Source organism: Pristiophorus japonicus, chromosome 16, assembly GCF_044704955.1.
Source record: "Pristiophorus japonicus isolate sPriJap1 chromosome 16, sPriJap1.hap1, whole genome shotgun sequence".
Lineage (NCBI taxonomy): Eukaryota > Metazoa > Chordata > Chondrichthyes > Pristiophoridae > Pristiophorus > Pristiophorus japonicus.
In genome coordinates, this window is record NC_091992.1 from 14467398 (window position 1) to 14600688 (window position 133291).

Below are 133291 nucleotides of genomic sequence, written 5' to 3' on the forward strand. Positions count from 1 at the left end.
CATTTTATTCTCAATACCTACCTCGACATTCCATTTCCTCTGCGCTATTTTTGGTAACGTATTTGCGTTTAATCTATATCCGTGTCATTTTAATGCAATAGTTTAGCTATTTTATTTTAAATGACTTTAAAGTAGTGTAGGTAGAACTTTAATGTGATCTAAAATTAGCAGAGAGAGCAAATCAAATCTCCTGATGCTTGAGGATGTGAAGAATGGGGATGATTCATTTAATTTAATCCAGAAGAGATTAATAAACGATGCTGATCATGAGGTCAGATGCCAATCCATGGGTCCGGTGACTGTTTGCAGCTGATGGAAGCTCTTCATGTGCATTGGAAGTTTCGCAGACAAGAATCCCAGTGGGAAACTAGCCACGATCTCAGCGGGAGTGGTACGAGGGGGACATACAAGTGACTTTGAAGCCCCCTGCACTAGGGTAGCAAGAGTTCAGATCAGCCAAGATTCTTGTTCCTGATCATTAACCAGTGACCCCCTGCTGAAATACCCACTGTGTGCATATGCGGACATCCAGACGGGACAGGATCCAGCAGAGCTGTGATGCCTCGGAGTCAATACGGCACAAAAGGAGGCCATTCGGCCCATCGAGTCCATGCCGGCTCTCTGTCGAGCAATCCAGGCAGTCCCATTCCCCCGCTCTATCTCCATAGTCCTGCAAGTTTATTTCCCTCAAGTATCCAATTTCCTTTTGAAATCATTGATCGTCTCCGCTTCCACCACCCTCGTCAGCAGGAAAACCAAGATATGAATTTTAAATTTGAGGCGTTGACCGACTGGGAGCCAATGTAAGCCAGCGAGCATGAGAAGAGGACTAGAGCAGATCTTCAATCTGAAGCTGAACTACTTTGAAATCAGTGAGAATTAAATATTTCTTTCATTGCCAGAATAAAGGCACCAATCCTGCAATATTGCAATGGGAATCTATGACCGATTTCCAAACACAATTTTGCAATCCTGGTGCCTGCATGGACTTAAATGAAGAAAGAAAAGTGGTCACAGTGTAAAAACAGGCTAGCGATTTGTTATGATTCCGTGCCACAGTCCTGGCGTAGACCAACTTCAGCCCCAATGTTCCTGAGCCTGAAAATATAATTCCTAATCCAGTTACTTGTGATGAATATCGTGACTGCATTAATCAAGGACTGACAATGGTTGCTGTACCACAGAGCTGCCAATATGAACAAAAGTTGCTGTATAAGTGCACCGTTGGATTAAATTAGCACCTGGGTGGCTGGGATCTGACCAAATTGTACATCAGTGCATAGTCCATACATCAGTGTTATATTTTTTTAAATGGTCCTGTCACTACAAAATTATGGCTCAGCATTTCTGCTGTTCTGATGCCACACAGCAAAACGCTTTTACATTAGAGGACTGGAAGGATGTAAATCATGATGTTCCCCAGGTGTCAGTGTTAGGACTGTTACTTTGCGCTTCTCAAAATTTGCAGATGACACAGAAATGGGGAGTGTGGTTAACTGCGTAGAGGACTGTTTATGACTTCATAAGGAAATTGCAGATTAGTAGATTGGGCAGTTGGATGTCACAAAAAATTGAATGTGATAGATTTTGATAGATAGCATAAGGAGAGGACTTGCACACTAAATGGTGAAACTTCGATATGAGTACAGGAGCAGAGAGATTAAGGAGTCAAATGCACAAATCTTTAACAGTGGGAGGAGGTGTTGCTAAAGTTGTAAAAAAAACACAATGATTGAGAGATAAATATACATCGAGGGGCCTACCCTGCTCTTCTTCGAATAGTGCCATGGGATGTTTTACGTCCACCCGAGAGGGACGTCGAGGCCTCGGTTTAAAGTCTGACAAAAGACGGCACTTTCGATGGTGCAGCATTCCTTCTGTACTGCATTGAAGTGTCAGCCTAGATTATGTGCTCAAGTCTCTGGGGTGGGGCTTGAACCCTCGATCTTCTGACTCAAAGGTGAGAATGATTTCTGATGCTCTGGAATCTGGAGTGTTTCTGTCGGTGGCTCTCTCAGTAGCACACTCTCTTCTGAGTCAGAGGATCCCACTCCAGAGACTTGTGCACAAAAATCTAGGCTGACGCACCAGTGCAGTGCTGAGGGAGCGCTGCACTGTCGGAGGTGCCGTCCTTCGGATGAGACGTTAAACCGAGGCCCCGTCTGCTCTCCTTTCAGGTGAACGCAACAGATCCCATGGCACTATTTCGAAGAAGCGCAGGGGGGTTATCCCCGGGGATCTGGTCAATATTTATCCCTCAATCAACGTCACTAAAACAGATTATCTGGTCATTATCACATTGCTGTTTGTGGGAACTTGCTGTGCGCAAGTTGGCTGCTGCATTTCCCACATTACAACAGTGACTACACTTCAAAATGAATTAATTGGCTGTAAAGTGCTTTGGAACATCCGGTGGTCATGAAAGGTGCTATATAAATGAAAGTCTTTTCTTTACCCATTTAAATTCGGGGGAGAACATAAGAAATTGGAACAGGAGTAGGCCATTTGGCCCCTCGAGCCTGCTCCGCCATTCAATAAGATCATGGCTGATCTGATCTTGGCCTCAACTCCACTTCCCTGCCCGCTCCCCTTAACCCTTGACACCCTTATCGTTCAAAAATCTATCTCCATCTTAAATACATTCAATGACCCAGCCTCCACTGCTCTCTGGGGTAGAGAATTCCAAAGATTAACGACCCTCTGAGAAAAGAAATTCCTCCTCATCTCCGTTTTAAATGGGCGACCTCTTATTCTGAAACTATGCCCCCAGTTCTAGATTCCCCCACGAGGGAAACATCCTCTCTGCATCTACCCTCAAGCCCCCTTAGGGAGGAGTAAACACTGTACCTATATAAGTGTTTTCTGTTCTACCTGTTTTGGAATCTGCTCCAATGTATTGGATGGAGTCATGCTTACAGCACCAGAACTGGAGATACTCTTGCAGAATCACTTCTTCAAGCAACTCTGCAACGTAAACATGCCACAGGCACTCGTTTTTCTAGTATGTTTAGTCTACTGCAATATAACCAGATTGTGGCAATTCTTTAAGTGATTGCAAAGCAATCACAGTGTGAAATACATTGCGTGAAAAACATTTGTGTTGTCAGAGCCTTGCGTGGATGGGGGAGGCTGAGATCTGCAGTGCTGAGGAGTGCACAGGTTCCACTCGAAGGGTTACCACTGTGCTTACAACGATCTTATTGGCAAAAAGAGCATTAATTGCTGTAAATACCTGGAAGGTGCAAGCCTTTGAGTAAATTTTCACTGTGTATAAGCCAACTGATGTTTTACAAGATCAGACGTCTGGAGAAATTGTCTGTTATTGGAAAGCCCATGCAAGTCGCCTTTGTACGCAGTGAACGAGACTCTCGTGATAGAAAAATGTCAAGATATGAATTGTCAGTTAAGCTGAGGTATCGAGATGAAAGGATTGTGCTTCTGCACACACTTGCTATAGTTTTGCCACTATAAATTCCAATGTCTGCATTTATAATGACACTGCCGATGTAAGTTTGGCGCACTGTAATTACATCTTCCTGCCAGTGGAAGCATTGCCGTATAATTCCCTCCAGGACAAGGTGATTCCAAACTGTTCGTGTAACTGGACTGATGAGAATCCTTTGTTTAATCCCTCTTTGATGTGGCCGTTTCCTCTCTGCTTTGCTTTTGGTGATATAGTACTTGTATTTATATGGTGCCTTATGTCACCTGGGATTCCTTGGATGAGAGGACTGTCTTATGATGAGAGATTGTGTAGAATGGGTCTATACTCTCTGGAGTTTAGAGGAATGAGAGGTGATCTCATTGAAACATACAAGATTCTGAAGGGGACTGACAGGGTAGTGTCTGAGAGGTTGTTTTCCCCTGGTAGGAGTATCTAGAACTAGGAGGCACAGTCTCAGGATAAGGGGAAAGGCCATTTAAGACAGAGATGAGGAGGAATTTCTTCACTCAGAGGGTTGTGAATCGTTAGAATTCTCTGCCCCAGAGGGCTGTGGATGCCGAGTCGCTGAATATATTCAAGGCTGAGATCGATAGATATTTAGAGTCTAGGGTAATCAAGGGATATGAAGATTGGGCGGGAAAGTGGAGTTGAGGTCAATGATCAGCCATGATCTTACTGAATGGCAGAGCAGGCTTGAGGGGCCATATGGCTTACTCCGTCTCCTAATTCTTATGTTCTTATGTTCATCAAACTGTCATTTTAGTTTAGTTTTACTTTTCTGTGGAATCCCTGTGGACCAGGAAGAGTGAGCGTGGTTCTTCAGACCCTGCAAGGACTTTGAGCTTCCCTAGACCTGGACTTGCCTCTCCCACCCAGCACCTACATCTGTTGCAAAAACCCTCTCCCCAGCAATAAATTCAATAACCACTTCCATTTATAAAGCGCCTTTAATGTAGTAATGCCACTACTCAGGCACTTCACAGGAGCGACACCGAGCCACATAAGGAAATATTATGGCAGATGACCAAAAAGCATGGTCAAGGAGGTAGGGTTTAAGGAGCATCGTAAAGGAAGAGAGAGAGGCGGAGAGGTTTAGGGAGGGAATTTCAGAGCTTAAGGCCTAGGCAGTTGAAGGCATGGCCGGCAATGATGCAGCAATTAAAATTGGGTTTGCGAAAAAGACCAGAAGCGCAGAAGAGTTAAGAACGTAAGAATTAGGAGCCGGAGTAGGCCATATAGCCCTTCGAGCCTGCTCCACCATTCAATAAGATCATGGCTGGACCTCAACTCCACTTTCCTGCCCGATCCCCATATCCCTTGATTCCCCAAGAGTCCAAAAATCCAGTGATCTCAGCCTTGAATATACTCAACAACTCACCATCCACAGCCCTTCTGAGTAGAGAATTCCAAAGGTTCACAACCCTCTGAGTGAAGAAATTCCTCTTTATCTCAGCCTTAAATGGCTTACCCCATATCCTGAGACTATGCCCCCCCCCCCCCCACCCCCCTGCCGAGTTCTAGACTCTCCAGCCAGGTGAAACAACCTCTCAGCATCTACACTGTCAATCCCCCTCAGTATCTTACATGTTTCAATGAGATCACCTCTCATTTTTCTAAACTCCAGAGAGTATAGGTCCAATCTATTCAATCTATCATTATAGGACAACCCTCTCATCTCCGGGATCAATCTTGTGAACTTTCGCTGCACCACCTCTTAGGCAAGTATGTTCTTCCTCAGATAAGGAGACCAAAACTGTGCACAGTACTCCAGGTCTGGTCTCACCAAAGTCCCGCACAATTGTAGTAAGACTTCCTTACTCTTGTACTCCAACCCCCTTACAATAAAGGCCAACATGCTATTTGCCTTTCTAATTGCTTGCTGTACCTGCATGCTGACTTTCTGTGTTTCCTGTACAAGGACACCTAAATCTCTCTGAACACCAACATTTTATAGTTGCTCATCATTTAAAAGGGTGTAGAGCTGCTGGAGATTGCAGATATAGGGAGGGGTGAGGCCATGTCTGGATTCGAAAACAAGGATGCGAATTTTAAAATTGAGGCGTTGCTTAACCGGGAGCCAATGTAGGTCAGCGAGCACTGGGTGAGGACCCAGGGGCAGCCCACACTGCGATATGTGTGCGCACTAGGTCCATGCAGCAGAGCAGGTCTTGTGTTGTCCTGGTTAACCCTTACTACTGGACCAAGACCTAGCACTGTCAAGCCTGTGTGGTGGCTGATGTGCAACATTCACTACACGTTAAAAAAAAATCCACGCACCGGCATCTTCCACCCCTAGAGTTCAGGACTGGAATATCGGGTCCTTCATTGAAACATCTGTGAACCCATGTGGAAGCAAGTCATCCTCGTTCGAGGGACAGATGATGATGATGAGTGAGCAGGACTTGGTGAGAGCTTGGATACGGGCAGCAGCGTTTTGGAGGATGTGTTCAAGTTGATGGAGGATAGAAGGTGGGGCCAGGAGAGCATTGGAACAGTCAGCGGTATTGCCAACTCTCGCAATTCCATCGCAAGACTCGCGATTATGGAGAGAAATAAAGCTTCACTCACGATGGAATACCTAAATCTCACGAAAATGTGGCAATTTGCACATGCGCGGGAAGGGAAAAACACGCTGATTGTCGAGTGGTGTGTTGGATGGCCGCTTTGTTTTCTGGAGCTAAATTTCTCTGGGCGAGTCTCCCTCCAGTGATCCACAGAGACTTTTTTGTTTGTACATCCAAATGAATACTATGGGAAGGGTTTGAGCTGCAAAAAAAAACAAGGAAAGAAGATTTTTTTTTTAAATCACAAGATGGAGTTTGCAAAAGAGATCGGGACGAGAGGATAAGAAACGCACGTTTCCTTTATGCAAAACGAGGATGGGGGGGTGGTGTGGAGGGGGAGAAGTAGTTTCTCCACAACCACTCAGTCGATGCTGGTAAAAACCTTGGCTGGCTTTCTGAGGAGAAGTCTGTAGGAGAGGTAATAACCTTGAAGAAGATTGATGGTTAAATGCATGAAAAATATTTAACTTCTTACCGCAGTGGCGGAGGACAGTCACTGGAGGAATTACTAAGATTTTCACAGAGGGCTGAGACATTAAAAAAAAACCCTCTTTCATTGGAAGTGTTTGAGGTCAGGATCAGCGCTTAACGATGGGTGAATGCTGTCGGAATCAGAGAAGCTGCCTGAAGGATTTGTTCCTAAAACTCTGCGCTTGGTAACGCCCGCCCACGATGTGTTATTAGTGCACAGAATCCTGTGGATGTAGTTACTGGAATCCAGCCTTGGATGTGAACTTTATGGATGTAGGAGCGCAAGAATAGGAGCAAGAAACACATACTCCACTCGCTCTCCTCGCCCCAACACACATCTATTTTTTTAGATCTGCTTTCCTGATAGACTATTTATTTCATCCTTCTCTTTTCTTCACTCTTTCTCTGAAAGCACTGACTCGTGCTAGGGTACGGTTTCACAGGCATTGCATGGCCCCTCGTGCATTGCCAAAGTAACTATTCCTTATGTACTAACCCAGCTAATGTCAGCAGGCTGCATGATCATGGAAGACTCCATGGCTGAGCCAATCCTATGCTCATCCTATATATGCCCTCACACATATGGTACCATGGTGTACTGGTTATGTTACTGGACGAGTAATCCAGAGGCCTGTTTTGGGGACATGAGATCCACACTCGAAGCGTGCAGAAATCCTCTTTTTTTTTTTAAATACTTTTTGTGATCAGAAGTACAAGGCGCCTATTTCTTATGTTGTTACATTCTTATAGAAAATAAAACATAGAAAATAGGTGCAGGAGTAGGCCATTCAGCCCTTCGAACCTGCACCATCAGTAATCGGTTAATGACGGCCGAATGCACTTACTGTCTGGGAGCAAAGGTCACGGAATGCGCTTCCTGTCCGGGAGCAAAGGTCAGCGAGGGGTCGGGTCGAGAGAAAAATACCAACTCATAATTTCTATACCAAATCTCATGATTTTCAAGGTTTTGTCTCATGATTTATGAAACAGTGTCATGTCTAGAGGTAACAAAGGCATGGATGAGGGTTTCAGCAGCAGATAAGCTGAGGCAGGGGTGGAGACGGGCGATGTTACAGAGGTGGGAAGTAGGTGGATATTCATACCATGGAGCTTTCTCTTGGGTCCCCGGAACCCTTGGGCTCCCGAAGCAGGGCAGGGGACTTCTCCCCTGTGTCCTGGCCAATATTTATCACTCAACGAACATCAGATTTATCATTGTCACATTGCTGTGTGTGGGAGCTTGCTGTGCGTAAATTGTCTGTCGCATTTCCTACATCACAACAGTGACTACATCTCAAAAGCCCTCTGGGACGTCCTGAGACCAAGAAATTTGCTGTATAAATGCTTCTCATGTCTCATTTCTTCTTCTGGTACGGTGCTTCCTAAGTGAGGCCCGGTAGTGTAAAATAGCCGTCGCACCGGCTGAACTTTCCGTGAGGTTTGCCCTCCTACCCCAAACGTGCCTCTAGTTAAAAATCAACCCCAATCAAAAAAACAGTTCAAAAGCATTCCTGAACGCATGGCTCACTAAATTTACTTTCAGCAGCCGTGAGCGTTTTGCCACATAACGTATCCTCTGCCTCACTGTCGAGCAATGCCACGGAAGATTCACAAATCGGAGGTGATTTTGTTGACTACTCTGACTGAAATAGCTGCGTGCCTTGGCACGGGAAAACAAACAGTTGGTCTTCTTTAGCTGCTGGCCCGACGCTGAAACGGTAATTTGCTTTTTGACAGTTTTTGTGAATTGTGAGATATTCAAGTCTTGTTCGTGTGACTGCTGTTTTTCACATTTCGGCATGTGTTACGTTTTTTTTAACTAGGCTAGAAATTAAGTGTTGCGTAGAAACCAGTACGCTTGCAAAAACGATAGCATGTTGATGTCTATTTAACCTGCTCCCTTCTCCTATCCATTCATCCCTGTTGAACTTTCCTGAATCAAAATTGTAGCGTGCATCCCTCCAAATGTGTCAACTGTCTTTTTCACAGCACTGTGGTGTATTATTGATGCTGTCTTAACACTGCCATGATATTCAATGCATGAATCTCTCAGACGGACTGGAGTCTGTAACACTACTTGGCTCCATAGTCTTACGCATCTATCTTTGCTTTGTGCCTATAATGTGCCTCTGGGTACCTGAAACAACTGCATATGCGTGGAAATGATTTATTTTCCTTCATTAGCGCATGATGAGCAGAATGGGTTGTTTGTGGCCACAAATCTGGGAACCAACAGCTCAAATTTAAAATTCTCATCCTTGTGTTCAAACCCCTCCACGGCCTCACTCACCCCTATATTTTCTGCATCCTCTCTAAGACCTTCACATCCTTCCTAAAGCACTGCACTTGAGGAAGGATGTGAAGGCCTTGGAGAAGCTGCAGAAAACATTTACGAGAATGATTCCTGTTACGCATGTAAACATTGTAACTGTGTTAAGACTGCGGAAGTGTTACAAGGACACCCTCAAAGCCTCCCTGGTAAAATGCGACATCACCACTGACACCTGGGAGACCCTGGCCGAAGACCAGTCTCAATGCAAAGAGCGTGAAGCGGTCAAGCGCAGACAGTGGAAGGAGTGTGTGACAAACCAGCTCCACCCACCCCTTCCCTCGACCAATGTCTGTCCCACCTGTGACAGGGTCTGTGGCTCTTGTATTGGACTGTTCAGCCCACCAGAGAACTCACTTTGGGAGTGGAAGCAAGTCTTCCTCGATTCCGAGGGACTGCCTACGATGATGTAAGACTTGCCACCAGAGGGCGCAACAGTTGGAGGCCCAAGGGTCACCTGCACACCTCGTGCAAGGGAGTATAAAAGGTTGTCTGCCATGCTGCTTAGGCACTCTGGAGTTGTATTAAAGAGACTAAGGTCACATCAGTTTTAGCTCACAGTACTCAGTCTTGTGGCATTCTTGCATACTTAACAATTCCAGAACTGAGGGACTTCAGTTACGTGGATAGACTGGAGAAGCTGGGGTTATACTCCTTAGAGCAGAGAAGGTTGAGAGGAGATTTGATCGAGGTGTTCAAAATCCTGAGGGGTCTCGATGTTACATTTAGAATAATTCCACAAGACTGTATAGCTTAAGCTCAAACTTTTTGTGACCTTGGTCTCTTTATTGTAACTCCAGAGTAAGGAAGCAGCTGTACTCGTCCTTACAGTAGACTGCCTTTTATACCTGCTTTTCCAGGGTGTGCAGGTGACCCTTGGGTCTCCCACAGGTGCGCCCCCTGGTGGCAAGTCTTGCGCATTGGTAATGTTTACATACATAACACTAGATAGAGTTGATTGAGAGCAACTGTTCCCATTGGCGGAAGGGTCGAGAAACAGAGGACACCGATTTAAGATTATCAGCAGAAGAACCAAAGGTGACATGAGGGGAAACTTTTTTAACGGAGCGAGTGGTTAGGATCTGGAATGCATGGCCTGAAAGGGTGGTGGAGGCAGATTCAATCGTGGCTTTCAAATGGGAATGAGATAAATATCTGAAGGAAAGAAATTTGCAGAGCTACAGGGCATGAGCGGGGGAGAGGGACTAGCTGAAGTGCTTTTGTAGAGAGCTGGCACGGGCTCGAATGGTCTCCTGTGCTGTAACCATTCAATGATTCTATCTCTGTAACCTTCTCCAGCACTTGTGCAGTTTGAAGCAGAGAATTGTTGTGGTGGCTGAAAGTGAGCCAAGTTCTCATTTCCCTACGAACTGATTTGGCTCGGTGTTTATTATTCTGTAGAAAAACGAGCTGTAACATGATACAGAACTCAGAAAAGGAACAATGCCTTTTTTTTATATGTCACTGGTTCAGTGTTCTGCTCTGAAAAGCAATCATAAAACAAGAACATGAGGTTGCAGACACACAGATTTTAATTATGCTTGGGTGTAAGTTCAAATCCCAGCAGAGTGACGCATATGGAGACACATGACCTGCCCGCGGCGCTCGTCCCTGTTCACCTTAGTCGGTGCTCTTGCTCCACGAAAAGTCCCATTGGAACCCAGTTGGTTCAAAGTAGACCCGTCCGTGCCTTGCACAGGCCCATGATTTTTACGGCTGCAAATGAGGGAAAATTCCTGAGGGAAATGGTTTAGTTTGGGCTTCTTAATTTACATACCACGAGTCTGCTGGTGGGTAAGGGAGGGGGAAGCAATTGGTGTGTGGAGGGGGCCAATTCCTCAAACCGCCTGCGGCCAATCATAGAGCTTCACAGGCAGAAACAAAGGACGACTTTATGGGGCAGATTTTACGCTTTGGGTGCAATCGGCGATCTGGGAGCAAATTGCTCACGAGGCATCATCATCATAGGCAGTCCCTCGAAGCGAGGATGACTTGCTTCCACGCCAAAAAAGGATGAGTTCACAGGTGTTTCAATGAAGGACCTAATATTCCAGGTCCAGAACTACGTCCTGAAGGGTGGAAGATGCCTGTGCGTGGATTTTTTTTTAAACGTGGTGACCGTTGCACACCAGCGACCACACGGGCTTGACAGAGCTAGGTCTTGGTCCAGTGGCGAGGGTTAACCAAGGCGACTGGAGACCAGCTCTGCTGCATGGACCTAGTGTGTACACATATCGCAGTGTGATATGTGTTCACGAGGCAGTTCACAGAAGATTCACCAGGCTGATTCCTGAGATGAAGGGGTGGTCTTATGAAGAAAGGTTGAGCAGGTTGGGCCTATTCTCATTGGAGTTTAGAAGAATGAGGGGTGATCTTATTGAAACGTATAAAATTCTGAGAGGTGCTGGACAGGGTAGATGCAGAGAGGCTGTTTCCTCTCGTGGGCGAATCTAGAATGAGGGGGCATAGTTTCAGAATAAGGGGTCGCCCATTTAAAACAGAAATGAGGAATTTTTTCTCTGAGGGTAGTGAATCTTTGGAATTCTCTGCCCCAGAGAGCTGAGGAAGCTGGGTCATTGAATATATTTAAGGTGGGGATAGACAGATTTTTGAACGATAGGGGAGTCGAGGGTTATGGGGAGCGGGCAGGGAAGTGGAGATGGGGCCAAGATCAGATCAGCCATGACATTATTGAATGACGGAGCAGGCTTGAGGGGCCAAATGGCTGACGACTCCTATTTCTTATGTTCTTGTGTACACTGAACCCAAAATTGCATCCGTTTTGGGACATGGTTTCTTTCCAAGTTTCCACTTAAGCTCATTTGCATATTGCCAAACACACGATCAGCCATGAACTAGCGCAGTTGGGCGGCACTTTAAAATGTAATTTTAAAAGAAAAATTTGCTACAAAAAATATTCCTTGATATTTTCAAGAGTGCTAACTTGGTGCAGGTTGATTAATACAGCTGAAAATAGGTTTATTACAAAAATGGAGCATTTTAAAATCTGTGTCAATCCACCATTTGTGAGTAACTCGGGATTTTTAAATGACTGAAAATGACTTTTTTTTAAAAAATTGCAGAACCATTTGCCAGTTACATTGCTAAGTCAGTTTCTTATTAAATTTAACAAAAATTACATTCGAAAGCTTTTAAAACATGCCTATTAGTGTTCTTGTGCGCGAAAGAACCAGCTTAATTTTTGGAGCCTCCCCAGAAGGCCCTGCAAACGAGAGCAATTAGCGGAAACTCCCAAAGGTGATTAATTCCCCCCAGGTGGGGGCATGGCCAGGCTTGTGGGACAGGCCGGTTTCCAGCACGATGCATTGTAAACTAGCGCCATAGATTGTGTCACTTCGATTTCGATCTTCTACACGGGTTATGCCGATTTTGGTTGAATTGCACCCAAACAAAAACACCTGCAACCGAGCGGGATCTCTCTACCCTCTTCCTGTATTATGGGCCTGGGGTTGGTGCATGGCCAGGGAGACCAGAGGTTGGAATGGGAGACAATACGTGGATTATGAAAACAATTTGCAAACAATTTAAACTGAAGATTTGCGGGGGGCGCGAGGGGGGATCGGGTTATTACAGACGATGAGAGAAGAGCAAAGAAAGAAAGCTTATGCTTCATAGTGAAATAATCCTAATCGCTAATTGATTTCCATAAGCTGGTTGGCAAAGAATAAAACCGTGTCAACGAGCCAGATTTTAACTGTCGGGAGAATAGCTTCCAGCGCAGACTAGGCACTAAATAGTCATTTAAAGTCATCCCAAAAATCGGAGACGGGAGACCCCGGACCATGTTTGTCGATCAGGTTGCTCACGGCACAGTCGCAGCCCTGGCATAAGAACTCAATCGGTGTCCAACTGGAAAAGGAGGTGGTGTTATTTTAAGCTAACCCACCCGATAATGGAACGGAAAATTGGGCGGGGTGTAAAACAGCCTGGGCATCTGATCCCATCCCATGCGTTTTTTTCCCCACATTTGTGCATGCACTATTTGTACTGTATTTTGTACCTGTCGCAAATAAACTATTGAAAATAACATGGAGAAATAAATAGATTAAAAACAAACTAAAGCTTGTCAAACAAATGCGGTAAGGAAATAATTTAAGAGAAAAGAAAGCAATAGGGGAAGGGGCGAAGAAAGGGAAATAGAGTTGTAAAGAAAGAGTAAGAAATCCAGAGGAAGAAATGCATTTTTTTTTGTTACAATTACATTTAAAAATTTATTCATTAGAGAGAAACAGCCGAGACAGTAAATGCACAGAGACTGCAAAATGACAGGCACCAGGCCAAGCTTGCCTTTTATACGAACAATGTTGCATATTCTTTATCTCACATTACATTGGATTAATTTCACACAAAGCTGTTGTATCCCAGACTAAGCAACAGCTGCCAAAGCGTACACGTGTTGATTACATTGCCGGCTGCACAGTGATAAATGATACCGGACTGTGTATTTTCTTCATTATTTTATTGAACGACTTCTTACATAAAACTACAGACATTCTTCCCAATTTAGACTTTTGCTCCTTTTTTTATTATTAAAGAGGCCCATTAGCGCCCCCACTCTCCCCGTACGGTGGAGGAGATGTTTCGCCGGGGTGGGGAGGGAGGCGCTACCGGCTCCTGGGAAATTTCCCGGGGGTTTGCGGAGGCGCTGCTGTGGCGGTGCCACGTCCCAGCCCTCCTCGCAACCGGCGTTGACGCCATCGCGGGTGGAGCTGTTGGCTGACGTCCGGCTCTCGGGGCACTGCTTAAAGGCTCCAGGATGGTGGTCCAGGCCACCGTGGTGCAGCCCGGCGCTCCGTCTTGGGTGCTGGGCTGCAGGCCCGGTCCCAGGTGGCCCAGTGGAGGCCATCAGAGGCCTTGCAGAGTGCGCAGCAGCCCTCCCCTTTAAGCGAAGGGGAGGGGCGTTGAAGCGCGTCTCCGCGTAGCACTTCCCTCACCGCCCCAGGAGTGCCCGGGAACCGCCCCCAAAAGAAGTGGAGCATGCCCCTCTTCCTTTGAGGGGCGGTAAGCCCAATTCAGCGGCGGGGGCGGGACTTCTGTGCCGGGCGCATCTCGTGTTACAGCCCCCCAATCAGGTCGTAGGGCAATTTTGCCCCCTGTATGTCAGAATGATGGACAATCAATATGGCAACCAGAAAACAGGCCAGATCCAAGGACTTAAATTCAGTTATTTAAAAACACAAGAATACTTGCTCCTCATGGTGACTTGTTATATAGGAAAACACTGCAGCCACTGAAACCAACAATGTCCCTCTAACAGCAAATAAGGCCCAGCGTTCAATATTTAAATAAGACAGGAGGGGCGTTCCCAGTCTGCCACCTAGTTCTGCTTCTCATTCTGTCCACTTGACATCCCAGCAGTGGTGGTTTGCATCCTATTTTTGATTTTGATTTTGGAGATATTTTGCTTCCACTAGACATGACCTCACCAGCTCACATTTTCGCATACATCCAACAACCAATGTTCTGAATGTTTGTCCAAATTACGTAGCTCTATGTCCAATCTGGGTTTATCGCTCTTCCCATTGTTCATTTTTTTTTTTGCTCCTCTCCGTTGTTAAATTTTCTCTCTCCAAGTCATACACAGTTTCATAAGAACATAAGAAATAGGAGCAAGAGTAGGCCATACGGCCCCTCGAACCTGCTCCACTATTTAATACGATCATGGACTCAGGTCCACTTCCCTGCCTGCTCCCCATAACCCTTTATTCACTTATCGCTCAAAAATCTGTCTATCTCCGCCTTAAATATATTCAGTGACCCAGCCTCCACAGCTCTCTGGGGCAGAGAATTCCACAGATTAACAACCCTCTGAGAGAAGAAATTCCTCCTCATCTCAGTTTTAAATGGGCGGCCCCTTATTCTAAGATTATGCCCCATAGTTCTCGTCTCCCCTATCAGTGGAAACATCCTCTCTGCATCCACCTTGTCAAGCCCCCTCATAATCTTACACGTTTCGATAAGATCACCTCTCATATTTCTGAATTCTAATGAGTAGAGGCCCACCCTACTCCACCTTTCCTGAGTGAGAGGAATGGCTTAGTGTCTGTGCCTTGAATTTGGTATCCTGAAATGGCCAATAACACGCAGGGTGACTAACCCACCGGCTCCCCTCCCTCTCTGTTGTGAAAGGCCCTGTCTATCCTGCCAAGTGCTTCCTCCAGAGAAGACGGACAAAATGAGGAACTTGCCGTGTGGTGAATTCTAAGCATGTATTCAGGTGCTCAAGCAGCATCGGTGCCACCTCTTTGTATTGTCTCTGTTTAAAAATGGCATCAGCCTTTACATAGCCATCTTAATTCACACATTACTTCTCGAGATGTGATACGTGACCTTCGCGGCACGATGCAGGAAACACTTGATTGAGAGGAATTCATGTGGGCCTGTAATTTGCCTCTTTAATGTGTGATTATCTCAACATCTCCAGTCAAAAATCTGACTCTCAAGGAGATGGCATCTGAAGTGGACTTAAGGAAAGGTCACCTTCAGAATCACCATTTTGTTTTTTTGTTTGAATTGGGGGTCGAAATTGGGTTGTGGACGCCGCCCGTTACCGCCGATGGTGGGCGGCAAAGGCCGACCGTCGTCGTTAAGCGGCATCCACGCCCTGGCTGAAATTGAGTCAGCTCTTTAGCAGAGGCGCCAAGTGGCAACGGTGCGCCAGCTAACGCCACCCGCGTGGTGACATCATCCAGCGCACACTGCCTCTTTGACGCCTCTGTCACGACATTTGCTTTGTACGGCTGCCGTACAGCCTGAAAAAAGTGGTGGTTAAAGAGCGGTTCTTGGGCAGAATCAGCCAGAAAGTTTTTCCCTTTATTTCTTTCTGCATGTTTCCATGAGTTTTAAGAGTGGGGAAGTGTGTGTGTGTGTGTGTAAGTTTGTTCTTTTTTGTTTCCCTGTTTAGAAACATATAGACATAGAAACATAGAAAATAGGTGCAGGAGTAGGCCATTCGGCCCTTCTAGCCTGCACCGCCATTCAATGAGTTCATGGCTGAACATGAAACTTCAGTACCCCCTTCCTGCTTTCTCGCCATACCCCTTGATCCCCCGAGTAGTAAGGACTTCATCTAACTCCCTTTTGAATATATTTAGTGAATTGGCCTCAACTACTTTCTGTGGTAGAGAATTCCACAGGTTCACCACTCTCTGGGTGAAGAAGTTTCTCCTCATCTCGGTCCTAAATGGCTTACCCCTTATCCTCAGACTGTGACCCCTGGTTCTGGACTTCCCCAACATTGGGAACATTCTTCCTGCATCTAACCTGTCTAAACCCGTCAGAATTTTAAACGTTTCCATGAGGTCCCCTCTCATTCTTCTGAACTCCAGTGAATACAAGCCCAGTTGATCCAGTCTTTCTTGATAGGTCAGTCCCACCATCCCGGGAATCAGTCTGGTGAATCTTCGCTGCACTCCCTCAATAGCAAGAATGTCATTCCTCAAGTTAGGAGACCAAAACTGTACACAATACTCCAGGTGTGGCCTCACTAAGGCCCTGTACAACTGTAGCAACACCTCCCTGCCCCTGTACTCAAATCCCCTCGCTATGAAGGCCAACATGCCATTTGCTTTCTTAACCGCCTGCTGTACCTGCATGCCAACCTTCAATGACTGATGTACCATGACACCCAGGTCTCGTTGCACCTCCCCTTTTCCTAATCTGTCACCATTCAGATAATAGTCTGTCTCTCTGTTTTTACCACCAAAGTGGATAACCTCACATTTATCCACATTATACTTCATCTGCCATGCATTTGCCCACTCACCTAACCTATCCAAGTCACTCTGCAGCCTAATAGCATCCTCCTCGCAGCTCACACTGCCACCCAACTTAGTGTCATCCGCAAATTTGGAGATACTGCATTTAATCCCCTCGTCTAAATCATTAATGTACAATGTAAACAGCTGGGGCCCCAGCACAGAACCTTGCGGTACCCCACTAGTCACTGCCTGCCATTCTGAAAAGTACCCGTTTACTCCTACTCTTTGCTTCCTGTCTGACAACCAGTTCTCAATCCACATCAGCACACTACCCCCAATCCCATGTGCTTTAACTTTGCACATTAATCTCTTGTGTGGGACCTTGTCGAAAGCCTTCTGAAAGTCCAAATATACCACATCAACTGGTTCTCCTTTGTCCACTTTACTGGAAACATCCTCAAAAAATTCCAGAAGATTTGTCAAGCATGATTTCCCTTTCTTCCCATTTTATTTCCCCAGCATGGCGGCAGCCTCCCGTTGCGGAATTGAGTCAGTCTCCTGAGCTTTCCGCCCCGTTGACACCGAGGATGGGTGTGCAACTCCACTTTTAGCACTGCTCTCTCATCTTTGGAAGTTAAAACTGAATTTAGCAATTTGAGGTTGCGCGAATGCTAAAATCAGCATCATCATCATAGGCAGTGCCTCGGAATCGAGGAAAACTTGCTTCCACTCTTAAAGTGAGTTCTTTGATGGCTGAACAATCCAATACAAGAGCCACAGACTCTGTCACAGGTGGGACAGACAGTCGTTGAGGGAAGGGGAGGGTGGGACTGGTTTGCCGCACGCACTTTCCGCTGCCTGCGCTTGATTTCTGCATGCTCTCGGCGATGAGACGCGAGGTACTCAGCGCGCCCCCGGATGCACTTCCTCCACTTAGAGCGGTCTTTGGCCAGGGACTCCCAGGTGTCAGTGGGGATGTCGCACTTTATCAGGGAGGCATTGAGGGTGTCCTTGTAACGTTTCCGCTGCTCATCTTTGGCTCGTTTACCGTGAAGGAGTTCCGAGTAGAGCACTTGCTTTAGGAGTCTCGTGTCGAGCACGCGGACAATGTGGCCTGCCCAGCGGGGCTGATCAAGTGTGGTCAGTGCTTCAATGCTGGGGATGTTGGCCTGGTCGAGGATGCTAATGTTGGTGCGCCTGTCCTCCCAGGGGACTTGTAGGATCTTGCGGAGACATCATTGGTGGTATTTCTCCAGCGACTAAAATCAGCACTCGGGCGGTAACACCACCTCAAAAACGGCCATAACCCATTTGAACCCCATAAAGCCCAGAAGTGCAGGGCATCGGGGTTGGAAAGACCGCACAAGATGAGGTGAATCAAGAACTGCTGGTTAGATGATGCCAAGTTTGCTGATGATACAAAGATGGGTGGGAAAGCAAATTGTGAGGAGGACACAAAAAATCTGCGAACGGATATAGACAGGCTAAGTGAGTGGGCAACTATTTGGCAGATGGAGTATAATGTGGGAAAGTGTGAGGAAAAAATAGAAAAGCAAATTATAATTTAAATGGAGAAAAATTGCAGTACAGAGGGACCTGGGGGTCCTTGTGCATGAAACACAAAAGGTTAGTATGCAGGTACAGCAAGTAATCAGGAAGGCAAATGCAATGTTGGCTTTTATTGCAAGGGGGATAGAGTATAAAAGCAGAGAAGTCCTGCTACAACTGTACAGGGTGTTGGTCAGACCACACCTGGAGTACTGCGTAGAGTTTTGGTCTCCTTAATTAAGGAAGGATATACTTGCATAGGAGGCTGTTCAGAGAAGGTTCACTAGGTTGATTCCAGAGATGAGGGGGTTGACTTATGAAGATAGGTTGAGTAGGTTGGGCCTATACTCATTGGAATTCAGAAGAATGAGAGGTGATCTTATTGAAGCATATAAGATAATGAGGGGCTTGAGAAGGTGAATGCAGAGAGGATATTTCCACTCATAGGGGAAACTAAAACTAGGGGACATAGTCTTAGAATAAGGGGCTGCCCATTTAAAACTGAGATGAGGAGAAATTTCTTCTCTCGACAGGTTGTAAATCTGTGGAATTCTCTGCCCCAGAAAGCTGTGGAGGCTGGGTCATTGAATATATTTAAGGTGGAGGTAGACAGATTTTTGAGCGATAAGGGAATAAAGGGTTATGGGGAGCGGGCAGGGAAGTGGAGCTGAGTCCATGATCTTATTGAATGGCGGAGCAGGCTCGAGAGGCCGTATGGCCTACTCCTGCTCCTATTTTTAATGTTCTTATGTTAATGGCACTATATAAATGAAAGTTGTTGTTATAATGTCCTTTATGGAAGGAAATCTGCTGCCCTGACCCGATCTGGCTCACATGTGACTCCAGACCCACAGCAATCTGATTGACATTTAACTGCCCTCTGCGGTTCATGTAGGCAGCTCACCAGCACCTTCCAAGGGCAATTAGGGATGGGCAGTAAATGCTGGCCTTGCCAGCAATGCCCTCATCCCATGAACGAATAAAGAAAAAATGTTAAGTGCCAATGGTTTTTATAATAACAAGCTTTATTAGGGTGACTGATTTGGTCTGCCATTTATATTAAATGACATGCAAATAATCAAACCTGGTTTCAAGGCTCTGACTACCTCTGAGAATGCTCTCTGATGTCAGAAAACAACACAAGTCCTGGAGTGACCAGCTCTCGGCCTCCAGGCCCTCCGCGCGGCTGCATTGCTCCTAACCCTCGAACGTCTTAATCTTAATGGGGGTCTGGTCCTATTCTTGTACTATATAAGTAAACAGAAAGATAGAAAGAAAGACTTGCATTTATATAGCACCTTTCATGATCACACAGCGCTTTACAGCCAGTACTTTTGAAGTGTAGTCACTGTTGTAATGTAGGAAAAGTGGCAGCCAATTTGCGCACAGCAAGCTCCCACAAACAGCAATGTGATAATGACCAGATAACCTGTTTTTTTTTGTAATGTTAATTGAGGGATAAATATATTGGCCAGGACACCAGGAATAATTCCTCTTGGGCTTCTTTGAAATGATGCCACGGGATCTGTTACGTCCACTTGAGAGAGCAGACGGGGCCTCGGTTTAACATCTCATCCGAAAGACAGCACCTCCGACAGTGCAGCATTCCCTCAGCACTGCACTGGGAGTGTCAGCCTAGACTTATGTGCTCCAGCCCCTGGAGTGGGACTTGAACCCACAATCTTCTGACTCAGAGGCGAGAGTGCTATCCACTGAGCCACGGCTGACACATAAATACAAGTTGTTGTTATAATTCAACCTTGCCCTGTGCTTACATACTATGTAATTTGCATGTCAGCTGTGGCCAATGTTCCCCTGAAGCAGTTCCCGCGCATTCGGTGAGCCAGATCTTAAATAGAAAAACCGCACACGCAACCCGTTTAAGGGGCCATGTGGGTCAAAAGAAAATTAGAGAAGAAGGAAGAGCATCCGGGAAAGCGCCGAGCACCTCGAGTCTCGTCGTCGAGAGCATGCAGAAATCAAGCGCAGGCAGCGGAAGGAACGTGTGGCAAACCAGACTCCCCACCCGCCCTTTCCTTCAACCACTGTCTGTCCCACCTGCGACAGGGACTGTAATTCCCATATTGGACTGTTCAGTCACCTGAGAACTCACTTTTAGAGTGGAAGCAGATCTTCCTCGATTTCGAAGGACTGCCTATGATGATGATGAGAGAGGGAACATTGGCTGAGGCCGCAACTTATAATCTTTCCATCCTTCGCCTCTGTGCTACAAGCGTTGTTTATAGTACAGTACGTGCTGAGGCCAAATGTTTATCCCGTTCCCTAGACCTGTTGTTTCATATATGGAGATGAGATTAAGTGCTCTTTCTCTCACATTTGCTCTCCCACTAAAAATGCCAAAAAAAAGGAATGTTGGGAAAGATTGACTTTTTAAATAATCTTAAAACATTCCAACACCATCCATAAAATAAAATATCACCATCAATTGTGTAAAATCTGCTAAAAGCAGGAAAAATTCTAATTAATTTAAAAGCAGCAGTCACTACAATAAAATAGAAAGAAAGAACTTGCATTTATTTGACGCTTTTCACGACTTTAGTGCATCCTGAGTGTAGTCGTTGTTGTAATATAACCAAGTTGGTCAAAAACGACCCCACAACAAAGTAAAGGTCTTTGTAAAGATCGAGAGACCTCTGGCTAGAACAAGAGCTATCGTAACAACTGTACAGGGTATTGATAAGGCCGCACCTGGAGTACTGCATGCAGTTTTGGTCACCTTACTTAAGGAAGGATATACTGGCTTTGGAGGGGGTACAGAGACGATTCACTAGGCTGATTCCGGAGATGAGGGGGTTACCTTATGATGATAGATTGAGTAGACTGGGTCTTTACTCGTTGAAGTTCAGAAGGATGAGGGGTGATTTTATAGAAACATTTAAAATCATGAAAGGGATAGACAAGATACAGGCAGAGAGATTGTTTCCACGGGTCGGGGAGACTAGAACTAGGGAGCACAGCCTCAAAATATGGGGGAGCCAATTTAAAACTGAGTTGAGAAGGAATTTCTTCTCCCAGAGGGTTATGAATCTGTGGAATTCTCTGCCCAAGGAAGCAGTTGAGGCTAGCTCATTGAATGTATTCAAGTCACAGATAGATAGATTTTTAACCAATAAGGGAATTAAGGGTTACGGGGAGAGGGCGGGTAAGTGGAGCTGAGTCCACGGCCAGATCAGCCATGATCTTATTGAATGGCGGAGCAGGCTCGAGGGGCTAGATGGCCTACTCCTGTTCCTAATTCTTATGTTCTTGTGTTCTAACAAGTCACATGATGTGACAAGAGTAGAAAATTGTGGAATTTGCCTTGGGATGTCGCACTTTCCCTACTAATAGGAAGTGCTTCGGAGAATCAGTGCAGAGAGGGAGCTGTCAACCTAATCTCGAGAGTTGGAGGTCAGAGTTTCGAATCGAGGCGGTGAATCGGGGTGTTCAGCCGAGGCCCCGTCTGCTCTCTCTATTTTGAAGAAGAGCAGGGGAGTTATCCCTGGTGTCCTGGCCAATACTTATCCCTCAATCAACATCACAAACAAATTATCTGGTCATTATCACATTGCTGTTTGTGGGAGTTTGCTGCGTGCAAATTGGCTGCCGCATTTCCCACATTACAACAGTGACTACACTTCAAAAAGTACTTTGTTGGCTGTGAAGCACTTTGAGATGTCCGGTGGACGTGAAAGCCGCTACATAAATGCAAGTCTTTTTTTTTGTGGAGATTTGTTCCTGGAGAGGCGGCTTTGGGCACTTTTTGATACTAAAGATGCTATATACAGGCAATTTGTTGTTGGAAAGAAGGTATCTGATATCTTAGAGGTACACAAGAAAGTTAAGGATATGGAATAGGTATATCCGTGTAAGAGTAAGACAAGGGTGTTTCTGGATGTTTGAACTGAGGTGGGCCAAAAGCACTTCCTCACCTGCACTTATCTTGTGTTCCTGTAATGTTGACATGTGCTGTGTAAGGTTGGACTGAGGTGTCATAACATCTGTCGCTTGTACTGGAAGATAATCATCCTCTTTACCTGCACAGGATTTTGAATGAACATATTGGGCAGTGGGGATGGGAAGGAAGTGAAGGTCCTCGAATGTTTTAGGCAAGAGATACACGGGGGATGTGAGGAAGAACTTTTTTACGCAGTAAGCGGTAATGACCTGGAACTCGCTGCCGACGAGGGTGGTGGAAGTGGAGACGATCAATGATTTCAAAAGGAAATTGGATGGGCACTTGAGGGAAATAAACTTGCAGGGCTCTGGCGATAGAGCGGGGCAATGGGACTGACGAGATTGCTCTACAGAGAGCCGGCATGGGCTCGATGGGCTGAATGGCCTCTTTCTGTGCTGTTACGACTCTATATAATAATTGGCAGCTAAAATCAATGAATCCTGTTTGAAGCCATATTGGGAGGCCACCAGTATACATTTTAGTAAATCTACCTGATGTTGGCCCCAAAGGTGGTCATTATGGATAGTTTTCCAGTCATGTGCGCTGAGGTTTCTCGCCTAGCCACATTCGTAACCATTAAACAGAGAGATGCTTCAAATATGCATTGAGATAAAGTCGGCTGCATTAACCAGCAATTGCTTGCCACTTCAAACCTCTGAGATTATACTGTCAAGTATTAGAAACAATGGAAGGTTTCTGTTCATTTGAAATTATCACACACAAAAGACCAAATCAATATTCCGTGTACCCAGAATTAATTATAGGTCAATTACAAGAGTCCTTTTAATATTAAATATTATATTTCCATATGGAACTTTTTGAGACCAATACCTCAGTAAATAACAAAGAATAATTATCTCAGCTTTCAGGAAGTCCTGAGCGTGTCTCAGTCACTCCCTTGTCATTCCAAACAGCAAATAATATTTGGAGTTCAGTTCAATTTTGGAATTGGGATGCTTTGTATTTTTAATACAGAATCATTTTGGAGTGTGAGGTGCGCGGGCAGGCTTGGCAATGTTTTAAATGCCATATTATTAAGATAATTGCAGTGTTTTCCATGATCTACATGTTTTAATGATGCTGAGAAATACTTTGATAAATGTGCAGAATAGCAAAAAGTACGCTCTTTGCACGTACTTTTTAAAATTCGTTCCATGGGATGTGGGTGTCACTGACAAAGCCAGCATTTATTGCCCATCCCCAATTGCCCTCGGGAAAGTGGTGGTGAGCCGCCTACTTGAACCGCTGCAGTCCGTGTGGTGAAGATACTCCCACAGTGCTGTTAGGGAGGGAATTCCAGAATTTTGACCCAGAGTCCATGAAGGGACAGCGATCTATTTCCTCACTTGGAGGTGTTGGTGTTCCCATGCGCCTGCTGCCCTTGTCCATCTAGGTGATAGTGGTCATGGGTTTGGGAGGAGCGGTCTAGGAAGCCTTGACGGGGTGCTGCAGTGCATCTACTCCAGAGTTCCTCTCTGCAGTCTTTCACAGAAAAGAACAGGTTTATTGGAAACACATTTTATTACCCGTGCCTTGTATGTAGCAGATGAGCAATTGTGTATGTGTGCGTGTGTAGAAAATCTGGAGTAAGATTTACTTGCAAAGGAGATATTTGCAGGGCTGATGGGCAAAGTGCAGGGGTGTGGGACTTGTAGCTCTTTCAAAGAGCCGGCACAGACACGATGGGCCGAATAGCCTCCTTCTGTGCTGTAGGATTCTTCGATTTCAATCTTGGCTCATAAAAGTAAACATAACTTCATATAAAGTATTTTTATTGCAATTCAGAGGCTCGAGGGGCAGAGAAACTGGTTTAACTAAAATACTCAGTTTGTTCTCGTGTGACATTCGACTCTTGAAATTCTCAAACTATCACTGCCGACATGAGTTTTTCAAGAAAGCAGTGTGGTTGGTGCGGTCAGTCATTCACTGTTCCGACAATGGCTTCACAGTGGCTCCACCCCCCTCCCCCATTGCCGCCAATCAGTGAAACGGAAGAATACTTGGGCTTTTCCACAGTAATTTTGCTGGTAAATACCCCATTAAATGCCTTGTTGGAATACGTGTAACTGGGATTTTTAATAATGTATTGACAGCAGAGTGTCAAATTTCGCCATTATGGTGAGAATTATAATTTTTAAGAAACTTTAAAAAAAAAAGTATTTCTTTTTGAAAGTTTGTTCCCGATATTTCAGATTCTAACTTATCCCCATGTGAGAGCCCCAATCTCTTGTCCGGGTAAAAGCTGCTTCTTCACTTCCTGGTTCCCAGTCTGCAATTTGATTGGCTGCTTGTTGACGTCACTGCAGCATCACACTCGGGAATTCCCCCTACAGAGCGCTGAAATCAATTGAACATTGAAAAAGGCAAACTTCTCGCCGCGGAGATCTCTGTGGGCAGCTTTCTTCGGGGCCGGCAGTGAACACCTTTGCTTCACCGCTGACCGCCGATTGCGGCACAATAACTCTACCCTCTCGCTCATCTCATAACCAGACTTCGGTTTCAGTTTGTCCCCAGTGCTGATCAATCAACTTGATGAGCAATTAAACTATTATTACACCTAGTGTCTACCTAATAGTAGTTAGATAGTGTAGGGCACAGCTTCACCTTGGCAGCAGAAGACTACTTTACGCACTACATGGTATAAACTCCTATCCTTACAAAACTGCGTATCATCTGCCTTACAGAAAGCAACACACTGCAGTCGTAACAATGACTTGGATTTGTCTATGTAAAGTCCTGTCCCTGCAGTACAGACTCACACGAGGCACATGCTGAAGTCAAGGTCACTCACGACCTGCACCTTTATTACACAGCTCTCGAATGCCACACTTGCCTGAGACCTGTCTTTATGTACCTGTGTGGGACAGGTATCCAGTGTCTCCTGCAAGTGCACCCCTGGTGGTAAGGTAAGCTTGTAGTTACAGGTCATCTCTAGTTACAGTCATGTATAGCATGGTAAGATACAGTTGTGTACAGTTTTGTGAGATACATGACAGTCTATTTGAAATGGTAACCTGAAAGAAACAGGCCGGGTTATCCATTAAATATAACAACTGCATTCAGGACCCAAGATTAACTGTGAGCACGGGAAATCTAGCAAATAAAAATTGCAGGACAAGACATTTAACTGGTTGCAAAACAAAAAAGAATACTCTTCACTTTCTCGGTGAAGTGGCCTCTTTAATTGGCTGTGAACTGGAAGCAATCTGCGGACTGACAGAACCTCCTTTCTTCCCATTCTAGCTGTTGTGGAGGCCTGTCTGCTCTACATGCTGAAACGCCGGGCTGCTGGTTTTCTCCGGAGTGACAAAGTAGCCGCGCTTTTTACCAAAGTTGGGAAGGCCTACCCGGTAGCCGGAGACCTGTGCAAGAAAGTTCAAGAACTGCAGCAACAGGTGAACAGCAAGTAAGTCGGAGGTTGAGATCGCGAATCGGATTTCAAAGAGAGAAATTCTGCCCAGGTTCAGTTTTGGTTTCACTAACTGAGGTATGTAGGCATGGATATATTGGTTGAGGGGAAAAGCAAGAATATGTTCGTGATTTACATTGCCACTGAGGTGGAAATAAAGACCAGCTGTGTGGGTATTACAATTTATCCTAGTGAGAGGTCAGTGTTATAAGGAACAGTGCCAGTCAGAACGGTCATTGAGCCAGGGCCACTCTGACTATAGCATTGTTTCTCTCCATCTTACTGTAGTATTCCTGCACAGTCAATGTGCACAAGAATGATTTCCCCTCTCTCTTTATTTCATTTTCTACCTAATTATCACTTTAGCTATTAAGACTGGACACATCAATTCTGCGATTATCAAGTAAATTGAAACCGGGTGAAGCATTAAAGATGTATATGATCGCTTGTAGAATTTGAATTTTTTTTCTCCATCTTATGTAATATCAGCCATGTTGTATAGATCACTGATGGTGTCATATAGTTGGATGGAAATATCAGTTGGATGGAAATATCAGTTTGTAATATAGACCATAGACAGTGACTATCATCATAGGCAGTCCCTCGAAACGAGGATGACTTGCTTCCACGCCAAAAAGGGATGAATTCACAGGTGTTTCAATGAAGGACCTAATATTCCAGGTCCCGAACTACATCTTGAAGGGTGGAAGATGCCTGTGCGTGGATTTTTTTAACGTGGGGTGGCCGTTGCACACCAGCCACCACACGGGCTTGACAGAGCTAGGTCTTGGTCCAGTGGCAAGGGTTAACCAAGACGACTGGAGACCTGCTCTGCTGCATGGGCCTAGTGCGCACACATATCGCAGTGTGGGCTGGCCCGTGCTGTCCCTGGGCCCTCGCCTCTTCTGGCCCCGAACTCACGCCTCTCCCGATCATGTCCCTCTACATTCTCTCGCCGCTCCTTTGCCCTGTCTATCATAGCCGGACTTGACTGACCTCGCCCAAAGTCCACACAAGCACTGTCCAGTAGATGGCGCTGGCTAGCAATCAGAAATGGAACACCTAGGAACAGGAGGAGGCCATTCAGCCCCTCAAGCCTTTTCCGCCATTCAATGAGATCATGGCTGATCTATATCTTAACCACCTGCCTTGGGCCCATACCCTTTTATACCCTTGTTTAGCAAATCGATCTCCGATTTAAAATTATTAATTGAACTGGCATCTACTGTTTTTTGTGGGAGAGAGTTCCACACTTCTACCACCTTTTTGCACGAAGGAGTGTTTCCTAACTTCTCTCCTGAATCGCCTGGCTCTGATTTTAAGGTCATGTCCCCTTGTCCTAGACCCCCCTCACCAGCGGAAAAAATTTCTCTCTATCTTACCCCATCAATTCCTTTCAAAATCCTCTTGACCTCAATCAAATCACTTTAACCTTCTGTATTCCAGGGATCACAAGCCACATTTACGTGATCTCTCCTTAATCCTTGGAGCCCTGATAACCTTCTGGTGAATTTGCACTGCACTCATTCCAAGGCCATTATATCTTTTCTAAGGTGCGGTGCCCAAAGCTATTCACAGTATTCCAGATGTGGGCTAATCAGGGCTTTGTATAGCTGCAGCAAACCTTCCTCCCCTCTATAGACTGGCCCTCCAGATATAAAGGCTAACATTCCATTATTTTTTGTATCTCGGGCTCCTTTCTTCAACCCTTGCCCACAGACCTCGCTGCCATAGGTAGCGTGCCCACTGCCAACCCAACTGAGAATGGCCAATGTTGCATAAACTGGGGATTGAGCCTCGGACCTTTCTTGGTGTGTATGATTCGCTTCCATCACACGGGTTTGAATTTAACAGTCCTGTCTGAATAGAAATATTTGTGGCTAATGATAGCAAACTAAAAGTTTTAGAACATAAGAACATAAGAAATAGGAGCAGAAGTCGGCCATTTGATCCCTCGAGCCTGCTCCACCATTCAATAAGATCATGACTGATCTGATCATGAACTCAGCTCCACTTCCCTGCCTGCTCCCCATAACCCTTTACTCCCTTATCGCTCAAAAATCTGACTATCTCCGCCTTAAATATGTTCAATGACCCAGCCTCCACAGCTCTCTGGGGCAGAGAATTCCACAGATTTACAACCCTCTGAGAGAAGAAATTCCTCCTCATCTCAGTTTTAAATGGGCAGCCCCTTATTCTGAGACTACAGCTCCTAGTTTTAGTTTCCCCTATGAGTGGAAATATCCTCTCTGCATCCACCTTGAAATGTAGTCTTTAAACAGAGAGCAGACATATTGTATAAAATTAACTTCACGTAAATAAGATGAGGTTTTAACTGATCTGCAGACTTAAATCACACAAACATTATCAAATATTCAACAGGTGTAGCAATTGACTTTTAACTAGGAGACTGATTTCATTCTTTTAAAGTTTTAAACTCTTGTGTATTGGCAGGAAAAACCAGTCGAATGGACAGGAATCTCTGAAGAGGCAGGGATCGATATCCAAGAGTCCAACCCTTACACCTCAAGCTATCAAACACATCTGGGTGCGCACAGCCTTGTTTGAGAAGGTCCTGGATAAAATCGTACAGTACATCGTTGATAACTCCAGGTAGGATTTCCGATATGTAGTACAAACATCCAATGTATTCATTCAGCAGCTCTGGCTAACCGTCACCGATCACAGTGGAGCTGGGATAGGAAAGCTGGCCCCTCAAACAATGTCAACTTAAGAACAGGAGGAGCCCATTCAGCTCCTCGAGCCTTTTCCACCGTTCAGTTAGATCATGTCTGATCTGTACCTCAACCCCATTTACCCGCCTTTGATCCAATTGAAGTAATCGTCAAACCTCAACACATGTAGAATCTGATACTTAATTGGATACACGCGGAACAACTACACAAATGTTCATGAGAAGTGGGCGTCGATTTTTGCCATCAACCAGCTAAAGTTCAATTAAGTATTTGAAGTGATTTTTGCAGACGTGATATTCTTGATCCAGCAGATGAAATTGTTATCTGGATCCCGGTGCCTGGTAGAATTGACTATCCAAGCAACTCCTGTATTTAGCTTCAGACCAAAAGGCTAGCAGGACTCCTGGTTTGGATCCAGGAGACAGGCAGAGTTGGGATTCCAGCATTTTATTTGAAGCCTATGTTATTTTTAAAATGGAACAAATGGATCTAATTTCCACAGGCTGAAAACATAATTCTCTATAGACCAGTCAGAAGCTGGAATCTCCCAATATCCAGGAAACCCTGCATTATGGTCTGTAGTCAAGGTTCTACTCTCCAATTTTGAACCACAACCGCCACCAAATAATTGATTTTTGAGGAATTTCAAACCAAAAGGATTTGGAGCTTATAGTCAATGAAACTTAATTGAAAATTATATATTTTTTCTAAATTATAATTTGCTTTTGGGGAGGAGGAGGGCAGGGAGTTTCATAAAAGAACCAGAACTTCCCAAGTGAATGTGTCAACTGTGGCTCAGTGGGCAGCACCCTCGCCTCTGAGTCAGAGGGTTGCGGGTTCAAGTCCCACTCCAGGAACTTGAACACAAAAATCTAGGCTGATACTCCAGTGCAGTGCTGAGGGAATGCTGCACTGTCAGAGGTGCCATCTTTCGGATGAGACCTCAAACTGAGGCCCTGTTTGCTCTCAGGCGGACGTAAAAGATCCCATGGCACTGTTTCAAAGAAGAGCAGGGGAGTTATCCCCAGTGTCCTGGGTCAATATTTATCCCTCAATCAACATAACAAAACAGATTATCTGGTCATTATCACATTGCTGTTTGTGGAAGCTTGCTGTGCACAAATTGGCTGCTGCGTTTCCCACATTACAGCAGTGACTACACTCCAAAAGTACTTCATTGGCTGTAAAGTGCTTTGAGACGTCCAGTAATTGTGAAAGGCGCTATATAAATGCAAATCTTTCTTTACCTTTCTTTATAAAAGCATGGAGGAAAAAAAAGAAGCAACTGAGGCCATTGACCCCATGGAAACCTATTGATAGAGATTGGTAGTCCAGTGAGAACACAACACTCAATCACCCAGCACAGAACTTTCTTTGTACCTGAAGGTTGAGAAGAATCAAATACTGTGCTAATTACCCACTAGCTTCCGGTCATTTTCATTGTATTTACTTTAGTTTGTGTCCCTTTTGAGCCCGTTCTCCCTTGCAGCAAGGTACCACTAGCCCATCCCCTGTTCATTTGGGGAGCCAGATGAGCTGCTGTCAGCTAATTGCCAATGCTGCTGTTACCAGCCTCTAGGAGAGGTTTGCTTTGGTTTAATTGACCTTGGGCCCTCTCCCTTGTCAAAGCCTTCCCTCTGCGGCACAGCGGAGATGGATTTCAAAGCCATAAATGTGCATCCTGGAGCTCTCCATTGCCTATACTCCAACGGAACATACTAACAACCAGCTTTCAATTCAAAGATTCTGATTCCATGGCAGGGGGTGGGGGGGGGCGGGTGTGGTGGGGGGGAGGTGGTGGGGGTGTGTTGGTGTGGGGGGGAGGTGGTGGGGTGGGGGTGTGGTGGGAGTGGGGGTGTGTGTGGTGGTGGGGGGTGTGTGTGGTGGTGAGGTGGGGGGTGTGTGTGGTGGTGAGGGGGGGGGGGGCGTGTGTGGTGGTGGAGGGGAGGGTGTGTGTAGTGGTGGAGGGGAGGGTGTGTGTGGTGGAGGGGAGGGTGTGTGTGGTGGTGGGGTGGTGTGTGGTTAGGGGGGGGTTGTGTGGTGGTGGGGGGGGAGGGTGTGTGTGGTGGTGGGAGGGGGTTGTGTGGTGGTGGGGGGGGAGGGTGTGTGTGGTGGTGGGAGGGGGTTGTGTGGTGGTGGGGGAGGAGGGTGTGTGTGGTGGTGGGGGGGGAGGGTGTGTGTGGTGGTGGGGGGGAGGGTGTGTGTGGTGGTGGGGGCGCGTGTGTGGTGGTGGGGGGGGCGTGTGGTGGTGGGGGTGCGTGTGGTAGTGCGAGCAGGGTGTGGTGGGGGGGGGTGTGTGTGGTGGTGAGGGGGTGTGTGTGGTGGTGGGGGGGGGGGGTGTGGTGTGGTGGGGGGGTGTGTGTGATGGGGGGGGGGGGGCAGACATTAATTGCCATCCATGCTAATTTTCTGCACCGGATTTATTTATGTATGTGATTTCAAACATTTTGGTCTAGAAATTCAGTTGCGCTGTGCCCGTTTTTACAGGCATAAAACGGGCTCCTCAGGAGTCCACATGGTGAGTACGACCCATGTCAGAAATGCATTGCATGCCATATTGGGTAGGGCACTCCAGTCGTCCAGGGTGCCTGCCTGACAATGGTATTGGGCCCATTGCTTCTGCAAATTGGCATCCCTAACACCTGCCCCAGGCCCCTTTGTAAAATTCATGGATCTTGATGACTGGGGGGCAGTGCTGTGCGGCAGGGACATGGTCTACGGAGCTGTATTAATACCCGCCCTCCTGTATGGCTCAGCGACATAGACCATGTACAGTAGGCACCTCAAGTCGCTGGAGAAATACCACCAACGATGTCTCCGCAAGATCCTACAAATCCCCTGGGAGGACAGATGCACCAACGTTAGTGTCCTCGACCAAGCACTGAAGCACTGACCACACTTGATCAGCTCCGCTGGACAGGCCACATTGTTCGCATGCCAGACACGAGACTCCCAAAGCCAAGCGCTCTACTCCGAACTCCTTCACGGCAAACGCGCCAAAGGTGGACAGAGGAAACGTTACAAGGACACCCTCAAACCCTTCCTGATAAAGTGCAACATCCCCACTGACACCTGGGAGTCCCTGACCAAAGACCGCCCTAAGTGGAGGAAGTGCATCCGGGAGGGCGCTGAGCACCTCGAGTCTCATCGCCGAGAGCATGCAGAAATCAAGCGCAGGTAGCGGAAAGAGTGTGCAGAAAACCAGTCCCACCCACCCTTACCCTCAACGACTGTCTGTCCCACCTGTGACTGGGACTGTGGCTCTCGTATTGGACTGTACAGTCACCTAAGGACTCATTTTTAGAGTGGAAGCAAATCTTCCTCAATTTCGAGGGACTGCCTATGATGATGTAAAATTCGTGTAAGACTGACTACATGGTGGTCAAACCAGCAATCCTTAATAGGACGCCTGTAGGCTGCCACGCAAAGGACAAGTTTAAAGATTTTTTACTGGCTCGAATGTGGAGTGCTCCTTCCGGCTCCATATTAAAAGCACGGGCTGATGCCGGCCATCGCTCGACCCCACACCCACCCCCGAACTCGGGACCTCAGCTGGCACTTCAGTTGACCTTCGCTCCTTCCCCCCCCCAAACCCGCCTGCATCCGGTGAGCTGCCTCCTGGGCCGCCGCATGCGCCCGCAGCTCACCGGCACACCTCAACCTGCCTTGGTCCTGCCGTCGGCATCTTTAGGCACACGTGGCGTGCACCGCACCAGCATTGCGCCCCAATCCAATTTCTAGGCCATTTACCTCTTGAATGTGGCGCTGCCTGTGTTTGTCACTGTTATTTCATTTTATCCCTTCCAGTAAATATTACGAGAAACAAGCTCTGATGTCAGACCCAGTCTGCGGGCCGATACTGGCTTCCCTGCTCGGTAAGGCTTCTGAATTAATATTCTTTTAATGATTAATAAATACATAAAGTGGGAGAGATACTGCTGTCTTTTTGTAATTAAGGAAATTGTGTACAATTAAAAAAAACTTCCTGCCAGCTGCTTCCTCGATCACCCAGTGGCTGAGTGCGTCACCCTGTATGGTACCGAGCCATGTGGGATGGAATGATCTGTACCAATTTAGATGATCGCAAGGGGAGCAGTGGTTAGAATCATAGAAATTTGCAGCAAGGAAGGAGGCCATTTCCGCCTATCGTGTTCCCACCGGCCGATAAAGAGCTATCCAGCCTAATCCCACTTTCCAGCTCTTGGTCCGTAGCCCTGTAGGTTACGGCACTTCACTTCATGTGGTGAGGGTTTCTGCCTCTACCACCCTTTCAGGCATAAGAACATCATAACTAGGAGCAGAAGTAGGCCATTTGGCCATTCGAGCCTGCTCCGCCATTTAATAAGATCATGGCTGATCTGATCATGGACTCAGCTCCACTTCTCTGCCCGCTCCCCATAGCCCTTTATTCCCTTGTCGCTCAAAATTCTGTCTAACTCTGCCTTAAATACATTCAATGACCCAGCCTCCACAGATCTCTGAGGCAGAGAATTCCAAAGATTTAAAACCCTCAGAGAAGAAATTCCTTCTCATCTCAGTTTTAAATAGGCGACCCCTTATTCTAAAACTATACCCCCTAGTTCTAGATTCCCCCATGAGGGGAAACATCCTCTCTGCATCTATCTTGTCGAGCCCCCTCAATGTCTTTTATATGTTTCAATAAGATCATCTCTCATTCTTCTAAACTCCAATGAGTACAGGCCCAACTTACTCAAACTTTCTTCGTAAATCAACCCCTTCATCTCGTGAATTAATCAAGTGAACCTTCTCTGAACTGCCTCCAGTGCAAGTATATCCTTCCTTAAATACGGAGACCAAAACTGTACGCAGTACTCCAGGTGTGGCCTCACCAATCCCCTGTACAGTTGTAGCAGGACTTCTCTGCTTTTATACACTATCCCCCCTTGCAATAAAGGCCAACATTCCATTTGCCTTCCTGATTACTTGCTGTACCTGCATACTAACTTTTTGTGTTTCATGCACAAGGATCCCCGGGTCCCTCTGTACTGCAGCACTTGCAATTTTTCTCCATTTAAATTATAATTTGCTTTTCTATTTTTTTCTGCCAAAGTGGATAACCTCACATTTTCCCACATTATACTCCATCTGCCAAATTTTTGCCCACTCACTTAGCCTGTCTATATCCCTTTGCAGATTTCTTATGTCTTCCTCACAATTTGCTTTCCCACCCATCTTTGTATCATCAGCAAACTTGGCTACATTACACTCGGTCCCTTCATCCAAGTCATTAATATAGATTGTAAATAGTTTGAGGACCCAGCACCGATCCCTGTGGCACCCAACTAGTTACTGTTTGCCAACCGGAAAATTACCCATTTATCCCGACTCTTTGTTTTCTGTTAGTTAGCCAATCCTCTATCCATGCTAATATGTTACAGATACCCCAACCCCGTTAACTTTTATCTTGTGCAGTAACCTTTTATGTGGCACCTTATTGAATGTCTTCTGGAAATCTAAATACACCACATCCACTGGTTCCCTGCTCGTTATATCCTCAAAGATATGAGTTCCAGATCCCCAAATCCCTCTGGATGAAAAATTTCCCCTCATATTCCCGTCTAAACCTCCTTTAAATCTATTTAAATCTATGCCCCCTGGTCGTTGACCCCTCTGCTAAGGGAAATAGATTCTTCCTAGCCACTCTATCTAGGTCCCTCATAATTTTATACACCTCAATAAGGTCTCCCCTCAGCCTTCTCTGTTCCAAAGAAAACAACTCCAGCCCATCCAATCTTTCCTCACAGCTAAAATTCTCCAGTGCAGGCAACATCCTCGTAAATCTCCTCTGTACCCTCTCTATGCAATCACATCTTTCCTGTAAAGTGGTGGCTAGAACTGCACGCAGTACTCTAGCTGTGGCTTGACTAGTGTTTTATACAGTTCAAGCATAACCTCCTCCCTGCTCTTGTATTCTGTGCCTCAGCTAATAAAGGTAAGTATTCCGTATGCCTTCTTAACCACCTTATCTTACCTGGCCTGCTTCACTGCAATTGACCTCACTGCCCTGGGGCTGGGGAGGCTAGGCAAAGAAATCAACCGGTGTTCCTGTTCCTGATTGTTATTTGGGAACCTGCGCTGGGATCTGCCCGTGTGTGGATGTCAGGTGACGATGGTCGAAAAGCCTGCTCCCTCATGCGAAGAATAGCCAAGGTTCCTGGGATGAGCAGGTTATTCTATGAGGAGGCATTGAGTAGATTGGGCATATACCCTCTGGAGTTTAGAAGAATGAGAGGTGATCTGATTGAAACATGTAAGACTCTGAGGGAGATTGACAGGGTAGATGCTGAGAGGTTGTTTCCCCTGGCTGGAGAGTCTTGAAATATTGGGCATAGTCTCGGGATAAGGGGGTCGGCCATTTAGGATTGAGATGAAGAGGATTTTCTTCACTCAGAGGGTGGTGAATCTTTGGAATTCTCTGCCCCAGTGTGCTGTTGATGCTGAATCGTTGAGTATATTCAAGACTGAGACCGATAGATTTTTGTACTCTAGGGAAATCAGACGGGAAAGTGGAATTGATGTTGAAGATCAGCCATGATCTTATCGAATGGCAGAGCAGGCTCAAGGGACTGCATGGCCTACTCCTGCTTCTCGTTCTTATGTACTGTAGGTGTTTTAGAAATAATATAAGATGAGCGATAGCAAGTTCCAATATCCTTCCTACTGCCTGGGTGAGGTCAGCTAACTCTATAATAACTAGGCATCAGACCTGGACCTTCCCAGTGTGTATGACTCACTGTATTTACTGATTAATCTCGCTGAGCCATTGAGAAAGCATAAGCTGTTTCAAATTGACTTTTTTTGTCATAACTGCTGGTGTGTCCCAAAGGAAACAGATTAAAGAAATAGCGTTTTCTAGATTCCATAATCACTTTAACACCATAGGTGCGGAGTTTATGGGCCCAAGTTTCCCCAGGAGTTGCTCCGTTTTTTGTGGAGCAGCTAGATTTTTTTGGAGTAACTTAAAAATCGCAATTCTCCCCATTTAATCTGCTCCAGTGTAACTGAGTTAGTTAGGTTGTTTTTTTAGTTTCGTTTTTTTTTTTCAAAAGGGGGCGTTACCAGCCACTTACGCCAGTTTTGGCCATTTAAGCCAGTTCAGCCAGCTAAAACTTACTCCAAACTAACTTAGGCCAGAGTAAGTGGCCACTTTTGTACGTTCTGAAAAACCCTGCGGTGAATTAAGAGATCAGCACAGGTAGCCAGAGATATGGGGGGGGAGGGGGGGAGGGGGGGTGCCAAAGGAAGTTAGAGGACTTTGTAGTAGCAATCTTAGCCAAAACGGATCCTAGAAACTGCTATTTTTTCATGTAAAAGCATGTGATTGAACAAGTGTTCCTTTTAGTGGGGGGAGGGGGGAGAGAGAGAGAGAGCTGGGGCAGGAAGGCAGCGGCCAGCCTGTGTGGCAGGCCACTCTGCTCGGGATAGGGGCGGCGGACATCGGGACGCACTGAGAGGGTGAGGAGCTACTGCACATGTGCGCAGACTCCACTGTGCATGTGCACAGCTGCCGGCACTGTTTTCGGCGCAGGGTTGTAACTCCGTCCCCCACTCAAACAGAAACGGCGCGCCAGGACCAGGGAGACACCGAAGAGCTGCCAGAATACGCAGTAAGTTTTTTGGCGCCGTTTTGAGCGCACGGAGTTGGTGCATCTTGTGTTAGTGCGCTGGAAAAAGGGGTTGGGGAAACTTGGGCCCAATAGATGGGATTATACCACTAATAATGAGTTACAGCAGTTATTCTGTGTGTACGAAAAAGCTGCAGTTCATCAACCCCGTTGGTGGAAGTGAATTGAGAGCTGCGTTTTCACGAGTGAAGCAGTGTACAGGAGATGTGCTGCCGCTGGGTTCTGTGTACTTGGTGGGTGCACAGCATCTGGCCTTGGAGTGTGGTGCACGGGGAGTGACCGGTGAGTGTGGTGCACGGGGAGTGACCGGTGAGTGTGGTGCACGGGGAGTGACCGGTGAGTGTGGTGCACGGGGAGTGACCGGTGAGTGTGGTGCACGGGGAGTGACCGGTGAGTGTGGTGCACGGGGAGTGACCGGTGAGTGTGGTGCACGGGGAGTGACCGGTAAGTGTGGTGCACGGCGAGTGACCGGTGAGTGTGGTGCACGGCGAGTGACCGGTGAGTGTGGTGCACAGTGAGTGTGGTGCACGGGGAGTGACCGGTGAGTGTGGTGCACGGGGAGTGACCGGTGAGTGTGGTGCACGGGGAGTGACCGGTGAATGAGGTGCTCGGGGAGTGACCGGTGAGTGTGGTGCACGGCGAGTGACTGGTGAGTGTGGTGCACGGCGAGTGACCGGTGAGTGAGGTGCTCGGGGAGTGACCGGTGAGTGTGGTGCACGGGGAGTGACCGGTGAGTGTGGTGCACGGGGAGTGACCGGTGAGTGTGGTGCACGGCGAGTGACCGGTGAGTGTGGTGCTCGGGGAGTGACCGGTGAGTGTGGTGCACGGGGAGTGACCGGTGAGTGTGGTGCTCGGGGAGTGACCGGTGAGTGTGGTGCACGGGGAGTGACCGGTGAGTGTGGTGCACGGGGAGTGACCGGTGAGTGTGGTGCTCGGGGAGTGACCGGTGAGTGTGGTGCACGGGGAGTGACTGGTGAGTGTGGTGCACGGGGAGTGACCGGTGAGTGTGGTGCACGGCGAGTGACCGGTGAGTGTGGTGCTCGGGGAGTGACCGGTGAGTGTGGTGCATGGGGAGTGACCGGTGAGTGTGGTGCACGGCGAGTGACCGGTGAGTGTGGTGCTCGGGGAGTGACCGGTGAGTGTGGTGCACAGCGAGTGACCGGTGAGTGTGGTGCACGGGGAGTGACCGGTGAGTGTGGTGCACGGCGAGTGACCGGTGAGTGTGGTGCACGGCGAGTGACCGGTGAGTGTGGTGCACGGGGAGTGACCGGTGAGTGTGGTGCACGGGGAGTGACCGGTGAGTGTGGTGCACGGGGAGTGACCGGTGAGTGTGGTGCACGGGGAGTGACCGGTGAGTGTGGTGCACGGGGAGTGACCGGTGAGTGTGGTGCACGGGGAGTGACCGGTGAGTGTGGTGCATGGGGAGTGACCGGTGAGTGTGGTGCACGGGAAGTGACCGGTGAGTGTGGTGCATGGGGAGTGACCGGTGAGTGTGGTGCATGGGGAGTGACCGGTGAGTGTGGTGCACGGGAAGTGACCGGTGAGTGTGGTGCACGGCGAGTGACCGGTGAGTGTGGTGCACGGGAAGTGACCGGTGAGTGTGGTGCACGGGGAGTGACCGGTGAGTGTGGTGCACGGGAAGTGACCGGTGAGTGTGGTGCACGGCGAGTGACCGGTGAGTGTGGTGCACGGGGAGTGACCGGTGAATGTGGTGCACGGGAAGTGACCGGTGAGTGTGGTGCACGGGGAGTGACCGGTGAGTGTGGTGCACGGGGAGTGACCGGTGAGTGTGGTGCACGGCGAGTGACCGGTGAATGAGGTGCTTGAGTGACCATTGAATGGTCTCAAATTAATGAATCATTGTTATTTTTAATGTGTTTATATTCCTTTATCTCCCACCTGGAGCTGTTTCTGTGTTTTTTGGGCAGTCCACGTGCTATTTCTCAATCAAAACAATGGTCAAATGACCAATGCCAGGCCCCTCCTATTGCCATCCTTATGCCAGTTGTTAGATGATGACTGAAACTCCGTTGACCTCCTATCCCATTTGTAACCCCGCTTCCGAAGAAGTGCTGTGGACATTGAATGGTACCAATGTGGGCGAACCCTCTGTGCACAGAGCCTGATCAATTTTTCCCGTTATAAACTGGGCCAACTTGCCAAAGAATGTTGCAATATCCCAACACATTGCTGCCTGTATCCTGGGAGAGTATGTGAACAGAATCAGTAGCGTGCATCGTGCGACCCAATCTCAACTTGGAGCAGGTCTGGGAAATGCAGGAATGAACACCATTTAATTGGGGCAGCGTACTTGCAACTGGCATAAGCAAACGCTATCCAAAAAAAAAACTATTTAAAAGGTGAAATTTATGTATGTATTCTCATTTCAGATTGGTCTTGTTCTGCTTTGGTCCAAAAGTGAATTGATTTTATTTTATGCTTCCTGTTCCAGTTGGTCCTTGTGCATTAGAGTATACAAAACTGAAAACTGCTGACCATTACTGGACTGATCCATCGGCCGATGAACTGGTGCAAAGACACCGCATTCACGGAGCACACGGACACCAGGATTCCCCGTCCAAGCGGCCCGCACTTGGTGTAAGAGACAACCTGATCTGAAATCTGTTTAACACACGTTTATATTGATGGAACTAGGTCCGGTCTAATAAATAAAGTATTGTAGATCTGGAGAGGAAAATGACTTCGCTGATTATTCAAGTTGCAACAGAGGTTTTTTTTTGCTTCATTAATATTGCCGCTTGCTGATTAAATGTGGAACTCGCTACCACAGGGAGTAGTTGAGGCGAATAGTGTCGATGCATTTAAGGGGAAGTTGGACAAGCATGAGGGGGAAGGGAATAGAGGGTTATGCTGATAAAGTTAAATGAGGAAAGACTGGAGGTGCCTCAAGTGGAGCATAAACGCCAGCATGGCCTGGTTGGGCCGAATGGCCTGTTTTTGTGCCCTATATCCTATGTAATCCTACATAAAATGAGTTCAGTCGACCAGACTGATTCCACAAGTATGAGAAGGATACGTTGTGAGGAACAAGTTGGTAAGCTGCAGCCTTGATGAGAAAAGAACCAGAGGGGGTCTTACAAGATACTTAATGAGATAGAGAAGGCAAACCCAGAATTATACTTTTGGATATACCAGGGCGGCAGGACAGGAGGGTGCAGGTTCAAGGTTGTGGAAGGAAAGTTTAGAGCAGGTGCCGTGAAGTATTCCTTTGCACAAGAGTGCGATCAACAGCTGGAATGGGTTGACCAGGTAGGGGGTTCAAAAGCAGGATACAGGACTCATTGAAGAAGCCGCTAGATAATGCAAAGGGGAGGTGATAGGGCTGTTGTTCCGGGAGAGTGAAATCAAATAGGCTGAATGGCCTCCATACAAATTTATCTTGTGTGACTGCCTAGCATCTCTGCCTTTTGTTAGTTTATTAAATGATAAATGGATGTAGATTTAAAGGTCCAGATCCCAGCGGCTCAGTTAGTAGCTGGACCAGGAGGGAGAAGGGAATAGAGGGTTATGTGAATAGATTTAGATGCGGAAAGATGGGAGGATGCTCGAGTGGAGCATAAATGCCGGCACAAAAGACATCATCTAGACACAAAAGACATCAAGGGGTATGGGGAAAAAGCGGGAGTATGGTGTTAAGATAGAGGATCGGCCATGATCATATTGAATGGCGGTGCAGACTCGAAGGGCCGAATGGTCTACTACTGCTCCTATTTTCTATGTTTCACTGGACTGGTTGGGCCAGTTTCTGTGCCGTATATCCTCTGTAATATAAATAAGACATTCCCAGGTTCAACCTCTGGTCTCTGTTGTTTGCTGCTCTTGGTCAGTGTAGCAGTAGGGGGCACTACAATGGCCTGTGTGAAGGATGGGAGAATCGCTGTGATCGCTGCTGTAATTGGACACGTGCGGACGTTGGGTAAGGATTGGGCTCGGTTGAGGTTACCACCCCCCCCCTCCCACAGTCAGATAGCCTGTGCTGACACTCCAGGTCAAGGCTCACAGGTGACCCATGCCCATCGGGACGAAGTGCCAGAGATCAGGTTGACGAATGAACAAGAGCAGTAACACAGCTTTCTGTTGATGAAGTTGGCGAATTTGTATTTCACAGATAAGAAAGCGTCAATCGAGTGGAAGCATGTCAGAAGATAAGTTTGCAGCTTCGGCGAGAGAATATGTGGAGTCCTTGCATCAAAATTCCAGAACGCATCTGCTGTATGGAAAAAATAATGTACTTGTCCAGCCAGTAAGTAGTGCCGAGCAAGAAACAGCTGCCTTGACAGCAGATTCAAAGTAGTTGGCAGGAGGATTAGAGGGGAGATGAGGAAAAATGTCTTCACCCAGAGGGTGGTGGGGGTCTGGAACTCACTGCCTGAAAGGGTGGTAGAGGCAGAAAACATCATCACATTTAAAAAGTACTTGGATGTGCACTTTTAAAGAGCCGTGACCTACAGGACTACGGACCTCTGGTGATAGGATTACCAAAATCATCAGTGAGTCTTCATTGGCTCCCAGTGTAACCAACAGCCCGACAGTGCTGTACACTCACTCCCAGCTTTGCTTAATATTGTAACCCATTAATGACTGCAAGAGCATATTTTTAAGAAAAAAATATTTGACTGGAAAACTGAACAAAAATTCCAATTCGAGCTCCCTCCCAAGTGAGTTTATGTAAACTATAGGGATCTTGCCTGTATTTCCCTTTCCTCCTCCTATTAAGCGTCTCACCAGCACAAATCTATATGCTGTTTAGTCCACCTTACAAAGCGTGCTTTAGGGCGTTTAATTTCCTCTGGCAGTGTACTGGTTAATGTATTTGCACGAAATTCATTTGTTGCTCCATTTGCAATAAATTGGTCATTGAGTGCATCAAAACAATATTTAAGAACATAACATAAGAAATCGGAGCAGGAGTAGGCCATATGGCCCCTCGAGCCTGCTCCGCCATTCAGTAAGATCATGGCTGATCTTCGACCTCAATTCCACTTTCCTACCCTATCCCCTGATTCCAAAACTCTGTCTATCTCAACCTTGAATATACTCAATGAGTATATTGTTGGGCTGCGGGCAACCAGTGGCAAGGCCGTATTTACTGCCCACACCGTCTTTCCCTGAGGGCCAACCATATAGTGTGGAACTGGAGCCATACTTGGGATCAGACCAGGTAAGGTAAGTGTGACAGGGAAGGACGTTAGTCAGCCCATTGGAGTTTTTAATGACAATCTGATGGCTTTCCTTGTCTTTGCTTTCGGTGCTAGCCTACAAACGTACCAGGTTTGCTGAATTCAGTTTCACAATTTGCCATAGTGGGATTCGAATTCTCATCTGTCTGGATTTCTAGTCCAGCATCATAATCACAAGGCTACTTGCAGTGCCCTCATTAAACAACAGGCAGAGGAACTTTGTGCAATTGCATGAACCAGTGCCCATCGCGCCTAGGTGAAATTAATTTGGTACCCTACTGTAGTGATTAGGCAGCATGTTGGCAGAGGGTTCTCTGACTCTGACCCCCCCCCCCCCCAAACCATGAAATTAATGGGGTTATGTTACAAGCTCAAAGCTTTGAACCCCAGTCATTAAAGCGTCTACTTGCACAATGAGGGCCCAGGGGCAGCACGGGCCCAGCCCACACTGCGATATGTGCGCGCACTAGGTCCGTGCAGCAGAGCTGGTCGCCAGTCGTCTTGGTTAATCCTTGCCACTGGACCAAGACCTAGCTCTGTCAAGCCCGTGTGGCGGCTGGTGTGCAACGGCCACCACACGTTTTTTTTTAAAATCCACACACAGGCATCTTCCACCCTTCAACATGCAGTTCGGGACCTGGAATCTTAGGTCCTTCATTGAAACACCTGTGAACTTTTTGATGTGGAAGCAAGTCATCCTCGATTCAAGGGACTGCCTATGATGATGATGATACTTGCACAACCTTCCCCTGGCAAATCAGAGTTCTGCGATCAGTCCCACAAAGTTGAGCCGGCAGTGACCCCTGTCAAGAAGAAATGAAATGATCTCATCAGTAAGTTGATCAATCTGAATTTTAATAGAACTTTTAAAAATAAATCTTAACTTTTTATTGCATATATCTATTGAGTGAATGTGTCTTGAGATCTGACAGTCTAATCTATTTTAAATTGCTTTGGTGCATGGCCAGACCATTTTAAAAAAAACCATTAAATCCCAGTTAAATAAGCTTGGGCACAATCGATAACACGGCTCACCAATGAATCAGAGAGAATGAAACAAAGGATTTGATCGTAACAGCATTCACTCATTGAATACTAATTAACTAGTCAGACCAACATGAGCCATCTTACTGAATTCTCATCCGATAATGTACTTATTCCCCCCCCCACCGCTTCCCCAAATGTTTCTCCTCTCCTCGTCTGAAGGTATTGACTCCCCCTAGAGTACCAGCCAGCCAACCTCTGTTATATCACCCAAGTAGCCATGTTGCATGTTGCAGCCTATATAATTATTTGACGGTGGGAGGGGAAATTGATCCTCACGCACTCGCACATTCCAGCAGGTCGCTGGTTAATGAGCTTAGAATGCTATCTGATTTCCCCCGGCCCCCCCACCCTAGAACTCACTAACCTGAAGCCCTGTGTTCAGCTTCTAAAGTTTATATCATCAGCATTGCCATGTCAGCCGTGGCTCAGTGGGTAGCACTCTCGCCTCTAAGTCAGTAGGTTGTGGGTTCAAGTCCCACTCTGGAAACGTGAGCACAAAAGTCTTAGCTGATACTTCAGTGCAGTGCTGAGGGAGCCCTGCACTGTCAGAGGTGCCGTCTTTTGGATGAGAGGTTAAATCGAGACTGCATCTGCCCTCTCGGGTGGGCGTAAAAGATCCCATGGCACTATTTTGAAGAAGAGCAGGTGTACTGGCCAATATTTATCCTTCAATCCACACCTAAAAACAGATTATCTGGTCGTTATCACATTGCTATTTGTGGGAGCTTGCTGTGCGCAACTTAGCTGCTGCGTTTCCCACATTACAACAGTAAAGTACTTCATTGGCTGTAAAGAGCTTTGGAATGTCCTGTGGTCTTGAAGGTGTTGTATAAATGCAAGTCTTTTTCCTTTTATTATCCAAAATTATGGCTACGAAAATGAGAAAATATTGTGTAGTCGGGTAATTCTGACAATTTTCTTAAGTTATTCACTTTCAAGGTGGTTTTGTTTCAACTTAATGTTGTCTGTCTGATTGTGCTGTCACAGATGCTGAAGAATTACTGATGCTTTAAATCCTGAGACAGGGTGGATAATTAATTCCATTGACATATACTGAGGCGGAATGTAAATGTTCAGTTGGGGTAGAGAGTTGAGATGTCTCAACTTAATCTAAAGATATGAGCAGAGACAGAAATTTTTAAAAATTCCTCCTGCTGTTTTTGTGCTCATCAGAAAGGGAATTTTCAGCGCTGGAAAAGGGGGATCGTTTTTTTTTTCCACCTTTAACACATTTTTTGAGGAATCAAGCTGCTTCCAGGGCAGATGTGCAACAGCGAGATTCACTAATGCTCTTGCCACTCGACCACAGCTTTGCTGCCATGATGTTGCTCCATCTGGTGGCCAAGCTGAGAAGTGACAATAAAAAGAAAGACTCAGTCAATTCATCATCATAGGCAGTCCCTTGGAATTGAGGAAGATTTGCTTCCACTCCTGAAATGAGTTCTTTGGTGGCTGAACAGTCCAATACGAGAGCCACAGTCTCTCTGTCACAGGCGGGACAGATAGTCGTTGAGGGAAAGGGTGGGTGGGACTGGTTTGCCACACGCTCTTTCCGCTGCCTGCGCTTAATTTCTCCATGCTCTTGGCGATGAGCCTCGAGGTGCTCAGCGCCCTCACAGCCAATTAAGTACAGGTTGAACCTCCCTTATCAAGAACCCTCGGGACCTGGCCTCATCTGGATAAGGGATTTTTCCGGACGAGAGGTGGTCACGTTAAATTGGATGGTACAGGTACTGAGCAAGGGGATATCGGGGCTGGAGGTGCAGCAGAGAGATCGTTTTGGGGGGGGCGGGGATCGCGGGGCCAGGCCAGCGATTGTGGGAGTCGGCAGCGAGGAAGGACTTCAATTTGTTCATGTCGGAATTCTGTGCGTGCGCCACCCGGTGGCCGGGAATTGTTCTGGACGAGGGGTGGTTCTGGATAAGGGAGTTCTGGATAAGGGAGTTCTGGATAAGGGAGGTTCAACCTGTACTTTGTTTTGGAAGTGTAGACACAGTTGTAATGTAAGAACCACAGCAGCCAATTTGAGCACAGCAATGTGATAATGACCTGATAATCTGTTTTAGTGCCGTTCGATCTTTTACATCCACAAGACGGGGCCTCAGTTTAATGTCTCATCTGAAAAATGGCACCTCTGACAGTGCAGCACTCCCTCAGCACTGCACTGGAGTGTCAGCCTAGATTTTTGTGCTCAAGTCTCTGGAATGGGACTTGAGCCCACAACCTTCTGTCCTAAATGCGAGATTGCTACCCACTGCGCCATGGTTGACAAAAACTGAAAATGCTGGAAAACGCTCAGCAGACCAGGCAGCAATGCGAGGGTAGAATTCCTAATCAGCAAAGTTCAGATATGAACACCTAATGTGTTTGTACTGCATTCTATTTTTCCACAGCCACCAACCCACTGGGATTCTGATGGGGAGAATCGCACTTCTCTCTTAACAAGCCCGGATTCAACAGATGGACACTTTGGATAAGTTTCAATGACTTTAATTCCTATATGTGAGGGGGAGCATCTCTCTTCTCAGCCCCTGAGAAAGGATCTCCAATGAGCTGTTCAAATTACATCTTAATTATACAGGGTTTAGCACATGGACAGACCTTAACAGTGATGTGATTGGATGTACCAACGCATGATCAAATACCCATTTGTTCCCTCCTTCCAAGTGTCACTCGCCTTATATTATATTGCTCCCTTGAGCCCGAGGTCAACGAGTGGTCATCTTGTGTACGTGCAGTTTTAAGCATACCTTCTGTTTAGCCAGCTCAGGTACCTACATAATAGCCAGATAACATCTTTGATAATCAATCTTGCTCTTGCATATTCCCTACTTAACAACGCTCGGGGCGGGAGTGGGGCAGGGGCGGTGGGAGGAAGTCTCTTCACCCGATAGACTACAGCGTTCAAGAAGGCTGCTCACCGCCACTTTCTCAAGGGGAGAACATAAGAAATAGGAGCAGAAGTAGGCCATCTGGCCCCTCGAGCCTGCTCCGCCATTCAATAAGTTCATGGCTGATCTGATCCTGGCCTCAACTCCACTTTCCTGCCTGTTCCCCATAACCCTTGACTCCTCTACAGTTCAAGAATCTGTCTATCTCCGCCTTGAATATATTCAATGACTCAGCCTCCACAGCTCTCTGAGAATTCCAAAGATTCACGACCCTCTGAGAGAAGAAATTCCTCCTTATCTTCTTAAATGGATGACCTCTTATTCTGAGCTAGGGATGGGCAATAAATGCGGGCCTTGCTAGAGACACCCATATCCTGGGAATTATTTTTTTTAAGCTAACAACAATTTGCATTTATATAGTGCCTTTAATGTAGTGAAACGTCCCAAGGCGCTTCACAGTGCAAGAGGTCAGAGCTTGAAGGCTTGTAGACTTGGAGGAGGTTACTGAGATGGGGAGGGGCGAGGTCATGGAGGGATTTTTTAAAGATAATAAGGATGTGAGTGTTAAAATTGGGTCATTGCCTCATCACGAATCTCCCGTACGTGAATGTTACTGACTGGGAAGTTGTACCCTCCAGCAATGTTCCCTCTAATTTTTTGTTTGGGGCCCCTTTAACGGACTGCGTAGCCCATTCAAAATTCCGCGCATGCGCGGTTTTTCCCTTTAAGAGCCGGTGGAGCTGGCTGCGGGGACTTCAAGACCGCTGCGCGGGAACGTTTAAAGGGAACGTTGCCCTCAACTCTCCGACAGAAACCTATGCCAGACCCCCAACAAAGCATCTTTGAATAAAACAGCTATTGTGTCAATGTTCCTGTTTTCTTTGACAGAAGGAGGACGTGGAGACTGTTCCGGGATACCTGTCACTTCACCAGTCTGCGGAACACTTGACCCTGAAGTGGACCCCAAACCAACTCATGAATGGAACTTTGGGAGACTCGGAGCTTGAAAAGAGGTAACGCCCCTCTAATTTCATAAACATTCCTCAGCTGGGGGGAATCTGGCTTTCACTTGTACGCGGGACGTTTATTCTCAGCGCTTGCAACTTTATTTCAGAATTCCAACGTCCGCAGTATTTTTCTTCCATTCCCAAGTTCATTCTGTGTTTGGTCAGTTTTTAACGCCGACAGCCATTCGGCGATGTAACTGGCACTGCAACCAGCAGCCATCAGTGCAACCCATCGCTGGGAATTGTCCTTGGCGGTTCTCCCGCTCAGCTGCAGTAACAGTGGCACAAAAACCCAATGATGCATCTACGCTCTGGTCCCAGCAGCCGATCTGCAAGTGGTTTTGCCCTTGGTGGTTTTGAATCACCCCCCTTACAACAGTTCTAGACACCGGAATTATAGTGGTGAACAAAAATACACAGTTATAGCCAGATCTTTCGGTCTCAACCATCACAATGCTTTTATTCAAGTTAAAGCACACACCTGCACCCACCATTAAAACACACCCTGGTGGTGTAAAACAAACACAGTACAGTACAGTCAGCAAATTGTGTTAGGGAAATTGATGGGATTGTAGGCCAATAAATCCCCAGGGCCTGATAATCTGTATCCCAGAGTACTTAAAGAAGTGGCCCTAGAAATAGTGGATGCATTGGTGGTCATTTTCCAACATTCTATAGACTCTGGATCAGTTCCTTTGGACTGGAGTGTAGCTTAATGTAACCCCACATTAGAGAGAAAATGGAATTATAGACCGGTCAGCCTGACATCGGTGATGGGGAAAATGTTGGAATCAATTATTAAAGATGTAATAGCAGCACGTTTGGAAAGCAGTGACAGGATCGGTCCAAGTCAGCATGGATTTATGAAAGAGAAATCATGCTTGACAAATCTTCTAGAATTTTTTGAGGATGTAACTAGTAGAGTGGACAAGGGAGAGCCAGTGGATGTGTATTTAGACTTTCAAAAGGCTTTTGACAAGGTCCCACATGAGTGTGCAAAATTAAAACACATGGTATTGGGGGTAATGTACTGACGTGGATAGAGAACTGGTTGGCAGACAGGAAGCAAAGAGTAGGAATAAACGGGTCCTTTTCAGAATGGCAGGCAGTGCCTAGTGGGGTACCACAAGGTTCAGTGCTGGGACCCAGGTATTTTCAATGTACATTAATGATTTAGACGAAGGAATTGAATGTAATATCTCCAAGTTTGCAGATAACACTAAGCTAGATGGCAGTGTGAGCTGTGAGGAGGATGCTAAGAGGCTGCAGGGTGACTTGGACAGGTTAGGTGAGTGGGCAAATACATGGCAGATGCGGTATAATGTAGATTAAATGTGAGGTTATCCACTTTGGTGGTAAAAACAGGAAGGCAGATTATTATCTGAATGGTGACAGATTAGTAAAAGGGGAGGTGCAACAAGACCTGGGTGTCATGGTACATCAGTCATTGAAAGTTAGCATACAGGTACAGCAGGCAGTGAAGAAGGCAAATGGCGTGTTGGCCTTCATAGCGAGATGATTTGAGTATAGGAGCAGGGAGGTGTTACTACAGTTGTATAGGGCCTTGGTGAAGCCACACCTTGAATATTGTGTACAGTTTTGGTCTCCTAATCTGAGGAAGGACATTCTTGCTATTGAGGGAGTGCAGCGAAGGTTCACCAGACTGATGCCCGGGATGACAGGACTGACATATGAAGAAAGTCTGGATCGACTAGGCTTATATTCAATGAAATTTAAAAGAATGAGAGGGGATCTCATAGAAACATATAAAATTCTGACGGGATTGGACAGGTTAGATGCAGGAAGAGTGTTCTCGATGTTGGGGAAGTCCAGAACCAGGGGTCACAGTCTAAGGATAAGGGTAAGCCATTTAGGACCGAGATGAGGAGAAACTTCTTCACTCAGAGTTGTAAGCATGTGGAATTCTCTACCACAGAAAATTACTGAGGCCAGTTCGTTAGATATATTCAAAAGGAAGTTAGTTGTGGCCCTTGCGGCTAAAGGGATCAAGGGGTATGGAGAGAAAGCAGGAATGGGGTACTGAAGTTGTATGACCAGCCATGATCATATTGAATGGTGGTGCAGGCTCGAAGGGCCGAATGACCTACTCCTGCACCTATTTTCTATGTTTCTAACACAACCCTGGCCCATCTGTACAAGCCCCTAACGCGAAGCACCCACTATTAAAACCAACTGCTCGGATTCAAAATTGCACCACCGAATCTGTCCAACAGAATGTGTGTACGCCTATGATCCTCGCAGAAAAACCTCCCCACTAAACCCCTAAGGCTTGGTTGGGACACACAACACCCCTCCACACTATGCGGTGGTCTTAAAGATGTATGGGCTGGGATAAATGCTTACCAATTATCCCTCTGGCTTACCTGCTGCTTCTCCCGATGAGGCATATCTTCTGGTTCTGTACCAATCTGTGGTATTCAAGTCCAGTCTCAAGGTCAGCTTCCTAGTCGAAGCAGCAAGGCTCTTCTCTGCTCGTAGATGGTGTTTCTTCTCTCCATCCCAGACAGAGTGCTCAGTCCTTTGCGTTGAATGAAGTGAGTAGAAGAGGAGAGAGAGATAGCAGCCGAAACTGCCTCTCATACCTGCAAAAAATGCTGCTTCTTCGTGCCAAAAATTCAACTGTCCTTCGCCTGAGGCAGTACAACTAAAAGAGCAAAATCATGTCTTCGGCCTGTTCCTTTGTTACTGGGCTGTTTCCTCGATAAGGCTCCAACAGGTCGAAAAGCTTCCTTTGTGTCTTGAGCACCAACCAATCTTCTTGATCTCTCACTGATTACATGGCAAAGGGCGCCCCCCCCCCCCCGCCCCATCAACCATCTTCCTGCCATTTCAGCCATTGATTCCTGCCCACCTGATGTGTATTCCTGTGGAACATGTTTGGACCTGTCCCACGTCTGGCTGTCTGCTTCTCTGCAGTAACAGCAAATGTGTCCAAGCAAAGTCCAAAAGTATATGCTTTTGCTGTCGATGTTTTCACCGAATTCTTACAGATCGGGTGGATCCCCCGAGGGAATTCCTGACGCATATCTTTGCCGTGTGGTGTCACAGTTGAGATGCTGCCACTATTGTTGAGGCGAACTCTTTGGTTGATTATATAGAAATTCTGAATCAGATATTCTTTTGTAAGTTGTTTTCAAAATTGCAAAGGAAATTCTGTATTGAACAGACAATTTTTAAAATATTGTGTCTCGGCTTATTTTCAGTGTCTATTGGGATTACGCTTTAACTGTGCCATTAAGTCAGATAGTCTGCATCCATTGCCACCAACAACGTAAGTGACTTTTTCCCTCTTCATGCTTTCACTTATTCTTTTCTTGATTGTGGTGTTCCAATATCCAGGACATAAGCATTCTGTGGCTGCTAGTAACCTGTTCATTGCTCAGGCAGGCGAGCAGTCAGTGTGACGTAAAATTAACCCAACAAAAATACAACTTTTTGAGCATTGTGGTTAAGTAGGTGTAAAAAAAACAGGCTTCAACCCAAATCCCAAGGAAATTTTATTTGTGGAAAAACCTTAGCGACAGGGACACTATAACATTATACCTTCATCATGTATTGTATTTATGTTGCATGTTATGTGCAGAAGAGTAAGGCAGATTACAGGTTTATGAATACTTGCTATTAGTGTAACTTTTTCTTAAGATGTAGCGATCTGTAATGGTTAAACCAAGGGGCAATTGCTCAGTGACTGATACAGATCATCATCATAGGCAGTCCCTCGGAATCGAGGAAGACTTGCTTCCACTCTAAAAATGAGTCCTTAGGTGGCTGAACAATCCAATACGAGAACCACAGTCCCTCACAGGTGGGACAGACAGTCGTTGAGGGAAGGGATGGGTGGGACAGGTTTGCCGCACCCTCTTTCCGTTCTGCATGCTCTCGGCGATGAGACTCGAAGTGCTCAGCACCTTCCCCGGATGCACTTTCTCCACTTAGGGTGGTCTTTGGCCAAGGACTCCCAGGTGTCGGTGGGGATGTCACACTTTATCAGGGAGGCTTTGAGGGTGTCCTTGTAATGTTTCCTCTGCCCACCTTTGGCTCATTTGCCGTGAAGGAGTTCCAAGTAGAGCGCTTGCTTTGGGAGTCTCGTGTGTGGTATACTATATATGTTGCATGTTATGCGCAGAAGAGTAAGGCAGATTACAGGTTTATGAATACTTGCTATTAGTGTAACTTTTTCTTCTGAAGATGTAGCGAATTATAATGGTTAAAGCAAGGGGCAATTGCTCAGCGACTGATGCAGATACATTGCTACAGATGGGTGATATTGTTGCTATGTTTTTATTTTCAGCTGACAGTGGAGGAACCTTAGTGTTGGTGAGTCAGGATGGAATCCAAAGGCCTCCACTTCACTTTCCCCAGGGTGGCCACCTATTGGCCTTCCTCTCCTGCCTTGAAAATGGGCTGTTGCCACGAGGGCAGCTTGATCCCCCACTGTGGTCCCAGCGAGGAAAGGTAGGTCAATATCTTGAGGTGCTTTCGAACTGCGGCGGGTTGAAAGAGGGAGTCTCGCCATTAGTTTTAAAATGCAAACGGCCTGTGGAATTAGAATGAGAGGTGATCTTATTGAAACATCCAAGATTCTGGGGTGGCTTGACGGGTTGGATGCAGAGGATGTTTCCCCTCGTGGGGGATTCTCGAACGAGGGGGCATAATTTCAGAATAAGGGGTCGACCATTTTAAAACAGAAATGAGGAAGAATTTCTTCTTTCAGAGGGTTGTGAATCTTTGGAATTCTCTGCCCCAGAGAGCTGTGGAGGCTTACTCATTGAATATATTTAAGGTGGAGAGAGACAGATTTATGAAGGATAAGGGAGTCGAGGGTTATGGGGAGAGGGCAGGGAAGTGGAGCTGAGGCCAAGATCAGATCAGCCATGATCTTATTGAATGGCGGAGCAGGTTCGAGGGGCCAGATGGCCTACTCCTGCTCCTATTTCGTATGTTCTTAGGATCAACTTTAACATCATTTCAGCAATGTTCTGTCAATTGATAAATACATTAAAAAGAGTGCTGACAACATCATTAAGGGAATTGGCTCGGAGGAACCTCTGGATTTAACTCTGAGAGGGAGCTGGATTAACATTGGCAGCAGACAGTCATTAATTATGGCTCCTTCAGCCATTGTGATTTCAGCTATGTTTGTGCTCATCTGTTGTGTGGCTCGGAAAGTGCGCTCACTATGTGGCCGGCTCTTGTTGCTTAAATACAGAGGGTCCTAAAACTCTGTGGGGCGGTGCATCTTGGCGTAAGTGACATAATATGCCAGTCCTTGACCTCCAACGCTGAGTCCAGCCTCGCCAAAAGTTCTTGGGGTCGTGGGGAGGTTCCACATTTGCCAGGTGTGAGGCGCCCCCCCCTGCCAAAGTAGTCAAAGTCCGGCGGATGGAAGATACCTGGGTCAAAGATTCCAAGTTCTCCCTCCGCTGGCACACCCCCCCTCCCCCACCCCCGCAGCATAACAAAACTGAAGCTACTTGTCCCCTCCCCCGAAACCTCTTTTTTTTTTTAAATCGAGTACAGGTGCAAATCTTTGGGGTCCGGGCCAGAGTCCCAATCCAGACCCCCAGATTCCCACACCCAGCATTGACTCTGAGTCCCATAGATCGTCCAAGGAATGGAAACTCTGAGCTTTGGTGTCCATGCCCCTGGCCCCACACCGCCCTTGCATCAATGGCCTTGTAAGGGGCAGGAGGCGACTTTGCCCCCACAAAAACTACCCGGAAATCTCGGTGCTCACCTAGGATCTGGTGTAACCGGGCTCCGGCAGATACTCCTCCCAAAGTTATGGCAGGTGTCCGCCTGAACAGCCATAGATTTTTTTTTAGAGTCAATTTATTAGAACCTTTTATTTAATAAAATTACCAGGGGAAAAAGTAGGAGAAAATTGAAGTTCATCATTATTCTTTGAAATTGATCTGTTTTTAAAAGTGTTGCAGAGGTGAGAACCCACCTTTTAATGGATGGCTCCCAATGTGCAAAGTTTGCGCCCCACAGACGTCAATTTCTGAATATTTGCAAAGACATACGTTGTGTTATTTTACAATGTTAAACGATCAGAACCAGAGACAGCTTTCAGTCTCAACTAGAAACATTGGGGCGGATTTTCGGGTCTTTTGCATAGAAACATAGAAACATAGAAACATAGAAAATAGGTGCAGGAGTAGGCCATTCGGCCCTTCTAGCCTGCACCGCCATTCAATGAGTTCATGGCTGAACATTCAACTTCAGTACCCCATTCCTGCTTTCTCGCCATACCCCTTGATCCCCCTAGCAGTAAGGACCTCATCTAACTCCTTTTTGAATATATTTAGTGAATTGGCCTCAACAACTTTCTGTGGTAGAGAATTCCACAGGTTCACCACTCTCTGGGTGAAGAAGTTCCTCCGCATCTCGGTCCTAAATGGCTTACCCCTTATCCTTAGACTGTGACCCCTGGTTCTGGACTTCCCCAACATTGGGAACATTCTTCCTGCATCTAACCTGTCTAACCCCGTCAGAATTTTATATGTTTCTATGAGGTCCCCTCTCATTCTTCTGAACTCCAGTGAATACAAGCCCAGTTGATCCAGTCTTTCTTGATAGGTCAGTCCCGCCATCCCGGGAATCAGTCTGGTGAACCTTCGCTGCACTCCCTCAATAGCAAGAATGTCCTTCCTCAGGTTAGGAGACCAAAACTGTACACAATACTCCAGGTGTGGCCTCACCAATGCCCTGTACAACTGTAGCAACACCTCCCTGCCCCTGTACTCAAATCCCCTTGCTATGAAGGCCAACATGCCATTTGCTTTCTTAACCGCCTGCTGCACCTGCATGCCAACCTTCAATGACTGATGTACCATGACACCCAGGTCTCTTTGCACCTCCCCTTTTCCTAATCTGTCACCATTCAGATAATAGTTTGTCTCTCTGTTTTTACCACCAAAGTGGATAACCTCACATTTATCCACATTATACTTCATCTGCCATGCATTTGCCCACTCACCTAACCTATCCAAGTCGCTCTGCAGCCTCACAGCATCCTCCTCGCAGCTCACACTGCCACCCAACTTAGTGTCATCCGCAAATTTGGAGATACTACATTTAATCCCCTCATCTAAATCATTAATGTACAGTGTAAACAGCTGGGGCCCCAGCACAGAACCTTGCGGTACCCCACTAGTCACTGCCTGCCATTCTGAAAAGTACCCATTTACTCCTACTCTTTGCTTCCTGTCTGACAACCAGTTCTCAATCCATGTCAGTACACTACCCCCAATCCCATGTGCTCTAACTTTGCACATCAATCTCTTGTGTGGGACCTTGTCGAACGCCTTCTGAAAGTCCAAATATACCACATCAACTGGTTCGTTCCCCCCCCCCCCCCCCACCCGGAGTGGCAGCAATGGTGGTGGTGTGGTCTTCTGGGCGGGCAGCCAGCCTCCAGTGCCCCGCAGCGATCCTCGGGTCCAGCTTTGCGGCAATGCCCGGAAGAGTTGCTTTGGTGTGCAACACCCCTGGTTGCGACACCGGCACGAGTTTTGACTTCAGCCTGACCCGTTCGCCCCGCAGCGAATGCCTGGGAAATCAGGCGGTCCGACGATACCGACTGCAGAGAGGTAAGTAGTGGACTTCTAAGATTTTTTTCACTAAATTATTTTTGCCATTTATGTTGTGGTGGCGTGGGCAATGTTTTGGGAATGTTTTTTGGTTCGTTTTTTTTTCCCGCAGCATCTATTGGAGCGCTCCCAGCCCGGCTCTTTAGCTTAGGAATGTCCCATGCTAATGTCCAAGAGAGGTGTACAACGCCTCCCTTAGTGCTGTGCCCCCTGACTCGGGGCCCAGCTGCCTAATTTTAATTACTGAGAAGTAAACTGTTCCCGGGGGCAAACTTTACCGCCCCAAAATCATCACAGCCGAAAATGCAGCCCTATAATATTAGCTTTAACTAAAATCATATATGTTCTAAAATCATATGTTGCTTTACTTCCTTGCCTAATGTGTGACATTTACCAAATACATAATCGAAAGCTCTAGAATTCGAGTTGCATACCTGTCTGTACGGTAGATGGGAAATCGAGCTGGCTGCGTTATGGTCATGCGTTCCTTTCTAACCTATTTATTCCTGTGTGGGGTCCACCCAGGCAATAATTAACACCCAAGCGCAAAAGAGAAAAATCTGCCCCGGGTTGCTGGTGATGTATACCTTGTGGTCCATGGCGATATGAAGTTAAACTTCAGAGCGGTAACACAGCTTTAGAGGAATCTGTGTAGCCGTTTGGAGTGAGAGAAGGTTAAATGGCCACTTAAGCTCAAAGGAATATGTTGGAGATAGGAACGCAGACGTTGATGCATAGTAAGACCCACTTCAAAAGATTAAAAGGACATGAAACTGCACCTTTAAATATTTTGCTCCAAGCAATGTCTTGGCCTTTCTTGGATGTTGCGACAGAGCAAATAATCTCAGCAGTCAGTCTACAGTTTCATCAGTGGATCAATAAGAACAAAAGATAGGGGAAGGCACTATAAATCTGAGAATAAAATTGGAAGTACATTCAGTATGTTCAATGTTTTCTTTAAAAAGAGGCTTATATTGAGTTTGGCTGGACTAAGGACTTAACATTCGAGACAATAAATTGAACTCGGACAGAATCTTCACATTGGATATTTAGGGATGGGCAATAAATGCCGGCCTTGCCAACAACGCCCACATCCTGTGAATGAATAAATAAAAATAAAACATTTGCTGCCACCCTCCCCCCCCCCCTCAATTAACATGGAAGAGATAATGGAATATATAATGGCAATGCTGTTAATGAGGAATGTAACACAGCTAATAGGCCAAAGATTCACCCCTGAACATGAACAAGGGACCGATGCAAGGACTGTTGAACTATAAAAGTTTACTGTTAGTTACTTGGATCAGAGAAATTCTTTTATACTTTTCTTGCTCATTATTTTTGTATGTTAACATTTTCGGTGTCATTTTATGTGCGCTGGTGTATGAATGGCACTCAAGCAGAGAGGCATAGCCACTTAGTCCTGCTCTGGTGTGTGTTTGTTTCACTGTCCCTCCTTCCAAGGTCCCACAGAAATTAAAGGCCCGAGTTTTGCACTTCCTTGGACCATACTTCTCGAGATTCATGAGTCCAATCCTCAACTATAGCACATTGCTCAGTGCCATTGGAGGCAGCAACATATCTCGGCAAAAGCCTTTTGATAGTTATTGATAGGCGTCAATAGTTAGTTACAGGCTGGGGTTGCTTATTCTTGCAACGCTGCTTTATATTTGAAGCACCATGTGTGCATCAGTCGAACAGTTCGAAGTAATATCAATGAAGTTTTTAATATGTTATGTAAACTGTCCTTATAATGCTGGTAGCTAATTCAGTTGGGAAGAACATCAGAGCTGAGCGTGATCCCTTCTCCACCCAGAGGCCCCACACACACACTTCCCACCGGGGGCGCTGTATAGGGATTAAGAGCAGGTGCGCTGGGTGATTTCCCCATCCCTGATCCAGGAACACTGAAGCCAATCTTACTGAGATCCGCTCATTCAGCACAGGGATCGAACCTGCCACTTTTCTGGTCTCAATATGGCTCTGATGACTTTATCACTTTGTCTATCAATTAAAAAACTTACACTCATAAGGGAGCAATTTTAACCTAACACACCCATGGGGAAAGTGACGGCATTGGGTGCAGCACTAGCTTTACATCCCGCCCAATGCTCCTCTCTGTTGAGACTAGTACTAATGAACTAATATCGGGCGGGGTGTAAAACTGGCGTTCCACCCAATCCCGTGGGTTTCCCGCCCGGCATGTTGGGTTAAAATTACCCCTTATAACGTCGATTTCAAAATTCTCATCCTTGTTTTCAAATCCCTCCATGGCCTAGTTCCTCCCTATCTCTGTAATCTCCTCCAGCCCCCCTCCCCCCGAGATGTCTGCACTCCTCTAATTCTGCCCTCTTGAGCATCACTGATTATAATCGCTCAACCATTGGTGGCCGTGCCTTCTGTTGACTAGGCCCCAAGCTCTAGAACTCCCTCCTTAAACCTCCCCGCCTCTCTACCTCTCTTTCCTCCTTCAAGACGCTCCTTAAAACGTACCTCTTTGACCCTGCACTAATTTCTACTTAGGCAGCTCGATGTCAAATTTTTTATCTCCTACTACTCCTGTGAAGAGCCTTGCGACATTTCACTACGTTAAAGTTGCTATATCAACACAAGTTGTTGTTGTCTACTATACATTGTGCACTGTTGAGGCCTATGGATAAAGAATGAGATATTGGATGGCCGGCAGGGCCCCAGGATGAATCAGCGCCTTCGAGAGGTGGGATGAAAACTGGGATGGTAAAAAATAATCTATTATTTGATTCCCAGGAACCCTCAGGTAAAAATTTTCAGCAGGGAATAAGATTAAGCATTAAAGAGCTTGGTGTAAAGCAAAAATGTACATTATATCACTTTGAGGACTGGGGCAGGAGAGCAGAATTCCTCCCTGGGTCGGTAGCAAAATCATAAACATAAGAAATAGGAGCAGGAGTAGGCCATTCAGCCCCTCGAGCCTGCTCCACATACAATATCATGGCTGATCTTCTACCTCAACTCTACTTTCCGGCACTATCCTCGTATCCCTTGATTTACTTGATATCCAAAAATCCGGTTCTTTATTTATGACTTTTGATAGTTATTGAGTGGCAAGCCTGTGCACAGTGCATAGAGGAAATCTCTCTCCTCCCGCTCCCCCCCCGCCGCCATTGGTCTGGAAGAATTGAATGGGCTTGTCCAGAAGAAAGGGTACAGGAGCTATCACCTCTGCACTGAGAGCAATCGGCTCTCGGGGTTCCTCTTAATTTTAAATCGGTTTGTACATTACGCCGGAATTGAGTCCTTTTTCCAGTTGATTCGCGAATGAAGAACTAGCAACGCGACTGCTGTTATTTCCCAAACATCCAGGGCAAAGTCTTTCCCAAACTACGGAAAAGAAACAGCAGGGCCAAATCCGTGGAGCAGGAAGAACAGACGGAGGAAGAAGTCGCTACTGATTATGTATTCAGAATAATATATCCCGGGCAGAAGAATGACTACGGTGAGTTTATTTTTGATGAATTATTGCTCTCGCTGTTACCTGCTGATTCCGAGCTGACTTCTGAAGTTTAATATCATTGTGTTTTTCTTGATATTCTTGATTGATTGAAGTGTGTTTTGATTTTGGTACATGTTTGTTTGTCTTTTCATTATTGCATTATGTGGAATCACTGGGCTGTAAGGAACGTGGTATCTCCCGGTCTTATATTACCGCCTGCTGTCAAGATGATATTCAATTTGAATGAGGATGAGAACCGGGTGAAATCTCCCAGAAGCTGCGTTGATTGAGTTCATGCACCAGGCAGCATTAAGTCACCAATCTCCCTGCACACACGCTGAGATTTTAACATATTGCAGACACGAGGCAAGCAATTTACACTGGCTTTACCGGCTGGTTTGCAAACCTCCTCTGCAACAGGGCTTAAGGAAAAGGGGATTTCTTTCATAGATGTTTGCATTCATATATATTTGGGGGGGTGGGGGGGAGGATTTAGTCAAAGCTACCGATTGTAGGAGGAATTAAACCTGTCTTAATTTAACAAATTTTATGTTAAGATTTTTTGACCAGCAGAAACTGTAGTGTGTGTGTATGTGTGTGTCTGTCTGTGAGGGAGGAGCAGAAGGGTGAAAGATGCCGCCAGTATCCAGGGTGTGGACTGAAAACACTAAACATAATGGCTCTCCTACTACAATGAGTTCCGTCACTTTATGTGCAAAAGTATAGAGAGATGAATGTAGTGTGATTTAAAATGAATATATCCTGCACGGATATAATTCCCCCCCCCCCCCCCACAAACAACTTTGAGAGTACAAGTCTCGAATTCTGAAAGGTAAAAATACGTCCAGACTCCTGTGTTTAGTGTTAGACCGGAGGAGTTAAAGTAGAAGGGGGGAGAAGTTCAACACGGCCACCTATTCTGCGTTAGTAAAATGGGCGAAAGATCTCTGAATTTTGCCTGGTGATCTCTCGCACCCAATGCCCACCAGAAAGTGCCCCACACCATACTGACCCAGGTGTGCTTTAGGTGTTCAGGACTCCTGCAGAAAACCAACAGGCGCCTAATAAATATATATGTAGATGAGGTTTTGCATCTGTTAAAGGACATTTCTGCCAAATTCAACTTCCCGAGCTCTGGTTTTGCTCATTTCAAATCCCACCCACAAATCCTGGGCGGGAGCAGTCGGGAGGTACACTCTGTCAGCGCTACTTAAAGGGATCCTCAGCTGCAATTAGGCAAGGTATCTGGTTAGTCCTTTTAGACTGATAAAGGGCTTTTATTTCCCATTTCTGGCTGCGATGACTGACTGCTGTACTTAACTACAAAAATAGCTGTAAGTTATTTTGTTGGGAGCTGGAGGACAATCTCTGCCCAGGGGCTTCTGCACAAACTGCTGTGTGTGTGTGTGTGTCCGCCACTGTGGCAGGAGCAGTAAGTCAGTGCGGAGATCACCAGCAGATAGGAGAAGAGGGCAAAGGCGTGGACAGTGCAGCAGACCTTGCACCGTGCGAGTTTACAGGACCACAGCATCTTAACATAAGAATTAGGAGCAGGAGAAGGCCATTCAGCCCCTCAAGCCTGCTCCGTCATTCAATAAGATCATGGCTGATTTTCAACTCTACTTTCCCGCCCGATCCCCATATTCCTCCATTCCCCTAGAATCAAAAATCAACTATTTCAGCCTTGATTATACTCAACGACTCAGCATTGTTTGGGGTAGAGAATTCCAAAGATTCACAACCCTCTGAGTGAAGAAATTCTTGCTCATCTCTGTATGAAATGGCCGACCCCTTATCCTGAGACAATGTTCTAGACTCTCCAGTCAGGGGAAACAACCTCTCAGCATCTACCCTGTCAATCCCCCTCAAAATCTTATCTGTTTCGATGAGATCACCTCTCAGTCTTCTAAACTCCAGAGATGACAGGCCTCCAGTTAAGTGATAAGCAGTGTTTCCGATGACTCTGCTTCACCAGGGGAGGCTGTTACAGGGGCAGGTCAGCTGTTCCAGTACCAACCTGCAGCCCAGCACCGGGTCACCCACTTGGTGGCTCTGAATTTCTATGTCTCAGGAGCATTCCAGGCTGCAACAGGCGTTGTAAGCACGTAAGCAATATTAGTCAATCCGCAGTGTATTCCTGCATCAAGCAAGTTTTAAAAGCTTTATTCATTCATGGGATGTGGGTGTCGCTGGCAAGGCAGGCATTTATTGCCCTCGAGAGAAGGTGGTGATGATCCGCCTTGAACTGTGATACTCCCTCAGTGCTGACTTTGCTGCAGCGGTTTGATACAACTGAGTGTCTCGCGAGGCCATTTCAGAGGGCAGTTAAGAGCCAATCACATTGCTGTGGGTCTGGATTCACATATAGACCAGACCAGGTAAGGACGACAGATTTCCTTCCCTGAAGGTCATTAGTGAACCAGATGGGTTTTTCCGAAAATCCAGTAGTTTCATGGTCACCATCACTGATTAGCTTTTTTTGTTAAATTCCAGATTTATTTAATTAACTGAATTTAAGTTCACCGGCTGTGGTGTGGCGGGATTTGAACTCACATCTCCGAATTATTAATCCAGGCCTCTGGATTACTAGTCCAGAAACATAACCACTATGCTACCGTACCCAAGTCACAGATTTCTCTCTTCGCCAAGGCAAATGGGTTCATTCATGAATGAATATATGCTGGCTGTCTGGCACCAAAGTGCGCTGGTCACGGGGGGGAAAGAGAAGTGAGTGACAGCTGGTGGCAAGGGTTAACGGAAACCGATGAGTGGCAGCACCAGGTTGCCAGGCAGAGTGTACATGGGAGAGGGTTCATTGAGGGCAAGATGGACAAACACCCTGCGGAGCATATCCTCCGGCCTTGCCAGCTCCTGGGCTGACCTCGACCTACAACATCAATGGCGGCCATTTTCAATAGAGATGAGATGACAGTGGCCATTATCCTGTGTGTGTCTGCTCCCTCTTATTGCAAAAAGAGAGTGTGTGCCTTGCTGAAGGGTTGCGAAGATGCCCGTTAAGGTAGAATAAAAGACTTGCATTTATATAGCGCCTTTCACAACCACCAGTTGTCTCAAAGCACTTTACAGCCAATGGAGTGTAGTCACTGTTGCAATGTGGGAAATGCGGCAAGCTCCCACAAACAGCAATGTGATAATGACCTATTTTTGTTAGGTTGATTGAGGGATAAATATTGGCCAGGACACTGGGGATAACTCCCCTGCTCTTCTTCGAAATAAGTGCCATGGGATCTTTTACGTCCACCTGAGAGAGCAGACGGGCCCTCGGTTTAACATCTCATCCAAAAGACGGCACCTCTGATAGTGCTGAGGGAATGCTGCACTGCACTGGAGTGTCAGCCTAGATTTTTGTGCTCTAGTCCCTGGAGTGGGATTTGAACCCACAACCTTGTGGCTCAGAGGCGAGAGCGCTACCCCACTGAGTCATGGCTGATGCTGTGTGGATAGTGTGGATGGTGCATGAAAGATGCCACAGTTGTGTGTGTGGAGGGGAGAGGTGAGGGGAGTAATTGAAGGGCAATAGCAGAGTGTGCAAGTCGGAGCAGATGCTGGTTCAGTGAAGCATTGCTGCTGTGATTATAAGACAGAGATGGGAAGTGGGGGAAGGAAGGTTTGAGAGCACTTGGGGCTACAGGTGGTGCAGGGCCTAGCAGAGAATAAGAGTGATACAAGTCGGAGTTTGATCTCGGCAGCTCTGGTCAGATCATTGATTTTTTTTTATCAACATTGCAGCCAGATACTGGGTGCTATGTTACTTGCATTCATCTGCTCAGCCACCTCTGGCCACTATTGCTGTGTGCACTGCCTTGACCCCCTTCCTCTGTGAACTGGAAACAGGACCTAATTTCCCCTGCTGACCACCACTTGTAAGGATTACCATGGCATTATCTGAGAATTGAGAAGCCCTTGTAGAAATCATAGAAGATTTTCCCAGTTCCAAGTCTGAACCACACAGTATTGGTAAGGTACATCTCCCCTTTAAGAGGTGCAGGCTCCCTTTAAATGCTATTGCTACTACACAAGTTCCCCAATGCCCCCCCCCTCCCCCCCTCAGCTCCATGGACAAAGTTCCGATAACCAGCATGGAGACCAACAGTTCGCCCAATGAATGGAAACGAGGCACGAACCCGAATTTGGTATGTGTGTCTCCTCCCACTTTACCGGGCAAAGCAGTTGAATGCCACACCCACTTTGTGCCTAATTTTGGTGGAAGTCGAATTTCTATCCAGAGAATGGACTCGTATTCTGCTCTAGGAGAGCACATTTTCACAGGATGCCCTTTATGCATGGTGATGGATCTTTCTCAACAAATGCACTAAGACTGGGTTAAAATGGCTTCAGTCCGCTCACATCCACCTTGTGATGTGAGTCTTGTCAGCGAGTGCTGGCAGGCTTTCCAACAGTGGAGGGCATCACCGCCAAATCCGATACTGTCTACAGATGCTCCCTTCCAGTAGGGGGTTGCTGTGTGGGAATGGGGGAATCCTGGACTATTTTACCGTACTCAATGCAGACATTGAGACCAATTGTAAAGCCCCAGTTGCTGCCATGGTGGGGATCAGCTACTTCGGCACAGATTAAGGATTGATATGTGATTATTAAAGGAAGCATTGATGGGGTGCAACTCCCCCATTTAAAGTACCTTTTTTGCAGAGGAGGAATGAAAGACAAATGAAGAAGATTTATGAATGTGTTTATACTTGTGTGTTTGAGTATTGAATGCAACCCCTTCCAGCTGCATCGGATTATTCTCGTGCTGTGATGCCTCTGTAGTTGAATACCCCACCAGCATTCACCATCTAGGCTGACGCACAAGCACTGTCCAGTTTGGTGAGGAACCAGGAGGATGACCAGTGACTGTGGAGCTAATACATGTTGCATTAACAATGAGTTAATGCCTGCAGCAGGGGACAAATTAAATAAGAACCATTCCTGGGGCTCCCTGGTGGCATGCACTGTCTGAAAGGGCGGTGTCAACAGATTCAAGAGTAATTTTCAAATGGGAATTGGATATATGCATGAAAAGGAAATATTTGCAGGGCTGTGGGAAAAGAGCAAGAGAGCGGGACTAATTGGGCAGCTCTTTCTAAGAGCCGGCACAGGCACGATGGGCTATATGGCCTCCTTCTGTGCTGTATGATTCTATGAACTTTCAAAAACAGATAGAGGTGCATTTTCTAACTGCAATGCATTACTACAAGTTTTACGGTACAAGAATATATGAATTAAAGCAGATTATTGCAGAAATTATACTGGCCATAGTAGAGGTTGGCGCACAATTTTTGGCCTGCTAATAGTCGCCCTTAAATGTCGCTGTCAGGGGGCTTGGGTGTAAGTGAACTGTGCAGTGAAGGCATGCTCCTCATCAGCCCTTTCAATCTTTTCTTTGAGCAGTAACTATTAACTACCACCACTTAGCTGCCAGCCGATCGATCTCTGTCGAGGATGATGAGGAAGACGAGGATAGGCTACATGAAATGATTTCTATGATCTGCTCACGGAACCTCACAGCTCCTAAAATGATGAAAGGTTTTTATGCAGTTTGCCCTAATCACACTTGAAGTGATATGCAAGATGTGCAGTGCACCCAGCGTACAGAGTCTCATCTCCAGGTTCAACAGTGTTGGCATCACTTCACCATACCGATGTTTAAAAATACTGAAATTCATTTGGACTTTTAGTACACTGATTTCTTTTTCTCTCTCTCTTTTAAAGTTCATTTTCACTTCCCTGTAGATTAATAACCCTTGGGCTCCACAAATGACTCAGCAAGTTTAGCGAGTGACCAGCAGAGGCCTACAGACCAAGAAAACCCCAGGCTCGAGCTCCCAGTCAGCTGAGCAGCAGTAGAGTTGCAGCAATTGGCCTCTCGGTTCTCTTTGGGTCAGAGGGTGGGACCATTGGCCAGGGCTGCTGCTCCTAATTGCTGTCCCACGACCCTTGCTAGAACTAGTGTGCATGTGTAGACAACAACAATGATGACCACTCGTGTTTGTATTTATAGGACAACTTGTATTTACCACCCCTGCCTCAGCTCATCCGCTGCTGAAGCCTTCATCCATGCCTTTGTGTCCTCTAGACTTGACTGTTCCAACGCACTCTTGGCTGGCCTCCCATATTCTACCCTAGATAAACTAGAGGTGATCTAAAACTCGGCCGCCCGTGTCCTAAGTCCCACTCACCCATCACCCCTGTGCTCGCTGACCTACATTGGCTCCCGGTTAAGCAACACCTCGATTTCAAAATTCACATCCTTATTTTCAACCCCCGACGAAGTCTGCGCTCCTCTATTTCTGCCCTCTTGAGCATCCCTGATTATAATCGCTCAACCATTGGTGGCCGTATCTTCTGTTGCCAATGCCCTAAGCTCTGGAACTCCCTCCCTAAACCCCTCCACCTCATTCCTCCTTCAGGACGCTCCTTAAAACATACCTCTTTGACCAAGCTTTTGGTCACCTGCGCTAATTTCTCCTTATGTGGCTCGGCAAATTTTATCACAATACTCCTGTGACGCGACTTGGGATGTTTCACTACGTTAAAGGCGCTATATAAATACAAGTTGTTATTATATAGCGCCTTTAACATAGTCAAATGCCCCAAGGTGCTTCACAGGTGCATGATCAGACAAAATTTGACACCGAGCCACATAAGGAGATATTAGGACAGGTGACCAAAGCTCGGTCAGTGGTGAGGACAACACCAGGCTGGACGGCGATATCCCTTGAATTCACACTCACTGTTTATTCTGACACACATACCGCTGCTACTGGGTGAGGGGCCAGAGGGTGGCTGACTTTGTGAAAAGAAAAAAAAGATAAAGACTTGCCATTTGTATAGCGCATTTCACACTCACCGGACGTCCCAAAGCACTTTACATCCAGTGTAGTACTTTTTGAAGTGTAGTCACTGTTGTAATGTGGAAAACACGGCAGCCAATGTGCACACAGCAAGCTCCCACAAATAACAATGTGATAATGACCAGATAATTTGTTTTAGTGATGTTGATTGAGGGGTAAATATTGGCCAGGACACCGGGGATCTTTCAGTCCACCTGAGGCCTCGGTTTAATGTCTCATCCAAAAGACGGCACCTCCTACAGTGCGGCGCTCCCTCAGCACTGCACTGGAGTATCAGCCTAGATTTGTGTACTCAAGTCCCTGGAGTGGGACTTGAACCCATAATCTTCTGACTCAGGTGAGAGGGCTACCCAGAGTCACAGCTGACACGACATTACCCAAGCAGAAGATCAATATCTTCGAGAGAGGAGAAAATTGTCATGGAGAAAACAAATTCATTTTCACATTAAGTTGACTGAAGCATTACACTTTAATCTTTTAAAAAAAAACAGAAAAGCTAAATCCAAAGTCCAAAGCAGTTTGGAATAACTATTATCATAGGCAGTCCCTCGTATCGAGGATGACTTGCTTCCACGCCAGAAAGGGATGAGTTCACAGGTGTTTCAATGAAGAACCTAATATTCCAGATCCCGAACTACATCCTGAAGGGTGGAAGATGCCTGTGTGTGGATTTTTTAACGTGCGGTGGCCGTTGCACACCAGCCACCACACGGGCTTGACAGAGCGAGGTCTTGGCCCAGTGGCAAGGGTTAATCAAGACGACTGGAGACCAGCTCTGCTGCCCGGTCCTAGTGCGCACACATATCGCAGTGTGGGCTGGCCCGTGCTGCCCCTGGGCCCTCGCCTCTTCTGGGCCCCGTAACTCACGCCTCTCCTGGGCCCCAATCACGTCGCTCTACAATCTCTCGCTGCTCCTCCGTGCCAACTATATTCCACAGTCAGCAGCTTAAAACTAGACTTTTTGCATTATTCAGTGCGAATGCATTGCCACCCGCCAGTGCCACCTATGGGTACTTAGTAACACTGCATCTACTTTCTAATGTAAATATACTGTTGGGATATTCTAAGCCTTATATTTATGAACAGTGCATGTAAATGTAATCGTTATTAATATTCCTGTGTTTCCCCGGCCCCATTACAAATGCCACATTGACCTCAACAAACACTATTTGCATATAAAGCATGGACTGAATTCTTCTTGAGTAATGCCCGAGATTTGAGGAAAAAAAAGCATGGACCCATCTGACTTGACATCCTCTTTCAAATAGCGGACAGGTGAATTTTACGCGAACACGTTAATCTGGTTGTCCCCACCAGCGCACAGCGTGAATTCACTTTGTCAATGTTCCCACTAAATAGTTTGGTGGTGGGGAGGGGGGGGGCAGTTCATTTACTGGTGTACTACGGACTGCAAACCTTCTAAAGAAAGATCACTACATTCTAGACACACTGCTGATGGTTTGAAGGTAATGACAACACTGTTGTTTCCCATTTGCTCGCCCTTGCTTTTAATTTTTTGCAACATGCTTGAACTGTGCATGTGGCTACAAGGGAAAAAAAACTCTTCCGGATAAACAAGATGCTGTTCACTGTAATTCTTCACCAAGTGATTATTCTTTTTATTTTCAACTTTTCATCAGGTTTTTATTTTTTCTTTAGGTTCTGTGAGGTTCTGATTTCACCAGGTTCTTATCACACTTTCCACAAAAACAAACAAATTAAAAAATTTATAAAAATTCTGTGCAATACCCACTGAATTTTTTGGGGGGGTAACTCGACCAATAAGAAGCGGCAGTAAATGATACACGTCGGCCAACTGCTTCCTGAAGAATTAAGGTGAAGAGCATTTTTCTTTTAGTTATTATGATTTTTTTTATATATATATATATATATTTTCAACGCTCCCAGTCTGCCTGCGTTTTGCCTTGTTCCCAGGCCCTAAGCTTTTTAGTTGCCTTAAGTGTCGTTATGTGAATCACGGCTGATATTGCATTGAACCACCTTCCCTTCCTTTGTACCTGTTTCGACCTTCTTTCATTTATGTTTCAATTTTCCTTTCCCGCTAGCTTTAGTTGCCTGGCTGCATGCGGAATTTTACAGTTGTGTGCTCTCCTTTTTGTACAGAGAAAAAAATAAATAGCAGATACGGTACAACGTCTGAAATCCGGAATCCTCAGGGCCGACTCTGTTCTGTTTTTTGGGGTTTTTTCCGGATTTCAGACAAGAAAATCAATAGTCTGAAATCCAGAATCCTCGACCGAATCCGTGCCGGGTTTTGAGCGGTGGGGTCCGAAATCTGGCAAAATCCGGCACGGATTCGGTCGAGGGTTCCGGATTTCAGACTTGATTTTCTTGTCTGAAATCCGGAATCCTCAACCGAATCCGTGTCGGATTTCAGGTTTTGCCTCAAAAATGTCCGGTTTTTGGACAATTCCGGTTTTCGAAATTCCGGATTTGGGACGTTGCACCTGTGATGGGAGTGGTCCCAAGGCAGTCACCTAATAAAAGGGTTTAGATGGCAGTCCAGTGGGCGTAAAGCTCAAGCATGTTCTAACTGCCCTCTGAACTCCTGAGATTAGAATAGCCCCTTGTAATCACTCCAAGATGTTTATTTTTTAATAATATATACTGTAAATGTCATGGGACGGTTTTAATTCAAATTCTGGTCTGTGTTTTTTTTTATTGTGCCAACTACGCTCGATATTGTCGGAAGCGTGAGGAAATTCTTGCTGAATAATTCATGGATGTTCTGTTGTCGATACAAGTTTAATCACATTGGAGCTGATTACCTTAAAAATTCTATGTCCAGTATATATTATGTGACCGATCAGGGAAAGGTACCCCAGAATGATGATGAAAGACTCCAATTTTACTTCCTGTCGATGATGAATCTCGCTGCTTTGAATTAGTGTCACTAATGCATGTTTTATGCACAACAAGTTGAAAGCTTTATGCTCCAAAAACACAGCAGAAACACGTCATTGCTATAATTTTTTTTTTAAACGTTTTCTTTTTGGTTTCAGCATCATAAACAATTGCATCTGTAAAATGCCTGCGGAAATGTGATTAGTACAGGCTCTTAAGCTCTGGACCCATCCAGTCCCATTTAGACCATGCAATTTAAAAAAAGAAAAGAATAGAATTTCATTTTTATCTCTGTGCATCAAATGACGAGAATCTCTTCAATTTAGATGTTTCTGTCTTATTTCCATTGTCTCAAGTGTCTGGATTGTTAAATACGTCATCTGATTTACAAGAAGCGATTTATTTCCCCCCCCACCCCTCCCGATACTTGCTGACTCCTGTTGGGGTGCGTTTCCAAGCTTGCAGGCTGACCTGTGTAGTGACCATTCAGCACGTGTGACCCGAGACAGTGGATGTCGACAAGCTCGTCAACAAACGGTCATCAGTTCGGCCAGATTCTCTCCTCGCCCAACGTCCACACACAACCTATTTCCAGCAGAGGTGACTGGACAGTAATCAGGAGAGGGAATCCTGGCCAATTCCCCCCCACCCCACCACCATCCCCCTTCTTAGTTAGGCCAGAGGCACTGATGCCAATTTGTAGCACCTCTTTTGCCACCTAAGCTAAGATCAACTAACTCAACACAAACCGAGCATCTGCTTGGATAGTTTTATCGTGTAGTTATGGTGTTGGTCCCTACATTGCACCTCTAATTACTCTAACTGTTTATTACTTTCCTGTCAAAATGCACCTCTCCTCATTTTGGGTACTCTTATGCATTCTTGAAAGTTGCATTCGACATTACATCCTCAACATTTTTAATGTTTCAGGTCTGCGATCCAGCGTCAGAACTGACAAAGGGTCAGAGACCTGAAACGTTAACTCCGTTTCTCTCCACAGATGCGGCTGGACCTGCTGAGATTTCCAGCATTTTTTGTTTTTATTTCAGATTCCAGCATCCGCAGTATTTTCCTTTTTGTATCCTCAACATTTTGGTAGGCAAAACATGTTTATAAGCAGGAAGATTTTCAAATTGCCGTTCTGTCCAATAATAACCTAACAATGGGGGAATCTCCCTCTAGCAGCTGAAACATCTACGTGGACATAACAGTTTTGTTTATATTTAATGGAGGATTAAAACTAAACTGTCAGTGACCTTTTCACCCACCCAAATCTGTCGAGTTAAACAGTTTATAGGGTATCCAGTTCTAATCCACATTGGAACTTGACACTTCAATCCAATCTATTCTCTTTGTCTTATTACTCTGCGATCAGATGGTTAAGTGTTGACGTTTCCTCACCTCCTCTGCTGGTGTGTACCTATTAAATGTGTGAACTTTGCCCTTGAGCGTTGGCAGGCTGTTCAAGCCCTGGAGGTACCACAGCCAAGCCTGAACCCGTTTTGCTCGACACCCACACAAGCGTACTCCCATTGCAGCAGAGGTTTCTGGTTAGTGATCATGAACGGAGAGGAGACTAAATGCCTGAGATCAGCACAACTGTAAATTGAACCTGGGACCTTCCTTATCTGTTGTGGCTCAGCCACTCGCTGGATAAAGTTACTGAATCAACGGGGTGGGGATGGTCCTGGGTATTGGGGGTTTTTCAACCCAAGGAACACTTGGTTTGAACTCCCTTCCGGTCAAATGTGCCTCGTATGAAAATCCTTTGGAGCAAAGAGCTAATCAAAGCAAGGTTAGACCAGGTTAGGCAGTTCTAAATGGACACCAGGATTGCCTGGAAATTAAAAGGAGTCCTGCATGAATGGTGCAAAATAAAAACTTGCAGTGAACTGCCCAAGAGAGGTCCTGAACTCCACGGAATTCACAGAGGCAAGAGAGCCAAACAAGACACCTCCATTTAGATTTAAATAAAACAGCCGATTCATCAGCATCTAACTTTGATCAAGAAGATTTCTCATCTTCAAGACTTCTGTAAAGGGCCCAACGTGAAAAGCATCTAGTTTTTAAAAAAAAATGCAAACATACCCATTAAATGTAATGGTTAAAATACTGATTTCAAATCCGTGGGATTGCACGTTGCCTTACAATCATTCCCACCTGATGGGATTTGGATGAGTCTCTCGGAATTCTCAAGTAGAGCTCACTGAAGCTATCGGGGTAACCTAACCTGATGGGTGGGAAATCCACGGGATCGGGTGGTACGCCGGTTTTACACCCCGCCCAATATTGCTCTCCAATGGTGCGTAAAATCAGGCGGGGTGTAAAACGGTGGGTCCACCCAATCCCACCAATTTATTGGGAACAGTAGCTATGTCACTGGACTAGTAACCCAGAGGCCTGGACTAATGATCCAGAGACATGAGTTCAAATCCCACCACGGTAGCTGGGGAATTTAAATTCAGTTAATTAACTAAATCTGGAATCAAAAAGCTAGTGTCAGTAATGGTGACCAGGAAACTACCGGATTGTCGTAAAAACCCATCTGGCTCACACTAATGTCCTTTAGGGAAGGAAATCTGCCGTCCTTCCTGGTCTGGCCTATATGTGACTCCAGACCCACAACAATGTGGTTGACTCTTAACTGCCCTCTGAAATGGCCTAGCGAGCTGCTCAGTTGTACAAGGCGGCGGCTCACCACCACCTTCTTGAGGGCAATTAGGGATGGGCAACAAATGCTGGCCTTGCCAGCGACGCCCACATCCCGTGATCGAAGTTTTTAAAAGTTTCCCGATGGATGGGTTAGGTTAAAATTTCCCCCTCCAAGTCTCTCTTCAAAGGAAGGCTGATATTAATTTGTCTCCCATTTGATATTTTTTGCTCAAGAAAATTCAAATCATAAATCACTGCTCAGCTTTTCAACAAAGTTGTGGAATGCCTCCCTTCAGTGTTGATCTGACCATTTTAAGTGGGAGAACAGAGGCAGCTTCTGTGACTCCATCGCACCAAGCAGAACGCCTACAGAACCATAGTAAGGTCTCGTCATTCCAACAGGACGTGCCGTACAATATTTAAATTGCGGCAGGGCAACAAAAGATGACTCAGAAGAGCCATTTTTGTGCTAGAAAAGGCCAAGTGATGCAGATGCTGGAAAAATCGCAGCAGGTCTGGGGCGGCATCTGTGGGCAGAGGAAGGCAGGGGTGAACGTTTTAGGTCGCTTTTAACCCTACCTTCCTCTCTCCGCAGATGCTGCCTGACCAACTGCGAGTTTCCACACACTTACTGTGTTTGTTCTGTTTCTGTGCGTTTAGTTTGCACCAGCATCCGGAGCTGAATCCTCCTGTTTACACTTTAAAAAAAAAAAGAATTTGGCTGCAGAACTGCAGACGCACAAGAATCTTGGGTCTGCGATTCTGCCGCCAGGATAAAGGAAACAAATTCACATAGACGTGGGAAAATTGTTGACAAAACACAGGTTTCTCAAAATCAGAACTAAATGAGCACCCGTGTAAACGCAGCAGGAGAATTTTTTTTATTATTCAGAGATTGGTTGAGGCGCTGGGTTCAAATCGAGAGTCCAAACATGATGGGATGAAGCGCCTCTCTCTCTTGGCTGTTACGTGGAGTTATCTGTCAGATGAGTTCCAGCAACCACTTCTAGTGGTCTGGTGGTGATTTAATTGATTTTAGCTAGGGTGGCAATAGCTAAGCTACTATTGGCTTCAGTGCTTGTGGGATAGGAATGGGCAAAATCCGTCCGGGTTCCCACTCCTGATCGCTATCGAGTGACCCCTGCCGCTCAATGTGTGTACAGTATAGCAGATTTGTCTGCAATGTTTTCCAGGTGTAAATAGCTTGCCAGCTTTCATTGTCTAGGCTTTGGCAAGATACCAAAAGGACGCTGGCACGCATCCATGCAATTATACCCTACCCCAACATGACCAATGCCTCCAGTATGAAGAGAAGAGTACAACTGGGGCGGAGCATAAGCACCACCACCAAGCTCCCAGTGCAGTTGGTAGCTGGCAGTGGTCACTGGATTGGGATTGGGAGCAGAAGAAGCCCCGAGTTATTTTAATGCCTCCTCCAACCCAACCCAGATTAACTATAGCACTAAAGTTGCTGTCCTGGTGAAGATCACCAACGAACCAGGGAATGAACGTGGGCCATTTCTGGTCTGTACGTATCCCAGCTTGTCTGACACTCTTGCCTTCCAGTTTCTCGGCCCACCAGAAGGTCTCCACACGGAGCACCTTGGAGATTCAATTCCCGCTGGGCTTTAAAAACTGGCACTAAACCAAGCTCTTGCACCACAATTAAGCATGCAGCTCACTAGCTGATTAAGGTAGTAATTGTGACTGGAACATCAGTTGGCTGAAGCACCCCCTCCTCATCTGACGCAAAACGCAAGGAGGAGACCGATTTGACTCCCAGATGAGGACCATGCGGGGTATAGAAAGTAAAATCTAATTAAAGTAGCCCATCACTAACCCTGTCTGCTATATTACAAACTCCAGTACAACAGCCATTGCTTAAGACTCTTTGACAAACCCAAACCACATACCCCTCCCTACACACACCCTTCACCTTGAAAGGAGTGGACCCTGTCAATTTTTTAAAAAAGATATTAAATGGCCTAAATTATATTAATCCAGAGCACTACTTAAAGGTGTGCCAACATACTAGAACAATGAGGCACAGATTAAAATTGGCGAAAGGAAAGTTTAGGGTCGATGTCAGGAAGAACTTCTTCATGGGGAGGAATCAAAAATTAATATGCTGATTAGGGTTAGATGAAGAGGGGTGGGAGGAGGTGCATGTGGATCATGAACATGACATAGGCCAATTGGCTGAATGGCCTGTTTCTGAGCTGTGCTGTAAATTCTGTGTAAAACATGGACTGGTATTAATGGAATCAAGGGATATGGGAAATAGTGCAAGAAGATGGAGTTGAGGTCGAAGATCAGCCATGATCTTATTGAATGGTGGAGCAGACTCGAGGGGCCGAATGGCCTACTCCTGCTCCTATTTCTTATGTTCTTATAACCTGATTCCTGCATTGCTCTCCAAAAATAGCTTTCTAGAGGCAAAAACATTTTTTTTTTAAATTGAAAGATGCTTTTTTCAAAAATAAACTAAAGTCATCAAAGACTAGATAGATCATACAGCCAGACATTAAAGTTAAATTATGGAATTTTATCCTCATTAGATTTTTTTTTTAACTATAGTACAACTTTGAAGTAATATTTTTTGGAAACTCTTAACCTTTCACCTAAAGTAGCACAGAAAGAACACTTAATCCCAAAACAGCTTGTAAAACAATGTGTTATTTTCAGGGGGAAAGTATCTCTCAAATACATGCCAAATTTTCCTTTTTTTTTTCCAGATCCTAGTGAATTGTTGGAAATGCATGGATACAGTTCGACTCAGTTTCCTTGGCAGCTGGGAGATCTGTGCAGCCAAGGTTCCTCCTGTTTGTCCTGTTCCACCAATGATTCTCCTTATGATATGCCCAACTGCTGCAGCTGTGGAAATGACAGGTAAAGGGAACAGGTCAACGTTTCATCAGTGTGTACCCAACTGAAAGCAAGGATCAGTTACATTTGCAGGTTGTGCAAAAAAAGCAATTGCCTTTCATTCCAATTAAAGTTGACTTAGTAGCACAAAAGGAAGAAATATTTTGTATTTATAAGCAGTATATCAGTCCTCAAGACATCCATAGGGACTTTACAACCAATTAATTACTTTCTGAATCCCAGTCACTGTCATTATGAAGGTAATTGTGGCAGCCAATTAATACACAGCAAGGCCTCCCAAACAAGATTTTTTTTTGTGTTGTTGGTTGATGGCAGAATTTTAGCCAGGACACTGACTGAATTCCATGCTGCTCCTTGAATAGTCTTCTGTGATCTTTTACATCCATTTGCATGTAACGTGCTGTGCATGTAACGTGCTATGTCTGTAATGTACCTATGAATGACTCCTCGAGGCAATGTATTGTACTCAAACTGTAGTGACCTTGGTCCTTTATTCATAACTCCAGAGTGTGGCAGCCGCATGGTGGCTACCCTTTTATATACAGCCCCTGCCACCAGGGCAAGAAACACTGGTCTCCATCAGTTGCACCCTCTATTGGTGCCAGCATAGTATATACACAGTGTAAACCTTATTGATAGTACATCAGGTAAACAAGTCTCCATCTTATGCAACCATACAGTGGCTACACAGAGAGTATATCGATAGTCTGCATATATAATATAACATAAGTTAACTGGTAGTGTCCTGATCTGTTGTTTTGAGTTCTCTGGCTCCCTCGTAGTACAATCCTTCCATCCATACTGGTGATGAGTTCCTGAGCTCTTATAGGCCAACAAATGAAGATGACTCCGTAACCCCTGGTTACTCTGAGCATCTCGCCTCTGGGAGGGGACAGTGGAAGTTTTAGTATTGGCTTTTGCTGGCCAAGTATTGGGACATGTAATTCTCCCACCTGAAAACAGGTACATAGCGATGTGAGCTCAGGAAATGGAAGTGGGAAAAAGAGAGAGAATTCCAGCGCTGCACTCTCCTTTCCTGAAAGGCTCTGACTCATAGTGGGAGACAGATCAAGGGTATTAGTAGCCCTTTGATACCTCTGCCGTGTGCCCATTCTTCAACCTGTCTGTAGTTGGTGACTGTCAGCAGACGATCCATGGGGAGCACTATCCATTGCCCACTTAACATTCATGTGCATGCACTTTCCAGCAAGAGTCACTGGATAGCAATTGAGAACAGAAACATAAGAATTGCTAGACGAAAAAAAGACCACGATCCATCAAGTTCACCTTCTACTATCCTGGTAGTCACACGATACGACAACAATGAAGTTGTTGACTACTCAACAACCCTGGCTTATTTTCCTCTTCCTACCCCAGTGACACTGAGGCAAATTGTCGCACCATTTTTTATTTGTTCATGGGATGTGGGCGTTGCTGGCAAGGCCAGCATTTATTGCTCACCTCTAATTACCCTGGAGAAGGTGGTGGTGAGCCACCATTTCAGAGGGCAGTTAAAAGTCAAATACGTTGCTGTGGGTCTGGAGTCACATATAGGCTAGACCAGATTTCTTTCCCTAAAGGACATTAGTGAACCAGGTGGGTTTTTACAACAATCCGGTAGTTTCATGGTCACCATTACTGATACAGTTGGACCTCTCTGGTCCGGCACACTTGGGACTTGACCGGTGCCGGACCAGAGAATTTTCCGAACCACGGGAGGTCAATTGGTGACAATGCTGCTGACAATGACCCGGACGCGTTCTGCGCAGAAGCCTACTGTGCACCAGGGTTAGATCAAGTCATGCTTCCTTTAAGCACTTACTCAAACAGATAAGCAAATAAATACAAAGGCCAAGTCAATAGCACAAAACTCTAAATATGTGCTAAGCAGCAAAGCAAAAAGGAAATTCTACCTTCACGAGTCACATGTTCTGCTGGCAATTCTGCAAGAAGGCAGTGATAAAATGGACGTTCCCCAAAGCCATCTTCAAGTAAATCTATAAAATGAATTGCCGGCATATTCACCACGCAGCGATGATTTAATGGGGCAAATAACCACAAAAGAGAAGGGTGAATATTTAGCCCCAAACACAATTATTTTATGCCGGGACTGATGCCTGTCCAGGGATGTTTCCAGACTAAAGTGTCCCGGACTGGAGAGATACTACCTGTTCTAGCTTTTTATTCAGTTAACTGAATTTAAATTCCCCAGCTGCCGTGGAGGGATTTGAACTCACGTCTCTGGGTCATCAATCCAGACCTTGGGATTACTAGTCCAGTAATATAACCACTATGCTACCGTACCCCATATTTATTGCTACTCTGAGATCAGCTCACTCAACACAGATTAGCAATTAAATAAATATATTGTCTATTGATGGCACAGATGGTGAAGTTGGCTCCCACACAGGGGTCATAGTCAGTATTAACTCATTTTATAAACAAAAATGGTGATTGCCAATATTGGGGGAAACTGGGTGGGAAGAGTTAATGATCTCAGATATGAATGTAAAGGATGTGCATTAATATCAGTCATTAACTCTGAGCTTTATCAGAAGGTGATTCTTGTGCCAATGTCATTGGTTTCTCCTATTCTGTTGTATCCAGGGGTTAGATTCACAATTTGACTATCTCTTTGACAATTCATAACTTGACTCTCTTTCTTATCGCCCCATATCACAAGGTGAAATTCCATTCATCGATTGACTGCCTTGTATGAGGGCATGACAAACTAACATTGTGATTTTAATCTAATTCAAGTTAAATCTGACTATCGAGCTTCTTTTGCCAACATACTCAAGTACTGGCCCCACTGGTTAACACTGCACTATTTTTTCTGGGTGTTGCTCACTCCCCTCCTGAACCAATAAAGATGGTCCATATTGGGAGTGGGGACGAGGAGAGAATGGTAACCCTTCCCACCCAGTTTCCCCCAATATTGGCAATATATATGGTGCCTGGCAACAGAAATTCACATGGTGTATGTTGGAAAATTCTTTTAAAGAAAGGGTGTATTTTGTGTCTAGAATATGGAGAATAAACATTCATAGACTGTGACGTGTTACAGCTAAACAGCAACATTAACCCACGGGAATCGATGCTCTTGAAAATCTCTGGTTCTTCTGTCATAGGACTCCATTGAAGCTGCTATGTGAGAATATGAAGAGGCAAATTGTTTCAAGGGCATTTTATGGATGTAAGTATGGATACAGAAATATCAGGGACAGATTCTGTGGAGGGCAGGGAAAAATATTTAGAAATTATTTCGAATCCACATTTTTGTGATGAATCGGGTACATATGGGTGATCATGTGGCATTCATAAGAACATAAGAAATAGGAGCAGGAGTAGACCATACGGCCCCTCGAGCCTGCTCCACCATTTAATACGATCATGGCTGATCCGATCATGGACTCCGCTCCACTTCCATGCCCGCTCCCCTTAACCCCTTATTCCCTTATCGGTTAAGAAACTGACTATGTCTTAAATTTATTCAATGACCCAGCTCCCACAGCTCTCTGAGGCAGCGAATTCCACAGATTTACAACCCTCAGAGAAGAAATTCCTCCTCATCTCAGTTTTAAATGGGCGGCCCCTTATTCTAAGATTATGCCCCCTAGTTCTAGTCTCCCCCATCAGTGGAAACATCCTCTCTGCATCCACCTTGTCAAGCCCCCTCATAATCTTGTACATTTCGATAAGATCACCTCTCATTCTTCTGAATTCCAATGTGTATAGGCCCAATCTACTCCACCTTTCCTCATTAAGTCAACCCCCTCATCTCCGGAATCAACCTAGTGAACCTTCTCTGAACTGCCTCCACAGCAAGTATATCCTTTCTTAAATATGGAAACCAAAACTGTACGCAGTATTCCAAGTGTGGCCTCACCAATACCCTGTATTCAAACGATTAGCCAGATATTAAAAGCTGCAATTGAAGCCGGAGTGGTTTATGAATCTATCCCTGTATCCCCCTACTGCTTCCGATCACTTGCTTTAGTTGAAGCTGTTTTGCAATCCAATCTATGCAATTGAGTGCATGTGGTCGTTTTTTTTTAAACCGTTCGTGATGAGCATCTACATTTGCTCCGGAGAATTTAAAAGTTGTTCTGAAAGGCTTTTGTGTTTCTGCACACAGGGTTAGCGTACTGCCGTCACCTCTCTACAGTCCGCACACATCTATCAGCTCTTGTGAACCACACCATCGTCCCACCCGACAAGCCGTGCGAAGCCTCGGGTGGCCTGACTGGTGAAGTCTGGAATAAGTACGAGAAAGATAGGAAGGTAGGGCAGAACTCGGGGGCGGTTGTCGTTGAGAGCATCAAGCCCTTCTGCAAAGTGAAGATCTCACCCAGCAATGAGGTCATGACAGCAGGCTGAGGAGGGAAAGAATCAGCTAGGATTCCTGATCAGTAAACAGTGGCCCCTGCTGCTCACCCACCCCTTCCGTGCTCGCTGACCTACATTGGCTCCCGATTAAGCAACGTCTCAATTTCAAAATTCTCATCCTTATTTTCAAATCCCTCCATGGCCTCGCCCCTCCCTATCTCTCTAATGTCCTCCAGCCCCACTGTCTCCCCATCCCCCCGAGATGTCTGCACTCTTCTAATTCTGCCCTATTGAGCATCCCTGATTGTAATCACTCAGCCATCGGTGGACATGCCTTCTGTTGCCTAGGCCCCAAACTTTGGAACTCCCTGCCTAAACCAGTCCACCTCGCTACCTCTTTCCTCCTTCAGGACACTCCTTAAAACCTACCTCTTTGACCAAGCTTTTGGTCACCTGCGCCAATTTCTACTACTGCGGCTCGGTGTCAAATTTTTATCGCATAATGCTCCTGTGAAGCGCCTTGGGATGTTTCACTACGTTGAAGGTGCTATATAAATATATGTTGTTGATCTATGTGCATGGCAGGATCAATCTGAGTTGATTGAATAACCTATTAGCACTTGCTGCCTGTGTATCCCCCAAAATTAGAGTGCTCATAGCCACAAACGTGGGTGAGAAGCCGATTCCCAGGCTGCCATCAATGTTGCAGTTCAGTCGGCAATTGGGGAGTGTGGGCTTTGCTTCAGGGTCCATCACCACCACTTTACGTACAATTGGAACATTTGCAAGCAGTAGAAGAAACTTTTCATTTTTGAAGAGTTTTTCTCCCCAGTTGTCTTCCCTCTTCTCCTGAAGACATTTACTCTTGGATGAGCACCTACTCTTTGGTATCTTGCCCAATCGGCCATTCTTCAAAGGTGGGTCTTGATGGTTTATATCAGCAGGCTGTTGAACCATAGAGAAAGGGGCATTGCAGAAGAGCCTGATATTGTTCGCACTTAAATGTCCACATACATCCACTTTACAGCAGGAGTCACTGGATTGGGATCAGGAGTAGGAACCCTGATTGTTTATTCTCTTCCACAGTTCAGGAACATGGAGGCCAATTGTAGAACCTTATCTGCTCCCTTGATTGAGACAACCCATCTTGGAGATCCAACCTGGGACCTTCCAGTCAGTATATCTGTAGACCACATGGTGTATTAACCACTAAGCCCTGGAGGAGCTTGCATTGCTCTTCATACTCACAGTTCTTGCAAGAGAACCATCCTAGTTACAGTTAGCCTTGGTTAATCCAAGTATTATAGCAATCTAAACGTGGGAAGGGGCTGAGAAACATAGAAAATAGGTGCAGGAGTAGGCCATTCGGCCCTTCGAGCCTGCACCGCCATTCAATAAGATCATGGCTGATCATTCCCTCAGTACCCCTTTCTTGCTTTCTCTCCATACCCCTTGATCCCTTTAGCCGTAAGGGCCATATCTAACTCCCTCTTGAATATATCAACTGGCACCAACAAATTTCTGTGGCAGGGAATTCCATAGGTTAACAACTTTCTGAGTGAAGAAGTTTCTCCTCATCTCAGTCCTAAATCCTAATCCTAAGACTGTGTCCCCTGGTTCTGGACTTCCCCAACATCGGGATCATTCTTCCCGCATCTAACCTATCCAGTCCAGTCAGAATCTTATACGTTTCTATGAGATCCCCTCTCATCCTTCTAAACTCCAGTGAATAAAGGCCCAGTTGATCCAGTCTCCCCTCATATGATAGTCCAGCCATCCCTGGAATCAGTCTGGTGAACCTTCGCTGCACTCCCTCAATAGCAAGAACGTCCTTCCTCAGATTAGGAAACCAAAACTGAACACAATATTCCAGGTGAGGCCTCAGTAAGGCCCTATACAACTGCAGTAAGACTTCCCTGCTCCTATACTCAAATCCCCTAGCTATGAAGGCCAACATACCATTTGCCTTCTTCACCGCCTGCTATATCTGCATGCCCACTTTCAGTGACTGATGAACCATAACACCCAGGTCTCGTTGCACCTCCCCTTTTCCTAATCTGCCGCCATTCAGATAATATTCTGCCTTCGTGTTTTTGCCCCCAAAATGGATAACTTCACATTTATCCACATTATACTGCATTTGCCATGCATTTGCCCACTCACCTAACCTGTCCAAGTCACCCTGCAGCCTCTTAGCGTCCTCCTCACAGCTCACACCGCCACCCAGTTTAGTGTCATCCGCAAACTTGGAGATATTATACTCAATTCCTCATCCAAATCATTGATGTATATTGTAAAGAGCTGGGGTCCCAGCACTGAGCCCTGCGGCACTCCACTAGTCACTGCCTGCCATTCTGAAATGGACCCATTTCTCTCGACTCTCTGCTTCCTGTCTGCCAACCAGTTCTCTATCCACATCAGTACATTACCTCCAATACCATGCGCTTTGATTTTGCACACCAACCTCTTGTGCGGGACCTTGTCAAAAGCCTTTTGAAAGTCCAAATACACCACATCCACTGGTTCTCCCTTGTCCACTCTGCCAGTTACATCCTCAAAACATTCCAAAAGATTCGTCAAGCATGATTTTCCTTTCATAAATCCATGCTGACTTGGTCTGATCCTGTCACGGCTTTCCAAATGCGCTGCTATTTCATCCTTAATGATTGATTCCAACATTTTCTCCACTACTGATGTCAGGCTAACCGGTCTATAATTACCCATTTTCTCTCTCCCTCCTTTTTTAAAAAGTGGTGTTACATTAGCTACCCTCCAGATAGACTGTTGGAAAATGATCACCAATGCATCCACTATTTCTGGGGCCACTTCCTTAAGTACTCTGGGATGCAGACTATCAGGCCCTGGGGATTTATCGGCCTTCAATTCCATCAATTTCCCTAACACAATTTCCCGCCTAATAAGGATATCCTTCAGTTCCTCCTTCTCACTAGACCCACTGTCCCCTAGTACATTCGGAAGGTTATTTGTGTCTTCGTTCGTGAAGACAGAACCAAAGTATTTGTTCAATTGGTCTGCCATTTCTTTGTTCCCCATTATAAATTCACCTGAATCCGACTGCAAGGGACCTACGTTTGTCTTCACTAATCTTTTTCTCTTCACATATTTATAGAAGCTTTTGCAGTCAGTTTTTATGTTCCCTGCAAGCTTCCTCTTGTACTCTATTTTCCCCCTCTTAATTAAACCCTTAATCCTCCTCTGTTGAATTCTAAATTTCTCCCAGTCCTCGGGTTTGTTGCTTTTTCTAGGCAATTTATATGTCTCTTCCTTGGCTTTAACACTATCCTTAATTTCCCTTGTTAGCCATGGTTGAGCCACCTTCCCCGTTTTATTTTTACTCCAGACAGGGATGTACGTACAATTGCTGAAGTTCATCCATGTGATCTTTAAATGTTTGCCATTGTCTATCCACCATCAACCTCTTAAATATCCTTTGCCAGTCTATTCTAGCCAATTCACGCCTCATACCGTCAAAGTTACCTTTCCTTAAGTTCAGGACGCTAGTTTCCGAATGAACTGTGTCACTCTCCATCTTAATACAGAATTCTACCATATTATGGTCACTCTTCCCCAAGGGGCCTCGCACAACAAGATTGCTAATTAGTCCCTTCTCATTACACATCACCCAGTTTAGGATGGCCAGCTCTCTAGTTGGTTCCTCGACGTATTGGTCTAGAAAACCATTTCTAATACACGCCAGGAAATCCTCCTCCACCGCATTGCTACCAGTTAGGTTAGCCCAATCAATATGTAGATTAAAGTCGCCCGTGATAACTGCTGTACCTTTATTGCACACATCCCTAATTTCTTGTTTGATGCTGTCCCCAACCTCACTACTACTGTTTGGTGGTCTGTACACAACTCCCACTAATGTTTTCTGTCCTTTGGAATTCCGCAGCTCCACCCATACCGATTCCACATCATCCAGGCTAATGTCCCTCCTTACTATTGCATTAATTTCCTCTTTAACCAGCAACGCCACCCCGCCTCCTTTTCCTCTCTGCATATCCTTCCTAAATGTTGAATACCCCTGGATGTTGAGTTCACAGCCTTGGTCACCCTGGAGCCATGTCTCCGTGATGCCAATGACATCATATCCGTTAACTGCTGTCTGCGCAGTTAATTCGTCCACCTTATTCCAAATGCTCCTCGCATTGAGGCACAGAGCCTTCAAGCTTGTCTTTTTTACACACTTTGCCCCTTTAGAATTTTTCTGTAATGTGGCCCTTTTTGTTTTTTGCCTTGGGTTTCTCTGCCCTCCGCTTTTACTATTCTCCTTTCTATCTTTTGCTTCTGCCTCCATTTTATTTCCCTCTGTCTCCCTGCATAGGTTTCCATCCCCCTGCCAAGTTAGTTTAACTCCTCCCCAACAGCACTAGCAAACACTCCCCCTAGGGCATTGGTTCCGGTCCTGCCCAGGTGCAGACCGTCTGGTTTGTACTGGTCCTAACTCCCCCAGAACCGGTTCCAATGTCCCAGGAATTTGAATCCCTCTCTCTTGCACCACTCCTCAAGCCACGTATTCATCTGAGCTATCCTGCGATTCCTACTCTGACTAGCACGTGGCATTGGTAGCAATCCTGAGATTACTACCTTTGAGGTCCTACTTTTTAATTTAGCTCCTCGCTCCCTAAATTCGTCTCGTAGAACCTCATCCCGTTTGTTACCTATATTGTTGGAACCTATATGCACCACGACAACTGGCTGTTCACCCTCCCTTTTCAGAATGTCCTGCACCCGCTCCGAGACATCCTTGACCCTTGCGCCAGGGAGGCAACATACCATCCTGGAGTCTCGGTTGCGGCCACAGAAATGCCTATCTATTCCTCTTACAATCGAGTCCCCTATCACTATAGCTCTCCCACTCTTTTTCCTGCCCTCCTGTGCAGCAGAGCCAGCCATGGTGCCATGAACTTGGCTGCTGCTGCTCCCCCTTGATGAGTCATCCCCCTCAACAGTACCCAAAGCGGTGTATCTGTTTTGCAGGGGGATGACCGCAGGGGACCCCTGCACTACCTTCCTTGCACTGCTCTTCCTGCTGGTCACCCATTTACTATCTGGCTGTGTACCCTTTACCTGCGGTGAGACCAACTCGCTACACGTGCTATTCACGTCATTCTCAGCATCGTGGATGCTCCAGAGTGAATCCACCCGCAGCTCCAGTGCCGCAATGTGGTCCGTCAGGAGCTGGAGGTGGATACACTTCCCGCACGCGTGGTCGTCAGGGACACCGGAAGCAACCCTGACTTCCCACATAATGCAGGAGGAGCATAACACGTGTCCGAGCTCTCCTGCCATGTCTTAACCCTTAGATTAACTTAAATTGGCAGCAACAATGCCAAATGTTACTTACTGATATAGAAAAGAAGAAGAAAAACTACTTACCAATCACTTACCCCCTTGGCTGTGACGGCACCTTTCGATTTCCTTCTACTTCTTTGCCTTCTCTCCCTGCTGCAGCTGCACAAGCACGCCTCTCGCCGACTCACCACGCTGGGCCTTTTTATAGGCCTCCCCACGCTGCCTCACCGATGCTGCTCGATCTCCTACTGCCTCTCGCCGAAGCTCACCTGCCTAAGGAATGGTGCATGACATAGGGTATCCTAAAGAAAAAGCACTTTTAAAGAATGTGTCTTAGCCTTCTGACTTTATCTGAAAATTGTCCTGAAAATTAGACATGTATAGCGCCACCAAAATTCTATTGCGGGTATTTTTAAGCATTAATAACTTAAATAGAATCGTCACAGTGATTTATGTCTTGACTTTTAGAATTACAAAAAGTTAGAGCTGCTCAGACTGGTTTACTACGGAGGAGTCCAGCACGAGATACGGAAAGATGTCTGGCCCTTCCTCCTGGGACACTACAAGTTTGGCATGAGCAAACAGGACATGGACCAGGTATGTGGCCGATTCTTTCGTGATGTCTCTTTTACTCCAATATGTGCCCGCTGAATGGCTCAAAAAGAAGGCCGATGTGAGAAATTACAATGTCCCATTGTAGAGGGCGCTCTTCCAACAGTTGGGAATTAAGACACATCATGAAGATTGTGCAGAAGGAGCTTTGCACGGTGTCTAACCTATGATATGCCTGCAGTAGGAAGGTTTGGTGACAATGGATGGCTGGAGTGGTCAAGAATCCATGGTCAGTGTTAGAATTCCTTGCCTGATGAGTGGGACAAGGGATTTGCTGCTTGGTTGATATCCAGTGCTATTTCCTGTGAATTTGCACTGCTATTTGCTGCCCAAGTATCGTAATTCAGCATAAAATTCCTGGAGGCAGTGGAAACGCAGGGATCTCAGTGACAAATCACTTGCCCTAGTGAGGTGCACAAATGGCTGATCAGGCAATGTTATCTGTTATCTGAACTAGTTACTTTTCTTACACAGTGAACAGTAGCTAAAAGTTTTCAGGGTTTGTGGCACTTGCACATCTTGATGTGTTGTCCCTGGGGAGTGCTGCAAGGCAGGGATTCAAGGCTGAGATTGATAAGTATTTGGACTCGAAGCGAATCAAGGGATATGGGAATCGGGCGGGAAAGTGGAGTTGAGGTTGAAGGTCAGCCGTGATCTTACTGAATGGTGGAGCAGGCTCAAGGGGCCATATGGCCTATTCCTGCTGCTAATTCTTATGTTCGTATCTAGTCCCCAAACCACCATGAACCACTTTGCAATATGCTGCAGACCTTAGTCAAGGTTGGAGACCCATAACCTCTTTTGCTAAAAGGCAGGGAACCTACATCTATGCTTTTAGTTCTAATTGGAGACATGTTGGTACCTCCGATCTCTGGAGGTCGGGTCATTTTTATTGGGAGTACCGTTGATGGTGGCAGAACTGTGCCTCTGTGGTTAACACCAGTCTGTAGTTACATAAGAACGTGAGAAATAGGAGCAGCAGTAGGCTATATGGCCCCTCGAGTCTGCTGAACCATTCAATAAGATCATGGCTGAACTTCTACACCAACTCCAGTTTCTTACCCTATCCCTTGATTCCCTCGGTGCCCAAAAAACACTAGGTCTCAGTCTTGAATATGCTCATCGACTGAGCATCCACAACCCTCTGGGGTAGAGAATTCCAAAGATTCACAACCCTCTGAGTGAAGAAATGTCTCCGTCGTAAATAGCCCACTCCTTATCCTGATACTAAGGCCCCCTAGTTCGAGACCCTCCCGCCTGGGGAAACCGCCTCTCAGCATCTATCCTGTCAAGCTCTCGCAGGATTTTAAACGTTTGAATGAGATCACACCTCATTCTTCTAAACTCCAGAGAATATAGGCCCATTCTGCTCGATACAGGGTCACTAATACCAGAACGCCTGCAAATACAAAAAGCCGAGCCTCTGATCCACAGCATTGATCTCTGTGTTTGTCCTGCAGGTGGACGAAGATATCGCTGCCAAGTACAGATACGTAATGGCGGAGTGGAAGGCCTGCGAGTTGGTCGTCAAGCAGAGAGACAGGGAAACACACTCCGCAATCTTGGCAAAATTTTCATCGGGTAGCAGCATAGACAGCCACGTGCAACGTTTGATTCATCGAGACTCCACCATCAGCAATGATGTAAAGTATCTTGCGTGTAGCATTTCTTGATTACGTCGTTGATTAGTATCGGCGAACTATACCGTCCTCTGATGTTTTGTCTGTCTTCTTGGGCTGTGGGTGACACTGACAATGCCAACCTGTAGTTGCCCTGAGAGTGCTGTGGTTGCTCGAGTGCTTAGTGACTGTTTCTACAAATGAGTAGCTTCAAAGAGCATTAACAACAACAACTTGTATTTATATAGTGCCTTTAACGTAGTAAAACATTCTGAGGCGCTTCACAGGAATCTTATAAGACAAAACAAGTACATTTGACACCGAGCCAGATAAGATGACATTTCGGCAGATGCCGAAAAACTGGGATGGGTCTTAAAGGAGGAAAGAGAGGTAACGAGACGGAGAGGTTTAGGCAGGGAGTTCCAGAGTTTGGGGCCAAGGCAACAGAAGGCACGGTTACCAATGGTTGAGCAGTTGTAATTGAAACATATAAGATTATGAGGGGGCTTGACAAGGTGGATGCAGAGAGGATGTTTCCACTGATAGGAGAGACTAGAACTAGGGGGCATAATCTTAGAATAAGGGGTCCCCCATTCAAAACTGAGATGAGGAGGAATTTCTTCTGAGGCTTGTAAATCTGTGGAATTCGCTGCCTCCGAGAACTGTGGAAGCTGAGACATTGAATATATTTAAGACAGAGATTGACAGTTTCTTAACCGATAAGGGGATAAGAGGTTATGGGGAGTGGGCAGGGAAGTAGACCTGAGTCCATGATCAAATCAGCCATGATCTTATTGAATGGCCTACTCCTGCTCTTTATTTCTTATGTTCTTATAATCAGGGATGCTCAAGAGGGCAGAATTAGAGGAGCACAGCTATCTTGGGGGGGTTGTGAAGTTGAAGGAGATTTTAGAGATAGGGAGGGGCGAGGCCATGGAGGGATTTATAAACAAGGATGAGAATTTTGAAATTGAAGCGTTGCATAACCAGGAGCCAATGCAGGTCAGCGAGCACAGGGATGCTGGGTGAGCGGGACTTGGTGCGAGTTAGGTCAGAATCAATCACTGGCATCGTATGCAGGCCAGATAGGGTATGGTTGTCAGGTACCCTTCACGGAAGGGCTTTACGGAACTCGTTAGGTGTTATGACAATCTGACATGACCAGATTTATCGAATTTAATTTCACAACTTAGCATGGTGGGATTTGAATGAACGACCTCATAACCTTTGCATTACTGTACTCGGATACAAAATCTATGAATGTTGGAAAAAAGAAAATAGTGTAAAACCATTTGATTTTAGCAGCACATCATGAGTTTGTAAAAGGCACACGTCTTAGATAGAAACATAGAAAATAGGTGCAGGAGTAGGCCCTTCGAGCCTGCACCGCCATTCAATGAGTTCATGGCTGAACATCCAACTTCAGTACCCCATTCCTGCTTTCTCGCCATACCCCTTGATCCCCCTAGTAGTAAGGACTACATCTAACTCCCTTTTGAATATATTTAGTGAATTGGCCTCAACAACTTTCTGTGGTAGAGAATTCCACAGGTTCACCACTCTCTGGGTGAAGAAGTTTCTCCTCATCTCGGTCCCAAATGGCCTACCCACCATCCTTGGACTGTGACCCCTGGTTCTGGACTTCCCCAACATTGGGAACATTCTTCCTGCATCTAACCTGTCTAAACCCGTCAGAATTTTAAACGTTTCCATGAGATCCCCTCTCATTCCTCTGAACTCCAGTGAATATAAACCCAGTTGATCCAGTCTTTCTTGATATGTCAGTCCCGCCATCCCGGGAATCAGTCTGGTGAACCTTCGCTGCACCCCCTCAATAGCAAGAATGTTCTTCCTCAAGTTAGGAGACCAAAACTGTACACAATACTCCAGGTGTGGCCTCACCAAGGCCCTGTACAACTGTAGTAACACCTCCCTGCCCCTATGCTCAAATCCCCTCGCTATGAAGGCCAACATGCCATTTGCTTTCTTAACCGCCTGCTGTACCTGCATGCCAACCTTCAATGACTGATGTACCATGACACCCAGGTCTCGTTGCACCTTTTCCTAATCTGTCACCATTCAGATAATAGTCTGTTTCTCTGTTTTTACCACCAAAGTGGATAACCTCACATTTATCCACATTGTACTTCATCTGCCATGCATTTGCCCACTCACCTAACCTATCCAAGTCACTCTGCAGCCTCATAGCATCCTCCTCGCAGCTCACACTGCCACACAACTTAGTGTCATCTGCAAATTTGGAGATACTACATTTAATCCCCTCGTCTAAATCATTAATGTACAATGTAAACAGCTGGGGCCCCAGCACAGAACCTTGCGGTACCCCACTAGTCACTGCCTGCCATTCTGAAAAGTACCCATTTACTCCTACTCTTTGCTTCCTGTCTGCCAACCAGTTCTCAATCCATGTCAGCACACTACCCCCAATCCCATGTGCTTTAACTTTGCACATTAATCTCTTGTGTGGGACCATGCTGATCTGATCATGGACTCAGCTCTACTTCCCCGCCCGCTCCCCATAACCCTTTATTCCCTTGTTGCTCAAAAATCTGTCGATCTCTGCCTTAAATATATTCAATGATCCAGCCTCCACAGCTTTCTGGGGCAGAGAATTCCATAGATTTACAACCCTCAGAGAAGAAATTCCTCCCCATTTCAGTTTTAAATGGACGACCCCTTATTCTAAAACTATGCCCCCTAGTTCTAGATTTCCCCATGAGTGGAAACATCCTCTCTGTTTCTACCTTGTCGAGCCCCCTCAGAATCCTATATGTTTCAATAAGATCACCTCTCATTCTTCTGAATTCTTGTAGGCTTGTATGTCTTCTTGCATGTTGTAATAGATGCTAAAATCTCTGGCTGTATTTCTCCTCACCGCTGCCACTGCAGTTTTGCACAGGAGCCTGTTTAAAGTGTTGCTGCTATGACTTCCCCTAGCTGCCTGAGCATGGAAGTGTTGCATTAACCAGTCGGTCTTAATCACCGTTAACTTCCACTCACCAACACGTCAACTTCAAATCTAATCTTAACCAATCACTCGCTGCTCCACAGCCCTTTGTGACTATCCACTCTGAATCCCTTCCTGCCCTTTCCACTCCATGGCTCTTCCCTACTCTCACTTCACATCTTTCCTTTTATTCTCCACTCACGGACCACCCCGACACTCCGTCTTAAGGCCCACCCCGACTATGCACCCGACGCTCCTCCATGATTCTCTACCTCACAACTCCCCTTATTCTCCTGCTCACTTCTCAGGGCTGTAAAGTTGAGTGTTCTCCAGGGGGGGAGGGGATGAAGAAGAAAGAGAGTCCTCTTTTTGGGGTTGAGTCGGTTTCAACATGACGAGCTTGGCAATGGGAGTTTGGAACTAATCAGATGCCTGAGGGAGACAGGCTGGCAAGACTCCGGGGCGCTGTTAATGACTGAAAGAGGTGACATGATAGGTCCAAGTCAGCATGGATTTGTGAAAGGGAAATCATGCTTGACAAACCTTCTGGAATTTTTTGAGGATGTTTCCAGTAGAGTGGACAAGTGAACCAGTTGATGTGATATATTTGGACTTTCAGAAGGCTTTCGACAAGGTCCCACACAAGAGTTTAATGTGCAAAGTTAAAGCACATGGGATTGGGGGTAGTGTGCTGACGTGGATTGAGAACTGGTTGTCAGACAGGAAGCAAAGAGTAGGAGTAAATGGGGACTTTTCAGAATGGCAGGCAGTGACTAGTGGGGTACCGCAAGGTTCTGTGCTGGGGCCCCAGCTGTTTATACTGTACATTAATGATTTAGACGAGGGGATTAAATGTAGTATCTCCAAATTTGCGGATGACACTAAGTTGTGTGGCAGTGTGAGCTGCGAGGAGGATGCTATGAGGCTGCAGAGTGATTTGGATAGGTTAGGTGAGTGGGCAAATGCATGGCTGATGAAGTATAATGTGGATAAATGTGAGGTTATCCACTTTGGTGGTAAAAACAGAGAGACAGACTATTATCTGAATGGTGACAGATTAGGAAAAGGGGAGGTGCAACGAGACCTGGGTATCATGGTACATCAGCCATTGAAGGTTGGCATGCAGGTACAGCAGGCGGTTAAGAAAGCAAATGGCATGTTGGCCTTCATAGTGAGGGAATTTGAGTACAGGGGCAGGGAGGTGTTACTATAGTTGTACAGGGCCTTGGTGAAGCCACATCTGGAGTATTGTGTACAGTTTTGGTCTCCTAACCTGAGGAAGGACATTCTTGCTATTGAGGGAGTGCAGCGAAGGTTCACCAGACTGATTCCCGGGATGGCGGGACTGACATATCAAGAAAGACTGGATCAACTGGGTTTATATTCACTGGAGTTCAGAGGAATGAGAGGGGATCTCATGGAAACGTTTAAAATTCTGACGGGTTTAGACAGGTTTGATGCAGGAAGATTGTTCCCAATGTTGGGGAAGTCCAGAACCAGGGGTCACAGTCTAAGGATAAGGGGTAAGCCATTTAGGACCGAGATGAGGAGAAACTTCTTCACCCAGAGAGTGGTGAACCTGTGGAATTCTCTACCACAGAAAGTTGTTGAGGCCAATTCACTAAATATATTCAAAAGGAGTTAGATGTAGTCCTTACTACTAGGGGGATCAAGGGGTATGGCGAGAAAGCAGGAATGGGGTGTACTGAAGTTGCATGTTCAGCCATGAGCTCATTGAATGGCGGTGCAGGCTCGAAGGGCCTAATGGCCTACTCCTGCACCTATTTTCTATGTTTCTATGAATAGCCAGCCTGTTGTAATAGAGCTCCACCTAGTGGACTACTGATGTAATAACAATAAACGGTCATGTGGCAAGGTCACATGATCATTTCTGTTTAGGAGCCATCTTGTAGGGTGTGTGCTGTTAGTGGTCTCTGTAAAAATACCACACCTGTCACATTGGTGAAAGTAGGACTAGACCTGTGACTGGGGGGCAAGGATCCTCCCTCCCTCCGCCCCCCCACCCCACCCCACCCGATTCCAGATAACTCTAATAAAAAGAAAAAACTACAAATGTTGGAAATCTAAAATGTAAATAGAAAATGTTCGAAATACATAAGTCCATCGTCATCTAAAAATCAAAGACGGGTTAACCTTTTGGTTATAGGCCCCTCACCAGAGTCCAGATACTTCTGCAAGGTAATTTCCTAATAAAGTGGTCCTAGCTAGATAAGCAGTGGGAAGTTTTATATACTTTTTTAAAAAGTCTTTCTTGGTATTTGCTCCTAAAGGACTTTCCATAAAAATTGATTCTCTGCATTATTCACATGAAAACTCCTGGTTAGTTTTACAATGCCTTTAATATCCTGTTTAGGTCTTCATTTCTGTCGATGAAGCAGACCAGGGAGACAAAGTCTTTAAAATGGTGGATGACGTGACGACCACGATGGCAAACATCGACACCCCAACTGCAGTAGTTGAAGAGAGACCGTCGATAGAGTTTGACTCTCCCGATTCCGGGCTGCCTTCCTCGAGGAATTATTCCGTCGCATCGGGACACTCACGGATCCTTTCGAGCACCGACGATCAAAGTTTGTGCATGGAAGAAGGTGTGCTGGAGGAAGAAGATGGCACTGAGTTGGACAGGGTCGCGGAACAGACCCCTGACGTTAGTGAGTCCGGCTCTGGAAGGAAAAGTGTTCTGCAAAAGGCCGGAGCTCAGGACTCGTTGTCAGAAGAGCAGCTGTGCACTCAGTTAGATTTGATAATGTCCGAGAAAAGCAACTCGTCTTTACTGTCCACAACATACACGGTCAGTGAGTTTCTGTTCTATTTTGAAGAGACAATAAATAAAATAAAATAAAGAGGGGACTGGATGGCACATTCTGCATCGCTCTTTTTTCCTGTGGAATTTCATCCAACAAAAAGGGAATTCCATATCGTCCACTGCTGAAATGAGTTTGGGCAGCTTTTAGTTTAGATGTCAGTGGGCGTGACCTGATGGCGTCCAACATTCTGGGTGATTTTAGAGGGCTGAACGTATAATCATTACAATGCATTTACTTTCTCCCTGCTCGTTTCATATTAGTTTGAGCTTTCAGAGTGGGCATCTTTCTGCCATTACCATTGCCAACGTTATTCTATGGGTGTATTTTCTTTTCCTCTGAACTTGTCTGTCCATGCCTGCTCTCATCATCAAGTTCATATTGTGTTGGTTCATGCGGTGACTGCATGGTTTCATTTTAAGATTGATGTGAAATTTGTCCATTTCTCTTCAAGGCTCTGGAACTCTCTTGATATCTTGATTCATTCCTCTTGCTCCTGGTAAGTTGACTTGTCCAGCAAAGTGAGAACATTTTGCAAGAGGATGTGATTCAGTCTCTCGGATTTCGATTTTAAATAACTACAACCATTTGAACCAATTCACTACAGTTCATTATGGTTTTTTTTGTATTTGCTCCTGGAATGAGAGCAAGGTTGCATTTATCTCTGGTTGACCCTGAGTTTGTGCAGCCGAATGGCTTGCAAGGTCCACTTCAGAGGACATTAAGAGCAAACCATATCATGTGAGACTGGAGTCGTGTGTAAGCCAGGTCAGGTCGGGGTGCTAGATTCCGTGAAGGCCAGTAATGAGTCAGTTGGGTTCGTTTGACAGTCTGGTAGTTTTATGGTAATTTTGTCCTGGTGCCATTACTGCTCTTCATGATTTGAACTCGTGACCTCTGGGTTACTCATCCTGTACTCGCTGCTCTGCCCAGCATAATGTCACAAACAGGCCAACACTGAATCCAAAGAAATGTGTAACAAACTGATCAATATGTGGTGTGCCGAGACAAGATAGCTGAGAATGGTGTATTGGAATTCTATGTTTGAATTGAGTTTGCATTTATCAAGACTCTTGTTATAATTATTGAACGCAATTTGAATATTCCTTATCTCATAGACAGAACTGATGGATGCTGTATCATTAAATTGGCACCGGATTGATAAGGACGTACAACGTTGTGATCGAAATTACTGGTATTTTACCACAATCAACCTCGAAAGACTAAAGACTGTAATGTGCAGGTCTGGATCTGAATCTCTTTCTCCACTATCTGTTGGATACATACCTGATGTGCTCTGGTTGGTTGATCCCATTCAATGTATGCTCATTCTGCTTTTTGCTTTCTTTCTACCTTGCAGTTATGTGTGGGAACACTTGGAAGTGGGTTATGTTCAGGGAATGTGTGACCTCTTGGCGCCACTAATGGTTATTCTGGACAATGGTAAGGAATCCACTTAATAGATAGCAACAGGGCTTGAATAAGAGCCATAAATATTCACCCCAATCTTAAAGCTTCATTGTACGTGACACCGTGATCCAAAGATCTACCTTGAAGTGGTAGATTTTAAGTTCTTGTACATCTCGTTGGGAACAGAATTGAAGGTTTTAAGGATAAATATAGACTGCGATAATGAAACGTCACAAAATATTATGATTTCTCAGCTCTCATAGGGTCATTACAATGTTGGTTGTGATGAAATACCAGTAATTTCTATCACAGCACTACATGTGTGAAGGACAACTAATCTGGAGTTGATAATGAAGTTGTGAGGTGGACAGATATTCTGGAGTTATGTTTGATTACCATAGGGAAACATTTGTACTGAATTTGAGCACATACTTTAGGCTGATGCTCCCAGTGCAGTACTGAGGCAGTGCTGCACTGTCGGAGGTACCATCTTTCAGATGAGATGCCTGCCTTCTCGGGTGGACGTAAAAGATCCCATGGTTCTATTCAAAGAAAAGCAGGGGAGTTCTCCGGGTGCATTGGTCACTGTTTATCCTTAAACCAACATCACTGAAACAAATTATCTGGTCCTGTTTCTCATTGATGTTTGTGGGAGCTTGCTGTGTGCAAATTGGGTACTGCAGTTCCTACATTACAACAGTGACTACACTTCAAAAGTACTTCATTGGCTGTAAATTGCTTTGGGACGTCCTGAGGTTGTGAAAGGGGCTATGTAAATGCAAGTTCGTTCTTTAACCCATGTGGAGGTATCCAAACTGTGAGCCAGGGGTCACGTGACCCCCCCCCCCCCCTGGAAATCCTCGAAGCCCAGGAAACTTAGCCCCAGTTATGCTCCTGTTGGAATTATGTGAGAAGGTATTGGTGGCAAATTTAAAATCTGAACACCAAGCTGTTTTAGTCTCAACAACTTGAAGCAAATGTATGGGAACTGAAATTTAAACCGTGTACACAGCCCCGAGACTCCGTGGTGCACACGCCTATGTGGCCCATGAAGCCAAAGAGCTGGGACAACCATGGCCCCAACAGAATGAGTTGTGACATAGCAGAGTGCCAAAGAAATCCAATAGGGAATTCAGAAGAAACTTCTTTACCCAGAGAGTGGTGAGAATGTGGAACTTGCTGCCACAGGGATTGGTTGAGGCGAATGGTATCGATGCATTTAAGGGGAGTCTGGACAAGTATATGAGGAAGAAGGGGATAGAGGGTTTTGCTGATAAGAGTTAGAGGAAGAAAGACTGGAGTAGGCTTGATGAGCATAAAAGCCGGCGCGGACTGCTTGGACCGAATGGCCTGTTTCTGTGCCGTAAATCCCACATAAAAATTAGAGCTGGAGCGCCGGGCCCTGGAACATCGTGGTGGAGGTGCGGTGAATGAGGGTACGGGGCCCAGAAGAGCCGAGGGCCCAGGGGCAGCACAGACCAGCCCACACTGCGCTATGTGTGCGCATTCGGTACGTGCAGCAGAGCAGGTCTCCAGTCGTCCCGGTTAACCCTTGCCACTGGATAAACACTTAGCTTTGTTAAGCCCGTGTGGTGGCTGATGTGCAACGGTCACCACACGTTAAAAAAATCCACGCACAGGCATCTTCCACCCCCTCAATTGGAGTTCAGGACTGGAATATTGGGTCCTTCATTGAAACATCTGTGAATTCTCGTGGAAGCGAGTCATCTTTGCTCGAGGGGCCGCCTCTGATGATGATGAGGTAGAGTGCTTCACTTTGTATCAGTTTTTTTTAAACAGCGGTGTTTTTATGTCCTGTTTCCTGCTTAGAGCCCCTGGCGTACAGCTGTTTTACTCAACTCATGAAGAGAATGAATCAGAACTTCCCGAATGGAGGTGCCATGGATACTCACTTTGCCAACATGAGATCCTTAATACAGGTAACGGGACATGGGATTAGGGTATCTGAAGGGCCAGATCAGCATAGAGCGTTGAATTTCCATAGAACCTTGCAGAACACAAGCTAATTCCGTTGTCCCCCCACTCTATTAGCTGTTAGAATATTAATTGGCAAATAGATAAACAGATAAACAATGAAAGTTATAAATGATATAAATGGTTTATCCAGTGAGCACCTTAGTCATACAGACCAGGAAAGTCCCAGGTCCGAACTGCTGGTCTGTTTAACTAATGTTCGGGATATCACATTGTCTCAGTAGTGCTGGGTTAGAAAACAAAACTGCAACTCATTTCCATCTAATGACCTCTGCTGGCAGGTAATAGGTATGGACAACAACAACAACTTGTATGTATCTAGCACCTTTAAAGTAGTAAAACATCCCAAGGCGCTTCGCAGGAGCGTTATCAAACAAAATGTGACACTGAGCCACATAAGGAGATATTAGGCCAGATGGTCAAAAGCTTGGTCAAAGAGGTAGGTTTTCAGGAGCGTCTTAAAAGGAGGAGAGAGGGGTGGAGAGGAATGTTCCCACGTGCAGCTGTCTGAAGGTCCTGAGCAGCCGGTGAGCCAGCTTTCAAAAAGGAAAACCGCGCATGCGCGGAATTTTGAAATGGCTCCACAGCCCGTTAAAGGCCAAAAAATTACAGGGAATATTGTTAGAGCGGCGGAGAGGTTTAGGGAGGGAATTCCAGAGCTTAGGGCCTTGGCAGCTGAAGGCACGACCGCCAATGGTGGAGTGATTAAAATCAGGGATGCACAAGAGGCCAGAATTAGAGATCTCAGGGGGTGGGCAGCGGGCAGCTAGTGGAGATTACAGAGATAGGGAGGGGCGAGGCCATGGAGGGATTTGAAAACAAGGATGATGATTTTGAAATCGAGGCGTTGCTTAACCAAGAGTCAATGTAGGTCAGCGAGCACAGGGGGTGATGGGTGAACGGGACTTGGTGCGAGTTAGGACATGTTGGATGAGGACAAGATTGGGCTCAGCTGTCATACCTGCTATGGTTAAATAGCTTACCAATATTCAATATTCGCTAGAAGTACACTGTGGCTGCAGGACGTACAATCTACAGGGAGCACTGCAGCGATTCACCAGGTTTACTTAAACAGTACCTACAATCTACAGGGAGCACTGCAGCGATTCACCAAGTTTACTTAAACAGTACCTACCGTCTCCGAGAAGGACAAGAGCAGCAATGTTGTGGGAAGACCAGCACCTTCCAGGCTTCCTTCCAAGAAGCACACCATCCTCACCATCCTAACAAGGACGGATGTCACTGTTCATTTAGCTGGATCACTCTCCTGGAACTCCCTACGTAACGCTATTGTGGGAGCATCATTGCCACAAGGACTGCAGCGGTTCTAAGGGTAGGCCCGACACCACCACCTCGATGCAACCAGAGATGCTAAAGAGCCAGCTTCGGAGTGCCCTAAAAGAGGCTTCTGTGGAGAAAAAAATTTGCACCAAAAAACACAACAAACATTTCCAATACCTTAAACACCCCACAATAAGCTACATCGCTAAAACAAAACTAAGCAAAAACAATCCTTCACCAGTTCCACTACTCGCTGCCGCCGGGATAGCTTGGTTTCCCAGGCAGTCCCACCATGGCGCACTAGGGGGCGCTATAGGGTCAGCACACAAGAAGTTTCACCGTGTATTCGAAAGCGGCTACGTTGCACTCCGGCTCGATGCTCACGGGTGGTGCTGCTCAGCGTCCCCGCAAAACCGGCAGCTAATTTCCCGGCAAGGTGCTGGGAGCTGGCCGCCTGCCTGCAAACCATCCCCTCCGCCATTACCGCCATTCTGGGGCACGAACAGAGGCATAGGCACAACATAGGAAAAACTCAGCCCAATCTCTCCTTATAGGATAATTCCCCCCCCCCCCCACCATCCCAGGAATCAGTCTGGTGAACCTTTGTTGCACTCCCTCTATGGCAAGTATATCCTTCGTTGGGTAAGGTGACCAAAACTGTACACAAAACTCCAGGTGTGGTCTCACCAGTGCCCTATATAATCGCAGTAAGACATCTTTACTCTTGTACTCAAATTCTCTTGTAATAAAGGCCAAAATACCATTTGCTTTCCTAATTGCTTGCTGTACCTGCATGTTAACTTTCAGTGATTCGTGTACAAGGACACCCAGGTCCCTCTGTACACCAACATTCCCAATCTCTCACTATTTAAAAAATACTCTGCTTTTCTATTTATCCTACCAAGGTGATTTATATTCCATTTGTCATGTTCTTGCCCACTCACTGAGCCTGTCTATATCCCCTTGAAGCCTCTTTGCATCCTCCTCACAACTTACATTCCCACCTAGCTTTGTATCATCAGCAAACTTGGATATATTACATTTGGTCCCCTCATCCAAATCATCGATATAAAGATTGTGAATCGCTGAAGTCCAAGCACAGATCCTTGCGTTACAACCTGCCAACCTTGAAAATTACCTATTTATTCCTACTCTCTGTTTTCTGTCCGTTAACCAATCCTCAATCCAAGATAGTATATTACCCCCAATCCTGTGAACCCTAATTTTGTTTAATAACCTCTAGTGTGGCACCTTATCGAATGCCTGCTGAAAATCCAAACATACCACATCCACTGGTTACCCCATATCTATTCTGCTAGTTACAACCTCAAAAAACTTGAACAAATTTTTCAAACATGATTTCCCTTTCACAAATCCGTGTTGGCTCTGCCCAATCCTATTATTAATTTCTAAGTGCCCTGTTACCACGTCCTTAATAATAGATTCTAGCATTTTCCATACTACTGATGTCAGGCTAACTGGTATGTAGTTCCCCGTTTTCTCTCTCCCTCCTTTCTTAAATAGCGTAACTTTGGTTGCCTGGGAAGTTCTGTACAGGACAATGTGAACATTGCTGAAGCCCAGCACACCCACAGCCAGAAGAGATAGCAGCTGGCACCTGCGGCAATGGGATTTTCACTTCCAACCTTGCTGTGGCCGAGGAGCCCTCTTCAGCTGGTCCTCCAGACCACCGGAGGCAGTAGTGCCACTCCCTTCACATTGGCGAGCTGCTGACATTGATGGCAGTGTTGTAGTGTAAAGCGATAGACTTTTGCCACCTCTTGATTTCTATAGCCAGCACCATTCATTTGTCACATCTGAGACAAAAACTCTTCATCCTCCTGAGCCGTGATATTTTCTTCAATTGTCTTTCAGATTTTGGACTCTGAGCTCTTTGAGCTAATGCACCAGAATGGGGATTACACCCACTTCTACTTCTGCTACCGATGGTTCTTGCTGGATTTCAAAAGAGGTAAGCCCGTGAGTTCCAGTAGATTTCACATACACAAATCACTAAAAGTAGCGATACGGGTTAGCAAGGCCATAAAAGGCAAACCAAGCACTAGGGTTTATTTCTAGAGGTGTAGAATTGAAAAGTAGTGAAGTTATGCTAAACCTGTATCGAACCTTGGTTAGACCAAAAGAATATAGAGAGGCACTGGAGAGGTTACAGAGAAGATTTACAAGGATGATATCAGAAATGCAAGGGTATACTTATCAGGAAAGGATGAACAGGCTGGGTCTCTTTTTCCTCTTGAAAAGAGAAGGCTGAGGGGTGACCTAATAGAGGTCTTAAAAATCATGAAGTGTTTTGATAGAGTAAATACAGAGAGAATGTTTCCACTTGCGGGGAAGAGCAAAACTAGAGGCCATCAATATAAGATAGTCACCAAGAAATCCAATCGGGAATTCAGAAGAAACTTCTTTATCCAGAGAGTGGTGAGAATGTGGAACTTGCTATCACAGGGAGTGGTTGAAGCGAATAGTGTAGTTGTATTTAAGGAGAAGCTAAACAAGCATATGAGGGAGAAGGGAATAGAGGGTTATGCTGATAGATTTAGATGAGGAAAGACAGGAGGAGGCTCGAGTGGAGCATAAACGCCGGCATGGACTGATTGGGCCAAATGGCCTGTCTCTCTGGTGTATATCCAATTTAATTTACAAAGGATGGTTTAGTAATCGCATTGTTGCTCCGACCCTTTATTGCCCTCCTCTTCCACTAGCAGCACTCCATGCCGTGCTCCTCCACCAGCCGGGACATCGAGGCAGTTTAGGCTGCTCACCTCTCGGCTCCATCTTTATTTTAAAAGCTGCTCTCTGGATTTGCGAGATGCCGGTAAGGCCGTATTCATTGGCCGTCCTTAGTTGTCTTGAGAAGGTGATGATGGACCACCTTCTGGAACCTCTCCATTCCTTTGTGATCATGCTCCCACGATGATGTTGGGTAGGGAATTCCAGGAGTTTGACCCAGTGACCATGGAGTTATCCACGTCAAGGTGGTGTATGACTTGGAAGGAAACTTGGAGGGGATGGTGTTGCCATGATGTTGCTCCCTTTTGTTAGTACCACTTTAACAACAGACTAACGAGGCACACTGATCAGACCCCCCCCATGATCTCTTCCATGAGGGTGGTATTGGCTGAGGGATACATATTGGTCAGGACACTGGGAGAACTCCCCTGCTCTCCTTCGAAACAGTGCCTTGGGATCTTTTACGTTCAACTGAGAGAGCATACGGGGCCTCAGTTTAATGTCTCATCTGAAAGACCTCCAACATTGCAGTACTCCACAGAAGTGGCAGCCTAGATAACGTGCTCATGATTACAGCTATCAGGAAATGATGATTGAACAGGTTGGAGCTTTTTTCTTTAGAAACGAAAAGACATAGAGGAGACCTGATAGAGGTCTTTAAAATTATGAATGGGTTGGGCAGCGTAGGTGTGGAGAGAATCTTTCCACTTGTGGATGAATCCAAAACTAGGGGCCATTAATACAAGATAGTTACTGATAAATCCAATGGAGAAATAAGAAGACATTTCTTTACTCAAGAATGGTTAGAATGTGAAACTCCCTACCACAGGAAGTGGTTGAGGTAAAGAGCTTTCAAAGGAAATGTGATGAGTACATGAGAGAAAAGGGAGTGAAAGATAAGTGATGGGAGGAGACTCGTATGGAATATAAACACCAGCACAGAGTAGTTAGGCCAAATGACCTGTTTGGTGCTATATATTCTATGTAGTTCTATGCAGTATCTGGAGTGGGTCTTGAACCCACAACCCTCTGACTCAGAGCTGTAGTCATCGAGATAGCTGATCGTAGCGAAGATGGCTGTGAGGAGGCTCTGGGTTAAGAAGGGGGAAAAAAAATCAGCCAGGGTCCCACTTCAGATTGCAATCCAGTGGCCCTTGCTAGAAAATGCGCACGTGTGAAGAGATTGCGCGAAGGCAAGAGAGGGCTATGCTGCTTGCTGATATGCATTGTCTAGGCTCGTGTATGAAGAATGGCCACTTGGGCAAATAAGAACAGAATTTCCCTCCCAACCTCCCCCCCCCCCCCCCCCCCCCCCCCCCCGCAAAGAGTTCACTGAGTCCATTGCTTGATCTGTCTATGTACATCATTTATGTGTACTTATGTTCAAAATAGCTGCGTCATGAAACACATCACTTAAAATGACTAATTATCTTTTGGCACAGAGCTCTTGTACGAGGATGTTTTTGCAGTGTGGGAGGTTATCTGGGCAGCAAAGTACATCTCTTCAGAGCACTTTGTCCTTTTCATTGCCTTAGCTCTGGTGGAGGTTTACCGCGAGATCATTCGAGATAACAACATGGACTTTACGGACATTATAAAGTTTTTCAATGGTGAGTTCAGCCACTGGCATCCGTCAGAAGTGTATTCAGCTTTCTCCATATGTATGACATTTTTGCTGCATTCATCAGTTTGGGAAAGGGCGTGCCATTCTTCAATGATCAATCAGATATCATCCGTTATTAACATCGAATGGTTCCGGGGATGAGGGATTACAGTTATTGTGGAGAGACTGGAGAATCTGGGGTTGTCCTCCTTAGCGCAGAAAAGGCGAAGAGGAGATTTGATAGAGGTGTTTAAAATCATGAAGGTTTTAGATCGAGTAAATAATGGCTGACGGGTCGATAATCATGGAATGGTTACAGCACAGAAGGAGGTCATTCGGCCCGTCGAGCCCATACCAGCTCTCTACCAGAGCACTTCAACGAGAGCTCAGTTTATGGTTAACTGATGTGTCCATCACGCCGGCTGCTTGACCCGGGAAAGGCCTTCTCGTAGGAGAGTCCGTGCAGTGGAGCGGGGCCGAGGCTGAGCTCTGGGGGGGGATGGTCTCCAGGCGGCTGCCGCTTCTGCCCCTGCTCCGAGCTCCCCACCAGCGCCCCTTCCCCACGAGAAGGCGAGTGGCTTTGGGCCCCTTTCCTTGGGCTCAGCTTGACCTCCCTCACTGCGGGGGCACAGGACCTCGATGGGCCCCTGTGCTCGAACGTGCCGTTTCCCCGGCCCGGGCGCCCCCGGGAGGAGGAGGTGCGGCATCAGGAAGCGGGCGGCTGCTTGGCCCACGCCTCTTGCGATCGGCAAAAGAACCAGAGGCGACATGAGGAAAAACCTTTTGATGCAGGTGATTGGGATTTGGAATGCACTGCCTGATGAGATTCAATAGTAGCTTTCACACAGGGAATTGGATAAATACTTGAAAGGTGACAAAAATGTCAACGTTGAATTTTTACTTCAGAAATGGCGGAGCGTCATGATGCCCAGCAGATCCTGAGGATTGCACGCGAGCTGGTCTACAAGGTGCAGACACTGATAGAGAACAAGTGATGGAACTGAGGGAGCAAGGAAGGCACACCGATACTCCACTTCCTCCTAGCAAACTTCAGTGGGGGACCTGTCCCCACCCTCTCTCTCTCTCTCTCTCTCTCTCCCTGCACCAGTTCTCCTGTTTCCCCACACTTGAAGAACAACGGATCAGGAGATTGAGTGGGTCACATCTTCCACACTTCAAGGGATGTCATGTACTGAACGGAAAATGCAAGGGCATTATGTGGGAGGCCAGGAATTAAATTAGCCAAAAGAGTTGCGCTAATTCCCCCCCCCCCCCCAAACAAGATTCACCAATCGTCAGTCACATTTATGTGATGCTTCAACATAGTTTATAAAAAAAACACATTCCTTCCCCATCTTTGCCCGCTTTTTGTTGTGAATTTTTATTGGTGGTTGTGTGTTTTATTTATTTTTTTTTTAAATCAGTGAGTGCCTAAATATTAAATGTGTGGCAAAAAAAAACTTTCACCATCCACATTATAATCCTGTACCCTCATACTGATAGACGGGTATATCTTAAACACTGAGCTAGAAATAAATGGGGATTTTGGCTCCCAATTTTACATTTGTGAATTCATAGTGTTTTTTAACTTCTCCAGATTGATCGGGGTTGGATGGACTGGTGTATATTTAGAGTACTTTTCAATGCACATCGATCCAATCATACGGACTATTTTAGCATGTTTGCATCAAAACAAGAGTTACTGATATTTTAATTTTATTGAAGAATGTTGCCAATGACTAGATGTTCTATGGTTCTGTATGTTTCTGTAATTCTACTTTCTAGTACCTGTATTGAATACCCCAAATATTGGGAAATAATTTCCACATATCATACAGTATTTGCTATCTCTTTTATTAAAAAAGGGCATTCAGCGGTTTAATACTACTGTATCAGTTAATGGGTGTGTGCAGCTAACCAGGATTCGATCCAGCGAAGCCAGTGTTGGGCTGTGTTGTGGTACTGGTTCCCACCTTGCCTCTTCTCCCACCACCCCCACTCCCTAATTATTTATGCCCCTGTAGCTCTCTCTAGTGGTTTGGATCATCATTGCGAATCTGAGCTATGGACTTCCCCAGCATCAGTGCTGTTACTTTGGGGTCAGTCACTGGGAAGCACAATTCGAGCAAGTGTTGGAGTAGGAGGAATACTTCGATTTTAGTTTGTCTTCTGCTCCTTCTCCCAACAAGCTGAACTGCCTCATCTCTGCGTGAACCTCCTTCCAGTGGCCCAACCAATTGAAGAGGCAGGAGGTCCTGAGAGACTCAAACTTAATGTGTTTCTGATTATCATCAATCAAAACCGCTGGGTCATATACAAAATACCAGAGTGCAAGGATAGATGGATCCTGAATGAACTTGTATACAGATGTGTGTTGTGTATTTTTATTTCTGTTCCCGTTTGTTTTTTCCCTTGCCAATTTTTCTCCCTTTCCCCTCATTCCTGAAGACATTGACTCCCTGCTGAGGTACGGGTCCAAAGATGCTGGACACTTTGTTGAGTACCTCACCTGTGTCCGATATTCATACCTGAGCCCCAAAAGGTCACCGGGTTATTCAACTATGGGGTGGGTGAGCACCATCACAGCCAAGCCCAATCTTGTTTTTGCTAGATAGTGATCGGGAATGGCCAATTCCACCCCCCCCCCTCCCTTTTCTAAGGTGTTGAGGCCAATTGTTGCACCCCTACCCCGGCCAAGATAAGCTCATTAGAATGGGGCTTTTCTGATCTGTATAGCCGAGCCACTCACTGAGGTAGAGGCTGTATCCACTGCTTAATAAGGCTGAGCAGCTGTTTGCATTGGTAGTCTCTCTGCACGCGCAATTTGGAATCTCTTGTACTGAATGTGAAGAAGAAAGCTTTATGCCATTTACCCCTCCCTAACTTACAACGGCAAACTGAGGGACTCGTACAGCCAAGTGTCCAGATCTCAATCTTGAGGGCTAGTTTAGCAAGCAGCCAAATCGAACTGTCACCAACTACCATCTGGTGTGCAGGTGTGGCCATCGTAAAACAATAAGCTGAAGTGCAAGTAGAAACTTGGGTGATTTTCCTTTGCTAAGTGAACATTTTGCCAAGTGGGATTTGTGGCCATATGGGTATATTGAGCACCAGCTCAAATGAGGCTGCACAATATAACCACAGCATTGGTGCAAAGCTTCAGTATGAGGCCATCTAGAGAGCAATTGGGCATTGAGCACTGTTTTACGTCTCTCCTCCAATTTCTTTGTTTTTCTTCTCTTACCGCTCATGCTAGACACACTTTATTTTGAATGTGCAGAAAATCACGGGGAGCAATGTCCACTCCTATGGGTTCTGCGCCAATAGTGACACTCAGAAACTGTCCCTCTCTAATCTAAACATTTAAAAAAAAATAAATGCAAGTGTGCAGAATGCAAAGGAGTTTCTCTGCATGTTGAGCGTTCTGCATAATGTTATTTTTTTCTATGTTTAGTGTTCCTGATCGCATTGAAGGGAAGAGAAACTCAGGTGGCATATAGATAACCTATTTCAGTAAGTTACAGTTCCCCTTAACCCAAGTGTTAGGCCTCATCCTACCTATTAGGCCTTTTGGTGTCACTGCCAATATGTGTCATGTACTCCATTTTTATCAAACAGAAATTCTTTTATTTTACAATCACCCACGCCATAGCCAGTGATGAGTTTGAGGTTAGATCCTTGCCAGGGCGGGTGGAATGGAAGCAACGTGACCACTGAAAGTATTTGACAGGAAGTTTGAGAGTCTTCCCAGAGACAATGAAGTAAGTGTATTTTTTGCCAAGGAGTTTCTATGTGATGAATACATATAGCTACATTCCATTTACTTCCCCCTCTCAAATAATAATGTATTTTAGCAAAACTAAATGTCAAATATAAACTTTTTACTGCAGTCATTTAGGCATAGGGTGTATTTTCAGCTTGAGTTTAGCCTCTGACCCACATTGTCTAAAATCTACCTCAATATTCAATGAGATGTGCATTCCTCACTGTAAATAAAGCACTTATTTCAGGCAGTCAGCATTCACACACTTATTTTGCTTAAATATTCCCTTTCTTGGCCAATCTTGGCTGCATTTGAAATCAGAAACACTATCTCCAACACGCTCTTATCTTAATTACATTTTTATATGATTTCAAGTGTGGAATTTTTTTTCCCTCGTGGTTTCCTACTCTTCCTAAAGAAGCTCATCGCGCTCCCACTGTAACTTCGGCAGTAAATCAACCTCAGAAAAAGGCCGTAAATGGCCCTTTTGCCAGGTTTTCTGACAATATTCAGCTGAAGTTAAGTCATTTGATTAATTAAAACAACAGTACACCCCATTGTCTTGTACACTATAGTACATTGGAGGACAGCTCACAGCAGCTCATTTGCATCCCGTGAGTGGGAACAGTTATTAAAAAGAACATTTGTTGGGGGGGGGGGGGAGATCAGGATAATTCCCCACTACAAAGTTCACTTAAAGGCAGGAACTGGATAAAGGGACTGATTACTCTTACTAAAGAGAGAGTTCTGCTGTATATTTTTGGGATGAGGAGAGAGTGGCAAAGTTGACTTTTTGTTCAACTTTTACTGTGTGGGGGAGGGTGGCAGGCGAAGGTTCCAATTAATCCTTGGACATGGAAACCAAGGCAGCATAACCGAAAATAAAACGCACTGCGATCTTTGAAAAGTGCTTTCAATACATTTTCATCCCACTGGTGCTGAGTGTTTTATTGAGAAACCGAGGTGAAAGGGGTCAAGTACTAAGATTACAAAGCATATGGGAGAAGACGAGGTACGATGAATGCTGGGTTTTAAGAGCCCGTACGTTATAGGAGGAGGCCGGGAGTTTTAAGGCCTGTGAAAGATTGTTAGGCTAGGAGGCAGTGCGCTGATAAATACATATTCCTAGGTTCTTCCCCTGTATTTTCATGCTTTACAATCTAAGCGACACAGAAAGAAATGTTAAAAATGACACAATGTCTCAAATGGTTTCCCTATAGCTTTGGATAATTGTAATCGTTTCCCACATTACAACAGTGACTACACTGTAAAGCATTTTGAGATGTCCGGTGGTCGTGAAAGGCGCTATATAAATCCAAGTCTTTTAATATCTGAAAGCTGGTGATATTTGACAATATGGACAGATCTTTGAAAAGCAGATTTACATTTGGATGTTAACTATACTAACCATAGCTTAAAATAATAAATTGTGGAAAAATTGGGAAATATTTTCTCTCAAAATACACTACAAAGTAAGGTTTAAAAAAAAGTATTTAAATGAATAATGGGGGAGTGCCTGGTTTCTACATAATCAATGATCTGTAAATGAAATTATAGGATTTTGGAAGTTAGTTTTTTTTAGCGGGTCACTTAGCGTAACAACTTGGATTTATCCAACGCCTGTCATCAGGAAGGAAAGTCCCCAAGGCACTTCATTGGAGAAGAAAACACACGTGTTCTCTTGCTTACCATTGAGAAATTTCCCTCCAAACTTTCATTATTTAGGAAATATATAAATGCTTGGCTACTCTGTTGAGGAAATGATTGTTATATAAATTAGACTTTGTGTAATATTCTGCTGTAAGTATTGTACATATTTAACTTGTTAATCTGCCCTATTTATTGCATTCTGCTTGTGTTCTGCGGCAAAGCGCTGACTTTATTCCAGATTTATGAAATGCTTCTTTCAATTTGTGGTCGTCAACTAGTCTGGGTTAAATCCTCCAACCTTTCCATTTCAATTTGACGAGCATACTCTGATGCATGTTTCCGCAGTATTGTGTGTGACTACAAAGAGAGAGCAGAGCCAAAGAGTTCCGTTTATTACATTCCACGTGGAGAAACTTTCCACGTTCTGCATTTGGGGAGGGCTAACAAGACAAGGGAATAGACATATTAAATGGTACGACACTGAAAAGAGTAGAGAAACAAAGGGACCTTGGAGTGCATGTCCACAGATCTTTGAAGGTAGCAGGCCAGGTAGATAAGGTGGTTAAGAAGGCACACGGAATGCTTGCCTTTTTATTTGTCGAGGCATAGAATACAAGAGCAAGGAGGTTATGCTTGAACTGTGTAAAACACTGGGCTGCAGCTGGAGTACTGCATGCAGTTCTGGTCACCACATTACAAGAAAGATGTGATTGCACTGGAAAGGGTGCAGAGGAGATTTACAAGAATGTTGCCTGGACTGGAGATTTTTGGCTATGAGGAAAGATTGGAGTTGCTGGGTCTGTTTTCTTTGGAGTAGACTGAGGTGTATAAAATTATGAGGAGCCTGGATAGAGTGGATAGGAAGGACCTTGGCAGCGGGGTCAACAACCAGGGTGCATAGATTTAAAGTAATTGGGAGATGGTTCTTCACCCAGAGGGTGGTGAGGGTCTGGAACTCACTGCCTGAAAGGGTGGTAGAGGCAGAAACCCTCATCGCATTTAAAAAATACTTGAATGTGTACTCTCCTGCTCTGAGTTCTTGTGTTATATTTGGAACGGAGGAAAATACAGGACCATGGAGAGAGTTGGGATTGGTTTTTGATTGTTCTAGCAAAGAACTGTGTAAACCACAGTGGGCCGAATGGCTGCCTTCTGTACTTTAAACCTCAAGGGTGCTCACAATACCAGCAGTTGAGCGAATAATTGCCTGGTTGCGGAGTAGGAGGTGGTTTGGTGTGATTGTTATGTTTACGCCTTGGAGGTTGCATGTGGCAGCCTGGGCTGGGAGCAGTGGAAAGATGGAAGTTTTCGTACAACTACTGCCAATGTCATTCTGGAGTCGGTCAGTAAGAGATGCTCACATGGGTGGCCCCAGCCAGTGTAACTGGTAGTGGGTGCCTTTAATTGCAAGCAAAGAGCCTGATGGCTCCTGTGGTGGGAAACTCAATGCACAGGAAAAACCATCCACTTTGTAAAAAAGAGATACACTCGCACTAACCACCATGTGCGTAGCTTACAAAAGGAGCGATCAGCCATTCAACCTGACTGTCTCGTGCCACAGTTAATCGCACAGATTAAACACACCAGTTAATTCCACTTGCTAATCATATTCTGGTACTTGCTCTTTTCGTTAGCCCTGACCAGTGTGACCTACTAAGCTGTTCACCCCATATGCTGGTCCAGCATATGCTGGTCCAGCATATGCTTTACCACTGAAACCAACGGCTGTAAACTTAACATAAGAAATAGGAGCAGGAGTAGGCCAGACGGGCCCTCGAGCCTGCTCCGCCATTCAATAAGATCATCGCTGATCTGATCTTGGTCTCAACTCCACTTTCCTGCCCGCTCCCCATAACCCTTGACTCCCCTCTAGTTCAAAATCTGTCTATCTCAATATATTCAATGACCCAGCCTCAACAGCTCTCTGGGGGTAGAGAATTCCAAAGACTCACGACCCTCGGAGAAGAAATTCCTCCTCATCTCTGTCTTAAATGAGCGACCCCTTATTCTGAAACTATGCCCTCTAGCTCTAGATTCCCTCACGAGGGGAAACATCCTCTCTTTTTCAAAATTGAACCTCAAAAAATGAGCTTGCACTACAGGTGATCTCTGTTAGAGGAATGAACTTGTATGAGAATTATTTCACACTTATTTTTAATTTTCCCCCCTTGATTCCACCTCCATCACTCGTTTCCTCGTGGCCCCTAGTTTTGGATTCTCCCCCGATTATCAGCCTCCTGCAGTGGGACAATGGCTGGGTGACCTCCCAGGCCTCTGCCCCCCTTGCCTTTGTCCCAGGTGCGAGGAGCCACAAATCAAACAGTCCAAGGTTGAGTCTCCCTCATAACTTAACTTCCTCTCCTATGGGAAAGCATTTTAGATTGGGAACTTGGGCATGTGCAAAAATAAACATAACTTGCATTTATACAAGTGCTTTTAACGTAGTAAAATATCCCAAGGCACATCACAGTAATGTTGGCAACTTAAGGAGACATTAGGCTAGGTGACCAAAAGCTCGGTCAAAGAGGTAGGTTTTAAGCAGCGTCTTAAGAGGAGGAGAGAGGCGCGGAGAGGTTTAGGGAGGGAATTCCAGAGCTTAGGGCCTAGCCAGCTGAAAGCACGGCTGCCAATGGTGGAGCAATTAAAATCGGTGATGTGTAAGAGGCCAGATTTGGAGGAACGCAGAGATCTCGCAGGAGGTTACAGAGATAGGGAGGGGTGAGGCTATGGAGGGATTTGAAAACAAGGATGAGAATTTTGAAATCAAGGTGTTGCCGGACCAGGAGCCAATGTAGGTCAGCGAGCACAGGGGTTTAATGGGTGAGCGGGACTTGTGCGAGTTAGGATACGGGGACCAGAGCAGGATTGAACTTGTGCCCATTCATCCTACCCCACTTGCCCTGAAGTACAGCATAGTCTGTTAGTATTGTATGTGTGATATAAACCAGTAACTTGGTATGGGTGCAACTTTGCCTGTTTTCTCTGAGCTGAATAGGGGTATCACTGCAGTAAGTGAGTGCATACAGTGTGTGTTTAAAACAATACAAAGGATCATGACTGGAATGGAATCATGAGTCGTATTGCTCCTTCACAATCATAAATAGAGTTTAGTCACTTGTGTCCCTCACTATTGTGTATAAAGCATTCACCACTGATCCTCTCACAATTAGCCCCATCACGCACAGGCTGAAGAATGGAAACATTAATCATCCAAGATTCCCAATAACCCCTGTTGGAGTGTGCACGTGGCTTGGCCATGATGGCATCCAAGGTCAAAGGGCCAGCTGCTACTCATGGCCAAAGTAGTAGAGCGGTTTGCCCTTGCTGGGAATGGTAACCCCAGCGTGAGTCAGCATGAGGGGGAAACAATTTGGGCGGAGAGGGGTGGGGACAAGACTACTGAATTTGTGATCCATCCCAGCTAGCCCCCTCCAGGCGATACTGAACATTCAGCAAGGGGGGAAATCTAATCATAAAGCAGATTATTCTAACAGGCCTAAAGTGTCTGACACAGTTCACTCCAGGACTGTACATGATCTGACACAGACAGCTAACTCCAGGACTAGCTGTGCTACAGAAAAGCTGCAGTGATTTTGTCTGATTACTAGTCCATTCATATTATAAAAGCGATGTGTGTGTTTTACAGATCCCTCAGCTGGACACACAATCAAACTGGGTACTACTAAGGACACTTTTTTAATTACATTTTCGGCAAAATCCTCAAAACAAGTGTGGAACTGGATTAGAATTTTTTTTATTACCAGCATTTTTTTTCCCCTTTAGACTATATCATGACCACCCCACTATTGATAGCAGCTTAACCATATTGCTTAGTATTCAATTGAAAATAGAAAATATTTTGCACTGCCGGAGTGGGGTGAGGAGGGGGGAGGGGGGGGAACATGAGGAAAGAGAAGGAGAAAGAACAAAAATGACTTTAGTGGTTATACTTTGCAGCACCAATCAATCATTTTCCAAAGAGTGTTATTTGCCCCAAATTTCTACCTGAAATAGATTCTAAGTTTGTTCAATAAAGCTGGGAATGACATTGTATAATATTGCCATACAAACCCTACAATAGTATGACCGACCTTACTTAACAAAAGCAAAATACTGTGGATGCTGGAAATCTGAAATAAAAACAGAAAATGCTGGAAGTACTCAGGCGGTCAGGCAGTGTCTGTGGAGAGAGAAACAGAGTTAACGTTTCAGGTCGGTGACTCTTTGTCAGAACTACGAAATTACTTTGACTGCTATTTTGATGGAGGCATTAGACAGACATTAAAAAGATGGGTTTGTGCGCCGATGTACGCACGGTGCAATTTCTGAGTGGTTATTTCTCCAAACTTGACCAGAACGTGAATGACACAAATGAATCTGAAGCTTGCACTGCCTTTGGAATGTGGTTGGGATGATAAACTCTCGACACACTGAATCGATGTGTGCAACTCTCGTTTACTTGATACCTGTGACGTTGTACATGTGAGACTGCACCTTAAACCTCGTGTGATGCATTTATTTATTTATTTTGGGATTTTCTTTTTCTCTCTCTGTTTAAAGGATGTACCTTGAATGTAATGTATCAATAAAATATTGTCTCTGCATTATTTCGTTGTCTTATGGTCAGATCCGACTGTGCCAAAGAAAATCTGAATCAAGAACATGTTGGCCCGGAGTTTGTGGCCAGCAGCGAAGCAGAGGCATTCACCGCTGGCCTTAAGCATGTTTCACACAAGGTTCTCGCGATTCCCATGTCGAGAACTTCAGGTTTTCACGACCTTGAGTTCAATTCAATGGGACTTAGTGGGGATTCCCTTGTGCGAACTGCTGGGACGTCCACAGGCAGCCAATCAAAAGGCAGAATTCTCAGACACCGAACAAGGAAGGTTAGAGAGAGCAAAAGGAAGATTGGGGTTCTTGCATGGGGAAAAGGCAAAAATAAAATAAAGATGGACAAACTTTTTTTTTGGAAAAAAATTTTTGCTTTTTTTAAAAAAAAGTCTTTTTATTTCACACTGCACAAAATTAAAATTAAGACCCCAGTTACACCTAAACCCATTGGGTCTAACTTTTAGTGGGGAATTTAAGAGCGTAATTACTGCGGAAGAGCTGAAGTTTCCGTCAGTTTCCCTGATTACACAGATTGCCGGCTCTGTGGGGTCACTTCGGGATTTCCGGTTGTGCCCAAGTTGCGGTCAGTTTCAAAGGCGGTGCGACATCGAACGCTGACAATGCGCCGTCATCCGGACCACAAATTCAGGACAGTTATATCATTATCCAGCAGCATTTCGTAGCCAATGAATGACTTTTGAATTGCAGTCACTACTGACTGTTATGTAAGCTAATGTGGCAGCCAATTTGTACGCAGCAAGGTCCCATAAAAAGCAATGCGAAGATGATTTCTTTTTAAATGGAGGATTATCCTTTATTTCATTTGCTGTTGGTTGAACAGGGAATGTAAACCAGGATTTTACTGATGGCTCCTATCCCAATAGTGATGGGCCCTTTTATAACCACCTAACTTCGACCGCGGAACCTCAGTTTGTCATCTCCCCCAACAGTGTACCACTTTCCCTGCAGCAGGGGAGACATTGGCCTCCTTTGCGCTTCCCATTAGTGCTTGGGGGGGGGGGGGGGGGGGGCAATAATGGGACACTTACGATAGCGCGAAAGTATCGCCGGGAACTACCCAATGCCAGGAGACACCAACTTCGGGTTTAGCGCACCAGCAGGGAAGTGGAGCACTAAGCGGAGCAAGAGGGACGGTAGCGGCCGAGCACTGCACAATGTCCCGTGCAGCACTTCCAGGATCAAAGGCTCCTTCCCTCCTTTAACGGGAAGGGCCATTGCTGTGGGCGCTGAAAGAAAATGGATCGACTGCTCAGCGACAGCACCTACGATCGGCGACGATCAGCCCCGAGCACTCTGACTGACAGAGCACGGGACTGATCAATCGTGGCAGTACAAAATTTAAGAAATTGCACATCGGGTTGATAATGTTTTCGCCCTACCTCACATGCAATCCCTTTAACTAGCGCTTGCCAAGTGGCCGGCCGACTGACTTCACAACGCTTTCTGCAGCTGCCGGTGTCGACGCCCGGCGATGCTGCAGGGGGCGGAAGCAAAGTTAGCGTGCGGGGCGGCGCGCACCAGATGACGTCGCGACCTCTGGGACGCAGGAGATCGTGGCGTTCGGGGTTACCGTCACCGCTAACCTGCGAGGGAAGTTCGCAGGCGTCGGTGTTCTCGCCGCGCCCGGTCGCAGAGCCGGTAGTGTCCCGTTAGCGCCACCCCGGAAACGCTAACAGGAGGCGTAAAGGATGCTGATTTCTCCCCCTGGATTACTGAGTTGTAGAAAGGAAAGGTTTTTGTACCCATTGGGCTGTCGACTGAGCCATCAGTGGGGCAGACAACTAGCTCGCTGAGATATCCTGTAACAAATCCCACCAAATTTCCGCTCTGTACCACAATCTGCTGCCCAAGTACTGCAATAATGTCCCAGCGGTGGTGAAGAGACCAATACCGGAGCAGCCCGGAGAGGGCACAAATCCATTGGATTTGCCTAATTATCACACAGACACAGTATAGGGGAGGGATTCCACCCTGGCTCTTTTACCCCCGTCCAGCAAAATCGCACTCCCACATTTTCACAGGTTTATGAGCTTGTTGCTGGGCAGAAAGGTTTTTTTTTAAAAACAGTGCAACTGAGGGAAGTTGCTGTTCTCCCATGATCCAAACTATATAGCACCTTTCACGACCACTGGATGTCCCAAAGTGCTTTATAACAGTGGCTACACTTTTTTTTTAAAAAGTACTTAATTAGCTGTAATGTAGGAAACACGGCAGGCAATTTGCAGACAGCTAGCTCTCACAAACAGCTATGTGATAATGACCAGATAATCTGTTTTTGTTATGTTAATTGAGGGATAAATATTGGCCAGAACACTGGGAATAACTCCCCTGCTCCTCTTCGAAATAGTGCCATGGGAGTAAAGGGATATGGCATTGCACTGGAGTGTCAGCCCAGATTTTGTGCTCAAGTCCCTGGAGTGGGAATTGAACCCACAACCTTCTGACTCAGAGGCGAGGGTGCTACCTGGAGTGAAAAAAATTATGAGGTGGTAAGTCACCTCAAACCTATCCAGCCACTTCTCCAAACTGCAAGTTTACAGAGGCTGGGAGCTGGTGGGCCACTCAATCGGGGCCGACAGGAGAGGATCAAATAACCTGAAAATGGCTATGGCGAATTAAAAAAGAAAGATTTGCATTTTTATAGCGCCTTTCACAACCACTGGACGTCTCAAAGCGCTTTAAAGCCAATGAAATACTTTTGGAGTGTAATCACTGTTGTAATGTAGGAAATCCAACATCCAATTTGCGCACAGCAAGCTCCCACAATTAGGACTGCACCAGTCTAGTTGTGAGTCTAGAAATTCCTAAACACCAAAAGTCTATTTTTTTTGTTTAAATATTTATTCTACTTCCATTTACTTCCGTGTCTCATGATGTGGGAGTTTAATTGTTAAAAGTTTCAATAAATTTATCAGACGAGTAAAAATAAGAATTAAAGGGCCCAAGTTTCCACATGATTTGCGCCTGATTTTTAGGAGCAACTGGTGGAGAACGGATTATCTTAGAAATCGCAATTCTCCACATTTTTTTTTCTGCAGTTCTAGTCAGGTAGAACAGTTCTACTTTGGAACAGAATTTGTTCTTCAAAAGGGGGCGTGTCCGGCCACTGGCGCCTGATTTCAAAGTTTCCACAGTGAAAACGTACTCCAAACTAAAGTAGAATGGAGCAAGTGAAGATTTTTGTAGAACTGAAAAAAACCTGTTCTACACATTAAAAAAATCAGGCGCAGGTTACAAATTAGGCGTCCAGAACGAGGTGGGGGGGAGGGGGGGGGAAGGGAAGTCATTAAATTCTACAATAAATCCTTATTTATACTTCTACAAATATTATATAAATAAATCCAACCTGAATAAACATTTATAAGCAAAGAAAAGATTAAATAAACCATCTTCCTACCCGTGTGAAAGTGCTTCAGGCACGGAGAATTCTGCAGTCAGCCTGAGGCGCCCGTTCTTCCCACGGGGGGGGGGGGGGGGGGGGGGGAGGAGGAGGCGCCCGTTCTTCCCGTGGGTGGGGGGGGGGGGAAGGAGGTGCCTGTTCTTCCTGCGGGGGGGGGTAGGAGACGCCCGTTCTTTCCTGCGGGGGGGGGGGGGGGGGGAGGAGGAGGCGCCCGTTCTTCCCGCGGGGGGGGGTGGGGGGAGGGGAGAGGAGGTGCCCGTTCTTCCTGCGGGGGGGGGGGGGTAGGAGATGCCCGTTCTTTCCTGCTGGGGGGGGGGGGGAGGCGCCCGTTCTTCCCGCGGGGGGGGGGGGGGGGGAGGAGAGGAGGCGCCCGTTCTTCCCGTGGGTGGGGGGGGGGGGGGGGAAGGAGGTGCCTGTTCTTCCTGCGGGGGGGGTAGGAGACGCCCGTTCTTCCCGCGGGGGGGGTAGGGGGCGCCCGTTCTTCCCGCGGGGGGGGGGGGGAGGGGAGAGGAGGCGCCCGTTCTTCCCGCGGGGGGTGGGGGGGGAGGGGAGAGGGGGCGCCCATTCTTCCCGCGGGGGGTGGGGGGAGGGGAGATGGGGCGCCCGTTCTTTCCCGCGGGGGGGGGGAGAGGGGAGATGGGGCGCCCGTTCTTTCCCGCGGGGGGGGGGGGGAGGAGACAGTGAGAAGGCTGCAAGTGCTGATGTGCTGATGGCAATGTGCTTTTATTAAAAAAATGTTCATAAATTAAACAGCTACAAAGAACTACAAAAATGGCCGAGTGCCAATGTTTTTTTCACACTGAGCGTGCGCGAACGCTCCAACGCGCACGCGCAGCGTTGCCGGCAGGAAAAAAACTAATTTAAATGGTACCCGTCCCCTCCCACTTACAAAATCGGCGCGAATGTAGGCTCCGCCCCCCTGGGCGCCGCGCCAGGCAGACAAGGAGCTGCAGAACGCTCCAGAATTGCGAGTTCTTTTTTAGGCGCTGTTTTAGGCGCGAAAAACAGGCGCCCAGCTCGGAGGGGCACCCGTTTTTTATCGTGTGGAAACTTGGGCCCATTGAGTGACCCTAAACCTCCTTTTCCTCTCTCCTCCCCATCATCACCCCAACAGTATCTGGTACCAGTCGAGGCAAATGGTCGCAACCATAACCGAGATGTAAAAATATCTCACAATACAGGAGCTCAGGCAATCAAGTCAGTGTTGCTAGACAGCTTCAGAAATCAGTCTGTCTGCTGTACAACAATTAGCAAAGCAAAACCAGGTACGTAAACATAAAGAAATGACAGCGCCAGAAATTTACACGGAATAATTTTGCTGATGCCGAATAACATTAAGGGCCCAAGTTTCGGGTGGAGCTGCTCCTAGTTTTTTGGAGCAACTAATTTAGGCTGGAGTATGTTAGAAATTGCAATTCTCGGATATTAGTTTGCTCCAGTTCTAGTGAGTTAGTTTAGGTTGGTTTTAGGTAAGGTACTTTTTTTTTCAAACAGGCCACTCAGGCCTGTTTTGCAAGTTTCGGCCACTTACTACAAACTAACTTAGGATGGAGTAAGTGGCCACTTTTGTAAGTTCTGAAAAACCTTACCTAGAGTTAAGTTTAGTGCAGGCACAGCCAGAGACGGGGGTGGGAAGCATTAAACACAAAGGACACATCAACATCACAACACCGGGGGGTAAGGGAAGTTAGAGGATTTTCCATAAACACCTTCACAACAACATTAAAGAAGCAAAGTACATTTAAAGCACCAAGCACTAAACAAAGCACAAAAAGTAATAAGCAATTAATTAATAAAAAAATAGAAGGAACCCTGCACCTAAAGCACCAAGATCAAAGTAATAAGTAATCAATAAAAAATAGAAGTCCTACCTTTATGTGAAGGGAAGGTGTCTCGATCAGTGTCTTTCTCTGTAGTATCTCTCTCTCGCTGTATCTGACAGTGAGGGGTGCAGGAGGGGGGTGTGTGTGTGTGTATGTGTGGGAGTGGGGGTGGGGGGGAGGTGTGTGGGAGGGGTGGGGTGTGTGTGTGTGTATGGGGGGTGGGAGGGGTAGTGTGTGTGTGGGGGGGGTGGGAGGGGTGTGTGTGTGTGGGGGGGGTGGGAGGGGTGTGTGTGTGTGTGGGGGGGGTGGGAGGGGGGTGTGTGTGTGTGGGGGTGTGTGTGTGTGGGGTGTGTGTGTGGGGTTGGAGGGGGGTGTGTGGGGGGGGGGGTGTGTGGGGGGGTGGGAGGGGTGTGCGTGTGGGGGAGGCTGGGAGGGGTGTGTGTATGTGTGTGTGGGGGGTGGGAGGGGTGTGTGTGTGGGGAGGTGGGAGGGGTGCGTGTGTGGGGGGGGTGGGAGGGGTGCGTGTGTGGGGGGGGTGGGAGGGGTGCGTGTGTGGGGGGGGTGGGAGGGAGGGTGTGTGCGTGTGGGGGCATTGGGGGTGTGTGCGGGGGGAGGGGGTGGGTGTGTGTGTGGGGAGTGGGGGGGTGTGTGCGGGGGGAGGGGGTGGGTGTGTGTGTGGGGAGTGGGGGTGTGTTAGGGGGTGTGGGGAAGAGGCTGGAAGGAGGCACCCCTGCTTTTTCCTCCGGCCCTTCGATCATTGAGTGCCCTCCAACCCACGCGCCTCCATCCCTGTTGCCACACCTCCCCTCCTCTCGGTACCCACGCCCTCCCCCTCCCGGTACCCACGCCCCCCTTCCCGGTACCAATGCTCCCCCGAGCCATTGCGCAGGCGCGCATGCTCCAGCGCGCCGGCGCAACGCTGCCAGCTCTGAGAAGGCGGCATGATCCCTAGCCCCACCCCCCTGCTCCTCCCCAGAGAGACTACGCCATGCCGCGCCACGGTCCAGGAAGACCGGAGAATTACTGCAGAATATTCCGGCGCACCTTCGAGCCCAGGCAGGTCACGTAAGTCTCGGAGATGCGCCGTTTTCACCAGATGCCGAAACTTGGGCCCTATATGTGGAACATTTGGAAAGCCTACTGGGAACGTAGGAACAGGAGTAGGCCATTCAGCCCCTCAAGCCTGTTCAAATTACATCTATACCTCAACTCCATATCCTTTTGTCCCTCGATATTACATCGGATATACGGCACAGAAACAGGCCATTCGGGCCAACCAGTCCATGCAGGCGTTTACGCTCCACTTAAGCCTCCTTTTGTCTTTCCTTTAAATCCAACAGCATAACCCTCTATTCCCTTCTCATATGCTTGTCTAGCCTCGCCTTAAATGCATCGATACTATTTGCTTCAACCACTCCTTCTGTTAACAAGTTGCAGATAATAAATTCAGACAATGTTATTGTATCCTCTCGTTCTGTCTGGACCAAGTACCTTATCCAGTTTTGATTTCCTAGCTTTAATCTGTTCACCACTCTCTGGATAAAGAAGTTTCTTCTGAATTCTCTGTTGGATTTCTTGGTGACCTTTTGTGCAGGAGAGTTTGATAGATAATTTGTATTGTGTGTTTTGGAATGAAAACTCTGTTTCAGAGTCCACAACCATGTGACAACCAATTTGAAGATTAATAGCACTTCTTGAAGTATCCAGTAGATGGCGACGACATACTATATTTACATGTACTGCAGTTTACCAATAGATTTGCAGTTGTATGAATATAACTGTACAGCCACTCTGGATTATATAGACTATGGAAGACAGTCAGTATCTCAACAGTGTTCAAGGGCCTTAAATGATAAATCAGTTGCAGTTTGCTGTTGCCTTTCCCGTCAGGATGGGCGAGATGGCCAACGTTCATTGTCTGGGCTACAGAATGGCAATCAATGCTGTGCCACAATATTCCACCCCGCGTTAATAGCGTCATGGTGAGAGAGGGGAAAATATTCTTAATGCTCAATTCACCATGTCTTGCCAATCTTTCAGCCCTCACTGAGGCACGAATAATAAGGAAGAACGTGCATTTATGTAGCACCTTTCATGGCCTCGGGACGTACCAAAGCATTTCATCACCAAGGAAGTACTTTTGTAGCTAAGTCCACGTTATAAAGCAGGGAAACACAGCAGCCAATTTTCACACAGCAACATCCCACAAACAGCATGCGATAAATGATCAGCTCTTGGTTAGAATCATAAATTTATGGCACAGGAGGTGGCCATTTGGCCCATCGTGTCGATGCTAGCCAAAGAAGAGCTATCCAGACCAATCCCACTTTCCAGATCTTGGTCCGTAGCCCTGTAAGTTACGGCACTTCAAGTGCACATCCAAGTACTTTTTAAATACGATGAGGTTTCTGCCTCTACCACCCTTTCAGGCAGCGAGTTCCAGACCCCCAAACTGAAACATATAAAATTCGTAAGGGGCTTGACAGTGTAGATGCTTGGAAAATGTTTCCCCTGGCTGGGGAATCTAGAACATGGGGTCACAGTATCAGAATAAGGGATTGGCCATTTAGGAGTGAGATGAGGAGAAATTGCTTCACTCCAAGGGTTGTAAACCTTTGGAATTCTCTGCCCCAGAGAGCTGTGGATGCTCAGTCGTTGAATATATTCAAGACAGAGGTCGCTAAGTTTTTGGGAACTAAATGAATTAAGGGACAGGGGGATAGTGTGGGAAGGTGGAGTTGATGTAGAAGATCAGCCATGATCTTAATGAATGGCGGAGCAGGTTCGAGAGACAAATCGCCTACTCCAGTTCCTATTTCTTATGTATAACCCTCTCTGGGTGAAAAAAGGTCTCCTCAACTTCCCTCTAATTCTCGAATGTCCCACATTACAACAGTGACTACGCTCCAAGAGTACTTCATTGGCTGTAAATCACTTGTGACATCTGGTGGTCGTGAAAGGCACTATCTAAATGCAAGTCTTTCTTTAATCCTTCTACCAATTACTTTAAATCTATGTCCCCTGGTTGAGGGATCAATATTGGCCAGGACAACTGCCCTGCTCCTGGGGCCACATCACATCTGAAAGGCAGCAGGAATGTAGGGGCGGGGCAGTGGGAGGCAAGAGGTCAGATGATGACACTTCTAGACATTGGTCCAACCAGAGATGGCAACCCCAATTTAGCCACAGGTGGCCTCCCATCAGAGTACTTAACTCAGGCCTGCTTCTGGCTTAGCTTCTAAGTGCTGGTGTTTGCACAGGATAGTGTGGCCACAAGCTCGCTGTCCTCTGGTACCTCTGGGCCCAGGGCCAGCACGGGCCAGCCCACACTGCGATATTTGTGCGCACTAGGTCCTTGCGGCAGAGCAGGTCTCCAGTCGTCCTGGTTAATCCTTGCCACTAGATAAAGGCCTAGCTCTGTCAAGCCTGTGTGGTGGCTGATGTGCAACGGCCACCACACATTAAAAAAAATCCACACACAGGCATCTTCCACCTCTTCAATTGGAGTTCAGGACTGGAATATCGGGTCCTTCATTGAAACACCTGTGAACTCATCCCTTTTGGTGTGGAAGCAAGTCATCCTCGTTCGAGGAACCGCCTATGATGATGATGATGATGAACATCACCCAACCCCCGGTGATTGCTTAATCACATTCCCAGCCAGTGACAAACATATTCACGCACTGCACCGCGGATAATCCCTGGCCTTGGCTGCCGTTCCCACACAGCCTTTCTCCAGATGCTGAGCTGGCAGACTCGAGTCCAAGGGTTAATGAGCACAGAACTGAGCCGAGGCCTGCTGGCCAACCAATGGGAGCAGGAAAAAAAATTGGCAGCAGTTCTGCCATGTGTCGCACGCAAGCTCCCCACCCCCAACCCACCCAGAGTGTTGGCAGAAGACAGGGAGATATCGACTCTCCTGTTCCCAGCTGGAGTTCCAGCAGTCCTGCCCAGGAGGCTTCAGAAAAGAAAAATACTGGGATTATACAGAAAGGAAAATGATAACACTGCCCCCCACCCCTCCCCCCACCCAGTCATTACTCCCTCCAGCAATGGCAACAGAGAACTCAAATAAGCATCTCCAAGAATAGATTTAAAACTCAATCTCTTTGCAAAAACCTCATAGAATCATAAGGTGGGCAATCAGCCCATTGTGCCTGTGCTGGCTCTTTGAAAGAGATGCCCAATTAGTCCCATTCCCCTGCTCAATTTTCCTTTGAGTACATATCCATTTTGAAAGTTACTGCTAAATCGACTTCCACCACCCTTTCAGGCATTGCGTTCCAGGTCATAACACTGCGTGAAACAAAATTCTCACCTCCCTGCTGGTTCCTGGGCTAATTACCTTAGATGTGTCTCCTTGGGTTACCAACACTTCTACCCGTGAAAGAGTTTCTCCTTATTTACTCTATCAAACCCTTCATAATTTTTAACACCTCTCTTAACTCTTCCCCCTAAACCTTCTCTGTTCCAAGGAGAACAATCCCAGTTTCTCCAAAAACTGAAGTCCCTCATCCCTGGTACTAGTTCTAGAGGAAAACGGGGAGATAGAGAGAAACTATTCCCTCTGGTGAGGGGAGTCCAGACAAGTTGGAGCCAAGGCATTCAAGGGTGATGTCAGGAAGCACTTCTTCACACAAGGAGTAGTGGAAATCTGGAACTCGCTCCCCTAAGAAGCTGTTGAGGCCGGGGGCCAATTAAATATTTCAAAACTGAGATAGATAGATTTTTGATAGGCAAGGGTTACGGGAAACAAGGCACGTGGATGAAGTTAAGGTACAGATCAGGCATTATCTAACTGAATGGTGGAACAGGCTTGAAGGGCTGAATGGCCCTGTGCCCACTCGCAAAGCCGAATGTCACACTGTCCTCACCCGATCAGGAGGGACCCTGGATCAATTTTCCTACCCGTAACTCAGGGGCATTGAGAACAAATAGTAACCAACCCCACCTCACTCCCACCCCTATCATCACATTGGCCGAGACAGAGTAACAACAACTTGTATTTATATAGTGCCTTTAATACAGTAAAACGTTCCAAGGCGCTTCGCAGGAGTGTTATCAAACAAAATTTGACAGCGAGCCGCATAAGGAGCCAATTGGGCAGATGGAGGAGGGTTTTAAGGAGCATCTTAAAGGAGGAAAGCTTGACAGGCGGAGAGGTTTAGGGTGGGAATACCAAAGCTTAGGGCCTTGGCTGCCAATGGTGTAGCAATTGAAATCTAGAATGCTTAAGAGGCCAGGATTGGAGGAGCACAGATATCCCGGCAAATGCCACCCCAAAGTGGTACGCCATCCATTGAGCCTTCGGAGGAGCCCACAATCTACGCCTGTTTTGCTCAGTGTCTGATGCACATGGAGGCTGAAGATGAAAGATCTGACAGAGGATGGAGGTTTCAGCAGTGCCGTCTCACAGCAACAGCACTGGGGTTGGGAAAGAAAGCAAATCATGTATTATGCTGATGAATGAGCAAATCTCAAAAAGTCATCAGCATCTCTCCAGGAGTTTGTGTCATGCATCAGTGGTGACTTTTCATAGTTGATCGGGACTGCACGGGAGATTAACAGAAGGTCTCAACAATCCTGGGCAGGCACGGTAACCTTTCAACACTCATAGAACCAGAAAAATATTTTAAACATTGACAAAGAGCCACAAGATTTAACAGTAGTGTCACTACATGTAAATGTGCACCAATAATATAGCGACAAAAGACTAACCTATACCGTGCCTTCCTAAGCATATCGGATGAAATAAATAATATTATTGGTTATGAAATTTACGTTTATTGTAAACAATGCTCCATTTAATTGGTATTACTAGAATGAACGGCTTGCTATGCTGTTGTTACTGAGTATATCACCCGGCTAAGCTGTTACTGGAATAAATTACCCTATCCTTGTATTACACTTGTGAGGAATGGCACACTTTATGTTCTTACCTTCATCCCCAGTCAGTCCTGTGGGCAATATATGAATATGAAAAAGTACTAAAGTGGTTCTAAGAAGTACAGTTAATGAATGTGTTACTGAGCACAGCACTAGCATTCTTACCAAGTATGTCACCGGTATTCTTACCCAGTACATCGCTGGTATGTTACCCAGTACATCGCTGGCATTGTTACCCAGTATGTCGCTGGCATTGTTACCCAGTACATCACTGATATGTTACCAGTGTGGAGGCCCCGACCTGCGAGAAACCATCAGTGGCCGGTCGGGGCCTTAAAAGGAGCAGCGTGCGGAGGCCCAGGGAGGCAGGCCACTGTGGGATACAGTGTGAACTGGTGCAGGAGGGCAACGGCAGCGAAGAGTGACGTCAACAACGTCCAGGTCGGTGATTGGAGCATGGGCAGATGCAGCAGGAAGGGTGAAGGAGCGGCGAGAGACTGGAGGGATGTGATCAGGGTCCAGAGGAGGCGTGAGTTAGGGGCCCAGGGGCAGCACGGGCCAGCCCACACTGCGACATGTGTGCGCACTAGGTCCGTGCAGCAGAGCAGGTCTCCAGTTGTCTTGGGTAATCCTTGCCACTGGACCAAGACCCAGCTCTGTCGAGCCCGTGTGGTGGCTGGTGTGCAACGGCCGCCACACTTTAAAAGAAAACCACGCACAGGCATCTTCCACCCTTGAGGATGTAGTTCGGGTTCTTCATTCGAAACACATGTGAACTCATCCTTTTTTTGGCGTGGAAGCAAGTCATCCTCGTTTTGAGGGACCGCCTGTGATGAGGGGTATGTTACCCAGTATATCACTCGCATTGTTACCCAGTATATCACTGGTATGTTACCCAGTATATCACTGGCATTGTTACCCAGTACATCACTGGTATGTTACCCAGTATATCACTGACATGTTGCCCAGTATATCACTGACATTGTTACCCAGTATATCACTGGCATTGTTACCCAGTATATCACTGGTATGTTACCCAGTATATCACTGACATTGTTACCCAGTATATCACTGGTATGTTACCCAGTATATCACTGACATGTTACCCAGTATATCACTGACATGTTACCCAGTATATCACTGACATTGTTACCCAGTATATCACTGACATTGTTACCCAGTATATCACTGGCATTGTTGCGGGATGATGTAAGGGAGATGATTTTCTTTTTCAAAGCCTTCATATGGGTCACAATAGTAAGCCATAGATAGACATAGAAACATAGAAGATAGCGGAGGGTGGAAGAAATGGACACATTATGGAGTGGCATCAAAGGCAGTTATTGTGCCCCGACCCTGGTTGCTGCTTCCCAGCAGAGAACATGACCTACAAGAAAATCAAAACGAAGCCGGTTTAAATTTGAAACAATAGAGTTGACCACAAGTACACAAAGCTGGGCAACGTGTCTGAGTCTGTCTTTGAAGTCGGCCATGTGTTTCCAGGCAACGGGGAATTCCAGCTTGGTGACGTGACATCAATCCATCAAACTTGCTTGAAGCCAAACCGCAAGAGACAGTCTGTTCTTCAGGACCAATATTTATTGGGCAGTAAAGGCGGCAGAACATTCTGAACTTGAGGGTCACATGGAACGGCACCATTTTCTGGAGTACCTGGCTCCTCTCCCTCCTCTTTTATCTTCAATTGATCGAAGCACAGATACTTTGTGATCACCAAAGGGAAGCAACTTGAAACCCCACAATTTCAAGCTTAAAAGGTCAAGACCAGTTTCAGTGTTTGGGAAGATAATCCCCGAGAGGCAGTGGTAAGTTAACCCGAGATGACTACATGGTTGCACAATATGTAGGAGTATTGTGTCCAATTCTGGGCACCGCACTTTAGGAAGGGTGTGAAGGCCTTAGCGATGGTGCAGGAAAGATTTACAAGAATAATTCCAGGGATGAGGGACTTCAGTTACATGGATAGACTGAAGAAGCTGGGGTTGTTCTCCTTAGAGCAGAGAAGGTTGAGAGGAGATTTGATAGAGGTGTTCAAAATCATGAGGGGTCTGGACAGAGTAGATAGAGAGAAACTGTTCCCATTGGCGGAAGGGTTGGGAACCAGAAGACACAGATTTAATGTGATTGGCAAAAGAACCAAAGGCGACATAAGGAAAATCTTTTCTTACGCAGCGAGTGGTTAGGATCTGGAATGCATGGCCTGAAAGGGTGGTGAAGGCAGACTCAATCGTGGCTTTCAAAAGGGAGTTGGCTGAGTATCTGAAGGAAAAAAATTGCAGGTCTACAAGGAAAGGGCGGGAGAGTGGGACTGGCTGAAGTGCTCTTGCAGAGAACCAGCACGGGCTTGATGGGCCGAATGGCCTCTTTCTGTGCAGTAACCATTCTGTGATTCTACTCAAATCGACTGCACCCTGGGAGTAGTCAGATATGGCATCACACGAGATTTCCTAAAGCCTGAAGCCAAAGGGTAGAGAAGGAAAACTGCAGGTTGACTCTTCTGTTCATTCTTGTTTCAGCTGTGGCTCAGTGGATAGCACATTCATCTCTGAGTCAGAAGGTTGCAGGTTCAAGTCCCCCTCCAGGAACTTGAGCACAAAAAAAAATCAAGGCTGACACTCCAGTGCAGTGCTGAGGGAATGCTGTACTGTCGGAGGTGCCGTCTTTCGGATGAGATGTTAAACCAAGAGAGAGCCCCGTCTGCTCTCTCAGGTGAACGTAAAAGATCCTATGGCACTAATTCGAAGAAAAGCAGGGGATTTAACCCCAGTGTTCTAGCCAATATTTATCCCTCAATCAACATATTGCTGTTTACGATGTGCAAATTTCTGCTGCGTTTCCCACATTACAACAATGACTACACTTCAAAAGTACTTCATTGACTGTAAAGCGCTTTGAGACGTCCAGTGGTCGTGAAAGGCGCTATATAAATGCAAGTCTTTCTTTTTTCTTGTAGTCCCTCATTACGGGCTAAAGTAAAGCATAGGAAGAGGATTAGAAATGGGTCATTTACCCAACTATGTGCTGCTGTATGGTATAAGGACTGAAAAGGAGGGGAGAAATGTATGGTTAAACAGAATAAATGGGGAATGAACTTCAGGGACTTTAAAATACTATGAGTTAGGCCTTACTATGAAGCATTAGTTTTTTTTCTAAAATATACTTTATTCATAAAAATTTGTATGGTACATTTCAATCCAATCCAATGTTACATTTCACATACATGCCAATTACACTATCATCATCGGCAGTCCCTCAGAAGCGAGGAAGACTTGCTTTCACTCTTAAAATGAGTCCTTAGGTGGCTGAACAGTCCAATACAAGAGCTACAGTCCCGGTCACAGGTGGGACAGATAGTCGTTGAAGGTAAGGGAGGGTGGGACAGATTTGCCGCATGCTCTTTCTGCTGCCTGCACTTGATTTCTGCGTGCTCTCGGCGATGAGACTCGAGGTGCTCAGCGCCCTCCCGGATGCACTTCCTCCACTTAGGACAGTCTTGGGCCAGGGACTCCCAGGCGTTGGTGGGGATGTTGCACTTTATCAGGGAGGCTTTGAGGGTGTCCTTGTAACGTTTCCTCTGCCCACCTTTGGCTCGTTTGCTGTGAAGGAGTTCCGAGTAGAGCGCTTGCTTTGGGAGTCTTGTGTCAGACATGCGGAAAATGTGGCCCGCCCAGCGGAGCTGATCAAGTGAGGTCAGTGCTTCAATGCTGGGGATGTCGGCCTGGTCGAGGATGCTAATGTTGGTGTGTCTGTCCTCCCAGGGGCTTTGTAGGAACTCTTGCGGAGACATCGTTGGTGGTATTTCTCCAGCGACTTGAGGTGTCTACTGTACATGGTCTATGCCATACAGGAGGGCGGGTATTACTACGGCCCTGTAGACCATGAGCTTGGTGGTAGATTTGAGGGCCTGGGTCTTCGAACGCTCTTTTCCTCAGGTGGCCGAAGGCTGCATTGGCGCACTGGAGGCGGTGTTGAATCTGGTCATCAATGTCTGCCCTTGTACACTATGTAGCACTCTAGGGTGCCCCATTAAAGTGCAATTTCTATTTACATTGAACTTTTTCTAGTACGTACGGCCCAAGGGGTTTTATAATGTTTCCAGCCCCTTGGTGTATAATGGTGGGAGGGCCTTAAACTGTGGCCTTTCCCCATTGAGCATTTGCAGTGGCTGCACCAAGCTTCAGTACATAGACCTGGACCTTGGTAAGATGCTTACTTTGGTGCTAATTGTGCGAGTGATGGTACTTCTTCGGGGGAAAAAACGACGGCTCACTTACCAGCTGGCTCCTTTAAGTGGTGGCGACTCCATGTGCAAATGTACTACATCCTAATTTACGAAACGGAGTGATTGGGAAAAAAATCCCAGCATTCACAGAATCATAGAAATTTACAGCACGGAAGGAGGCCATTTTGGCCCATCGTGTCCATGTCGGCCAAAGAGCCATCCGGCCTAATCCCACTTTCCAGCTCTTGGTCTGTAGCCCTGTAGGTTACGACACTTTAAGTGCACATTCAAGTATCTTTTAAATGTGGTGAGGGTTTCTGCCTCTGCCACCCTTTCAGGCAGCGAGTTCCAGAACCACACCACCCTCTGGGTGAAAACATTTCCCCCTCAAGTTCCCTCTAAACCTTCTAACAATTACTTTAAATCTATGCCATCTGGTTGTTGACCCCTCTGCTAAGGGAAATAGGTCCTTCCTATCCACTCTTTCTAGGCCCCTCATAATTTTATACACCTCAATAAGGTCTCCCCTCAGCAGCCTCTATTCCAAAGAAAACATCCCCTATCCAATCTTTTCTCATAGGTAAAATTCTCCAGAACAGGCAACATCCTCGTAAATCTCCTCTGTACATTCATCCACTCTGAGGTACTATGGTAAAGAAGGTAAAGCTCACTTACTCACTTACTCCTTTGGCGATGACTCGGTCTGCAAATTTCCCGTGTTCAATTGCCCGTCTTGCTTCATTCTCCTTGTTAAATATTTTTGTTGGATTGCACAAAGTCTACATGCTTTCTTGGGTCACGACGATACTCCACTGTCTGTATAGTTCTTGTAGACCCACCTGTTCAGCATATTGGAGTAGTTCCGTACCTGGAGCACACACAGGTCCAAGATCATTCTTCGCCAGGAGACCTGGATCAAGGAGGGAAAGGACAATATGCTAATTGCACAATGGATGTTGGGTTTTAGGCAGATTAAGATGCCTGGTAAAAAATCTCCTTCAGAAGAAAGCGTTCAGACCATAGGATCAGGAGTAGTTAGAAACGTTATATCCTAGGTTCAGGATATCGGAAATGCAAGACAATGTTTGCTGTGACTAGATTCGACTATTCCAACACACTCCTGGCTGGCCTCCCACATTCTACCCTACATAAACTAGAGGTGATCCAAAACTCGGCAGCCCGTGTCCTAACTCGCACCAAGTCCCACTCACCCATCGCCCCTGTGCTCACTGACCTACATTGGCTTCAGGTTAAGCAACGCCTCGATTTCATAATTCTCATCCTTATTTTCAAATCTCTCCATGTCCTCGCCCCTCCAGATCTCTAAAATCTCCTCCAGCCCTACAAACGCCCCCCACCCGAGATGTCTGTGCTCCACAAATTCTGCCCTCTTGAGCATCCCTGATTATAATCACTCAACCATTGATGGCCGTGCCTTGTCTTGCCTCGGCCCCGAGCTCTGGAACTCCCTGCCTAAACCTCTCCACCTTTCTACCCTCCTTCAAGACACTCCTTAAAACATACTTCTTTGATCAAGCTTTTGGTCACCTGCGCTAATTTTTACTTATGCGGCTCAGTGTCAAATTTTTTAATACTCCTGTGAAGCGCCTTGGAACGTTTCACTATGTTAAAAGCGCTATATGAATGCAAGCTGTTGTTGTTGTGATTGCAAGGTAATTTTTTAAAATTATGATTTGAATTTTAAACCCAAACAAGACCAGGTATCGCTTTCTCCAACACCGGGGCTACATAACTGTCGAGCAGTCACAAAGCACATCTACTCACATCCTAGACGAATGCTGAACCAGGCATTAACACTTGTTTTATAATCTAGTTATGTCTGCATCAAGATTTTATTTTAACATAGAGTTACTCAAATGTACAAAACTTTGTAAGATCCATGCCGCATCTGAATGGATCTTGCATATCAAGATCGCTAGATAAATACGGGTGAGGAAAACCCAATTAAGATCCTCCGTCTGGAGTAATATAAAGACTCCCATCACACCATTCATCAATAATCCACCTCCCAAACCCGCGACGCCTACCATCTTGAAGGCCACGGGCAGTAGGCACATGGGAACACATCACCTGCAAGTTCCTCTCCAACTTACACACTGTAGTGTATTTGCTTCATTGGTTCTTTGCTTAAGAATTCACAGCCACACATTTGCTGTAAAGAACTAGCTGGTTTATTAGCAAAGGTTTAACAAACTGAACCCTACCAGTTCATCCCTCATCATCATCATCAACATAGGCAGTCCCTCGAAACGAGGATGACTTGCTTCCACGCCGAAAACGGATGAGTTCACAGGTGCTTCAATGAAGGACCTAATATTCGAGATCCCGAACTACATCTTGAAGGGTGGAAGATGCCTGTGCGTGGATTTTTTTTAAACATGTAGTGGCCGTTGCACACCAGCCACTACACGGGCTTGACAGAGTTGGGTCTTGGTCCAGTGGCACGGATTACCCAAGACGACTGGAGACCTGCTCTGCTGCTTGGGCCTAGTGCACACACATATCGCAGTGTGGGCTGGCCCGTGCTGCCCCTGGGCCCTTGGCTCTTCTGGGCCCCGAACTTTCGCCTCTCCTGGGCCCCGGTCACATCCCTCAGTTCATCCACCAGACTCACAACTGCACACCTCATCGTGGAGAACCTGAACTCAATTAACTGGGGTTTAATTGAGTCTTGTGAACATCACATGACTGGGTAACCGGGGCGGGGAAATCGCTCAAGATCTCTAGTTCCGTAACAGCAGTGAGACAAATGATTAATGAATGTTTTGGTGAGGTTGGTTGAGGGATGGATATTGGACAGAACATCAGAGAACTCCCCTGCAATCGTGCCTTGGAACCTTTAAGTCTCCTGGATAAGTGTCAGCCTGCATTATGTGCTCAAGTCGCTGGAGTGGGGTTGAACCCACAGCCTTCTGACTCAGAGGCAAGGAGTGGAGAACTTGTTCAGAGATATAACCCAGGAAAAGATGAATAAGATAAATACGTAAGAACATAAGAATTTAGGAGCAGGAGTAGACCATATGTCCCCTCGAGCCTGCTCAGTCATTCAATAAGATCATGGCTGATCTTCGATCTTAACTCCACTTTCCCGCCCCATAGCCCTTGATTCCTCTAAAGTCCAACAATCTATCTATCTCAGCCTTGTATATACTCAATGATTTAGCATCCACAGCCCTCTGGGGTAGAGAATTCCAATGATTCACAACCCTGAGTGAAAAAATTGCTCCTCATCTCAGTCTTAAATGGCCGACTCTTTATCCTGAGACCATGCCCCCTGGTTTTAGACTCTCCAGCCCGGGGGAAACATCCTCTCAGCATCTGCCCTGTCAATCTCACTCAGAATCTTATATCTTTCAATGAAATCACCTCTCATTCTTCTTGCCATGGCTGAAACAGAGGTCAAGCGCAGGGCAATTCCCCTCACAATGTGCGTCATTGGTATATGGCCTCCTTAAGAATTTGCTGGCACCGGTCAAACTAACGGACAAATCGTACGCAGAGCTGTACATACCGGCTAAGGAATACCTCAAGCCAAAGGAGAGCATCCTGATGGCCAGGTACCGCTTTTATACGCACCGTTGCTCTGAAGGCCAGAACGTGGTGAGTTTCATCGCCAACCTAAGACACTTTGCGGGGCAGTGCGACTTTGCAGGATCCTTGGGGGGGAAATGTTGCAGGACTTTTTCGTGCTTGGAATTGGCCACGAGTGCATCCTTCGCAAACTGCTGTCTGCCGAATCCCTGGAGCTGAGCAAGGCCATCACGATAGCCCAAGTATTCACATCCACGAGCGACAACACAATCTTCACAGAATCGAGGCTCACCGGCAAGTATCGGGTTTAAAATAATGCCCTCAGCAGGCAGGACTGTACAAGGTAGGGCCCACACGGCCACAGAGGCCAGGCCCAGGGTGACTCATAGAGGCCGCTGGGGAATGCTAATGTGAATCCATTAACGCCATGCTGGTGCTACGGGGGCAGTCATAGAGCTCATCATTGTCGTTTCGAGCACTATGTGTGCAGGGGCTGTGGAACAATGGGGCACCTCCAGCGATTGTGCAAGTGAGCTCGGACTCACCACGTGGCAAAGTCAGCAGAGAGCAATCGATCCAGCATGGATCACGCTGAGCGAGCAGGAGAGGCAACCCAACCGGAGGATGAGAAGGAAGTGTATGGGGTACACACCTTCAGCACCAAAAGCCCTCCGATAATGTTAAAAGTAAAATTTAACGACATTCCAGTCTCCATGCAATTGGACACGGGAGCGAGTCAATCGATTATTAGCCAGAAGGCCTTTGAGAAACTGTGAAGTAACAAGGCAGAGAGGCCAAAACTGAGCCCAATTCACACTACACTGTGCACTTACACCAAAGAATTCATACCTGTTATTGGCAGTGCGGCAGTGAAAGTATCGTATGATGGAATGTGCATGATTTACCACGATGGATTGTACCAGGCGATGGTCCTACGCTGTTCGGCAGGAGCTGGCTAGGCAAGATCCGGTGGAACTGGGACAACATTAAAGCCCTGTCCTCGGCTGATGACGCCCCGTGCGCCCAGGTGCTAAACAAATTCCCGGCGTTATTTGAGCCAGGCATCGACAAATTCACAGGCGCCAAAGTGCAGATCCACCTCGTTCCGAGGGCACGGCCCATTCATCACAAGGCCCGAGCAGTCCCATATATGATGCGAGAGAAAATTGAAATCGAGCTGGACAGACTGCAACGAGAGGGCATCATATCGCCAGTCGAGTTCAACAAGTGGGCCAGTCCAATCGTGCCGGTACTAAAGAGCGATGGGACGTTCAGAATCTACAGGGATTACAAAGTGATGATCAACCGAGTCTCGTTACAGGACCAGTACCCGCTACCCAAAGCGGAGGAATTATTCGCAACGCTAGCAAGGGGAAAGTTGTTCACCAAGCTAGATCTCACCTGCGCGTACAAGACACAGGAGCTGACTGAACCGTCAAAGTGGTGCATCAACACGCACAAAGGACTGTTCGTGTACCACAGATGCCCCTTTGGGATTCGGTCAGCGGTGGCCAACTTCCAGAGGAACATGGAGAGTCTGCTGAAATCGGTTCCATGCACCGTGGTGTTCCAAGACGACATCTTGATCACTGGTCGCAACACCACAGAACTATTGCACAAGTCGGAAGAGGTTCTAAAGCGACTGGATAGAGTGGGGCTCAGGCTGAAATGCTCCAAGTGTGTTTTCCTGGCGTCAGGTCGAATTTCTGGGGAGAAAGATTGCGGCAGACGGCATCAGACCCACAGACTCCAAGACGGAGGCCATCAAGAATGCACCCAGAACACAGAACGTGACGGAGCTGCGTTCGTTCCTGGGACTCCTCAACTACTTTGGTAACTTTCTACCGGGGTTGAGCACTTTGCTGGAACCCTTGCATTTGCTGCTACGCAAGGGTGAAGACTGGGTTTGGGGTAAATCTCAAGAAACAACCTTTAACAAGGCCAGAAACCTGCTGTGCTCCAACAAATTACTTGTATTGTATGACCCATGTAAACGTTTAGTACTAGCATGTGATGCATTGTCGTACGGGGTTGGGTATGTGTTACAGCAAGCAAATGTGTCAGGCAAACTGCAACCGGTTGCATATGTGTCCAGAAGTTTATCCAAGGCTGAAAGAGCCGACAGTATGGTTGAGAAAGAAGCGTTGGCTTGTGTATACGGGGTTAAGAAAATGCACCAATATCTATTTGGTCTCCGGTTCGAACTCGAAACCGACCACAAACCGCTCACATCATTGCTCTCAAAAAGCAAAAGTGTCAACACCAATGCTTCATCTCGCATCCAAAGATGGGCATTGACATTGTCTGCATATGACTATGTAATCCGCCACAGACCAGGCAGAGAACTGCGCTGACGCCCTTGGTTGCCATTGCCCACCACCGGGGTGGAAATGGCGCAACCCGCAGACTTGCTTCTGGTAATGGAGCTTTTGAGAGCGAGGGGTCACCCGTCATGGCTCGCCAGATCAGGCCCTGGACCAGCCAAGACCCCCTGCTATCACTAGTAAAAAGCTGCATCCTCAATGGGAGCTGGTCGGGGGTTCCCGGGGAAATGCAAGAGGAAATTAAGCCTTTTCACCAACGCAAGGACAAACTGTCAGTCCAGTCGGATTGCCTCCTATGGGGGAATAGCATGATTTTACCCAAAAAGGACAGCGACCTACACAGTACCCACCCAGGCATAGCCATGATGAAGGCTATCGCCAGGTCGCACGTCTGGTGGCCCGGCATGGACTCCGAATTAGAGTCATGCGTACACCAATGTGACACTTGCTCACAGCTGAGCAATGTACCCAGGGAGGCCCCACTGAGTCTGTGGTCTTGGCCCTCCAAACCATGGTCTAGGGTCCGGTCCACATAGATTTTGCTGGCCCCTTTCTAGGGAAGATGTTTCTAGTAGCAGTGGACGCTTACTCAAAATGGATTGAATGTATAATAATGTATGTATAATGTATAATGTCCACTGCTACCATTGAAAGCCTCAGGGCCATGTTTGCCACCCATGGGTTGCCCGACGTCCTTGTCAGTGGCAATGGACCGTGTTTCACCAGCTCGGAATTTTATGAATTCATGACCCGCAATGGCATCAAGCATGTCAGGTCTGCCCCAGTTAAACCCGCATCCAACAGCCCAGCGGAACGGGCAGTCCAAACCATCAAGCAAAGCTTGAGACACGTAACGAACGGCTCCTTGCAGATCCGATTATCCAGGGTCGTGCTCAGCTACCGAACGCACCCCCATTGAGATCTGGGTGGACTAAGAGCCTGGTTTTGAGTGCTCTCTTCATTAGCAATTCTGCCGGGGAACCCCGGTGAGCTCAATGTTGAGTCCAGAAGGCTGTAAAGTGCGTAATTGATAGACGAGGTGCTGTTCCGTTCCTTGAGCTTACATTGAGTCTTGTGAGCTTCCACTGACCTGTTCCTTCATTCAAAAAGGAGGATGCTTATCTCACTGCCCTCCCTGTAGAGGGTGCTGTAGTAAGACATTGTGCATTACTGAAGCAGGGGAAGACATGGAATATCCATTCACCATAATGTACCGACATGGCCAAGAAATTCCCCATCGGCACATCTATTTCAAACAGAAACTAGACTAGAAAAAGCTAAATGGATTACAAACGTGGCATAACCTTCCACCTAGTTCCTCTCTGCAAGATCAACATTTTGAGTCATTCAGGGTGAATTGGAAGGGGATATCAGGAGCACTGCTCACGAGCCACAGACACTAGTCTCAATTGTTATTACTATTAAGACGACAAACATTGGGCAAATACAGCACCACGATACATGAACAAGCAGCTACATTACAGGTCTGCAAGATCAACCAGGCCGTTCTGAGATTAGCTGGTCATTATTGCATTGCTGTTTGTGGGAGATTGCTGTTTGTGGGAGCTTGCTGTGCACAAATTGGCTACCACGTTTCCTACATCACAACAGTGTCTACACTTCAAAAAAAAAAGTTGTAAAGCGCTTTGGGATGTTCGATGGCTATATAAATGCAAGTCTTTCTTTTAGTTTATGGATTTAAATATATTTATATGCTTATAAGAATATTTCATTTTTGGATTACATTTAAAATATAACTGGGAGATCTCGTGTGGCGATGTGCAAGGTGAGTCAGGTGTCACTCTCCTTCATAATAGCTGGTGGGGGGGTTATCAACAAAAGGGGAAGTGTGACACGAACAGGAAGTACAACCTGAAGGCACGATTTTTGCTATATTGTAGAAATTGTCAGCTTCCCCAAAGAGTCAGTGGGTTAGCCAATCACAGGCAGTGGAACGGAGCTAGGAACGTCTCACGTTCGATCCCCAGGCTAAGAGTTTCTGCTTTGGGTCCAATCGGCGATCCGGCAACAAATTGCACTCAAGATTGGGCTAGTGAATTTTTTTCTCTAGTTTACGCAAATCTGCATATGACCGAAGTTAAATCTTCCCTGAACTAGCGCATTTTTAAACGTAATTTTACTTAAATTCTGCATTAAAAAATACTACTTGATATATTTAAGAGTGGTAACCTGGTGCAGTTTTATTAATACAGCTGAAAATGGGTTTATCATAAAAAATAAGCATTTTTAATCAGAGTCTGTCCACCACCTGTGAGTAACCCGATCTAAAATAACTGAAAAGAACTTTGAAACATTATACAGAACCATTTACTCGTAACATTGGTGTACACTAGTCAACTTATCAGTCAGTCAATTAAAAAAACATTGGCCCAGAAATTGCAGTCGGAAGCCTCCGACCTGAAAAATTTCTACGAATTTACCTGGTGGTCCCAGAGGTACGGAGACTTGTGGTCCCGGGCTTCTATGCGAAGGCCTGCATGGAGGTCCACATATTCCAGGGACTCAAGCGCTTCGCACACATCCCTGAGATCACATGGGCCAGCCCAACCAAAGTAGAGCTATTCCCATTCATACACAGAACTCACCATAAGTATCAATGGGAATACCCCAGAAACCCCCACAAGCACTTAAAATATATATACTTTTTAAACATCACATATTTAAAATCAAAATGGAATGTAATTATTTAAAACAAAAATGTAATTTTTTGAAAAAATAAATTTACATATTTTAAAGGGTCTAAATATAAACTTACCTTATATAGGATTAAATGTCTAAATTATTGGGAAAACATGTATTTTTCTGTCCTTTAAACGTCTGACGCGGATAAAAGCAGTCCTTATGGCCAGTGTCACCTGCTAGAAGGTGAATGAATGTGCGTGAGCTTCAGTCAACGACAGGATCAGGTTCAGTTACAATGCCCTCCCAGCCTGTCAATATTCCCAGTCTAGACTCACAGATGTGAAATGGCTGCTTATGCAAGGTTGCA

General features: G+C 46.2%; 1 protein-coding gene across 1 annotated transcript; it reads left to right on the plus strand.

Annotated features, from left to right (window-relative positions):
- Nucleotides 1-817: 817 nt before the first annotated feature.
- On the plus strand, nucleotides 818-100493 carry sgsm2 (small G protein signaling modulator 2). The gene is made up of 23 exons (XM_070858010.1): nucleotides 818-872; nucleotides 25280-25442; nucleotides 27900-28058; nucleotides 31949-32016; nucleotides 38240-38385; nucleotides 39917-40051; nucleotides 45815-45939; nucleotides 49158-49229; nucleotides 50253-50409; nucleotides 56892-57024; nucleotides 62434-62568; nucleotides 72149-72302; nucleotides 75431-75495; nucleotides 76438-76583; nucleotides 82416-82544; nucleotides 84020-84202; nucleotides 89521-89958; nucleotides 91090-91214; nucleotides 91332-91414; nucleotides 93212-93321; nucleotides 96533-96629; nucleotides 98851-99018; nucleotides 99918-100493. The coding sequence occupies exons 1-23, from the start codon at nucleotides 818-820 to the stop codon at nucleotides 100004-100006; spliced, it is 3135 nt and encodes a 1044-aa protein (XP_070714111.1). The 3' UTR covers nucleotides 100007-100493.
- Nucleotides 100494-133291: the final 32798 nt, after the last annotated feature.

Coding starts and splice junctions, on each gene's coding strand:
- sgsm2 (XM_070858010.1), top strand. CDS start 818: ATGAGAAGAGGACTAGAGCAGATCTTCAATCTGAAGCTGAACTACTTT. Junction 32,017..38,239: donor GATACTGGCTTCCCTGCTCG/GTAAGGCTTCTG, acceptor TTCCTGTTCCAG/TTGGTCCTTGTGCATTAGAG. Junction 50,410..56,891: donor TGTGGTCCCAGCGAGGAAAG/GTAGGTCAATAT, acceptor CCAAACATCCAG/GGCAAAGTCTTTCCCAAACT.